At 37.4% G+C, this 144,179-nt stretch overlaps 1 protein-coding gene and 1 pseudogene across 1 annotated transcript; one reads left to right on the forward strand and one right to left on the reverse strand.

Annotated features, from left to right (window-relative positions):
• The first annotated feature begins 1,698 nt into the window (after positions 1 to 1,698).
• On the forward strand, positions 1,699 to 95,933 carry LOC134794178 (uncharacterized). The gene is made up of 9 exons (XM_063765904.1): positions 1,699 to 1,838; positions 28,107 to 28,396; positions 49,055 to 49,155; positions 73,601 to 73,809; positions 79,393 to 79,533; positions 85,517 to 85,719; positions 88,634 to 88,818; positions 93,330 to 93,453; positions 95,794 to 95,933. The coding sequence occupies exons 2-9, from the start codon at positions 28,208 to 28,210 to the stop codon at positions 95,896 to 95,898; spliced, it is 1,257 nt and encodes a 418-aa protein (XP_063621974.1). The 5' UTR covers positions 1,699 to 1,838; positions 28,107 to 28,207; the 3' UTR covers positions 95,899 to 95,933.
• A 26,561-nt stretch (positions 95,934 to 122,494) lies between these two features.
• On the reverse strand, positions 122,495 to 123,811 carry LOC134794482 (uncharacterized; annotated as a pseudogene).
• Between the last annotated feature and the right edge of the window lie 20,368 nt (positions 123,812 to 144,179).

Here is a 144,179-nt window from a genome sequence, read left to right on the forward strand (position 1 = left end):
CCAAGTGAATTCATCCGATACCAAAATTTGCACGTCCCATACATTGGGTGGCACTACCTACATCCCTCACTATAAGAAAAAACCATCAATTACTTAGTATTCGTGCCCCGAGTTAGCACAGTGCACAGGTATGCTTATAAAAGAGCCTGCCCTACTTAATGATTAACACCTTCTTTATCTTTCGGTACTATTAAATAGAGTAGGTAGGCAAGTAATATAACCTACTCAATTTGAGTGTACTAATAGAAGAGAAACTCTGAATTACCTATTTGATATTTTGGCTACAGTACAATAAACAAGAAAATGTTATGCGGGACATTAAAAATTAAAATGAAATAGTTATTTGTACAACAAGAGATCAAAGTTTGATATTTCTTCGAGTGCTTATTTTGAGTCCCGTGCAAGCGAAAGATCTCTCGCTACGCTCGTGAATCTATTATAGAATCTTGAGCGTAGTAAGGGATTCAAAAGCGCACGAGATGTAAATAACTTTGACCTCGTGTAGTACACAAAATTTTTCACCCTAAGCAGTGAGAACATACCTAGAGGGACAGAGATAATAGAACCCAAGTATATCGAACTTGTATTAGACCCCGCATGTTGAAATGACATTTGACTATAAAGGTCACTTGAATGTCATTTTGTCAACTCAGTGAGACAAAATGACTCAGTGAGCAAAATCGCATTTTGCTCACTGTTTTTAAGAAGCAAAGTACCCTTGTTCGAGCTGCTGAGGTGAAAAATATTATTCAGGCAAATGCAGTTGACAGTGGTCCTCAGTCTAGTCAGCGCTTACGCCTGTATCTGGCAAACAATATAGAGCCTTTTTATTAGGTAAGTATTTAAATTTATGTTACTGTGTATAATTATATAGTTTTATGTTTGCTAAATTACTTTAATAGAAATATAATTAATGCCAATAGGTGAGTAAACCTGAGTTACTTCTTTTACATTGATTGTTTCTAAAGCCTTAATATTTATTAATTAAAACCAGAATATTACTTTGCTAATCCGCGAAAAGAAAGATCTTTTCGCGGATTAGCAAAGTAATATTCTGGTTTTAATTAGTATGGATTTCCGCAAAGTAACGCCTGATTCTATTCACTATTTAATATTTATTGCTCTAATAAACTTCAGTCAACATGTGAGCGAATTGAAAAAAAAAATGTACGTAATTAAGCGCAGTTAAGAAGCTGTGATTAGTCTAAACTCAATTGATTCATCTGTGTTACGAAAATTAACTATGTAAATTGTATTGTATTGTACTTAATTCGTACACATATAAGTCTATAGCATACGCTAACACACTTTCATGCATCTAACTTAAATAGAAATGGCTTAACTGTGGTAACACAATGGAATCAATTAACTTTAGACTAATTACAGATGCTTAACTATGTACAATTTTTTGCAATTCACTCATGTCATCTAAAGTACAATGAAAACTTCACAAATTTAGTTGTAAATTCCAACGTCCCTTAGAAAGTTTAAATTTCAACATCAGGATGCCAATTCAGTTCAAAAGTCCGATATTGGGTATCATTAATTAACCGGAAATCCGATCCTAACTCTATTCAACGTCCGTCTAACAATCCTTGTTAATTTGAAATTTTATAGCACTAAATAACCTACTAATCCCTGCCGACCTATCGTTTCATTTACATGTTCACATTCGCCGTCGTCAGTGGCGCCCCTGCCTTGGAAGCGGACGGACGTGTGGTTCCGCCGCAGTCTTTGAGCAAAGACTCAGTGTCGTGAAGTGTGAACTTGGTGTTCGTAATAGATTTTTGTGTTTTGTGTGGCTTCGTGACACGGATTCTTTTGAGGCTAGAGTTTTTGTGAGTACCATTTTGTTTTTGTATTTTAATAATTTTCAAACCTATTTTATATAAAAAAATAATGTTAATATTCATCATAAAAAAGGGATACATTTTACTATAATTATGTACAAAACTTAAGAAACTAAAACCCGTTCTGAGCCATGCCGGGTCCAAAGGTCCCCATCACACTAGCAGCGTGAATCTTAGTTTTATGCTTAATAATCGGCAATCTGTTTAAATAAGCGCAAGCGTTATATAGAAAATTATTAGGATATGTTTTCTTGAAAAAATGTTTTAAATTATAATATTTAAAGCTTTCGCGTTTTGAACACATATTAACTCACATTTATAGACGGGTCTAACGCGAACCCCCCGCGCGTTAGACCCGTCTATAAATGTGAGTTAATATGTTTTAAATTAATCTTAATGGAATGAGAAAATTCGTCGAGTTCATTTAAATTATGTCCAACAAGAAATAAGTAAACAAAAACGTTTATGAAAATTATATTATAATTTGTTTCAGAAAGTTCCGCAGCAATGATTGATTTCTGATTAATTTTCCGTCTAAATAGCTCTGACTTTTTTGAAGATTCGAAAACTGGGCGGCGGAGTTTCATAAAGAATCGGGACGTTTAATTATTTATAAAATTTTGCTATTGATGTTTTTTTAAAGGAAAATGAAAGACGACCGTTCTGAGAAATGTTGCGTTCAAATGATAATAAGCGTCCGGTGGAGTTTTTCGGTAACATTAAATTTCTTTTTTGGTATAAATAAAACCCAAGTTTAAAAAAGTAAAAGTTATAATAAGAAGGGTAATAAAACGTTCGTATTTGACATGCTACTTCAGTCAAACTCAGTACTTTTTGTACCGGAACTGACTGAAATAGCACGACACGTTCGTACCTTTCCGTGAAAATAGGTACGAAAAGGAAACGGGGAAAATAATTATGAACTTAACTACATCTGTACTACTGATCACTTTATTGTACAAAAAGAGGTACACATAAAATTTTCATAAATTGAGGTACTAAAGGCGAATTTATCCCTATAAGGTATCTCTTCCAGCTAACCTTAGAGGAGAAGGGTAGATAATTATGTAGGTTTTAACTGTCTGTTTTTACTGTAGTAAAAACGATTGTGTAGTTTGGCAAGTGTAGTTCCCACCGTACAAAATTTGCTTACAATTAGTTTACTTGTAGGTCCATCTGTGTAAATTGTTCCAAAATATTTATAAATTATATTTCTTACTGCATTGCCAGACGATAAGAAATAATTATAGTAAATTGCAATGAAAATATTTACTAAAATGTGTTTTTCCGGCATTGGTTGTCCGCGCATCAGCAACCGAACCGTAAGTAGTTTTTAGGGTTCCGTACCCAAAGGGTAAAATGGGACCCTATTACTAAGACTTCGCTGTCCGTCCGTCCGTCCGACCGTCCGTCTGTCTGTCACCAGGCTGTATCTCACGAACCGTGATAGCTAGACAGTTGAAATTTTAAATTTTCACAGATGATGTATTTCTGTTGCCGCTATAAAAACAAATACTAAAAACAGAATAAAATAAAGATTTAAATGGGGCTCCCATACAACAAACGTAATTTTTTACCAAAGTAAAGCAACGTCGGGAGTGGTCGGTACTTGGATGGGTGACCGTTTTTTTTTGCTTTTTTTTCGTTTGTTTTTTTTTTGCATTATGGTACGGAACCCTTCGTGCGCGAGTCCGACTCGCACTTGCCCAGTTTTTTTAGTTATTTTTTAGTAGTTTATTGTTAAAAGTGTAAAATTGTATTTAGTTCTAAGACAACTTACCAATATTGTACGCCTCATGGTATAATAATATACTCCGCCTGGTACTCCATTCCCGTCTTTTCTAGGTCACCTAACTGACACAAGTCTACGTCATCATGCGACAGCGCTATATGATAATATGCGATAGCGCTATATATAGCGGCCATGTTGTTGTGACGTAGGCCTGTGTCACTCTGGGAATAGAAGACCATGTTTTATTAGACTATGGTACGCCTTTGTAAGGCAGGATATGGAGAACATGTCATCAATAATTTGTACCACCTTTGTAAACCCCACTAAATACAATAAATATTTTTAGTAGTTATTTATTTTTACATTTCTTTCCTTTTATTTTTAAATTTATTGTATTCTAATTCTAAAATTATGTAATGGGTCTATTGCCTGAATAAAGAAACATTTATTCATTCATTCATTCATTAAAATCAAACTCTTTCAACAGCATGTGTTTTCCCGAGTAAAAGATATAAGAGCCTCTACCATCAGTTTTAACATTGACATAACGCTCATGTCTACGTAATTTACTTTCTGTACATCTCGCTTGCACTATTGCTCGCATGTGCGAGTACGAGCGAGATGCATAGGAAGTAAGTTACGTAAACGTGAGCGTTATGTCAATGTCAAAACTGGTGGTAGCCGTAAAGGTGTATGATTTTGTCCCTTTTCCGTATTTACTAATAAAACAAACCTTTGCCCCTCTTAAGCAAATACACTTATATGCCATAGGGTGTAAAAGGGTTTGACGTTATTGGTAGAACGACGAGAGTTCTATTTATTTAGGATTAATTTCCAATGTGTACTATATTCATAAGTTTAATTACATTGTAAATTAATATAGTCTTCTTCTTCTTCCTCGCACTGTCCCGGCTTTTTAAGCTCATGGCAGCTTGGGGCCGCTTGACAACTAATCCCATGAATTGATGTAAGCACTAGTTTTTACGAAAGCCATCTGACCTTCCAACCCAGAGGGGAATCTAGGCCTTATTGGGAGTAGCCCGGTTTCCTCGCGATATTTTTATTCACCGAGGAACTGGTAAATATCAAATGATATTTCATACATACGTTGCGAAAACTCATTGGTACGAGCCGGCGTTTGAACCCTCGACCTCCGGATTGAAAGTGGCACTCTCTTGCCGCTGCTTACAGATAAAAAAGGTACTTTTTAATTTTATTTACCATTCTTCCTAGCACTGTTTATTGTTCTGTCATTTTGCCACGGCTCACTAGGAGAGCCTAGAGTCCGTTCGGCAATCTAATTCCAATAATTGGCCTGGGCACCAGTTTTAGGTATGAAAGCGAGTGAGAGAAAGGGTAGTGCTTGTCTCGGGTCTACGGGTTTATAAAGCTACAGAACGCAAAATATACCGCTACGGTTTACGGCGTAGCACGTGCTACACGCTTTATTTGGCCTTCGAACCCTAACTTTAACCTACGTAAACTTTAACACATTCAATACCACTAAGTGCTACGGGTTACGCTCGTAGCGCGTAGCCACGGTTTCGTCGTATGTAGCGAGTAGTCGCTACGAACAGTGTACCCGACAGTCGGGTTCTTGGTGTTGAATGTGTTAAAACTAAATGATTATTTTTGACTTGTTTAATTGATGCCAGTTCAGCACCTTATACAAGAACTTCTAGAATTCTAGAGTGATAAAAAAATAAGTAATCAAAAAGAAATTTTTTTTACGTGTTTTAGGTTAGGTAACGCCCATGTAACACCCCTGGAGTTGCATGCGTCCATAGGCTACGGTGATCGTTTACCATCATGCTGGCCGTATGCTTGTTTGCCACCGACGTGGATTAAAAAACTCATACATTTCTGATTAGAATTTATTAGTTGTTAATTATTACTAATATCAGTAAAGTAGCCCCACTAAAGCAAATTTAACAAATCTTGCTGCCTTCCTACATTTCAGGTTTTAAAAAATACACGATGTTTTGCATTTATATTAAAAATTAAATTACCTAGAAGAACAAAAAAAAACTCATCTCGCTGAAATTAAGAGAAGCCCAAATAAGTGATGTCGGATTTTATATCTTAAACAAAGTTCTCAGCCAAAAGTACCTACCTAAATTTTCTTTATGCATCTACCCACATTTTTTTATGTTATTTATTTTGTATTGTATGCTTTGCTGTGATTGTATTTTCATCACTTCTCCGTAAGACATGACTATTCCATACATCAGTCCCAAGAAATTTTCCACATCTTATCCACACTGATGTAGCAACAAAAATAAATTTCAAAATGAAGTCCGTATTTCAGCACAAAATATAATTAATATTTTATTCGAACCTGCCGTAATATAGAACAGGCTGAAAGATGAGGTTGGAAGTCGACGGTGCCGTGGTGAGCGCCGATAAATAACGTATATTAAGAGGATTGTGGTCGGCAGCCATACAAATGACTTGGTTGCTGATTGATTGAGTAAAAAAATATAATCACATCAATAGTTGAAACAGCTTTGTTGGCAACCGTACTGTTTACGTTGTTTGATCACGCAATCCTAGGAATAGGACTTGTTGGACTAAATAAAAACTAAAAAATATTTGCGGGCATTCTTAGTATTCTTACACAGATCGACCTAGCCTCAAACTAAGCAAAGCTTGTATTCTAGGCGAAGATAATAATATTTATGTTATCTAAGTTGTTTTATAGATAAATACATACTTTAATCCATAACTCAGAAACAAATATTTGTGATAAACACACAAATGAATGCCCTTACCGGGATTCGCACCCGGGACCTCGTGCTTCTTGGGCAGGGTCACCACTGACTAGGCTAGGGGGCCGGTAACTTTGTAGTTAATTCAGTTATTTATTGGACTAAAAAATATGCAAACTACAATATAATAACAAGAAAAAACTTATATTTCTGAAGTTACGATCCTTTTTTCGCTTTTTCCTCTCATTCTAATCTAATGAAACTGCAGTTCTAAGTAGTAAATATTACTTTTATATTAAGCAGGGGAAAATTAATTTGAGCACTGTACCTTCGACAAACGGCCTAATTCGAGCAATCCTTGTAAGCATTTCTTCAACCAAAAACGCCACTATTGACACTGAGAGATCGATATCGTATCGCTGTGACATCTTATAAGCATGGTTCGAATTGGTCCGAAAATATCAGGGCCTTACTGGCCTATTCGGATTTCGAGATAATCACAAGATCTTGAGACGATTTAGAGATCAACTAGATCTACATTAGATATCTACTAGATGTGACTTGGATATCTAAGTCATAACTTTTCGAAATCGTTCAAGAGGATCTCCAGAATCGCGGAAACGTCAAATTTGACATATCTATCTTACAAATATCTTTAAATTATCCGTATCGTAACTTTTTGAAGTCTAGTAGAAATCTAATTCATTTTCCGAATCGAGCCGTTAGACGCATCTCAAACTTGCTCATGTTACAGTGAAAAAGGAATCAGAGCGTAACAAACCACGAAATTTGATAAGCGATATCCAATCCAATAGATGGCTTCAATTTGGTATACGTTAGTATAAAAAGTAGTAAGAGTACGTCTTATTTCTATTGTATTAGTGACAGTATGAGAATATTTAGATTAATTTTAAACTGTCAATATTATGCTAATTTGATGTGTAATTTCCATCCAACCCAAAATTAAACCCGGTACCAAATGAAATTCGTTAGAATCGTTGCAGTAAAATATCAGGCTAAGCAGATATGTAAAAATAGTGGAAAAAGAAAAGTAAGGAATTATTTATTAGAACTATCGCAAAATTCGCAAACAATTGAAAAACCTGATAAACGAATTATGAAATATTCGTTCGTATTTATATTTGAATATCCCCAAAAATATTTTGCTGCAAATATGATTTTACATTTTTATTCAATCATCTTTTCTCAATATTTAAAAAAAGCTTTTCTGTGAACCAGCGGTCTCGAAAACAAAGTCCTCGCAGCTCCCATTGTTATCACAATAAAGTGGGACACAAATTTTGTTTTCATTTACATAAATTATACTAAATTGTGGGGACAAGTTTGGAACGCGGGCTTAGACAACCCGACCGGTACGCAAACCTGTGCTGGTTAAACTTATACTCTGTATCTTTAGGTATTTAAAAAAAAGTAAACAGGAGTGGATATGACGTCCGACTTTCAATCCGGAGGTCGCGGGTTCAAATCCTGGCTCATACCAATGAGTTTTTCGGAACTTATGTACGAAATATCATTTGATATTTACCACTAGCTTTTCGGTGAAGGAAAACATCGCGAGGAAACCTGCATTCATCTGCGAAGAAATTCAAAGGTGTATGTGAAGTCCCCAATCCGCATTGGGCTCTAGCGTGGGGACTATAGCCCAAGCCCTCTCGCGCATGAGAGGAGGCCTGTGCCCAGCAGTGGGACGTATATAGACTGAAATGATGATGATGATGATGAAACAAATAATTTGTACATTTTCGGGTAGTTCTAACATTTATTGGTTAATCAACCAAATACAAAACCGCCTAGATCAGTCACTGAACGACCTGACTTTAACCTACATTATTTGATCATGTAATGTTTTCATCTACCCGCAACACTGGCTTAAGCAGCCATTTGAGGGTAGATTTTGTTTACTTTTATTTAAATACCTAAAGATACAGACTATAGTTTGTACTTTGGGCGGTTTATTTTTTTTTTGTCACGATATTTACTTAGGAATATGTTGAGCGCTAAAGTGCCTTGTCAATTGGCATTAAATGTTAATTCGCTTAAACATTATAAATTTAAATTTTCCTACAAAAATGTAGAAAAATACCTAATATTGAGCTTACTGTGGACCTTAGTCAGTTTGTGTATTTATTTTTATTTAAACATTAGTATTTATTAAGTCTGTTTCACCACTCTTAACAGCCATTATAAAACTAGTTTAATTTAGGATTAATTAGAATAAGTTTTTATTGATGTCTGAACTTCGGATTTGTCCCAACTCACCCCATTTTACGGTAGTACGAATATAATTCGTAAAGGCGCAGGGTCACAATACGCCATATTTCCATACTCTCAAACAATCCCTTTGGCCGCTTAAGCCTCATTTAGCTGAGAGGGTAGAAGCACTCAGCTGTGCCCACTCTTTACTCGCATGCCTTTGATCTGAGGAAAGATGGAGAAAATCCGTACACGAGTCCAAAATAATAACCCGGAATCGGTTTCGTATAATATACATATAAATATTATTTGTTTAAGTAACAAATGTAATTATTTATTGAAAACAGAAAAAAAAACATAAAACGCACTCTAAATATCCAGTTTTATTTCTAACAAAATACTTGGTATCACTTCGATTGATATCTGAATAAATGATAGAAGTGTTAAGTAGTTAATTAAAATGTTAGCTGACAACCCGTCAGTCTACCTTGATGATGATGATGATGATGATATCCTGTTATCCCTCATCAGGAACATAGGGCTCTCAGAAGGGATTTCCATTTTTCGCGGTCCAGCGCGGCCTCCTACAGCTCCGCCCAGCCGAGGCCAACTGATCAGTTTACCTTACGTGCTGACATTGTTGGATAGAAACTTGTGAAACATAAATTAGAATTGTTAAGTGTTTTAGTCACAGAATGTCAAGCCGGTTCAGTTGATCAGTTTCTTTCACGACTCTTTTATGTTGGATTATTTATTTCATTTTAGTGATTAAAGTCTTAATACGTTAAGCAGTTAGAAGTGTGGGGTAGATAATTAAAATGTTAGCTGACAAGTTGACAACCCGTCAGTCTACTTTACGTGCAGAATTTGTTGGAGTGAAACTTGTGAAACAAAAAGAATTGTTAAGTGATTTAGTCACAGAATGTCAAGCCTGTTCATTTGATCAGTTTCTTTCACAACTCTTTTATGTTGGATTATTTATTTCGTTTTAGTGATTAAAGTCTAAATACGTTAAACAGTTAATTACTTAATTCTTTCTGTGATGTTATTTTTTATGAGCTTCTATTCTTCTTCTATGAGAAGTTCTCCGAGATTTTTGAACTAAATATGCACAGAAAATACTTCCGTAAAAACCTTTAACAATAATTCTACATAAATGTTAGCGCTTGCGGTTTCTTATTTCTTTCATTATCTTACATATTCTTTGATATCTTATTCGGATAACAATCGTCTGTTAGACGAAGGCAATTTTAATTACAATGTTGAATATAACATCTAAAGCATATTAAATAATGATGAAAGCCGAAACGCTCAGCTGATATTAATAAGGAAAATTCGTTCCTCAAGTTATCTAGAAGGAAGCCTGAGCTTTTGTCGTATTCTGAGATCGTGGTCGCGAATTTAATGTAACGTTACATGTAAGGAAATACGCTACGTCATTAGCGAACACGTTTACATTGAATAATGTTGTCAAATATTTGTACGTCCCTGTGGCAGTGTTAATTAGAATTTACTAAGCAAACTTTGATGTTTGTGCCAATCAATGTATCGTCATACGGATAGTTTTAAGAATTTTTAATGCAGGATTTTCAAGTGGCCCTTTTAATAACCATGAAATAAAAAGAAGTACCTAAGTCATTTTTTGAGAATATTTATTTATTTAAACTTTATTTTAATGTATAATATATAATGTAAATATGGCGGACTTCATGCCAAATAGCATTATCTACTAGTATTCTCAAATTGTATAATATTTAACGTAATAAACTTTTTGCATTTTTATTAAGAATAATAGGTAAATGAAACGGTGGTGGAAGCGGTGGTGGCCGAGTGGATATGACGTCCGACTTTCAATCCGGAGGTCGCGGGTTCAAATCCACCAATGAGTTTTTCGGAACTTATGTACGAAATATCATTTGATATTTACCACTTGCTTTTCGGTGAAGAAAAACATCGTGAGGAAAGGTTTCCTTCACCGGTTCCATACACCTTTGAATTTCTTCGCGGATGTATGCACCTGCATACATCCGCGAAGAAATTCAAAGGTGTATGTGAAGTCCCCAATCCGCATTGAGCCAGCATGGGGACTATAGCCCAAGCCCTCTTGCGAGTAAGAGGAGGCCTGTGCCCAGCAGTGGGACGTATATAGGCTGAATGATGATGACGATGAGGTAAATGAATGGACACAAATCTTTTATTATGACTCTATAACTTGGTTATGACCGGCTTCGGTCCCCAGCAATAAAAATTGTTAACATATTATAATTGTTTAAATCAAACTAGGTAGATACTGTATTAAACATTTTAAAAACAAAACTTCCGTGAGAAACAGACATATTATATACTTATATTAAAAACGGGTCACTCACATATTTTAAGTCGATAAACGCTCAGGAGCTCGCGTTGGCGGGCCGCATCCCTCCGCGCCCGATGACTCAGGCGATGATGTCGAGCGTTTTTCAACTTAAAATACGCGAGTGACCCGTTATTAATATACCCATTTATTAAACATTACTTTTATTAAATTGTATTAACTTCCTGTTTCCTTGTATCACTTTACAATTTACATAAAACTCCATTGTTTGCAATATCTGCTACGACAAAAGCATTTACAAAGCTCCCTTTTTCGAAGCAATTTTATACTTTTTAATAATGTCGGTATCATAAATTACCATACTGTTGAAGGCCCTCTCTAAAGCGACGCGGTAAATTCCTTTACAATTATTTTATTGAAGATATTTCACAATAGTATTTACTGCGGCATTTCTGAAATAAATTAGGGTTCCTCGGAATAATTCTCGCCGGTTCCATTGTGGTGTTAATGTTTCACTCATTAATCTTAATCTGCTGCTTGAACTTTAAATTTAGGGTGTTCTGAGTCAAATTCGACGTGATTGAGGTGTGTTTTTGTATGTTTCTAGAGGTTAGATTCTGTTTGTTAACAGGAACTTCTAAATATCAACATAGCATATCAATTTAGATATTTTTGAATCAACACACTCGCTCCTTGAGAACCATAGTGGCACTATACAAAATTAAATACCATTCAAATAGTTACATTGTTCGATTTTCTAATGATTGAATGAAGAAGCATAAAATAAATCATTTTGTACAACGGAATTATGAGTCTCAACTTTCTCAAGGCGCAAACTTTTGTTGTAATATTATTGAAGGCCAGACTACGTTTCTTTTTTTTTACAAAATTGTGTAATTTCATTTTGTATTAAGCAGAAATTATACAAATAAATAATAATATTCCAATGCACATTACCTACTTCAGAATTCTACGTCAGAAATTACATAATAATTGTCCGGGTGTCGCCGTCGACGGATACGTCTGGGAGGACATCATCATCATCATCATCACCTACTTCAGTAAATTCCCTATTAGATATAACATGTGTGGGAAAATCACTGGCTATTTCGAAACATATATGCTTGTCTAAATTTTCGTCGAAGCATTACCAACTCTGTACTCTAGTTTGCTGCCAATCCCTGGAATTGATATTCAATACTGTTACTGTGATGCTGTGTCTCGGCATCTTATACTAGAAATTTAGTAGAATTTTAACGATCTTGAAGTAAAAATGTTAACAAATTTTAGAAAGAACATAAATAACAGTTAAAAACAATTGAACTGATATTCAGTTTAGGAATCAGAGTGAAGTGACAGCATTTTTAGTTTTTTCGGCTAATTTAACATGTACATAATTATATGAATTAAACCTCGTAGAGTCAGACCAAGAAAAGTCTGCAGCGGATTTGATAGCCCACGCAGTGCCCGTGTTATTTTAAACGTCAAACTTCTATGAAATTATGACGTATAAATAACACTGACACTGCGTGGGCTATCAAATCCGCTGCAGACTTTTCTTGGTCCGACTTTAAGTAAAAGTAACCTTACACGAAAACGTACCATTTGCTGATCCATTTTCAAATAAAAAGAAGTTGAGTCGGATGTACAAAACATAATAAGTACTTAATCTACGTATTCCGAATCTAGGTATATAATATGTAATATACTAAGTTTTTTTAAAACTTGTGATGAATGAATATAGATAAATCGAAATTGAAAATAAATGCAAAGGCGTTATATCACGGGAAATCTAAAAACGGTATTTTTATTTTGGTAAACGTATACTTGGCTGTTTAATACTTGACAGCACAAATAAACCCCTCAGTTAATTGGGATAGCAAGAACATACAATTCCCACTGTAGATACTCCAATGTATTCTGATGTTTCACCTTTCAGTCCGAAAGTCAGATTAACCAGCGAAGCATAGTACTCGTGTCGTAACCAATTATCTGACGTTTTTGTTACCAATTAGTATGGTCGAGCCCTAATTGGTTGTGTACACGACAGTACTGGTATGGCTACTCTCATTTTTATTGACAATAGACAGACAGTTTTAGGGCTAGTTGCACCAACCACACTTAACAGACTGATCAACATCACTCAACAGAGTAGTTTGGTGCAACCGACCCTTAGTTAAAAGGTTTTATTCGAATGGCCACTGCAAAAACGTTAAGGTGACATTCGAATCGCTACTGCAGCTGCGATGTTACTGCTATAGCCTGGACGCGGGCGCTGTGAAAAAACAATCTGCCCGATTCGAACTTTAAGATACGTCAAATATTACGGCTAGATACGATATGGATTAGATATGTCTGTGTCAAAAGTGACGATTCTTCAAACAAAAACATCACTTTTGACACTGACATATCGGGCCGAATGTCCCAATAATTCCACAAATTTTTCAAAATGTCTTATGCGTTACCGCTGGTATATATGGAATTATGGTCATAATGGGAGAAAACCTTGGGATTTTTTATATTAGGATTGAAAGAGTTTCTGAGTAGAAATGACATAAAATCACAGAAAGATTAGATAAATAAATAAATGAGTTATTTGGAACCACACAAAATAATATTTAGATACATAGATAAACACTTTATTCATTTCCACAACATAAGGAACCATGTCCTTATGTTGTGGAAATGAATAAAGTGTTTATCTATAACAAAGAGAGGCTTATTAAACATTGACATGCACATTAAATTAAAAGAAAAACTATTATAATTACACGATATGAACCAAAAAAAAACGTAACAGAACATAACCATGTGTCGTGGCAGAGAATTGGCGTTAGCTCAGCATGATTTGACATAAACATATATCTTATACCTTTAAACAAGCAATTTTTGTATATTTATTTATATAATATATTTTGGGGATCTCGGAAACGGCTCGTTTAAACGATTTCGATGAAATTTGCTATATGGGGGTTTTTGGGGGCGAAAAATCGATCTAGGTCTTATCTCTGGGAAAACGCACATTTTTGAGTTTTTATATGTTTTCCGAACAAAGCTCGTTCTCCCAGATATTTATTTTTTATAGTCACTCTAAATAAGGTGAATAAATACATTACGAAGAGACTTGCATACATCTGCGAAGTTTTAATGCTGTGTTTGAAACCTCCATTCCGTTTTGAGATGATTTTCTTCAGGAAATCTAGGTAACTATAGATCATATTTTAAATATACTAGCTGCTTGTGCTAAGAAGCATCATTCCAATCTCCTATAAAGTCGCGAACCATTAGCCGTGAACAGGTGTAAGAGCGCTCTGGGTGACCCAAATTGGTGTTGTGATACAAATCGTCTTATAAGGGTCTAGGTATACTCATACTCATACTCATTTATTTGTAAAGTCATTTTACACGTCAAGGAAGAAAAATATAATAGTAACATTAAGAATAATCAATAAATACAGTGGAAACTGGATAAGTAGAACCTGGGTTAGTGGAAAACCTCTTTAAGTGGACCCAAGTTCACGGTTCCAGTCCCTTGGCAACGAATTACCTCTATAAGTGGAATTTTGGGACCTCTATAAGCGGAATCAATTTTTTCGAAAATTTCTTATTTTTACCTCTGTAACTGGAAGCAGCCGTCTCCGAAACCTCTATGAGTGGAATAGCTCGGCGTTATAAAATTTGTATTTTTAATAAACCGTCACAAGGAGGGTAGTTTGTTTCGTTCATTATGGTTCGTGTTTTAACTATAGGTACGTATTTTGTACGAGATCACACATCGTTCAGTTTTTTTGCATTAAAGTACAATCGGTACATTGATTTATTTAACCATACTGGTTTCTCGTGCATAAATAAATATTAGGAGTGATTTAGTTTTTGTAATTTTGAAAATTGTATACGAGTAGGTACTGTGGATTATTTATAGTATTGCTTTTTTTTAAGTCAGGATTACATACCTATTTTTGTTAATACATACATATCTACATACATACATACATATTTAATAAAAAATGATTATTTAAGTACCTCTATATGCGACATTACTAGCATCCACAACCTCTGTTAGCGAGAGCCTCTGTAAGTGAGAAAATGTTTTATTTGAACCTGGTTTAGTGGAAAACTGGATAAATGGAAAACCTGGATAAGCGGGACTAAACAGCCAGTCCCTTGCGATTCCACTTATCCAGTTTCCACTGTAATATAAGCATTGGTTAAAACAAATTAGGTAATTATTACGGTTAAATGTCAACATTACAGTGGGTATATAATTATGAATGCTCATAATTTATTCAATAATAATTCCTCGTGATTGGAGAACGGGCGCTCAGCTAGCCAGTTTTTTAGGCGGTATTTAAACCTGCACAAACTAGGCGCTTCAACTATATTTTGGGGTAATTTATTATAGATTAATATAAGATATAGCCTATACATATCTTATTAACTGTAATAGATATCATACACGAAAAATAGTGGCTAAGTCCTTCATCATCATCATCAGTGCCCAGAGCTGGGATCAAAATCTCTTGAAGGCTTACGTCGCCCTTTGGTTAAGTCCACGGTAGAACAGTATGGTTCGTACCTATCTGAATCAACTCGGGTGATTCCGGGTTAGCGAGAAAGATGGCGCTGCCCATCAATATCACTAGAAAATAAATCAAATTATTAAAAAAACATTTAGATTTATGTTACATATTTCAAGTAGGTATGTATTTTAAACACTACTATGTAATATGTATTGTATGGATTTCCATGTCATACTCCTGGGTTACATTACATTACCCTACATTAGTTTACGATTGTCGAATTGGGCTTTTATTATGCATAGTTTTTAAGTGGCAAGCGGAAACAGGGCGGCCAAAAATAGGCTACGTCAGCCACCTGAGATCTCACTATCGTCGCTCTTACTAGCCAGTACAAACTCAGTCGCCGAGGCCGAAACTGGCCAGGACAGGATGATGATGAGTTGTTAAGAATCTCGAGGTCACGATACACAGGTGACTAGAACTCGCTTCGCCGGCACTCGTGTTAGCAATGGGAATGTATGGTTGAGCAATTGCACAAAAAGACGGAGAAGATAAATTGAGCGTGGCTACTTTGCATTTCTCAGCCGTCGTATTAGCTTGAAACGTTCCGGTTCTGACGTAGTTTCTTTATATTTTATTTCCGTATTTGACTAGATTTTCCGGTGACTTCGTCCGCGTAGGATTTTTGCCTTACACTCTGTAATAAAGTAATCTGTTACATATTTTTTTTCTGAAATCGGCTAGTTGTTTTTACTGAATGACATTTAAACATCCATTTCTAATAATCGTGAGAGCCGCACACACACACACAGCATACATACATACATGTGTGTATGTAACGTATTAGTTAACTATTATATTTTTTTAGGTATGTATTGCACACGTTAATACATCAAAATAGTACAAAAAACAGCAACACAAGTAGAAATACGAGTACATTACGCGGTCCTATCGCTGAAAAGTGTACCTCAACGAGTGTTGCAAACCAACATATTAGGTAACTGTAATTACTACGAAATATAATCAAGTTACACCACATCTAGTTAACAGTCAGCAGTGAAAGTAGCTAAGTGGGTGAGGTAGTCAAAATTATCTACCCACGCTCTGAAATCATTAATACTTCAGTAGTCGCTAATGGGTTTGCTGGACCTATTACGAACTCTAACTTGTCCGTTAGGTATTGCACGAGGATGCGCTCATGACGCCTGAACTGACGCCGCGACGGACGCCTGAAGTGTGTATGGGCCTTTTAGTCCCGGTCTGGATCCACTGGACCCATGAGCTTACTAATCACGTCCATCAGTAGACCCCTTAAGGCCTCAGTAAGGCCATGGCCATGCCATGCCAAACCACTGTCATGGGCGACTGTGTGAACATCACGATTCGATTTGAAGTGTCAAGAAAACAGACAACTTGCCGATTGCGCACCACGATAGACAACTGATGGCCAGTCGTCCGCCATTGTATACCATTGCCCCCTGTCACAATGGCGATGGCTTGTCATGGACCATCCTTGACCACTGTGTAAGCAATAAAGTTGTGCTCAGGTTATTCTGCACACTTCGCCCGCTAAAAAATCTGAAAATCTTGACCTGGAAGCGTATTCAGCGATTTATAAAAAACTTCGCAAGCTTTCGGACTTTTGTTTTTAGTACAAGCGTCCGCTGAACGCGTTGAAATTTTAATTCCACGCTGAAAGTCGGTATTTAAAAGTTCCGAACTATTCCAGAAAGTGCTTTAACATATTTTTTGCAACACGTTTTAGAGTTTCGGTCTTGAAGAGATTACTTTGTGTGTTTGGAGTAAAAACTAGCCTAGAACTTATCGGATCATGCGTAGTTTGGAGTTCCGTAACCACTAATACAAGTAGGGGAGATGGGGACCATTGGGCAGTCAGGAGGCTCGGGCACCCCATTGTCTTGATTTTCAAGGGGGTGCCCAAGCCTACCTCCCCTACAATTGAGATTAAATTTGAGTTACAGCGGTCACGTCCACGCCGCCGCCGTTGCAGTAATGCCGCCACAGGGCCTACCGCGAACCACGTTAGACGTGTTGCCTCTCTGTCGCACTTGTAAATTCGTACGCACGTGTGACAGGGAGGCAACCCAGCTGCAGTTACCACCCAAATGTCCGCCTTAAGGTATAGGTATTTCTAAAACGTTGCGGATATCTTTTCTTAAAAATTCGTCAACCCTATAGTATTTTTAAACAGGAAGGGTACGCTGACAGATATACATATTATATGAGTCGCTTAACTTCAAACTCGGGTAAATCCATCTGTCAGATTATGCGATTTTTGTATTAAGAAAAGTAATTTATGGTAAATAATTTTGCTGAGGGGGTCGAATGGATTTACCCCAGTTTGAAGTTAAGCGACACATATTATCTCAATGCAATTTTGCGAGATTAAGCGTTTTTAGGTTATAAATTGTATGGAGAAGACACCATCACTATAGGTACCCATTGTGTTTGAAAAATACTAAACTACAATACCTATTAATAAATGATAAATACAAAGCTGACAGTAAAATTAGAATAACAAATACGCATAAATTATTTTAATATTAAAATCTAACAATGGTGCTAATGTCCCAATTAATAACAAACATTAATTCATGTTTTGATATATGTCTGTTCATTTACTAAAACAGTTAGCAAAATACTGAAATGTCCAAATGATTGGTTTCATGATTTTAGGCGCATAATTTGTGTAATGCGACATGAAATGCATTTGCGACGATGGAAATTATAATTATACTGCAATGCCCATTTGAGTTTATATACTAATATTAATTTAAAATACATCTGTTAATTTCTTTCGCTTGTTTAATACAAAATATCTAGGAGACCGAACTTTGCTTGGAAAAAGTATTAAAATCAAAAGTGCGCGTTTTCCCACAGATAAGACCTAGCTAGATCGATTTATCGCCCCGGATAACCCCCATATAGCAAATTTCATCGAAATCGTTAGAGCCGTTTCCGAGAAGCCCGAAAATAAATAAATAAATAAATAAATATTATAGGAAATTTTTACACAGATTGACTAAGCCCCACGGTAAGCTCAAGAAAGCTTGTGTTGTGGGTACTCAGACAACGATATATATAATATATAAATACTTAAATACATAGAAAACAACCATGACTCAGGAACAAATATCTGTATCATCATACAAATAAATGCCCTTACCAGGATTCGAACCCGGGACCATCGGCTTCATAGGCAGGGTCACTACCCACTAGGCCAGACCGGTCGTCAAATATATACATATCCAAGAATTGCACGTTTAAAGGTATAAGATACCTCTGTTAACTTCTTTCGCATGTTTAATACAAATAAATACTTAATTACGTAGGTTTATTCAGTCTATTGTCATACCGGGTGTGGCCTGTAACATGAGCAAAAAATTAAACTGTAGGCTGTACTCCTCATACTGACCAACATTTGTTCAGCAACTTTTAAAAATAACTTGTGGTTTGATTTTTAAAGTTTATTCTAAGACGCAATGTATTGCGAATTTTGTTATGTTTAAGGCGTGACAAGCAACGTCAATCACAATGATATGACGTGGCGATGTCTTCCATTGAAGATAATATTTATTTTGTATGAAAAATAGGGAGTCTAAATACTTCATAATTTTTTAAAGTTGTTGAACAAAAGTGCCACCGTTTGAGGAGTACAATCTATGTTTTAATTATTTGCTCATGTTACAGGCCACACCCCATATATTAAATCGTACCGAAACTGGGTATACCAGAACCCAGAAATGAAGTGAATGTAGTGCATGTGATGCACACCAATCACCAAGATTGTCAAGTACGGCTACCACCAGTTTTGACATTTACATATTAGCTCGCGTCTACGTAAATTACTTTCTATACATCTCGCTTGCACTAATATGCGAGTACGGGCGAGATGCATAGAAAGTAAGTTACTTAGAGTAAAGGTATCAAAACCAGATCAAAACGGTAACAAGTTGGTAAATCTGAGTTGGCCTCGTAGTAGCTTAAGATAATGAAGAGATATACAATTATGGATATTGTCGGAACCAATAACTCAATGTTAAGGTAGCTGTCAAGCTCGTTTACAACGTGACGGGATCCTTGAACTTGAATATTTTATCAACGTATACACATTATAACACGTGTACGTTTCTACTTGCTTATACAGTAAATCCAATACGGGCGAATATTTAAACAAATATATTAAGATAGATTTTGCTTAGAAATACAATGAAAGTTTTAACCAAACGAAATAATTCGGCCCGCAATGTAAACAACACACAAGTTACGGGATACGAGCTTTTTAATGTAACTGTCAACGCTTGTTGGCAGTTACTATTAAAAAGCTCGTATCTCGTATTGTCATGTCATCCTATGTCTCTAAAGCCGACCACTGACTAACAGTCCGCCGGACGATATCGGCCGGTCAGTTGTTCGGAACTGTCAAATTTTTGTTCTAACTGACAGGCCGATATCGTCCGGCGGCCTGTTAGTCAGTGGTCGGCTTAATGTGTGCAGTACATTGCTGCTCGGTAAATTAAAAAAATAATAATTACTAGGTCATAATTAAGTGACTTAAAATAACATCATATTTAATGATGAGACGGGTACATTTTATATCTGGTTTAATTTATTGCCCGTATTGAATTTAAACACTGTATTATTTCCAAGTTAAAGTAGGATGAATCATGGTCTAATAAAACATGGTCTTCCATTCCCAGAGTGACACGCGATTACGTCACAATAACATTGCCACTTTATTTCAACATAACATGTTACATGGGTACATTATACCTATGGTTAATAAGTTAAAATATTTCTTTATAATTTTATAATTTTCATTTATATGTATTTTAGCTTAAATTTTACAATAACACGTCATTTTTAATTACTCGTTAGCAATATCTTCCGATTCACGAAAGAAATTTCAGACTTTCGGGTAATTCTGTTTATACTACTGGCAACACAGGATAGCGCTGAGGACATTTGACAATTCGGATCTAGATAACTTCATGCCCTGACCGTCATCCTTGTCGAACGCGTGTTAATTGTTATTTCCTTCTCGCTCAGTGTCAGCAGTCGCAGAGTTTTCCAAACTTTTCACGTCGTAAGCTTGGTAATTAATGTTTTGTTACGAAAATGGTTGGCTGTTCTATTCGGAAATGTAAGAGTAGGAGTAAAAAGGGCAGTATAATCAGATTTTATACGTTTCCGAATAATGAATCCGTAGCCAATGAATGGCTTCGCTATTGTGGACTGAAAACAATATGTAAAAATGGTATGTATACGTAATTATCGACAATAATTACTATTAATGATAAAATTTTATGTTCTATGTTTGCTTGTTAACGCAAGCAGCCCCCCTAAGAAATTAAAACGAAAATTGCTTAAAGTGTCGAACACCGTTTATTGATTAACTGTGAATTAGTTTTTCAAACGTTTGTCTTGTATAGATAAACAAAGTTTAATTTAATACATTAGATTTGTTTTATTTTACTATGTTTCTACATGAATAACTTAAAATTAATGCCGTTAAAATAATTTTCACCGTTGGTTAAAATTCTCCCACATTTCAAAGTTTGAGAACCTGTAAACAGCATGATGACGTAGGCGCGTGTCAGTTAGGTCATACGCGAATCTCGGAATGGAGTACCAGGCGGAGTATATTATTATACCATGGGATGAATATAGTTAAGTAATATCTATTTTTTTTTCAATTTTATCTTCCATCGTCAATCCCTCGGCACGCTTATCAGCCATAAGCCGAAACTTTATACCACTTTATCCAGTTCGGAAAAGCAGCAAAAACGCGCAATGTTCCAACATAGTTACTTTTTTACTTGGAATGATAGCATAGTTTCATGTAACGTTGTTATCGTGGACGCATCTCAGTTTTTTCGCGGCTCGAACTCTCGCAATCTTCCCTTGGAGGTTTTAAGCCGGCGACTCGGCCGTTTTAGATAGTCATCGCGAGATTGTCGAGAAAAAATCACTGGCCGGTTGCCCCACAATGATCTTGGAAAAAACTAGTAACTTAAAAACAGTTTTGTAAAAAAACCGGGCAAGTGCGAGTCGGACTCGCGCACGAAGGGTTCCGTACCATAATGCAAAAAAAAAACAAAAAAAAAGCAAAAAAAAAACGGTCACCCATCCAAATGCTGACCACTCCCGACGTTGCTTAACTTTGGTCAAAAATCACGTTTGTTGTATGGGAGCCCCATTTAAATCTTTATTTTATTCTGTTTTTAGTATTTGTTGTTATAGCGGCAACAGAAATACATCATCTGTGAAAATTTCAACTGTCTAGCTATCACGGTTCGTGAGATACAGCCTAGTGACAGACGGACGGACGGACGGACGGACGGACGGACGGACGGACGGACGGACAGCGAAGTCTTAGTAATAGGGTCCCGTTTTACCCTTTGGGTACGGAACCCTAAAAAGGAGCGCATTCAGCCGTATGTATTCATACGTATTCAACTGATATTTACAAAATAATATCACAATTTCACCAACTATTATCGTAATAAAATATTCACTTTGTTAATAAAACATAAGCGGATTTAGTTATTCAAACTAATGTGTAACTTCTATCACGACTGTGGCTTACTGAACAAAGCCATAAAATAAACGAATAGGTAGTGTTAATACATACGTAGACTCACAAAACGAAACTCGTGTGTAAACTTTTGGAAGCAAATAGCATTAAAACTTAAGTAGGCACTTTAAACACAGGCGAGTATTGCTTAGAAATACGAACGTATTCCCTCTAAGTGCCCATATCTTTACTTTTTACTTTACGAACTCGCTCTGTTAGTATTTATTCAGCTCTGTAGTAAACCTGTGTTGCGTCCCAATGAAAATGCGATTTGTTCTTTATACAATCTTATTTATTCAAAACCGCTGACTTGATTAAGTATTTGAAATACGTATTGGTACGTACATGTCCCATTTCTGAACACTGTGTCAATCGTTGCCAACATCAATCTTGATTTCAAGCAATAAATTGACAATTGGGCTGTCATCTAATGGACATGATATTATAAAAACGTGATTACTCAAAATGTTACCAAAGTGACTAGACACGTTTTTTCTGTGTACCCTACACCTAATATTAGCTACACAGCTAAAAAATATACAAAATAGTGACATCTAAAGAAAAACAAGATTTCTACGCTTTCAACGGTTTTCAGCTCAAAACTAGAAAGGTACTACAGTATTGTGCGTCCCACCGCCCTTAGCGTCTCAAGATAGGATCAGAAAATCGCGTCAGCGTATAAGGGATTAGTCAGCCCCAAGGATTAACGCGAGATGGCTGATTTGGCACGATCTCCTGCTAATGGATATAACTTAATTATGTACTGGGGTGTTTTTGTAGGGCACGTGTCATCTCAGTTTGCCGAGCCGTGTGTGCTCGTTAAACGGAGTCGTTAACTTTGTTTACGCTGTGAAGGTCGTAGGTTATCCGGGTCGAAGGACCAATTATTTAGGATTTTGTTTTATATTTGTGCTTGCTATTTTATGTAATAATGATAATACTTTTTTGAATTCAAAATAATATACTCGTAATTGGGTAGAAGAGGAAAGAAATCAAATTAACGTTTTAGAAATGAAAAGTCGAGATATATGAACAGTGTCTATAAATGGCATTCAGTCGTTGCACCTTTAGAAAATGGGGCGATAAATTTTTTTTTTAATATTTTTTTAGTAATATAATAAAGATACACTTATAGAGAGATTAGATATACATAATACATATCCAAGCCAAAGTAATATACATGAGCCATGGAGCGCGCCATGATCGGCATCAAACTAAAAGACCGAGTGAGGAATGTCGAGATCCGACGTCGGACCAAGGTCATTACCAAACTAAAATGAAGCATGTTGGCAGGCAGAGTGATAGCAGGTGGGCCAAAATGTTAACGGATTGGTGGCCGCTTTCAGAGGAGAAGAGAGGCCTATGCTCAATAGTGGGCGGTAAAAGGGTATGATGATGATGATATATTGAATACATTTCAATCCTTATTCTAAGAAGCGGTAAGGAAACAAGAGAAACTGCGCGTGGGATAGTCTTAGTCTTTTGAAATTTATCTGTTAGAGCATTTAGTAACTGGAGACGTCATGGCTGTCATTTTCTGTACGAAATAGTCTGCCAGTTTTTGCGGGGGAGGGGACGTCAAATGTATTGCTATTTCTACGTAACGTACAAATAGCCATGTCGATCCATACAAAAGTTTGCACAATTGTGCAAGTTTTTCGGCAGAGGGGTAAGCTCTCAAAGGCGACTCCAGTTATTAAATGCTCTAAGGGTACAGTGGGTTGGGGAGACCGAGGTGAGTTGTGACAGAGGAGAGTTGTAACATCGTGGATTTTTTGGAATCTATTAACTAGAAACTAGGTCGCAATAGCGCGCGTTTGTTAGTTCAAGTTACGAGCTAAGCAGCGTTTAAAATGTAGTAGGTACAATAAATCAACTTGTACCTACATTTATGACAAATTGCCAAGTTAATTTGCTCTTAGTAGCTTTTGTGTAGTACAAAAACAGTGTGTGCCTAAAACAATTAGGCCCAACAAACCCGCACGATGACGAGGCAGTACTTTCATTTACGGTTAATTTTAGTAGAACCTTGAAGCGACGTAGGATCCGTGGGTAGGAATCTAGGGATATGACAAAGGAAGAATTAGTGGGAATGTTATCTTATAGAACAATAGAAATAGTCTGTTTCATGTGTTCCTTTCGAGATTTTAGATATTGATTTCGTCGCCGAAGTTGTAAAATTTCAAGATAAAAAGTTGGCGGTTGCGTTTTGACCTTCGAAAAATTATAACGAAACGTGTATAAGCATCTTTTGTTTAACTAAAAATATGTACACTGTGCAACAAAGGGGGTAAGTTAAATAATGGAAAAGAGGGAATTAAAAACCCGAGCTTCCAATATTCTTACCCCCGGAGCTACACACAATGTTTTCCATCACACTTGCGAAGAAAAAACTAAATTTTAAGCAAAAAAATTCTAAAATTTTCAAACATTCGTCCGCCATATCACAATCCATAATGGTCAGGTTCAGTTCTTTGGCAGTTGTTCTAATGACTTTCTCGGAGTCAAAAAGTCAAAAGCAATTAAGTTTGGTTAATAAATGTATTATTTATTTTGCACGCCTACATTTTATTCGGCAGTATTTTGAAATATCTGCAAAAGATGCTCCCACTTGCCTTTAAATTATTCCAATTGATATGTTTTTCCTGGAACCGCTTTTCCTTGAAAAAAAAGAGAATATAATAGCTGGCTTTGAAAGTAAAACCTTTTGAAGCTTTATAAATAAAATGAGTTTGTATACATTGAAAATATTGAAATTGATAAGGAAAATTAATATTGCCTTTCTACACGGGTGATCTTCAATTTATAGCCTCAATAATTTATTTTTAAACCAAGCCACGTGATTTAGTCTTTTATTTAATACAAAGTTTATTTAATGATTATCTAAATTGTAACTTAACGAAAATGAAGACAAGGTTAGGTTTCAGGTCGGGTTCATTCTTCTCTGTTCTTAAATATTGTTAGCGAGCCGAAAGTACTGTATTCTCAGCATGTCCGTTTAGTAATTGAGATATATTACTGGTATATGTCTCAGTATTTGTGCAGTTTGGTGCACTTTTAATTTAGAAGTCACTAACTACAATTAGGTACTCTTAAATGACTGTATAGATTTTGAGTAGTATCAAGATCTTGTGTCTTCCTAACGAGTTTTTCCCAATATGAACGGAGCTTACACCAACGGTGAAGCAATATTGAAATAGAAAAATAAGTGTTTTTTTTGGTACAGTGTGCAAAAGTTTGTTTAAAATTATTACAGTTAATATACTTACTTACCTAAATTTCGACATCGCTTTTTAAAATTCGCCGCGCCATATTTTACCCCAAAGAACGTTGCCATAAGTCAAAATGACTTACCCGTACTCCAAGTAACGCGGATTGTTTTGTTTCTTTCACAATAAATATACTCATTCAGATGAACTAGTCATTAAGCAAACGGGAGTGCTTAAGTGTCCAAACGATGATGAATGGGAGTTTAATTTCTGCTTCCATATTGCGTGTGTCAGATCATTTGTCCGGATACAAGCGGTGGGTAATGTGGCAGATAATGTGCTGAGTCGTGCCGCAAAAATCAAGCGCCACAGTATTATGCGAATCAATATCATAATGGTTTCTTTTTTCATAATTTGATGTAATATTAACCATAGCTACCTATGCCCCTACATTTGCATTATTATTTGATGTTTAAATTATTATAAAAATTAGGAGCGAATAACATATTTCATACAAATATTTTAATGCTCTTAACTCTTATAATAATTAATAATTCGAAATGATCAAACTTAGGGGATAGCTTGTTGATATATACCTACAACAAAGTGTGTCGAAATATTTGCAATAAGTAATGTTATATAATATCCAAAGAGGAAAATGAGGACTGCGTTTATATGAAAAGACGATAAAGCTGCAGTTTCCATCCGAACGTCATCTTATTGCTAATGAGCTAAGTTTACTGGGAAAGTAACGAGCACTTTGAAGTATACTTTAAATAGACCGAATATTTTTTTTTCCTAGCCTATTTTGGTGTCCCACTGCTGGGCAAAGGCCTCCCCTCATTTTCTCCACTCGACCCTGTCATCGGCATTTTCCCACCATTCGGGGTAGAATGCGTCCAAGTCGTCCCGCCATCTCCTTTTCGCAAAGGAGACCGAATAATATTGGATAAAAAACATTTCCGTCCTGCTGACGCTTAGTATGCACTGTGACTGCGTTGAAACAAGGGCAAGATGAATCGTCTTGTCAATCACACGTCGCGATAATGGACCAGACAGGTTATTTTGTGAGAAAAACGGATTTAGTTCGCACTTTCTGACTATTTCTTTTCATGATCACTATTTAAACTATATAATTTCGATCGCTACAATCTACAACGTTAGAAAAATATAGATATAGCCGGTCTAACAAGTTTGTTAGTAGCAAAAGGCGCGAAATTAAAATTCTCTATGGGGCGATTTTCCTTTTTTTTTAATATTTGCCGTTTTTTTCTACTGACGGAAATGGCTTGATAGTTAGACTTTATACCTACTGTTGTAGATATAAATTAATTAAAATAAGAGCTGCCAACTCAGCAGTCTCCTGCCATTATGGATTTCGTATCTGTCAATGTCGTATTCTGTTCGTGTGTTAAAAAAAATAAAGCTTTGCGTATCGAATATTATCAGGCCCCAATTTCACCACGGTGACAGGTGCGACAATTGTAAAATCACTGTTGCTGACGTCACAGGCATCCATGGGCTACGGTTACCGCTTACCATCGGGCGGGCCGTATTCCTGTTTGCCACCATCATTGTTTTATTAAAAAAAACTTTATTATATCGGAAAAAAACAGATATTTCTGTTGCTAAGTTTATGACAATTGTCAAGATTTAGAAGAATTGTAGGTAATTCTTGACAGGTAATGAGTTATAAGTCGGAATTTCGTGACAATTGTAGTGTTTCTTGTGACAATTGTCATAAACTTAGCAAGAGAAATATCTGTTTTTTTCCGATATAATAAAGTTTTTTTTAATAAAACAATGATGGTGGCAAACAGGAATACGGCCCGCCCGATGGTAAGCGGTAACCGTAGCCCATGGATGCCTGTGACGTCAGCAACAGTGATGTTTTACAATTGTCGCACCTGTCACCGTGGTGAAATTGGAGCCTGGTCGTATTAATTAATTACATCAAGTTTTATTAGAGTCGGACCAAGAAAAGTCTGCAGCGGATTTGGTAGCCCACGCAGTGTGTTATTTATACGTCATAATTTCATAGAAGCTTGACGTTTAAAATAACACGTTCACTGCGTGGGCTATCAAATCCGCTGCAGACTTTTCTTGGTCTGACTGAAGCGACGTAACATTGACGACGAGGATGGGATATACTTTAGCAATAAAAGAGCATCTGTAACATTTTTGGTGTCATGCTACTTTAATGTAGTGCTAGACTCCATGTCATAATGAATGAATGAAAAATGAATGAAAATCTTTATTTCAGGCAACTAATGGCCCATACATAAATACCTTAAAACTAGCATACATATTATATAAAAATATTTTATAACTAAAAATGAATGAATAATGAATTTAAATATGTACACGTATAAAAAACACACAAAATACTACACAATTTTCCACCACTATAAAAAAATATACCCTCACTATTTTGGTCGTAAACTTTGTTTTACGGTGGACCTGTCACAGGGAATCTTCTTTGCGAATCTTTTCTTGTAAATTCCTCGCTTGAAATACAAGAAATTCGGTGGTAAGTAGTTTCGTTACAGCTCCATTTACCCTACACGTGGAATAATAGACAAGGGAATTGTTTGACACGTGATAAAATACTCGTCAAGAATAAGTTTATATTTTGGACCTTATTCCAATGTTATAAGATATAAAATATTTTTACCTTTTATATTTATGCGTTAATGTCGGTGTGGGCGTTGTAACTTCTAAAGAACCCTGATTTAATGTCAGCAACATTTTTGTAAAATTTTATAGTATTATTTTTATATTTACCCTTCTCTGAATATTGTATATTTTCGGCGTGCAGTTACTAATGATTCACATTACGATAACTCTTGAGTTTTAAACTCAACAAACGTTTTTAAGACCAAGCTTGTCGAGATAAAATTCATATACATTTTATTATTATAGACCTTCGAAATTTTTAACTCAAAATGTATCTTGTTCCAGATAAATCATGCAAAGCAGAAAGCGCCACCGAAGACGAAGAACGAAACTCATTAACGTCGTCAGATAATCAATGAAAAATGTAACCTAACAAGCTGTTCATAATGTCCAAAATGCTTCGACCGGTGCTCGGCCGTTTGTCTATTGGGGACTTGTTGGTGACAGTGCTGTTTTTGTGTAGGACAATAGTTTGTGATGGGCAGTGTCCGAAGTACGCTGAGCGCCCTTTGGAGACGCGGGTGCAGGACGCTTCCATAGTTTTTAGGGCTGTGGTAGTGCAAACACATCATCAGGTGAGTTCTATTATTAAGTAGTTTCTTTTTAATTGCCAATATTGTGTTCCACTTTTGGGAAAATGCCTACTGTCTTTCGCCACTCGTGTAGTTGAAACTTGTAGTCTTGGATTCATGTTATAGATGAAAGTGGTTAAAATGTTCCACTTGTATCATGCTAAATTAATTCCGTTATTACGTTATTCGTTATCAACAATGTTTGATTACCTTGTTTCATTTTCATGACAGCGTAGTGTAGTGAGCGCGATAGTTGAATTAAAGTAATCGGTAAAGCCAATTTCACCGAATTTGATTATTGAGAGTACGGTGACAGTCTATTTCCAACGACAGCAGCACTACCATTGATTTTACTATGGAAATTGACAATAACACCGACGCGTTCAGTACTAGTAGTGCAGCTGTGGTCAGAAATGGAATGTTACCATTACCCTTAACGTTATTTAGAATAAGTTTATGGAGCGTTGCGATGTTTTGACAGGCACAATAGGCACATCTAGACCGGTGGTCACTCATTTTATCAAGAAAATTGACAGTGACATATAAACGCGACAATGTTGAGTCCACAAAATTCTGAAAGCTAGTAAAAAATAAGAACCCATTATTCAAAAACTGAAACCGCAACTTTTAACGTCCCGTTACTTCAAACTCCACTTCGCTCGGCATAAAAGAAAACCAACAAAGTAAACAAGAGCTATAAAATATTAAAGGGGAATTTATGGTCAGTTCCCAAAATAGCCGCTGGTCTCTAGAGGTTTTTAACGGGATGAGTTGGTAGAATAATGCGGTTTGCATTCAATGAATAAAGAATTTTAGTGAAAGTGATAAGAATATGTTACAATTGAATTATCATAAATTTTACTTTATTATATAAACCTACACACAAAACTACCTCTCGGCTTTGAGACCCTGGGTCCGTGGGCTCCTGGCGCTCTGAGTCTCTTTGGAGACCTTTCGAAGAGACAGAGACGCAACTGGGGACCCGAAAGCTGGCAGTTACCTCGCTCAACGCTTCAGTCTGGCAGTTCAGCGAGGTAACGCAGCCAGCACCTCGGGTACCTTGCCGCAGGGGCCTTTTTTAGATTGAGTATAGTTTAGTTTTATTTTAATTTTAGTATAGTTTATATTTCGTTTAATTGTAATTTTAAGTTGTTATTATTTATTGTGTTTTGGCATGTTTTTGTACCATATATATGAATAAAAACCTACACATACATAGCCTACGTCCTCGAGAGACAACGCGGCAGTACAATGCTTAGGCAACTACTAGGCTAGCCGCCCACTTTCCTTGGTTTTACTTACGATGCAAATATAAAGACTATCTCCATAGGGAAAGAAATCCAGAGTACAAAAATGCCCTGTGTCTTTTTTAGGGTTCCGTACCCAAAGGGTAAAACGGGACCCTATTACTAAGACTCCGCTGTCCGTCCGTCCGTCCGTCTGTCACCAGGCTGTATCTCACGAACCGTGATAGAACAACAATGTAACAACAAATACTAAAAACAGAATAAAATAAAGATTTAAGTGGGGCTCCCTCCCATACGACAAACGTGATTTTTGACCGAAGTTAAGCCACGTCGGGCGAGGTCAGTACTTGGATGGGTGACCGTTTTTTTTTTGCCGTTTTTTGCATTATGGTACGGAACCCTTCGTGCGTGAGTCCGACTCGCACTTGCCCAATTTTTAAATACTTATGAATTATAATCATGTTAGCCAAATTTGATTAAGATCAGTATTATACTTAACCGTTTCCGAGTTATAAAGATACAAACAACATTTTTCCATTTATTAGTACATTACTACAGAGGCCGGGACGAAAGGGGTTGCCGGCCGAAGACATATAGACGAAAGACGGATAGGTCTGAGCGCGGGCAACCCCATTTCCCGCCGAGGTATGTATAGTGCTTTTCTCAAACATGCAATGAAATAAATAAAATAAAAAATCCACGAAACCCAAGTTTATTTATAGAAAAAATTCACAGATTTCGTGCCTCACACGACTATCGAGCACATTGGAAATGAATCTACGGAATTCGAAAAAATATTGTCGCTGAGCGACGAGAAAGTCTGGATAAGGAAAAAGTTACAAAATAAAACTACAACGTTGAATGATAATTATTTTATTCTTAGACTAACACAAGTATCCTGGACATAACGCATGTGAACAAACAATTTGCAAAATTTCCACACGCGTATCCAAGTTTGAATAATTGTCGCCGTGGCGCATAAGTATAGGTACATATTTCATTTTTCGATTAATAAGCAGGATATATTAATGTTCAAAGTACAAGAAAATTATTACACGGCAAATCCGTAGTCAACTCGAGAAGTGGTGATCGGCAGCGGCGCCAGCGGCCCATTTGCTGCAAGATATGAAATTTTCTTGACAGCAGTTTGACGCGACGAGAGATGACCATAACAGCGTTTGTCTATGTTGCACCAAACCTGAGTTCCCCTCTCCCTCTCCCTCTCCCTCTCCCTCTCCCTCTCCCTCTCCCTCTCCCTCTCCCTCTCCCTCTCCCTCTCCCTCTCCCTCTCCCTCTCCCTCTCCCTCTCCCTCTCCCTCTCCCTCTCCCTCTCCCTCTCCCTCTCCCTCTCCATCTCCCTCTCCCTCTCCCTCTCCCTCTCCCTCTCCCTCTCCCTCTCCCTCTCCCTCTCCCTCTCCCTCTCCCTCTCCCTCTCCCTCTCCCTCTCCCTCTCCCTCTCCCTCTCCCTCTCCCTCTCCCTCTCCCTCTCCCTCTCCCTCTCCCTCTCCCTCTCCCTCTCCCTCTCCCTCTCCCTCTCCTCTCCCTCTCCCTCTCCCTCTCCCTCTCCCTCTCCCTCTCCCTCTCCCTCTCCCTCTCCCTCTCCCTCTCCCTCTCCCTCTCCCTCTCCCTCTCCCTCTCCCTCTCCCTCTCCCTCTCCCTCTCCCTCTCCCTCTCCCTCTCCCTCTCCCTCTCCCTCTCCCTCTCCCTCTCCCTCTCCCTCTCCCTCTCCCTCTCCCTCTCCCTCTCCCTCTCCCTCTCCCTCTCCCTCTCCCTCTCCCTCTCCCTCTCCCTCTCCCTCTCCCTCTCCCTCTCCCTCTCCCTCTCCCTCTCCCTCTCCCTCTCCCTCTCCCTCTCCCTCTCCCTCTCCCTCTCCCTCTCCCTCTCCCTCTCCCTCTCCCTCTCCCTCTCCCTCTCCCTCTCCCTCTCCCTCTCCCTCTCCCTCTCCCTCTCCCTCTCCCTCTCCCTCTCCCTCTCCCTCTCCCTCTCCCTCTCCCTCTCCCTCTCCCTCTCCCTCTCCCTCTCCCTCTCCCTCTCCCTCTCCCTCTCCCTCTCCCTCTCCCTCTCCCTCTCCCTCTCCCTCTCCCTCTCCCTCTCCCTCTCCCTCTCCCTCTCCCTCTCCCTCTCCCTCTCCCTCTCCCTCTCCCTCTCCCTCTCCCTCTCCCTCTCCCTCTCCCTCTCCCTCTCCCTCTCCCTCTCCCTCTCCCTCTCCCTCTCCCTCTCCCTCTCCCTCTCCCTCTCCCTCTCCCTCTCCCTCTCCCTCTCCCTCTCCCTCTCCCTCTCCCTCTCCCTCTATACTGGAGCGAACGAAAAGACATTTCCAATGTCAAAACTAAAAGTAAACTACACCCAAAATATAACCAACACGTACCTATATCATTATCACGCGTATGTTTTACACGAGTCGTGTATTTTTACTACCCGTATATTTTCATGTATCTTTGATTTTTTCGCCTTGTATTGACTGACTGTCGTTTTCGTCACATAAGTTTACATAGTCTTTCATGTTGATATCATGTTTCACATACATCGTTGCTTTATGCATGGAGTAAATAAGTATAATTTCCACAGTGTTGACGAGTTTGTAGTTACATTCATTTAAAATATGCCACAAAACTGTTTCTAAGAAACTGTAAGCCATTTTTCTTAGTTTCTCAAATAATAAAATTGCCATAAGTAACCATATACATACTTCGTCTTTGACTTGGCGGCAGAGGCAGCAAGTTATTAAAATAAATTCTGCTTACGCTGCCAATTCCAACACCTACGATTACAATTAATATTAATTTCATTATTTCATCGGAACTCATATTAAAGTCAAAAAATCAACAACGCACCATAAATCCAATAAAACAGAATGAATATTATTCAACTTTACCTCCATAACAATTTAAAAAATATAACTACGCGTGTTTGAGTAGATCTTTTTACCGCTAACGTTTAGATGAAATATTTTAAATGTTTTTATTTGTGTAGTTAAATTTATAATTTAAAATTATAAAATTATTGAATGTATTATTTATTAAGTTCATGTTGATTTTATACAAATAATACTGCAAATTATAGCAAACATTGTTTTTTGTTTTTTTTATATAGGCGTAGTGGCAGAGTGTCATTACGAACCATAAAGCAAATACTGCCTCTAGTTTTTTTAATGGATGAATGCCACGATGCTGTGTCACAAATATCTGTGAAATGAAAATTAAAAAAGAGGACTTTGCCGGCCTAGGCCTGCAAGATGTGTATGAAATTCCATTAACGACCTTTTGTCCTAGCCGCACCTGAAACGTCATACTTCGCAGCCTATTATAAGGAACATAATATCAATATTTCATTGCATGTTTGAGAAAAAATTATTACTAGAATAATTTTGGTGACGATAGGTAAGTATAAACTAAGTAGGTAGATAATAAAAATTATTATAAATAAAACTGAACTGATGTTATGATAATAATAATATATAATGCAATACCATAAGCACGGCGAAATGAGAAAGAATTTCCCGAACACTAATGAGGGTTAATTCTATGTTTTGCCCCATTATACCCAGGTGCTTTTCCGGGATTGTACAGATCTTCGCTACGCACATATTTCATGATGATCCCCTCACCGTTACCCCGTTAAATCCGCACTGGAAATTCATTTACGTTACATGCGTTGCATTTCTAGGCAATTTCGTATTCTGTATTTGCAAGATAATAATAGGGAATATTACGCAAAACTCTGCGTAGATGGCGTCACTAGCATAATCACAGGGCCTACCGCGAAACACGAAAGTCTAAAGTTCGGTTTCTGCCTCTCTATCACTCTTGCCTATTCGATCGATTGAGAGGCAGAGGCCACCTGTAAACAATCAGACTTGATGCATCAATGTCCTAGTGAAAACTTGTCAAAAAACTGTTGAAGGCCTAGTATGTATAAGTTACTCTATAGTTTACTATGTGCACTAGTGCTGCACTCTGGCGGCAAAACATTGCAGTAATACTCTCTAATATCTCGGCAATTACGAGTATTTTATAGGTCTACTTATCTCAGGCTGTCGGTAAATTAGTTGCGCGGTGATTTCCTAGTGACTTTTGGAACTAAAATTAGTTTTTAAATGTCATTTTTACTTACTACCTTCTTATCTTTTTTAAAATTTGGCTTATATTTTTTTAAATAGAGCTTGACGTGGTTCAGTAGTTGATTTTACTAAAGCGATAGCTGGACTTTACAAACAGCGACGTGGACTGCCGGGCGTTGACTTAATAATGGTTAAAAACATGATTGATTATTGTTCATTAACTGCACACTTTCAGAATAGTTTACTGCATAATAAGCTATCAGAGTGATTCTCAAAATAGTGGCATCTGCAGGTTAAAGTTAACGAAAATTTTTTTGTTGTGTTTTTTTTTCAGTTTTAAGAATGAAAAATATTTTTTAATACTTCAAGTAACCCAAATTTCAAAAAGGGAACGAAATTATGGCGAGTTGAAGTTTTGAGATACAGGTTAAAGTTACACTACACAGATTAGTTAGGAGGGAAATGTAGCAGGTTAAAGTGAGTTTTATTGATCACAGGTTAAAGTTAAGCAGTTTTTGATCAATATTACACTTTAAACAATATTCTTCTTCCTCGCATTATCCCGGCATTTTGCCACGGCTCATGGGACCCTGGGGTCCGCTTGATAACTAATTCCAAGAATTGACGAAGGCACTAGTTTTTACGAAAGCGACTGCCATCTGACCTTTCGATCCAGAGGGAAAATAGGCCGTATTGGCATCAGGGACACTTTAATCAATATTAATGATCAAAACACAAAAAACGAGACGCCATTATCCACTTACTACTTTACATGATACAAATCAACTATTACATGCAGCCAAGTTTTCAACCAGTCCGTAGCTGCCCGTAATAACTTCTTACCAACCGCCTCAGTTAAACAGTACATAGACCTGCAGCCAGTGGCGTAGCGTGAACTAATCTAGCCGTGGGCGAAGTCGCATATGCGAGGCCCTTTTCTTTCACTGTGCCCAAAGGGGCCTAGCGCGAGGCCCCCCTTGGGGCACGAGGCCGTGGGCGAAGACCCACTGCGCCCACGCCTAGCTACGCTACTGCCTGCAGCTTGTAAGATAAGAATATTGATTTATAGCGGCTTGATATTGGTGAAGACATAAATATAATTCGCGAGCTATTTTAGCAACCCCTATAAAAAAGGAAACCAATTTTGCTACGGATTATTCGTCGCCACGCTCTTGATATCCGGATTCCGGGTCTATTTTAATTAATATATTTCTTTTTTGGGCAATAAATGCTATAAATGGACAGTATGATTTTCTCCGCCTATGTTCCAGTGGCATTGACCGGATTGCAACTTTCATTTTAATTTTGCGACCTCTGCAGGCAAATCATTTAAATTCGCACATATTTAAGAAAATCTAGTTTTTGTTCTAATTGTATTTCCATGCCAGATTTTTTTCAATTCCCAAAAAACACACTAAATTTACAAAATTGTATGAATAGGATGCGCATAATTATGTTTTTACACGTTTTTTTTGTCATGTTCATGTTTTCATTCCTGAATTTCACAACATTCCCATTCCCTTTCACGGAATAGAGGGGGGGCACTACCACAATCACAATCTGGGGTCGAAATTTTGTTATCTAACCTCTCTATCACTCTTGCATATTCGAGCAATAAAGAGGCGGACAGCTGAATTTCGATTTTCGCGTTTCCCGGTAGACCCTATTTAACAAACCGCCTTGATGCATCAATGTCATATTTTATTGTCTGTGAAAACTTGTCAAAAATAGTGAATAGAATCAGGCGTTACTTTGCGGAAATCCATACTAATTTAAACCAAAATATTACTTTGCTAATCCGCGCTCTTTTCGCGGATTAGCAAAGTAATATTTTGGTTTAAATTGTCAAAAATAGTATAAGGCACAGTATGTATAAGTTACTCTATGCTTTACTAGAGGCGCTGCTCTGGCGGCAGAACATTGCAGTAATACCCCTTATTGTAGGAATCTCCGCCGTGCATCAAGTTTAACAATTAGCTTCTCAAGTTCTCACATAAATCAGAGTCTGATTAATGTGTCATATGTGATCGTTTGCATAATTTCATATGCAATCGTACAGTAACCTGCAATAATAATAAGTTACTCTTCGAAGGCCGCAATAGTACATTATTGTCGAGGCTCGGAAGTAGCTACTTGCAGGCTGAGGATTCGTATTAAACGGACGACCTTGGGAGTCCGTTTAATTGAATCCGAAGCCAGCAAGTAGCCTTCCAGCCGAGTCATATATAGTGCTTTTCTCAAAAATGGTGCAAGAAATATAAATATAATAGAAATATTTTACAGAATCAACGTTCTTATACGTATATATTTTCACAGAAAAAAGTAGAAAAAATTAGCTTTGCCGCCTTTTTATTTTTTTAATTAATAAATAGAAGTGTATTTTTCTGCCGAAAAAACCTACGCCAACCTATTTGAGACAGCTAAATAGTCGCGGTACCAACATTATAATTATAAGTACTAATCATCTCTTTGGCTGTTTAATGGGCCTGTGTCTTTATTTGATATGGCCATTTCAATAAGAATAAGAATAAGAATAAGAATTCATTTATTGTTTACCGTGTCAAACAAGATGTTAAAATAATACATAGTCTCAACGGCTACCCTGTTCGGGTATACAATATTACATAATTACAATATTATATACAGATCACTTAAATTTATAATAAGTACATCTAAAATTACATAGTCTTAAATAAAAAATACTCATTTAAATCGTAAAAAACATGATCTATTAGCCATTGCTTTAGCTGTCGCTTAAATAATTGTCCGCTTAACATTTTAATACTACTGGGTAAATGGTTAAAAACTTTGATGGCCGTGATAAATGTACTTTTACAATAAGTTGTGTTATTAACCCTTGGGAGCAATATATTGTACTGATATTGAGGGCGTAGATTATTACGCCGTGCTGACCAGAAGTTGAAGTAATGTTTATTTGACGAAATAAACGAACACAGTTCAAGGATGTAAAGGCCGGTTAAGGTGAGGAATTTATTATCTTTAAAAATATTTCGGATGGATTCTCTGTTATAGAGGCGATATATGATGCGTATACACTTCTTCTGTAACTTGAAAGTTTTTTTAACATCGACAGAGTTGCCCCAGTAAATAACACCATAATTTAAGAGAGGGTAAACATTCCCATAGTAGGCTTTTTTTACTATGTCTTCTGAGCAAGTACTAGATAAAACGGAAAGAGCATAACACTGACTGGAAATTCTTTTATTCAATTTTTCAATATGAGATTTCCAGTTTAGGTGTGAGTCTACAGATACACCTAAGAAATTGGCACTATCTATGTTTTGTATGATAGTACCTCCGTGTTCTACATTTAGAGCTATCGGGTTAGTTTTATAATTCCTGAATTGCATAGTTTTAGTTTTTTCAACATTTACTTTTAAGTTTAAGGAATGTAGCCAATCTACAACTGTTTTTAGTGTATTATTAATTTTTGTTTCAAAGCTCGAATTTAAATGATCATCTGAGAATAATATGGTCGCGTCATCAGCAAACATAACACATACTTCATTAATGATTTTTGGCAGCTCATTTACATAAACTAGAAATAACAGAGGTCCAAGAATACTCCCTTGGGGAACTCCAACCTTAATGGGTTGAAATTCAGACTGTGTTTGTTCTATTGTCTTATTCCTCTTATTATAGCTTTCAAGTACAGTAGCTTGTTGTCTGTCTTTTAAATAATTTTCAAATAGTTTGAGGGCATTTCCTCGAATACCTACGTTATTAAGTTGAGATAATAATATTTCTGGAACTACACAATCAAACGCCTGCGACATATCCAAAAATAGTGCAACGCATGGTTTTTTTTCATTAACTTTATCCCAAATGTGTTTAAATAGTTTGAATATAGCAAGAGATGTCGATTTGCCCTTTTGAAACCCGAATTGGTTAGGATCTATGATATTATTTGAGTCAAAAAAATTCACAACTCTGTTATATATACACCTCTCAACTATTTTGGAGAAACTGGGCAACAGTGCAATGGGTCGATAATTGGATATTTCATCTCTGTTCCCTTTTTTATATAGCGGTTTAATGATAGCTTTCTTTAAATCATTTGGGAAAGTCCCTGTTTGCAAAATAAGATTAATCACGTGAGAAAGTGGGTCTGCTATATATTCTAAGGATGCCTTAATTATTTTTATAGGTATACTGTCGTGACCCGAACTTTTTGTGTTTTTAAGTGCTCTTGTTACCTTCTTTATTTCCAATGCATCAACTGGATTTAAAAATATACTTTTGCAAATAGATGGCGAAATTGGTTTAAAGTTATGATTTGATGTATTTTTATTATAGTTACGTGATATATAAAATTCGTTAAATGTTTCTGCCATTTTTAAAGAATCTGTTATAACCTCATCATTTAGTTTAATATTTTCAACTGTAGTTGTTATAGAATTGGTTGAGGAGGTGTGTTGCTTAATCAGACTCCAAGTAGCTTTTGTTTTATTAGTGCTGCTAGCAATATACCTATTGTTGCTTATTATTTTTGATGAACGAATAATTTTTTTGAGTAGTTTGCAGTAATTCTTGAAGTCCGATATTTGCTTGGTATTATTTTTACTTTTTAACTGTAAATATTTCAATCTTTTAGTTTTACAACATTGTATAATACCTTTACTTTTCCATTGTGGCTTCTTTTTATGTGTTACTCTTATTCTTTGAATTGGAACACAGAGATGAAAAATTAACATAAAAAGGTCTTTAAAGATATTATAAGCTAAACATGGATCTGTTTGCGAGAACACCTCTGAAAAATTTATCTGAGATATGTACTTAACAAAAATTTCTATATTAGCATCGATGTTCCGTCTATATATATACCAATATTTTTCATTAAAGCTGAGGCTTGTTGGTAGTTGTAATAGTTGACCTGTGTGGTCAGAAATCCCTAAATCCAGTACCTCTACATCACATTTCTTGGCATTTGTTATTATGTTGTCAATGCATGTTTGGGACTGAGATGTTATTCTAGTAGGTACATTAATAGTTAACCTTAAATTATATTTACATAACACTTCTTTAAATGTTTTGGACGTGCAATCGTCTTTAAGCGTATTTATATTAAAATCGCCTGCAATAAACACTTTCTTATTTAATCTACGGTTACGCAGAACTAATTTATTGAACAGAATTTGTAACTTTTCCATAAAGACATCAAAATTACCATTTGGCGATCTATAAATACATACAAAAATACTATTGATCTCGGGAATAACAATACCACAAACTTCAAAATCTATTTCGACTGACAAAGCAGAGATCCAATCAAGAGCTACATAATGGAGAGAATTTTTTACATTAATGCCTACACCGCCTCTAGATTTGTGTTTTCTACAGAAATAAGCGGCCGTTTGGAACTTGTCTAAGTTAAGAGTAGTTACTTCATTAGGCTTTAGGAATGTTTCAGTTAAACAAAAGATTTGAATATTTTTGGAACCTGCTAAAATATCTATTTGATCTACTTTTGATCTTAAACCTTGGACATTTTGATGGTACACATTTAATGTGTTAGACTCGAAAAAATGTTTCAGGCGGTTTTGAGTTTTCCTTTGTTTCTATAAATGTATTAATATCTGTAAGAAATTGTAGAACATTTTCAAATATGTTTCGTATCCCTTGGTTATTTAATTTGCCAGACCATGCAGAAAACATGTCGAGTGTCACTTTTAAATTGGAGTCGAAGAAATAGGCGTATTGATGTGACATAATGCTTTGATTGAGCAGACTATTAAATAGTTCCACGCGGCAGTTGTACACTTTTGCTCCACATATGTAGGTTGGTGTGCAAATGACAATATTGGTGTGTGTGATCATTTCGGTGGCTGTTTTTATACAATGTACCAACTGAATGTAGTCCTTGGTGGTTTTGAAGTCAAGTTCGCCTATGAGAATCACACAAAAATCTTTTAATGTTAGGTGTCGCACTTTACTTTGTAGATTGTCAAATAGTTGTTCGATTCCTCCTTCTTTAATTTTGTAGTGTAAGTAATCAAAATCCTCAAAATAGTCTTGGATAATTTTTAGCATACTGTTGTTCTCACTGCTGCTTATTATATTTAGTTTATGTTTAACTATGTTGACCGAGGCTTTTTTATTTGTATAGGACTGGTTCGGTTTACTGTTATTGAAACTTGTTGGCGCATTACTGCTATTATTAGGTCTTATTGTAGAGTCTTGTTGCTTGTCAGGCGATGAGTTTATGGGTGACGGCGTTCTTGAGTTGTCTTTATTTGCAGGTGACACCTTTTGGGGCACAGGGGATCTACGGGGGCTACGCCTTTTTTTCCCTCCTCGTTTGGGAGTCGTTTTGTTCGGTGTTGAGATATTATTTTCCCCACAGAGGTTTCTTAACACAGTATTTTGACGCTCTAGTTCAGCTTGTCGTTTTTTAAGCTGAAGAATTTCAACATTTAGATTAGCTATCTCATTATGTGCACTGTCAAGTTGAGTAGTAATTACGTGGATCTCATCCTTTAGTTCTTCAATTTGTGCACTTTGAACAAAGTTTGGTAAGCTTTGTGCACTGTCACTGTCACTGTCACTTGAGTATAAGGGGTTTGATGAATCATTCGAAAGTGTGTTATCTGACATATTATGAATAGGTGACAGGCTGAGTTTCTTTAACCTAATATTAGGCTTACGAACAGTTACATAGTCTTGATTTTTTGGAGAACAAGTTACTACATCAGCTCTAGTATCTACTTCCAGGTTAGTTTGAACGTCTTGGGGCTTGCTTGTAGTTACATGTTTTGAATGCTTTGGGTGACCCATTAAGTTGTCAAACAAGCTTTCCGGTTCCGAGTTAGGCCCATTTTTCTCCTTCGGCACACCTGACTCACCTACGACCGATTGATTTATGCATAATGACTCCTCGGCGTTTTCGGCACCGTCGAGCAGTTTCACGCTACTCTGTTCTTGGTGGCACTGTATATCTATGCGCTGGAGAGGAGATTCATGTAATGCTTCGCTCGGGTTCTCATTTGCTGGTTGGTGTAAGACAGGGAGTTCGCTAGTGTGCTTGAACGGCATATGTCGTACAGAGTCATCATTTGGAGTGTTTGTTGATTCATTTGAGTTATATGAAGAAGTATCGCATTGAGTAGGAGTGCTTAAATGTGTTACACAGCTGCTGCATTTCCATTTTTGTTTATCTTCGTTTGTCATAAGTAAAAATCGCTTGTAGCCGACATTTGTAGTACAATGTTGATGATAAGTATGTTTGCACGTTGAACATTTTAAATACTCCCGAGTAATAATAGTAGAGCGACATTTTTTGCAGAGAATTTTTTGTACTGGCTTTCCTGCTCTCGAAACTTTAGTGGCCTTTGCTGACATGATTTTTTTATTCACACAAAAAAATAAAATAAAAAAATAAAATACAAAAATAAAAAAAATGGTATTTGCTGGGGTTTGAACCCGGGTCACTCTGGAGTATAATGAGTAATGATAAAGAAAAATACAAAAAGTTCACTGTTCTATGACGAGATTTGAACCCGAGTCAGTAGTACAACTGAAGCTAGATTAGTCCACCGCACTTTCCACTAGACCACCAACGCTTGTAAGTTGAGTGTTAAAATAGTGACCAGTATATATTAGGTAATAAATTGATTCGAGGGTGGATCGGATTTTGTAGCGGCCGAAATATTTATACACGAAGAATAAAATTAGTCACTTATTTGTAAATTTTAGATGTTCTTTTGTTGGCACTAAACGGTAGAGTTAATGTTTCCCAGTTTTATTTTGTTTTCACCACGAATATAGCACTAATTAATACTGAAAGTCATTTTGATTTAACTGTTTGTTTACAATGTTTGGAATTTTTAACTTCACAACGCATACACTGTCTCTTCTTGAAAAACATTGTCTGTTTCACATATTATTTCCAACAATCAATCGATATAGCACTTAACTAACGCTAGTGTATTACTTATTGTTTATTATTGTAATTTATAATAATAAAAAACTACGGAGCTAATGTGAACTGGCCAAATGACAGCTGTCAAGTTCAACTTTTAAAAAGTTTGGAACATGACAAATAATGGAATTTGTATGCAACATTGCAGTCCCAAAATCGAGACTGCAATGTTTTTAACTTTTTAATTTTTGACTGACCATAAACTACGCGCTTCGCGACCAATTTTTTAAACGTCAAAGTCAACTTTGCCGTCCATTTTTGAGAAAAAATATTTGACACGCTCTTATGGGTCTACAAATAAGATAGTGATAATAATAAAATAAGATCTAAAAAAGGTACCTATTCCGTATTCCTGTACCCTTATCACGAGTCAACCGGGCAATGTCAACCTGCCAACACTGACATATACACTAACGTCTACGTCACTTACTTTATACACATCTCGCTCGCACTAATATGTCAGTACGAGCGAGATGCATAAAAAGTAAGTTACGTAGACATTATCGTATATGTCAGTGTTGACACTGTCAGTGACTCATGGTAGGGGTACTGGTATTGCACACATTGCCCATTTATGTTGCTTTAACGGGATTGTAGAAATCTCCGTGCATCAACAATGATCCTCTAGGGCTGCGGTCGGCAATCTGCGGCCCGCGGGCCGCATGCGGCTCGCGAAACTGTCACTTGCGGCCCGAGAGGCGCCTTGGCTATTTTGTATGTAATAATGACAAACAACAATGTCTCATAAAGTCAAAAATATTAACAAAGTACGGCCCGCGTTACCTCCGTTAACTACTATGTGGCCCTTGGCTGCTAAAAGGTTGCCGACAGCTGCTCTAGGGTTAAATCAGCGGCATTCCAAATCTAAAAATCTGATTTTGCATTGATATTAAATGATATTATTATGTTATAAATGATACAGAGTGCATTAGCCCATGGTTGACTGGTAGAGAATGCCTTCTGGCATTAAGTCCGCCACTTTTACTCTTCATTTATTGTGCAATAAAGTTTAAATAAATAAATAAAATAAATTATATTTGCACAATGATTGATTGATTGAACAAATCAGGTTACAAAAGTTGAAACACCGCTCCTGGCATCTGATTAATGTTGCATGCGTTGCTCGTTAGCATAATTTCATATTCAATCGTACTTAACCGACTGGAAATGGTAGCGCGTGTACGGGTTGTTCAATTAAAATTGTACGAGTACGCTTGCTGAAAAACTAAAAATGGTGGGTAAAACCTGGATTTCAAATTATTTACAGGTTTTCAGAAATGTGTGATTTTCATGTATTTAATTATATCGGGTGGAACAGAACGAGGGACTTTTATCCAAACGGGGAATTGTTTAGGCTTTACTTTATTTTTCACTTATTAATCACGTTAATATTTCTAACCGTTTTTGAGATAAAGTTTGTTAAACATTAGCGCAAAATCTGTTTGTTTCAACCCTAGCAAGAAGATCATATTAATGACATGACATGTGTCAATTTAAAATGTAAATAACTTTAGGGTTATCACTGATATAAAAATATTTCATTTTAATGATTTTGTTTTACTTTTTAATCCAGCTTTACGATTATAATAACTCGATTGTAGATAGGTATATAGATAACACTATCCTTTCAGCTCAATCCCTATTAGAAATGTTCCACTCTGTATATATTAGGGCTTATGGAATCACAAAACCTGGGAACTGTCAACACATACCGGTGACGTTCTGATGGCAACGGCAGCTGCATTACTGTTGTGACATTACTGCGGCGTCGTTGTAGCCGCCACTGTATGTCAATTTCCAAACGGATTAAACGTCATGACCGCGGCAGATACAGCACCCGAGTGAAGACCACAGCAATACGTAAAACCGGATTTTCACGGCAACATAACACAGGAAAAAAATATTAGTGCTAAACACACAATTAAATGCCCTTGCCAGGATTGGAACCCCGAAAGGGAACTCCATAGACAGGGTCACTACCGACAGTACCGACTAAGCCGTGTTTGCCTGTAATTGGGTGAATACTCTAGCAATATTATTTTATAACTTGTTATTTACAAGTATTTTTTGTATTGCACCTGTTGGCGAACCTAATAAATAAATAAAATAAATAAAGCTAGGAAATCGATATAACCCCAATAATAACCAAAATTATTAGAAAGCTAACGAATAGAAAGACATTACGATAGTTGTGCCGTTTTCGAGAACGTTCTCCGTTTTGTATGGGGAATATTCTCGCACGAGAACATTCCCCATACAAAACGGAGAACGTCTCAAGAACGGCACAACTACAATTAGTACATTACCAAAGCCCGGTTTGACGGAAGCAAAAATGCGCTTTTCCTGGTGCTTAATTAAATGTTGACTATTCTATCGGCATCCATACGAAAAAAAATTTTAATCAGAATCAGAAATTTATTAATAAAAAAATGGTATATTACGATATATAAAATGTTAAAACAATACAAACAGTTCATTTTTATTTTGTGTACAACTATAATATTTCTGAATTTCATAACGGTGCTACTGAATTTCATATCGTGCTTTGTTATCGGTTTATATTTAAAATATGTACCCTCGCACTATTGAGACGTCAGCACATAATTTCTCCCTTCAAACGGGGCTTTGGACGTTACACTCCTAATCCCACACTTCCACACCAAAAACGGACTAGGTAATAACAATTATATTAACATCCGTTCCTTTCATGTCGCGGACGGGTTGAATAAAGATCCTGTTATTTAATAGATTTTTCTATTACTCCGAAGTACCTACAGTGAGCACGCTTCAAGTTAAGATGCTTCAAGCACTTGCGAATACAAAGGGAAATACTCTATCAAATTGTTTCTCGAGGCGGCTTTTGTTTTGATCGTATTTGTGTTCAACTTGTTAAATAGTTTCCTTTATTTCCACTATTTGACGCTTTGTAAAGGTGTGATGAAATTTTTAGGGTTCCGTACCTCAAAAGGAAAAAACGGAACCCTTAAAGGATCACTTGTGCGTCTGTCTGTCCGACCATCCCCCCCCCCCCTTATCTCCGAAACTACTATACTCTATATCTTTAGGTATTTAAATAAAAGTAAACAAAATCTACCCTAGGGTAGATGAAAACATTACATGATCAAATAATGTAGGTTAAAGTCAGGTCGTTCAGTGACTGATCCAGGCGATTTTGTATTTGGTCGGTTAACCAATAAATGTTTATAACTACCCGAAAATGTACAAATTGTTCGTTTACTTTTTTTTTAATACCTAATGAAATACACTAAATAGTTTTTTTTACCTGTAGATGACAGGAAAACCTATTAGAAATTTGCTGTCAAGCGTGAGTCGGACTTAATCTACGGAACCCTTGGAATGCGAGTCCGATTCGCACTTGCCGGTTTTTTGTTACAATATTTGTTTTTTATTAAATTACGTTATTGATTGTCTTTATAGAATAAGTGAGTTTGCAATGATTTATTTAACTAGTTAATGTGTTTATCTAATTGTCAATCTCACTCAACCTAACATATTAAGCATAATGCATAGTTAGGATTGTTAGGAATTTACCAATTTATTATAATAGGTACTTGTATTAGTTAGAACCGACATATTTATCATGTATAAAGACGAAATCCATTTAAGTATTTTACGTCACGAAAAAGAAGACATTATATGCAGACATAAAACAAATATAGGACACTAAAATAGGATCTAGAATCCGTGGCGCTGACTTTCAGACCTGACTTAAAACAATTATTTACAACACGTAGGTTCGCCAATGACACACGAAGAAGGTTTATTTATTTCTATATTTACTGTCCCTGTCACGCTAACAAATACTTGCAGTCATAATGACCGAAAAAGCAAATATAACATGAGTAAGTGCACCATGAATCAGCTTAGGTACTCTGTTAATAAAAATATTTTTAGCACAGGGAGAGGAAATACTGCTTGTCATAAGCAGAACGGCATTTTGTTGTTCAAAAATGTAGTCGCTTATGCTTGTTTCCAAATAGGAGGACGTATAAGCTCCTTTCATTTATTATATTGCATGCATATATGCGAGTACTGTAATGTGGTTTCTGTCTGCCTAGTATTTCGTGAATGAAAAACGTAAGAGAGAAATGGAGAATGTGAATTTCTATCCTATTTTTGGGACTTATGGGACAAGACTGTCAAAAGGAAAAGTATAAATAACTAAAAGTATTCTAGAATTTGTCAGGCTTTAGTTCGGCTGTTTAAGCTCGTAGGCACGATTATTTTTACTTTTTTTCTAGAAATAGGTAATAATACCTCTTCGTCAATTAGGGTATATAAATACTAAATAGTACTTTTATTACTTATCAGCAAGTAACTATGTATAAAGACGCGTTTTGGCACCCTCGTAGTATAAACAAGGAACGTACGATAATGTTGCTACAGGGTACAGTATCTAGCCAACGGCCATTAAACAGCTTCCAAATTCAAAATGCATTACCAGTGCGTGCGAGCTCATTCAATTGTTACATTCTTGTTTTGATGAGGTTTTAGCTCAAGTACTTTCTGTCTCGCAAATTAGACGAAACATAGGCTTGGCAAAGGCAGAGCTATCATTCCTCTCCCTGTTGCCTCATTGGACCAGAATACTTTGATCTCCAATAACGAATTGTTTGAACTGAAGTGGAGGTCTTATTTGTAGTGGATAATCTAAATAGGGTGTTGTTTTATAGCGATGAGAATATGACTAGGCCGATTACAGGCGATGCCGTAAAGTGCGGATCTCGGCCAAAAAACGATAATGAGCTCATTTCTCGGAGTACCCGTGTAAGTGGGGGTTCACCGCAGATTGTATTAACGCTTTTAGAACTTACAGAGGGCCTACATGGCTTACACATACAAACACGTACGAAACTATGTTATTTTCTATGCTGTAAGCCTTACAGTGTAAGGGTATACAAATGTTGAATTTTTTAGCTCATTTCGAACACCACGAATAAATTTTGGCACATCTCCCTTAAATACGAGTACCTACTTCTGTTTTTGAATTAACATTACCTTTCATGTCAAAATCCACTACATTTGATGCTGACTGTACATACATCCGAACATCCAATTTTTTACAAAAATAGCACTAGTGCCATACATTGTCGGCTGTCACATGGCCAGTTGATGTATCAATCTTAATCACATAGTGCTTTGAGCGCGGCTGTGTTTTACCCGCGTTTTCAAATGTTCAAAGCTTTTAGCAGCCACCAAATGTAGACATTTGTTATACGAATGTGCTTTGACTAGCCACCGTAGCTGCAGCGATTGCGTAACGGTTTGATTCACTGCGGTTTAGCTGTATTAGTAGGACACGATCAAAGTCTAATTATTTCTCATGATGGGGCTTGTCACTTCTTACTCGAGTCAGTCTTATACTATCTTTACCCAATCCCGCCTAACTTCCGTCCTAACTTTGTCCCCATTTCACCCCTTACGGTTCGGCCACGACATTGAGAGACTTGCGACATCCATAGGTGGGAACGAAAGGTCCGATCGCTGTCTCGCTCCAACCTATGATTATCGCTGCCGCCGTCGCAAGTCGCTCAATGTCGTGGCCGAACCGTTACAGTGATACTGTAAACTATTGGCAATTTGAGAAAATCTGCTAGTATTTTTTTCGCGAAAATATGCGTGCTTATAAAGATTATTTTCTCAAACATACAATGAAATATACTACTATATAAATTATAAACTGAAATACATGTCATATACTAAGAAAAAGTGACCAAGGGCTCCAGTGCCCCAGGCTGGAATCGAACCAGCGTCCTCTGCTATCAGGCACCTGCCGCGAAGGTCTATATGTCTTCGGCCGGTAACCCCTTTTGTCCCGGCCTCTGTAGTAATGTACTATTATTCGTGGTAATAACAAATAATTTACTTATAAAAAAAGTTTTAGATACTTGACCCTTTTGCGACATAATCTTTAAATAGACATTTTAAAACGGCAAACTACTTTTTTAAAAACAAAATTAAGTTTAAAGTATGTATCCCAAACCCCAGTCATGCAAAGAGCGAATACGAAGTACGCAGTTATGATGTTAAATTAAGGTAGATACTTGCCCTGAATTAAAATATATCGACAAGTTGAAAATGACCTTAAAGCGTTAAAGCATATTTAAGCATAATTATTAATTCTAACGTAATAATAAGTATTTCACTATCAAAAAAGTATCACTTTCAGCATCAAAAAAAAAAGTAAGTATTTCACTAATCATAAAAAATATTGCTGCGGACAATGTTATTTTATTTAAATGTTGGCGGATTGTTGGCCGCTTTCGGATGAAAGAAGCGCCTGTCATCTATTGGCTCGTTGGGTGGATGATATTTATTGGGAAAAGCGCCGGGCACTTTTGGATGAGACTAGCCCAGGACCGGGATAAGTGGCGTACACGAAGAGAGGCCTATGCTCAGCAGTGGGCGACTGAAGGCTAGAATGATGATGATGATGAATGTCATTTACTAAGGATATTGGCGTTTCCCGCGACAATGCAGCCGGCAGCAATCTGGCGCTATCAGTTGCAAGAAAAAAACAAGAAATAATGCGGCGCGGCAAGGTAGTCAGAATTGAAAGTCAGTCTTCATAAACAAAGATGCCAGTATCAAATTTCCAGTAGTTACTTATAGTTTATAATGTTCCAGGAAAATAAAACTGAAGATAAGAATGATAAGATACAAGACGCCTGCAAAATTGTTTCTTTGTATTTGCTTGTCGGAACGAGAGGAACGAGACGCTCGTACTTAGCTGCTTGTTTAATTTGTTACATTAAATTATACTTTGTTTCTTTATGTAAAACGCGAGTATTTCTTGTAACGGAGCACTTATTTATTTTATTTCTAGTAGGTAACTCGTAAAGTTTGATGGTTCATTAAAAAGTCAGTTCATTAAAATAAGCTCATAATAACTTCAAGAAATGAATACCCCAGTAACGCAGGGCACGGGCGATGGCGTCGTCACATCCCTACGCCTTTAGATTAGCCTAAGATGTGCCGACCCCATCGCCCGCTGGTTTTACCAGTGTACCTATAATCACTAATCATCAGTCAACGCAAGGCCGCTTATTGTAGCGAGTTTAAATGACGCACGACAGTTTAATTTTAAAAATTCTTTGTCATTCACGAAAACGGGACTTGATCGTGTTTGTTTGTGTGAAAGTTTTAAAATTACCTCCGACGTCTTGAGGACGGCATTGTCCCCGTGGTCCCCTGGAACACGCGATTAAAGGGGCCCACTGATTAACAGTCCGCCGGACGGTATCGGCCTGTCAGTTAGAACAAATGACAGTTCCGAACAACTGACAGGCCGATACCGTCCGGCGGACTGTTAATCAGTGGGCCCCTTAAGTCCCGTTTTCGTAAATATGTGTAGAAATCGTGAAAGATTTAAATCAGACTTTTCTTTGTTTCAGAGTAAAACACTAGATTTGGCGCTAGTGTCAATATACAGAGGAGGCGTGGAGCTGGCCTCCGTCAGTAGATATGCAGGCTCGCCTTACAATACCACAGATAGGTAAGTGCTTTCCATATGTACCTTCTTCTCCCTGCACTTATCCCACGTTATGTGTGGTCGGCACAACATGTTTTTCTCTTCCATTCTCCTCTGTTCTTTTATCTGGCTTTCTATATGTACCTACAGTTGTTTTAGTATTTACCCGACTACCGAAGGCGAGTTATATTTTTCAAGCATATATATATATGTATTTTAGACCAATTCTTTAGCACGGCTTAAAGCCATTGACGGATTACAATGTGTTTTTAAGCCTGTGGGACCGCTATTTTAGGATAAAGAAATAATTAATCACGTAAAATTAAAACGTATTAATATTTATTCAGACATTGCAAGAATATATTTCATAAGACAGTTAAAGTGACACCAAGGTATATAATCTACTTAGCGGCCTGCTTTCGCAGGCGGAAATAAGCCGACCAAAAAGGTTCGCCACAAGTGTCCCACTGCTCTGCAAAGGCCTCCCTCCAGACTTCCGATCCTCTCCTAGGTCGACCAAGCTGCGTTTACGTTGTGGTAACTACTCTAGTTTATCCCAACTTTGTGGGTGTCGTCGTACACGGCCTCCCCGGTGCCATTTTAACCTGGTAGTTTTGACCCCAACGTCGATAATGCCTGTTTTTAAGCTTAAAAATTCTGGCCTTAAAAATTTAATCTGTAATTTTTGCCTACCAATTTCATTGCATTTTTCACCATAATTTCCCCTACGTGTTTAGGTAAATTACAGACTACCAAAACGCTAACCCTCTAATACCGAAGCGCTACACCCACATTTCAATTCAAAGTCATTATAATCTAGTGATTTCCCGGTCAATAACTCAACTGCACTACGCAGATAATAGAATGGTAAACCGAGAATGGCCATAAGCCGGCATAATGGGGTCGGTTTTGCTTTTGCCACATATTCGCATTATCATAATGCCGTATTAAAGTTAAATTTAGTTTGCTACTGCAACAGCGCTACTATACGCGCCTGACAGAAGCGGAAAACAAGCGATGTGCGATTGATACATTTCGTTTCTGTCACGATTTGAACGACATTACAACTCCGTCACACATACGGAGATGAAATTTAAATAGTGAATACAGCCTTTCTGAGGCAGCATTGCGGCAGCAAAAACTGGGAGAAGTACCTATTTGTCTATTTTCTTTAAAAAAATTGCTGATGTTTTTGCTGCATTGCTATATTGATTAGGAGGTTTAATCCGTGACTCATTTTATTAGGGCCACAATGCCAAAAGTTTGGCTATTACTCCGCTGCAGTCACAATCGGGATTTAACCTTATCGAACGGCTATTTTAAAGGATTATATTTGACGACCGGTCTGGCCTAGTGGGTAGTGTAGTGAACCCCCTGCCTCGCTGACTAACTGGGTTCGAATCTCGGTAAGGGCATCTATTTGTGTGATGAACACAAATATTTATTCCTGAGTCATGGGTGTTTTCTACGTAGGTACATATGTATGTATTTATCTATATAAATATGTATATCGTCGCCTAGCACCCATAATTAGTACAAGCTTTGCTTAGTTTGCGGCTAGGTTGATCTGTGTAAGATGTCCCCCTAATATTTATTTATTTATATATTATCCGTTAGCTTCATTCTGGAACAATACGCTATTATCTCAAATTCATAAAGTAATCTTAGGAAACATAAGAACATTTATTATTGCGAATTTTATATTATTAGTAGCTTAATTTCTCGACTATTTACTGTGATATTTCTCTTGAGACTAATTTGAACATACATTATTACATGAAATTGATAGGTAGTTAAAATGATATAATTTTAGTTATTATTCGCGCAAGCATTTAGGTACTTGTCCATACATGTATTCACTCAAGCGAGGGAAAAATGTAAATTCAAATAGGCCTCCAGATCAAATTCGTAACCTGTTATTCCAATCAGAATACGCCTGTAGGTAGAAAAATGGATTAGGTATAATTTTATTTAGCTCCATAAATGTCGAGTCCAAAATATGAATTGGTGTCACGATTTTGCGCTCTTTCAGTGTTATTTCGTTCGGAGATAGAATTTAAATAATTTTCAATTCTCTCCCTTTGTTTTAAATAAGTAAACTACGCCAGATAAACAATTAAACCATAACAAAGCTTAGAATCTCGTATATTTTTAGAATTGTAATTCCGAGAGGTCCCCAGATTTTTTCCGTTAATTAACACATTCTTCTCTTAATCCGTTGAAAGCATGTCAATGAAAATGGCACTCAAATTGCCAAATAGCTAGGATACTCGTACTCCATTATGCCATTAATGTTTTTAGCTGACATTGCCTTTAAATGTTTTTATTATTTGACTTTATTGATTTAAATTAGACTTTATTGGATGTGCTTTCCAGAATTGTTATTGTTATCTTTATTGCTCCTAATTTTTAATGTTTTGTTTTTTTTTATCATTTATTTACATACAATATATATACAGTGGTACTACTAAACGAAATTAATAACTAGCTTAAATCTAAAATAGGCCCTTGAGGCATTGTACCAAGGATGCTGGCGGCATTTCCTCGCTGTATCGCAATGCTGATACGTTGTGCGAGGTAGCCGCCAGCTCTTCGCTCTTGTTTTGTTTTAATTTATAATGTTATGCGTGCTAGAAATTGTAATTAAGGCGATATGATTCGACTCATCAACGAATCTGAGGGGGTGAGGTGCGCGGCAAACCGTGAAGCCCCGCCCGCGCGTCCCGCGACCCGCTCGCCGAGATCGTGAGCGCGCGTCGCGCACGGTAAACATAGCAGATGGGTCACAGTATAATGATCTTATGATGGCAGTATTTTAACTAGACCGGGAAATGGTCACGTTTTAGAGTTTTTATTGTATATGTACGTATGTATTTTTTGCATTACGTATTTCTGATCATTTCATGTAGAATTATTATTTTTATATAGACATGTGTACTTATTATTGATCAGTAAAGAACGTTTTAATTTCATGGCAGCGTGTTCGAGTTAAAGTACCTAAAGGAAAGTAACAATTTTAAAGGAGACGGTCAATTAAGGGTTCTATTTATAAAGGTTATTAACCTTAATCAATAATTTTACTTTACAGATTCCTTTAACTCAATAACGCTGCCGTGAAATTAAAACGTTGTTACTGATCAGTAGTACTTATTTATAAGCTCTAAAAACAAAAAAAAACGGTTTCAAAGTAAATTTCTGATAACTTTTTGTCAGTGCAAGCCTTATGGTTTCTTCTTGGCAACATTTTACATGAAAATGTTTTTGGTGGGTCTCATTATCACAATTTCCAATACTTTTGTTGCCTAACTTAATAAATTATTGTTTACAATACCTATCGACTTTATACCTATTTTAATGATCACACAATTTTAACGAAACAATGTTTTTAAGAAAATAATTCAATTAAGTGCGAGTCAAACTCGCGCACCGATGGTACCTACATTTTATTAAGTACATTATATATATATTTTTTTAATTAAGTTGTAACTGACTCATCATCATCATCTCAGCCATAAGACGTCCACTGCTGAACATAGGCCTTCCCCTTGGACCTCCATTCCGGTCGGAAGCGACCCGCATCCAGCGTCTTCCGACGGCCTTAACAAGGTCGTCTGTCCATCTTGTGGGTGGACGTCCTACGCTGCGCTTGCTAGTCGTGGTCTCCACTCGAGCACTTTTCGACATCATCGGCCATCTTCTCTGCGGCAATGTGGCCTGCCCATATATATATATATATATATAACATTTTCAAGAAGTCTGGTCGCTTGTGGTGAAAAAAAAATGTATGGAGAACAGAGTGGCCAACTTTCTTCAAAATAGTTTATCTAATACTGATTCTAAAATGGTATCGCACATGCTATTTACATTTCTACAAATAAAGATATGGCCTAGATGGTGTTTAAAGTGAAGTATGGTGCTAACTAGTAAAAAAGACAAAAGTGCGATTATCTCGAAAACCACGAAACTTTTACTAGACCTATAAGTGCATTTTCTGGACCAGCCTAAGCTGCCCTGTCGATGGTTAGAAGGTTGTCCATTAATTACTGGCCATCCTGTATAGAGATGTAACTAACCCAAATCGATAGTCACAGCAAGCGATTACGATTGGATGGCACGTAGACTGAGGTATCGAATTGTGACGTATAATGAATTTTTATTTGCGATTTAAATAAAGCTAGAATTATATGGTTTTCGCGCAAGGCATTTAATACACCGACCGAGTAGGTCGCACCCATCGTCAAAATCTAAACTAACTGGGGATCTATTTAAAGTTTATTTATGTTATTTCTGTGTCAAATTTGTTGTCTGTTAGGTGACGATAAATATATCCATATTTACAGTTGATTATCCACCTTTTCCTTATTTTTATTAAAAGAAAAATGAAAAAATCATATCGATTTACTTAGACGACTACCGATTCATAAAGGTGGTGTCCGGCTAGCCCTAAAATTAAAAAAAAGACGTAGAACGTAAACGTTCGTAGTGCAATTGTTTTCCTTTGTGATTTCGATGTGCGAGACATTTTACGTTGTATTGCTGTTGTGAGTGACAGATGTCAAATAACGCAAATAAATATGCACACAGTATATGTCGGTGACTTTAGTTCGTCTACGGATCTCCTCATTTCTGATTTGATCACGCAGAGAAACTCCGAGCATAGCCCTCTCCATAGCTCGTTGAGCGACTTTGAATTCTCAGATGAGGCCGATAGTGAAAGACCACGTAACTGACTGAATAACACAAAATATGTATTAAAAAAAATTGTCTTATACCCGCCTTATTTTGAACTCCCTGTAATCACACCCCGTATTCCGCACCCTTCACAAATAATCTGATTTAGTAAAGTTTACTAAATGTTTTTTTTTATATTTTTTTTTATACACCTTTAAAATTATATTGAATGTTACGTAATCGCTTTTTCACGCCGAAAATGAGGCGTGGAGGACTGTGTTCAGCGTTGAATAAAAAGTATAAATAATGGAGATACAGTCCTGCAAGTATATAATGTTGTATTGGAAATATCCTCCTCTTTAATAATATTAACTAGATTTTGCCCTGTGCGCGGGGCCCGAGGGCCCCGCGGTACGCGTGTTGTTTGCTGTTGGTGCTGTTGTTGACGTGTTGTTGTTGCTGTTGTTTGTGCTGTTGTAACTATTAACCTAACCCACTTTTCTGGTAGCAGTCCGTTTCTGTCGGGTTCTCAGTTCTAACCTAACCTAACCCACTTTTCTGGTAGCAGTCCGTTCCTGTGAGGGTCGCAGTTCTAACCTAACCTAACCCACTTTTCTGGTAGCAGTCCGTTTCTGTGAGGGTCGCATTTCTAACCTAACCTAACCCACTTTTCTGGTAGCAGTCCGTTCCTGTGAGGGTCGCAGTTCTAACCTAACGTAACCCACTTTTCTGGTAGCAGTCCGTTTCTGTGAGGGTCGCATTTCTAACCTAACCTAACACACTTTTCTGGTAGCAGTCTGTTCCTGTGAGGGTCGCAGTTCTAACCTAACCTAACCCACATTGTTGGTAGCAGTCCATTCCTGCTGTTGTTATTGTTGTGTAGTAGTTTGTTTTCCAAAGGGAGAAATAAATAAAGTTGTACTTTTGATAGAAAGAAAAGATCCGCATGCGAGAACTTCATTCCCGCAGCTCGGCCTTCGGCCTCGCGTGCTTGGGAAATCGTAACTTTTCCTATTGGGTCGTGTTTCAGCTCCAACTTCCTCCTCACGTGTGACGCTTCGGGCCTTCGGCCCAACGCGGAGCTCGGCTTTCGGCCTTCGCGAGCCTTGACGCTTCGCCGTCGGGCCTTCGGCCCGCCGGCTCCGCTTATCAAGAAAGTTGACTTTGTAGGACGTTTGGAGGAACTGCATTCACGCAGCTCGGCCTTCGGCCTCGCGTTTTGGGAGTCGGGGTGGAGGCTCCGGGCCTTCGGCCATCCACTGGGGTCGGCCTTTGGCCTCCCTGCCTGAAGCTCGCCCTTCGGGCTCGCTTAACACACTTTTTGTATAGGATTTTGCTTTGTTCGTCATTCCCGCAGCTCGGCCTTCGGCCTCGCCCAAAATTACTGGGGGGGGGGAGGATGCTTGGACATTCGAGATAAAGCTCCGGGCCTGACGGCCCTCCGCGGGGTCGGCCTTCGGCCTCCCAGCCTGAAGCTCGCCCTTCGGGCTCGCCTAACCTACTTGGAAATTTGAATTTGGCCCGTGTCCGCCGCCATTTTGGATTTTTCCAAAAAATTTTTTTCACATGGTAATTTTGGGCCCCCAAGCTCGCCGCATGTCAAATCTCAGCGCGCTCGGACCAACTTGAAAAAAATTAAAAAAAAAGTCGGCCTGTTTGAAAATTTTTAAATGCAGTTTGTTTTGTCTTGGGGCTCTCTATGACATTTGGTCGAGCACCCCCCACCCATCTCGCACCGTTTAAAAGTTGCCATACAAAATTAAAATGACCATTATTTCCGCAATCTTAGATTTTTTCCAAAAAAAATTATTTTCATAGGAATCTAGAGGCCTCTATCTTTCGCCATGCCAAATCTCAGCGCGCTCGGACCAACTTGAAAAAAATAAAAAATAAAGTCGGCCATTTTGAAAATTTTTAAATGCAGTTTGTTTTGTCTTGGGGCCCTCTATGACATTTGGTCGAGCACCCCCCACCCATCTCGCACCGTAATATGAATACTTTTTGAGATATTGGGGAAATTAAAGATCTCTACTTTTTCCCCCTTTTTTTGCTTATAACTTTTGATATTTTGTGTGTGCTACTACACGCTTCGAATGCATTTTTCTAGGCATTATGACGAATCTAATGAGGTATCACACGTATTTTTAGGAGTATTATCTCTATTTTTCACCGTGTTCAGTTTCTCGAACAAGACTAATACAACCAAGCGCAAGATGAACTGCCTGTAGGCACCTTGAACTCTCAATTATATTTAATTCATGTCGATCGTGGTCAAATATTAAAATTAGTGATATGTATTTAGTTCTTAAATAATTGTATTGCGATATGCCTATTAGGGTAATTTTTTCAATTACTTCAATTTGACATTTTATATTTATTTAAATTTATGATTATGATGATGAATTTGCACGCTTGACGGGCGTGGCGCGTTGCATGCGATCCAAAGCCGGGCGCCTTCGGCACCCTCATCCTAAAAGCGTAACACTATACATATATTGTAACATCCCCATACTGTATCAATCCAAATAAATAATTTCTGATTTTCAAAGGAGTCAAAGAGCACGAAGGAATGTAATCATTTTGCAGATCGGACGTAGGTATATCAGTAAAGGTGAAATACTGTAAATATATCATACTTACATACTCACAATTATATTATCTAGGAATATAATATTATTTACCTACATTGAAATTGGTTGCTGACCTAGTGAAAATACTGAAATATTTTAACTGTTGATGTAGGAAAGCTAGGCGCTTTCAAGCACCTCGTAAAGTATTAGATGCTTCTGTTATCAGAAAGTGTGTTTTTATAGCACTTAGTGATTTTTTCTTACGTTTCATATGCTTTGTTTCCCATTGTTTGTAAATGGTAAAATCACGTGACCGCGCGGAACATACTGACGCAGGTCCGTCCTCTACAAGCGCTGCCGCGCGACTGAAGAGGGCGTAAGTGCGTTCGCGAGTGATGGCGGTTGCGGATTTAGTAGGTATTGAAACATAGAAATGATTTTAATGATGTTACCGAGACAAAGTAATCCAAATCATCTAGATTATCTTATTACCTATACATTTATGTAAAAAACAAGTCAAAAAAGTTTGTATTGTAGCTCTGAGATTGATTTATTGTTAAAAAAAGGCGTAACTTTGGAATTTTTTTCTATCGAGCAAAGTTTATCTAATCATGTTTTTGAGATCCAAAACATATCTGCCAGATCCTTAAGTATAAGATATATTTTTTTCACAATTTTAAAACATTGTTTCTTATATTTCCGATGGATTCAAAAAACTGGTTCGCTTAGCTCGTAAGGGAAAAGCACGCCTTAAAATGAGAGAGTAACTTCAATTATATGGGAGCGGCTTTTTGGTGCCGGATTCGTGTGACTCTTACAAACAATGCTACAATACTTACTGATTTCTTCAAGCAAAAACGTAACTTTTGACACTTACAGATCGGTATCGTAGCGGTGTGACATCTTATAAGCATTGTTCGAATTGGGGCGGTAATCAAAACACGCTAAGGTAAATGTTCCCTTAATCAAATCTAGAGTAATCCCTTCCAAGCCGCGACAATCTTAATGACGTTCTATTGAAGAAATGAAACGCCACTAATGATCTCACTATAACGTCAACACATTCTAAATTGAATTTAGTTCCCACATGAATAAGGTTGAATGTTGAATTGACATGAAATCTGAAGGTTAGGTAAACATTCCTAATTTACTCCGTTTCATAAAAGGCTCAAATATCTGGGCTACACTAACAGGTCGATTCGAACTTACACTGACATTAGAATGACATTTAATTTTAACTGATATCGTGCATTTCGTTAGTACTTTTCCGTAGGTACATGTATTAGCGCGGGCGATAAGCACGATAACTGATTAAACAACATGATTCAAATAACATTACTTTGCAAGTCTAAGGAGAGACTTTGCCTCCTTGTGTGTGTTCTACCGCTTGTACAATGGGCTGTGCTCTAAGGAATTGTTTGACATGATGCCAACGGCCGCTTTCTAAATATCACCGCACCGCTCGCCGTCGGCAGGGTGTTCATCCTCACGCCCTAGAACATAAATGGTCGCGTACTGTGCGATTTAAGAGGAATTTAGGCTACAGAGCTTACAATATTTTAAACTGCACTTTGAACACATATTACCTCACATTTATAGACGGGCCTAACGCGAATTTTATTCAATTACCTTTATTTACCGCCTTTATTTAAATTTATATAAATAAAGGTAATTGAATAAACTTCGCGTTAGACCCGTCTATAAATGTGAGTTAATATCAGGGCTTACATCAGGCAGGCTTGTTTGCTACCGATGTGGTATAAAAAAATACTTTTCAAATCAATGTAATGCTAATAATAGTAATAATCTAAATATATAAACGTGAAAGACCTGACTGACTGACTGACTTAAATCAACGCACAGCCCAAACCGCTGGGACTAGAGAGTCCAAATTTGGCAACTAGATTCCTTATAAGGTCTAGGGGTCCACTAAGAAAGGATTTTTCAAAATTCATCCCCTAAAGGAGTGAAATGGGGGTCCAAAGTTTGTATGGGGAAACAAGATTAGTTAGACTATTTTATTCCAAATTTCACAGGAGTATTCCTAAAGATAAATGAGTAAACACGTGTTTCAGGTTTTTTGAAAATTGAACCCCTAAGAGGGGGAAAAGTCCCCAATAGGGTTGATATCTCAAAATATCAATATGGGTATCGTTTTCATAGTATTTTGAGACGCTAATAACAAAAATGGCATCAAAATTAAAATTAACGTAGCCGTAGTGAACAATCATCCCCCTGGTGGGGGTGCAATGGGGTTGAAATTTCAAAATATCAATATGGGTATCATTTCCATGGTTTTGTGGGACGCTAATTACAAAAATGGGATCAAAATTTAAATATAACGTAGCCTACGTGAACTATGGCCCCTGGTGGGGAATGCTAATTACGAAGATAGCATAGACGGTTGTAACATACACGCTGATTTACAGCCACACGTGATCCAGACTTTTGAGAATGCAATGCCTTAAAGTAAAGTTTTTTAGCTATTAGCTCAGGGAAAATTTCACTAATATCTACAATGGCTGTTGAATTGTTGGATATTGATGGGACCATGTTGGCTCACACCGTAGTACCTATAATTGGAGATGGAGCCTGTCAGGCCGCGTAGCCAAGATGCCAATCGCTTACTCTCCGTAGCGATCGAAACGCAACTGTCACTGTCGCGCTAATATGGAAGAGTGATAGAGAGACATAATGCTTTTCGTTGTCGAAGCGATAGCGATTGTAACCTTGGCTAGGCCGGCTGTTTCGCGCCATCTCCTATCTTCTGTATGATACGCAGGTGATGGCCAGGGAGGTGCGCGAGCAAATCGTTAGTCACGTGGTGGCCAACTGGGAGGAGTTTGTTATTATGTCTCATTAACAGTAACGGTGATAATTACTCCAGCTCCGTTGAATACTGCCTTGAAATGTCGCGCCCGTTTACTTACGGTAGTCTGCGAGTTGGTAGCGGCAGGACAACTGTTTCCGTGGGTTTTCGAAGTTTACCGCAACAATGCCGCTATATATGAGAGTTGGTACTGTGGGTAATCCGGTGGGCCGACTAAGATTTTCAAGTGATTTGTCTAGCGGTCATTTTGACGTATATATTCGCAGTGAATTACCACCCCATTTAGAATCAGACTCATCATTATCTCTTACCGCTACCAAAACAGTTACTAAAAAACGCCGTGCCAGGTTCACGAATACTACACGGAACAAACAACTAAAAGCTGCCGCAAATAAATATATGCAAAACAAATCATCAGATCACCAAGCTGCCGTAAGCAATTACCAAAAAATGAACCCTGATGTACACAGAGAAGCAGTAGCTAGGTATCAGCATCAGCAAGCCCACCCCGAGGTAAACCGTGACACCTCCGCTAGGTATCAGCAAACCCACCCCGAGGTAAACCGTGACACCTCCGCTAGGTATCAGCAAATCACACACACTGATACACTTCATCCATGTAAAACTCCGCACCATTTTGCAATTCTCTCTCAAGTTGCCGTTTAATGTCGTCCGAAAAACTGTCCTTATATTTTTCCCAGAGACTTAACGGGTCAGTAAGTTGACAAAAAACTAACATTATTATGAAAAGTTCACGCAGCTTGAAGGGAGAATCGCACAACGCAGCTTCCTCTAAAGTTGAGTCCCAATGTTTATCGTCCTCTAGCAATCCAAGGGAGAACCACTAATGTAGTGTATAAGGAGGTGCTATAGGTACAAAAGGCTACAACTACATAAATAAAAAAATATAAATTAAAAGGTGTTAGGTACAAAACGTACATTAGATTATATTAAATAAGTCGAGCTCGATTAATCGATATAATTACAATTGGTGTCTTCAAGTCAAGAGTGAATACTGTGAATACGCTTTTACTGAAATAGTGAGCTACACCTTCGTAGGGTTGCAAATAGAAAAAAAAAAAAACAAATGTTTTCTTTTTCAAATTTATGAAAAGAAACATGAAAAAAAAACCTGGCACCATGGTTTTTTTTTCAGATGAACAAAAATATGCCACAATAACGGTTTTTCGTGATTTATTTGTATATGTAACTTAAAACTAAGTAATTTTTGGGGAATCCCTGAATTCCCCGATGCGGCGACGAGAGGCGTTGGTGTTGCCAACAGTAAATTGCAATAACTACCACTACAGATTTCATTTAAGTATGTTGTTATTAATCAAAGTTGTTAAATTAAATTGGTTTAATGGTTAACATAAACTGACATAAAGTCTAAAACAAGTAAAAGAACCGTATAAAAGTATTAACTGCCTTGCAAATTTTGAGTTTTCATACTTTTGAAAAAAAACGTACTCCAGAAAAAAAACGTTTTTTTTTTCACGGTTTTTTTTTTCATGTATTTTCTCAAGTCAGAAAAAAAACCGTTTTTTTACAACCCTACACCTTCGGCCTTGTCATCACTTTCCAGCAGGTGAGACTAAGGTCAGTCACTGTTCAGTCCGTAAAAAAAAAAATTAAAAAAACTCTCCTGCGCGTGCGAAGCCGCGGGCAAAAGCTAGTCTAAATATATAAACGTGAAAGACCTGACTGACTGACTGACTTAAATCAACGCACAGCCCAAACCGCTGGGACTAGAAAGTTCAAATTTGGCAACTAGATTCCTTATAAGGTCTAGGGGTCCACTAAGAAAGGATTTTTCAAAATTCATCCCCTAAAGGAGTGAAATGGGGGTCCAAAGTTTGTATGGGGAAACAAGATTAGTTAGACTATTTTATTCCAAATTTCACAGGAGTATTCCTAAAGATAAATGAGTAAACACGTGTTTCAGGTTTTTTGAAAATTGAACCCCTAAGAGGGGGAAAAGTCCCCAATAGGGTTGATATCTCAAAATATCAATATGGGTATCGTTTTCATAGTATTTTGAGACGCTAATAACAAAAATGGCATCAAAATTAAAATTAACGTAGCCGAAGTGAATAATCATCCCCCTGGTGGGGGTGCAATGGGATTGAAATTTCAAAATATCAATATGGGTATCATTTCCATGGTTTTGTGGGACGCTAATTACAAAAATCGGATCAAAATTAAAATATAACGTAGCCGACGTGAACTATGGCCCCTGGTGGGGAATGCTAATTACGAAGATAGCATAGACGGTTGTAACATACACGCTGATTTACAGCCACACGTGATCCAGACTTTTGAGAATGCAATGCCTTAAAGTAAATTTTTTTAGCTATTAGCTCAGGAAAAATTTCACTAATACCTACAATGGCTGTTGAATCGTTGGATATTGATGGGACCATGTTGGCTCACACCGTAGTACCTATAATTGGAGATGGAGCCTGTCAGGGCGCGTAGCCAAGATGCCAATCGCTTACTCTCCGTAGCAATCGAAACGCAACTGTCACTGTCGCGCTAATATGGAAGAGTGATAGAGAGACATAATGCTTTTCGTTGTCGAAGCGATAGCGATTGTAACCTTGGCTAGGCCGGCTGTTTCGCGCCATCGCCTATCTTCTGTATGATACGCAGGTGATGGCCAGGGAGGTGAGCGAGCAAATCGTTAGTCACGTGGTGGCCAACTGGGAGGAGTTTATTATTATGTCTCATAACAGTAACGGTGATAATTACTCCAGCTCTGTTGAATACTGCCTTGAAATGTCGCGGCCGTTTACTTACGGTATTAGTCTCTGCGAGTTGGTAGCGGCAGGACAACTGTTTCCGTGGGTTTTCGAAGTTTACCGCAACAATGAGCTATATATGAGAGTTGGTACTGTGGGTAATCCGGTGGGCCAACTAAGATTTTCAAGTGATTTGTCTAGCGGTCATTTTGACGTATATATTCGCAGTGAATTAAGGATGACTCACGCTAGACCGGGCCGGGGCCGGGCCGGAGCTTCCGGCGCTTCGTTTTCTATGGAAAGCACCACGTGATCACCGAACATCCGTCATAGAAAATGACATCGGACGCCTCGGCCCGGGCACGGCCCGGTCTAACGTGAGTCATCCTTTACTCGTAAGACCCACAATATCAGAGCCCCCTTCTTCACTCCTCTCTGTGGTTGCCAAGAAGATTACCACGAGAAGGAATGAAGAGATTACCACCCCACCACCCCATTTAGAATCAGACTCATCATTATCTCTTACCGCTACCAAAACAGTTACTAAAAAACGCCGTGCCAGGTTCACAAATACTACACGGAACAAACAACTAAAAGCTGCCGCAAATAAATATATGCAAAACAAATCATCAGATCACCAAGCTGCCGTAAGCAATTACCAAAAAATGAACCCTGATGTACACAGAGCAGCAGTAGCTAGGTATCAGCAAGCCCACCCCGAGGTAAACCGTGACACCTCCGCTAGGTATCAGCAAACCCACCCCGAGGTAAACCGTGACACCTCCGCCACAGAATAATTAATAGTACTACCGTACAGAAAGGAAACTTCCTACAAAAACGAAGTTTGACAGCGGTTCAGGGTCGAATCATGCTGTTCGTTTCTAATATATCGCACTATCCCTTTCGGCTATTTAGGGTTGTCAAAAATCAAGTGATTATCTTATCTGTGGTCGTGCACGCAAAAGGGAGCCAAGTGGTGCCAACCCTAATAATTGCTCGGAGCAATGCTGAGCCGAGCGGAGCCGAGTTTGATCGAAGTCAGGAGTTTCGCAACCCTGCCTCCGCTAGGTATCAGCAAATCACACACACTGATACACTTCATCCATGTAAAACTCCGCACCATTTTGCAATTCTCTCTCAAGTTGCCGTTTAATGTCGTCCGAAAAACTGTCCTTATATTTTTCCCAGAGACTTAACGGGTCAGTAAGTTGACAAAAAACTAACATTATTATGAAAAGTTCACGCAGCTTGAAGGGAGAATCGCACAACGCAGCTTCCTCTAAAGTTGAGTCCCAATGTTTATCGTCTTCTAGCAATCCAAGGGAGAACCACTAATGTAGTGTATAAGGAGGTGCTATAGGTACAAAAGGCTACAACTACATAAATAAAAAATATAAATTAAAAGGTGTTAGGTACAAAACGTACATTAGATTATATTAAATAAGTCGAGCTCGATTAATCGATATAATTACAATTCAGTACGGTTACCATCAGTTTGTTACTGACATAAACGCCGTCGAGAACGTAATTTACTTTCTATATATCCCGTTTGCACTAATATGCGAGTGCGACCGAGATGTATAGAAAGTAAATTACGTTCTCGACGGCGTTTATGTCAGTGACAAACTGATGGTAACCGTACTGGTGTCTTCAAGTCAAGAGTGAATACTGTGAATAAGCTTTTACTGAAATAGTGAGCTACACCTTCGGCCTTGTCATCACTTTCCAGCAGGTGAGACTAAGGTCAGTCACTGTTCAGTCCGTAAAAAAAAAACAAAATTAAAAAAACTCTCCTGCGCGTGCGAAGCCGCGGGCAAAAGCTAGTCTAAATATATAAACGTGAAAGACCTGACTGACTGACTGACTTAAATCAACGCACAGCCCAAACCGCTGGGACTAGAGAGTCCAAATTTGGCAACTAGATTCCTTATAAGGTCTAGGGGTCCACTAAGAAAGGATTTTTCAAAATTCATCCCCTAAAGGAGTGAAATGGGGGTCCAAAGTTTGTATGGGGAAACAAGATTAGTTAGACTATTTTATTCCAAATTTCACAGGAGTATTCCTAAAGATAAATGAGTAAACACGTGTTTCAGGTTTTTTGAAAATTGAACCCCTAAGAGGGGGAAAAGTCCCCAATAGGGTTGATATCTCAAAATATCAATATGGATATCGTTTTCATAGTATTTTGAGACGTTAATAACAAAAATGGCATCAAAATTAAAATTAACGTAGCCGAAGTGAACAATCATCCCCCTGGTGGGGGTGCAATGGGGTTGAAATTTCAAAATATCAATATGGGTATCATTTCCATGGTTTTGTGGGACGCTAATTACAAAAATGGGATCAAAATTAAAATATAACGTAGCCGACGTGAACTATGGCCCCTGGTGGGGAATGCTAATTACGAAGATAGCATAGACGGTTGTAACATACACGCTGATTTACAGCCACACGTGATCCAGACTTTTGAGAATGCAATGCCTTAAAGTAAATTTTTTTAGCTATTAGCTCAGGGAAAATTTCACTAATACCTACAATGGCTGTTGAATTGTTGGATATTGATGGGACCATGTTGGCTCACACCGTAGTACCTATAATTGGAGATGGAGCCTGTCAGGCCGCGTAGCCAAGATGCCAATCGCATACTCTCCGTAGCGATCGAAACGCAACTGTCACTGTCGCGCTAATATGGAAGAGTGATAGAGAGACATAATGCTTTTCGTTGTCGAAGCGATAGCGATTGTAACCTTGGCTAGGCCGGCTGTTTCGCGCCATCTCCTATCTTCTGTATGATACGCAGGTGATGGCCAGGGAGGTGCGTGAGCAAATCGTTAGTCACGTGGTGGCCAACTGGGAGGAGTTTGTTATTATGTCTCATTAACAGTAACGGTGATAATTACTCCAGCTCCGTTGAATACTGCCTTGAAATGTCGCGCCCGTTTACTTACGGTAGTCTCTGCGAGTTGGTAGCGGCAGGACAACTGTTTCCGTGGGTTTTCGAAGTTTACCGCAACAATGAGCTATACGTGAGAGTTGGTACTGTGGGTAATCCGGTGGGCCGACTAAGATTTTCAAGTGATTTGTCTAGCGGTCATTTTGACGTATATATTCGCAGTGAATTACTCGTAAGACCCACAATATCGGAGCCCCCTTCTTCACTCCTCTCTGTGGTTGCCAAGAAGATTACCACGAGAAGGAATGAGGAGATTACCACCCCATTTAGAATCAGACTCATCATTATCTCTTACCGCTACCAAAACAGTTACTAAAAAACGCCGTGCCAGGTTCACGAATACTACACGGAACAAACAACTAAAAGCTGCCGCAAATAAATATATGCAAAACAAATCATCAGATCACCAAGCTGCCGTAAGCAATTACCAAAAAATGAACCCTGATGTACACAGAGAAGCAGTAGCTAGGTATCAGCATCAGCAAGCCCACCCCGAGGTAAACCGTGACACCTCCGCTAGGTATCAGCAAACCCACCCCGAGGTAAACCGTGACACCTCCGCTAGGTATCAGCAAATCACACACACTGATACACTTCATCCATGTAAAACTCCGCACCATTTTGCAATTCTCTCTCAAGTTGCCGTTTAATGTCGTCCGAAAAACTGTCCTTATATTTTTCCCAGAGACTTAACGGGTCAGTAAGTTGACAAAAAACTAACATTATTATGAAAAGTTCACGCAGCTTGAAGGGAGAATCGCACAACGCAGCTTCCTCTAAAGTTGAGTCCCAATGTTTATCGTCCTCTAGCAATCCAAGGGAGAACCACTAATGTAGTGTATAAGGAGGTGCTATAGGTACAAAAGGCTACAACTACATAAATAAAAAATATAAATTAAAAGGTGTTAGGTACAAAACGTACATTAGATTATATTAAATAAGTCGAGCTCGATTAATCGATATAATTACAATTGGTGTCTTCAAGTCAAGAGTGAATACTGTGAATAAGCTTTTACTGAAATAGTGAGCTACACCTTCGTAGGGTTGCAAATAGAAAAAAAACCAAATGTTTTTTTTTTTCAAATTTATGAAAAAAAAACATAAAAAAGACCTGGCACCATGGTTTTTTTTCTAAATTAGGTTTTTTTTTCAGATGAACAAAAATATGCCACAATAGCGGTTTTTCGTGATTTATTTGTATATGTAACTTAAAACTAAGTTGTTATTAATCAAAGTTGTTAAATTAAATTGGTTTAATGGTTAACATAAACTGACATAAAGTCTAAAACAAGTAAAACAACCATATAAAAGTATTAACTGCCTTGCAAATTTTGAGTTTTCATACTTTTGAAAAAAAACGTACTCCAGAAAAAAAAATTTTTTTTTCACGGTTTTTTTTCATGTTTTTTCTCAAGTCAGAAAAAAAAACCGTTTTTTTACAACCCTACACCTTCGGCCTTGTCATCACTTTCCAGCAGGTGAGACTAAGGTCAGTCACTGTTCAGTCCGTAAAAAAAAAAACAAAATTAAAAAAACTCTCCTGCGCGTGCGAAGCCGCGGGCAAAAGCTAGTAGCATATATATATTTACGATGACTTATGAGACTCAAAATAAATTTACGAAGTTGATTGTTGCATCGCATGCCTTTACACACTTAACACGCGAATGCTGATTTGGCTCTGAGTTTTCACAAATCAAAAGTATTCGTGACTTTTAATGAAGTATTTACCGATTCTTATTATAACTTGATTATTAGGGTAGTAAACGAAGCAAGTTGTTGTATGGAGACCCATGCATTAATTCCTCAGTCGATGAAATTTTGCTTGGTTATTGTATAGTATGAGCCGAAACTAACATTATAAATATCCAAAAAAAAACCGGCCAAGTGCGAGTCTGACTCGCGTTTCTAGGGTTCCGTACATAATTCCGACTCACGCTTGACTGCACATTTCTAATAGGTTTTCCTGTCATCTATAGGTAAAGAACTATTTTGTGTATTTTTTTGAAAATTTTAGACCCAGTAGTTTCGGAGATACAGGGGGAATGGTCATTTTTTGGCTATTTGTATTTTCTTAAATAACTTCGAACCTATGTATTTTTAAATTATACAAAAAATATGTCCATCTTTGGGTTACTAATTTACATATGTGTACCAAATTTCAACTTAATTGGTCCAGTAGTTTCCGAGAAAATAGGCTGTGACAAACAGACAGACAGACCCACGAGTGATCCTATAAGGGTTCTTTTTTTTCGTTTTGAGGTACGGAACCCTAAAAACACTCCTAAGTTAGGTATTTATACGTAAACATACAAAGCTGTTTATTTATTTAACCGAGTAATTCCTCCGTCCGAAATTTTTTTACCAAATAAGTTATTGGTATTTCTGCTGGGATTTTTTTTATTGTTATGTCATATATTGTTGCAATACGTTACATGAATATTTCCGGTGGAGACGAAAGTTTGAACGGAGCATTTTTCCGTAAAAAGATATTAACGATTTAAGACTTTAGGTATTTACTTAAATACTATTACTATTATTCTTTGGATATTTATACAATACTTTTTATTTATTGATACTTTATCATACTGTAAAGTTTTTTCTGGCAGAGGAATTACTGCGGGGTCCACTACCTTTATTTACTACACTATAATTATAGTGAAGTTTACGATTTCTTTTAGTGCAAGGAGCTTATTCAGAACTTATGTATTTTAAACAGTTTACTATTAGTATCACCGCATCGAGCCCCTTTCAGAATGTTTTATGTTTGTTTGTGTTTTTATGTGTTTGTAGTATGTCGAATATAATCTTAAAATCATTTATTTACATACAATATATATACAGTGGTACTACTAAACTAAATTAATAACTAGCTTAAATCTAAAATAGGCCCTTGAGGAATTGTACCAAGGATGCTGGCGGCATTTCCTCGCTGTATCGCAATGCTGATACGTTGTGCGAGGTAGCCGCCAGCTCCTCGGTCACCAGTTACGTCAACCAGACGCTTCGCGATTTCTGCGAACAACTGATGCGCGCTGGGACCCCATGGACCTAGAGTTTCAACTCCAAATGGTACAAAATGGTACTCTCTACCGAGGCTCTTATATTTGTTACGTTTTATCGAATATAATTATGTTGATATCGAAATGATCTCTTTACTTTTTTTTTATACCACAAACAAGCTTACGGCCCGCCTGATGGTAAGCAGTCACCGTAGCCTATGGACGCCTGCAACTCCAGAGGTGTTACAAGCGCGTTGCCGACCTTTTAAAAACCTGTACACTCCTTTTTTGAAGAACCCCATACTGTAGACCCTCGGGAAAACCTCGGAAGGGAGCTCATTCCACAGCCGGAGCGTCCGCGGGAGGAAGTTCCTCTTAAATCGCACAGTACGCGACCATTTAGGTTCTAGGGTGTGAGGATGAACACCCTGCCGACGGCGAGCGGTGCGGTGATAGAAAGCGGCCGTTGGCATCATGTCAAATAATTCCTCAGAGCACAGCCCATTGTACAAGCGGTAGAACACACACAAGAAGGCGAAGTCTCTCCTTAGACTTAAAGGTTCAATACCGCTTGTGAGTTTGGGATCATCGACGATTCGTACAGCGCGCCTTTGGACCGAGTCGAAGGGTCCAAGCTGGCATCCAGGTGCTCCTGCCCAAAGGTGACAGCAGTACTCCATATGGGGTCCGACTTGCGATTTATAAAGCAGCAGTCTTTGCCCCGGGATAAAGTATCGCCTCGCTTTATTGAGCACACCGAGTTTTTTGGATGCCAGCGCAGCCTTACCTTCCAGGTGGCTACGGAATTGGACGTCACTGGAGATGTCGACACCTAGGATCCCAATACTCCCTGACATGGTAAGGGCTGTGCCCTGGAACTGTGGGACCACAGTAAATGGGGTTTTCTTAGCGGTGAACGCGCAAACTTGTGTCTTGATGGGGTTGAATCGCACTAAATTGTCCCGACCCCACACCGAAACTCTGGATAGAGTGCTCTCAATGTCCGACACAAGCTTTTCACGACTCTCCAGCACCACAGAACGAGGGATATTGGCACGGCCTGTGTAATAGGCATCCCCAGTACTGTCGTCTGCATAGCAATGAATGTCATCGATAGACAACATGTCATTGATGTGCAGCAAAACAGAGTTGGGGATAGCACAGAACCTTGTGGAACGCCAGCGTTAATGTCCATGCTATCGGAGCAGCTTCCGTCTACTACGGCTCGTATGCGTCTGCCGGACAAAAAGCTAGCGATCCATTTGCATAGTCCCTCCGGCAATCCATAAGATGGTAACTTCGACAGAAGACCCCGATGCCAGACCCGATCGAACCCTTTCGCTATATCTAGGCTGACTGCCAATGCCTCACCTTGACTCTCAATGGCCGAAGCCCAGCGGTGTGTGAGATACACTAGAAGATCACCAGTCGAGCGACCGTGGCGAAACTTACTAAGCAAAATATGCTCAAAATATTATCTATAGGGTGCTAATGCTAAATTGGTCAAACGAAAGCCTTGAATTTATGTCATCAATCCACTTTTATACCTGTTATTTTAAGTAGGTGTATGTAACAGTAAAGGGTGGCATTCGCAATGAAAACCAGTTACTTTATTTTATTAAACACTATAAGTCTATCTAATACTGACCAACAGCAAAATAAAAGGAGAAGAAAATAATCATGTTAGATTACATAGTTGAACTAGGTCAATTTAATACAGAGTAAGTTCGGGAATGTTCTTCAGAGACAAATAAGACGTGTGTACGTAAGCTAATATGGAGATGAGACATTTCGGCTTAGTACAGTCACCGGGAATAATATGTTACACAGCAAAGGCTGCAAAAATATGTGACGCGCTCTTATTGCGCTACTAATAAGATCGTGTCAGATATTTTTGCGGCCTTCGTTGCGAACATGTTATTGCTGGTGACTGTACGACAGTAAAGCGATTAGCAAGGCGAAGTGAAAACTGCTAGGAAAGTGCCCAAGTTTGGCCAAGGATAGTGTTGCTCACACGCACACTAATTTGTTTGGTGCAAAGCAGAAGATGCAGCGAGTCAGTAAAATGGCAGAATTAGAATTACAATAATTGTAATTCTAAGAATCAGAATTGTTCTGGATACCTACGAATTTAAATATGTATGTACCTATGTATTATGTATGTATGTATGTATGTCACTTTATTGCACATAAATAAACAGGTTTACATAAAACGGACAAAACAAAATAAAAATAAAAATGTTATGTACAAAGGCGAACTTATCCCTAAAAGGGAGATCCCTTCCAGCTAACCTAAATATTATGTTAGTAAATAGTAAACAGACCGACCTAGACAACGATATACAATCTTAAAGTGTCATTCTATAGAACTTGCTAACTATATAAACAAACCGCCATATCGATACTGTCACTAAATGATGATTTCAGTATGGCGGTTTGTTTACATAGTTAGCAAGTTCCATAGAATGACACTTTATATAGATAATAATATGCTTAGGTAGTTTAGGTACCTACATTATAGATAATACCCATGACTCAGAAACAAATATTCGTGATTAACACACAAATAAATGCCCTTACCAGGTTTTGAACCCGGGAGCTCTTGCTTAGGTAGGCAGGGTCACTACCGGCTTAGCTAGGAGGCCGTTAAAATGACAGCTATTTTTAAGATATTCGTTGGTATAATTTTAGTGTAGACTCTACCCATAAGCCCAGTAAGTTTTGAGAATTCTAAGGCCTCTGACGGGAATCAGACAAGAGATTCCCAGTTTTTCACTTATTTTAAATTTATGGGTTGGCGCGATGACCTAAAATGAGTCTTGGCCTCCAACACAAGAGTACGCCACTTTGATCGGTCCAGAGCGGTATCCCGCCAGCATTCGCCGACGCCGAGCTCACGGAGATCTGCCTCCACTCTATCCGCCCAACGGTATTTAGGATGACCAACAGGACGGCGTCCAGTTGGTCGACCCAAATAGGCCCTTTTGGCTGCCCGATCTTCACCCATCCTTTCGAGGTGGCTAATTTATGTCAATGTACTTACTTAATTTATTTACATACCTACTGTGTATATCTGAACGCGAGAGAAAGTACCTACTTACACAAATACAGAATATTTGTGCGTAACCTAATTTTATAACACGCACACTCTCCTCCCACACACCCCCAGCACCAAGTTAAAGATTAGCACGGAACTCAATTAAATGGACCCCAAACTTCTCTGAAGATCCCGATCCGTATAATTAAATTTTCCGAGCAAAAGTACTGCGTGATTGGAATGTGGTTCTTCGCTGCACGCTTTGTGATAACTAGAACGCAAGTTACTGGAACTTTTGTATTAACGTAGTTTTCATAGCTGTGTAGAATGTTGTAGAATGCTTGGGATAGAATGAAGTTTACAAAACGGCGGGGGACTCAAGTGTCGGAAGTTAGGAGTCTTTGTTCGGTTTAGATGTGTTGAATTGTTCTATTGACGTTATAGTTTGGCCGTTCTCGAGAATGCGATCGGTCTCAATTTACTATGGGAAATATTCTCAAGCGGGAACCCTTTCAAAAGTGAGAAAGTTCTCGAGAACGGCACAGATTGATCTGTTGGCTTAACTGAACTGTTTTCAATGGTTGTTTTGTAAATACGAAATTAGATAATAAGCACCGTAGTACCACCCAATTACGGTTCAAAATTAACTCAAAGATTTTTGTTTGAATGCGTTCTATGGCTATGTATTTTTATATACGGAGAAGAAGACTCAGATAGAACCAAATATAACATTGGTAATTACATACTTAATTACGTTTTGAAGTTGCGGACCATGGTTTTAGTACTTGACTATAGCTGGATGGTTTTATGGCACTAAAAAGGATTGAATAATATTTTTTACATTAAATTCCATAATAATACAAAGTCGAATGAAATACTGAAGAATGATCAAAATTTCAGTAGGTATTTTTGAAAAAATGCGGAAGAATATCAACTTAATACAAATGTACTTAGTGCATATTGTTTTCCATCGTATTTTCTCGGAAATCGTTCGTAATTGCCATGCTACTTCAGTCAACCTCACTACTTTTTGCACCGAGACTGACTGAAATAGCAAGACACGTTCGTACGTTTCTGTGAAAATACGATGGAAAATAATTAATGCACTACTCTGTACCTATACGCTATTGTGTAGCCCAGTTGGTAGCAACGGGGCTACACAATAGGGTTAGCATTTTGGTCTAGGAATAAGGCAAGTGATATAACCTACTTGTATAGAAACACTATGCGAGTATAACCTCAAAATCGACGCTTTTGAGCTGCTGTGATTGCATGAATATACATGAGCGTCAAAGCGCTTATACCATAGACAGTTTGTAAACCTTATTACAAAAGGCGTAAGGTCTTTATTGCAAGAGGTAGCCGGTGCAAGTTTCACTAATAATTGGATGGTTGTGGTCTTAAGCCAACATAAAGGTGTAAAGAACATGCAATCTGTTTGTAACATAGACTATATAGACACCGCATTATGAAGCATTTTACAAAGTGCCACCACACATAAGGCAATGTTACCTGTAAAATGCTATGATTTGAGCAGCAGCAAGAACACCCCCAAAGCTTCACCATTCAGTTTTGTAAAAAAAATATTTACACGCATAGGTACAAAAGCGGTATCATGGTCGTATTTTTATCACCTGTCATGCCATGCGCCACTTTCGCACTTACATATTTGTTAAAACGTGACAGGCATGGTGACAAATGATAAAAAGCCGACCATCGTAGCCCTACTGGACGCAAATGTGGGCGCCAGTAAAATAAGCGGTTTCGTCCCCATACTAAATTTGTACAGGAGCGCTTAAGTGCGACTTCGATTGTCTTATGTGCACTGTCTAGTAGTTGAGGTGGTATTATGTGGTGGTTCAGAAACACTCCATTATACCGTTAAAATGTTGATAAATACTGAACGAAACAGCTTCAGAAGAAACAGTCGTACGTTGCTTTCATCCAGTGAATATATAAAACTATATAAACTCTGCAAACTGTTAACTGCATGTTAAAACTGATCCAACATGCAACTTTAGTAGCTAAAGTTCAAACGCCGTGTTTCAGAAATTCTTAAAACAAAAGTGCTGGAATACAAAAATGTAAAATATTTTCACCATTTCAAAGTTCAATGTTCCCATTTGGACTAGCATATTTGCATAGAAAAAGCCAGTTATCTTTTGCTGTCAGAATTATGAGCTTTTTTATTTCAAACTTTGTTATTAGTTAACGCTAGACTAGCCTGGATGACAGATTCGTCGGACTGTTTAATTATAAATATCGATTTGTGGTCCAATTCTAGGTTCGTTGCCTTTCCTTGACAATATTGAAAATACGTAGCGAAGTTACTGAAGAAAAAGAAGTACTTAGGTATCAGCTAATGACAAAAAATAATATTCATTATACTTATGACGTTATTCAGAAACGCTCCAAGCTTCAATTTGCTATTAACCCCTCCTCTCCCACGACTCATATATGAGTCGCAACGCTTTGCGACTTGCTCTATATCATCAGTAGGCCAAGTACATGATTGGCACGACAGGATCTCGCGGCGAGATAGAATTTCTAACTATGTTAATGAAAGAGGTACGGGCATTTATATCGCCGCCAGATACTGTCGCGCCAATCATGTGCTAGCCCGGCTGATTAAATGCAAACATTGAAGCTATTTTTTCATCTTCCGCAGACAGGTGAACCTCAAAATAGCCCAGGCGTTGGACCATTGTTTCAATTGGAGCATGGCGCCCTCCCAAAGCGAGCTGGTGGTGTTCGCTCGAATCAGCGACCCCGCGGTGGACTTGGAAACCACGCCACCTGACGGGCCCTGGCTTGAAGCGACGGCTTCGGCGGTCCCTTGGAGCTTGGGTGTTGACATCGCCATATGGAACGCCGTTGGTAAGTCAAATAAATATACGCTCTATTACTTATATAATTAAGTAAGAAAGATTACAAAAGCAGCAGCTACCTTAATAACCAGCAGAAAGTATTATATATCGTTAAATTTAAAGCTCAAACGACACAATGCCAAATATCAACTTCTTAGTTGAACGGTCTGTCTAGGTCGTTTAGCTGTCTGTCGTGAATTGGTCTGATATTTGTGCTGTGATTGTAATGTCGAATTATGAATTTCAATGTCGGTCGTTCCAAATATGTATGTCAGTCAGCCAGCCAGTCAGCCGATCTATGTCAGGTCACCACGGAGGTTAGAAGCCACGACATTAGTTTTACCAGAAGTATTAAAAATAGCGCCCTATACCCGACATTTTTCAAAAAGGTCCCCAATACTATACCGGTATATGATAACAGTGACACTTTTTATGGTTCCTTCCAATTGAATATAATAATATTCAAAATAAACCATTTTACGGAATCAGTTCCGAAACCCATCTTGATCACAATTATTTCTCGATTTATAAATGACATCAAGCGTTTAGGTAGCTGTTATATTTCTAATATGATATCCTTTTTATAGTTAACTTAAAGTGTTTCTACGTTTTGCCCAATCGTTGATGATACCTATCATTACTGGGTATGGCTGTATTCCGTTATTAGATTCCACTGGCCGTTCCTAGATAAGCCTGTAACTGCTTCGTTCAGGCGAGTTTTTAGGTCAATTGCTAAACGATGTAAAAAACACCGCAATGATCGCCGGCAATATACACGTTTTGACCGAGGACACTTAACTATTTAGTGGATTGGCATTTTTATCAAGCATTGATTTGAATTAAAATGCAATACTTAGAGATACACACATGAAGTTTGAATGGATGAGCATATAATATCAATTTTAATGCAGAAGCAGTTGCCATCCAAATGTCACCTTTACAGTTAGCCTAAGGGTAACATTCCATTTCTGCACTACTAGTACGAACGCGTCGGTGTTATTGTCAATTTCCATAGCAAAATTAATGGTAGTGCTGCTGTCGTTGGAAATGGACTGTCACCTTAAAGGTGGATATTACAGAACCACTGTAATTTGTCTATAATATTTTCGTCAATAATCACTAGACCTTATGAAACAAAGTTGCCCGCCGCGTTTGTCTGTTTATGTGTATGTATATTCGCGATAAACTCAAAAACTACTAACCGGATTTTCATGCGGTTTTCACCTATCAATAGCGTGAATCTTGAGGAAGGTTTAGGTATATAATTTGTTAAGGTTTTGTGTAACCCTTGCGAAGCCGGGGCGGGTCGCTAGTCGTTTCATAATTTCTTCAGATAGTATAATAGACATTTCAGAGGTCGTTCATAAGAAAAGTAACGACCTCTTTTAGACGTAGGAACAGAAACAAGAAAAAGAAGAATAATTTGTCAAATAAAAATATATTGTACTGTATTTTTATGTGGACTGCACGTAAATCCGTGATGACATATATTATATATATTTTCCTCTCGAGAATTACTGGAGTCATATTCCAACCGCTTACTAGAAGCACAGTCAAATCAGCGACCAGAGAAACCAGTAAAATTGTCGTCAGGTTATGTCACCTCAAATCGAACGGGCCCCGGTGCGCCTTGTTGGATGGATATGCCAAACAGTTTGGCATCCTATGTAGCTGTTTTCAGCTGACGTCTCGTGTCACTGGCTCCTTTTGGCCACAGACGGATGCCAACTACCATCAAATGTCGTCACGCAGAAGGCTACATTTGGCGATAGTCACTTGCCAACGCGTATAAAATTTCTCAATATTTTAGCAGTTGGACGGACGTCATTGCCTGTGAATTTAGATCCTGAGCTAATTAAGTAGGTACATAAGCATCCTCTGGGATGCGGACCGACCCGGTCGGTAACACGCGGTCGTCTACCGCCTGATTCCAGCGCAGCCGGCAGCTGATCAATCTCGGTAGGTACAGCCGAAGAGATATAATGCATACCTACTTAATGGCAACGGATGGTGAGACCACATATTATGCTCAGATGCAAGGACTGGGAATATATAGCTTGCAATGCCGGTGAACTTTACGAGGGAGGAAAGAGTTCACGTACTAGAATTATTTAAATACAAAATTTTATCCTCCATTTCTCGGGTCTGGCTAGTAAAAGTTTATATTTTACCGACTATGAATATAAAATTTGTAGGATCGCAAAACATTCATATAACGAATAGGTACGAGTAAAGAATATAAAGGAGGAAGATGGACGAAAGGAATTTGTATTTCTACTGATTGATTCATAAATATCAAAGCGCTAAACAATGGAATACCTGTTTCCTTCTTATACTCCTTGCTTGCCAAGATAACGAATATCGCACCTTGAATTGGTTTTCAATCCGTTAGTAATTTTTTTTTGTTCAAGAAATATTATCACTATAACCTACATACTTGCCGTGGCCACAGCTCCCTACGTACCCCATTTTTTCTAAGTTATAAATATCCATCCGTAGGTAATTACAGCGCTTTAGAACTTAAACCGTTTTCAAGACAGAACTCGCATTTATGTGTGGACAATAACGTTCAAGGAGCTTAATTAATTAATGTTAACGAAATTTCTTTAAATTACCAAAAATTTAGCCCTCTGGAGTTCGCGGGTTAATCCTATCATACCGACATTAAATATGGAATGAGACTTAATGCAATTTCATCCCGTCCCACGTTTTCTTCAGGGAATAAGTTTAATTTTCATGATGAATTTTTTTTATTACAATCACTCGGTGACTCATTGGTATACTTTTTATGGGTCTAAGGGTTATTTTACGAAAATAGTAAACAATAAATCTGAAATAAAACTCGTTTATAGAGATCATTATATTTTTTGCGAATGGCATTGGCAGTGATTGTTTTAGTTAAAGAACTAAAATTATTTATCAATTTTCTTTACAAAATACTTGATGAGTATTAATAAATCATAAATTCATCGAGGTTATCGAATATATAGAGTAGTGTGAAGGTGTGTGTCACGTACGTAGCGCACACTACAATAAAATTTACAGCTACTAGAAATGTACACTACTTTGTTTATTCAAAGTGTTAATTTAAAGCGGAAATTCGTAATTTTGTATAGTCGTATGGTTTTAAAATATCGGGATCCACTTGAGAGATTACCTGACGATGAATGGCATTGTTAACTTTTGTTAAACCAAACCGCTAATTACCTGTGCAAAATGAAATAATAACAAAAGACTCAATACAGATAGCAATTTTATCGCTTCAAGAATAGAATTAAACTTTTACAATAGCAGCTACTCGATATAGCATTTTGGAATTTAGAGCCGTGGTTGCCCAGGTGTTTGTTTAAGTTTAAATGTTTAATTTCCAAAAGGTTATCGATCCGAAATCCTGCTATTGTACTTAATTTCTCTATATTCTTCAAGCAGTAAAGATGTTATCGGTTTAGTAACTTTTGTTGTTATTGCATTTATAATAGATATACTTGATCTTATTTTATATTTAAATCAGCAACGAGAATCCTATCTTAGACCAATATACAATAACTCATTCTTCAATCCCCTTTGCTTTCTGGCTGCAAGCATAGTTAAGGCTTTTACAGACCTTGCACCAAATGGCATGCGATTTTAGACAATTGCTGGCTAAGTAGGAACAACAAATTCAATCGATCGATCAAATGCGCGATGTTTTGCAAATCGCATGCGATTGTCGGTGACGTTTGGATAGGACATTGTGGGAATTTGTTTACTGACACCTGATATATATTTAAACTTAAAATATTTCATTAAATATTTTATTAGCATGTCGGACTATGTTGAATAAGATATTTCCTTCGAACCTTTTCACTACACTCACCTTGCCGCTTTTCTTCTATCCCTATGTTTAACTTGTCTGATTGTTGTATATTTTTATTGGATTTATAAAATAAATAAATTATCAGAATTTTGAATTTGTGTTACCGTTAGCTTAAACCTATCGAAATCGCAATACACCAGCTAAGCTCCCCGTTTCTAAGGACGATCCAGCACGTAATTCGGTGTATTGTACAACAGTAGAACAGTACTCTGTTCACATCGGTATCGGTATGTCACCAACACAAGCCGAATCTGAGCTAAGCCAAACATTGAATAGCGTTCACTTCAATTCTGCATTGGCATTTAACGTGCACAGAAATGTAATTTCATTCCGTTTAGTTGTGTTTCGACTAAGGTATTTTGGATGCAAATTGTCGATCTACTGAATTACAAACGTCTGATTGCTTGTGATATACCGGAGGAGGTTTGATGCAACGGTTCGTTATTACACAACCAAACTACGTATTTATGGTTTGGGATATGAGAAACAATTTACTGTATGAAACATCTCACATTTACCCCCAAAATATGTACCTACCTAGTAAGAAACATGTTAGGCAAGTACTTCTTTTGTGATAACAAAATATTTGGCAAAATATTTCCATTGAACTAAATCCTGGGTATTTTTTTAGCCAAAAGGTTATTATAAAATTTATTTCGCTTTTTTGCTATTAACTGTAATGTTCCGGTAGGGATATTTAGATCTATCTAAATTCCTGCTTTCGAAACTGCCAAGAGTTCTACAGGAGCAGATGCGCTTAACTCCATTGAGTCGCGACTTACGAGACCCATGGGAACATGCTGGATTATTCTAGAGCAGAATTCACAAGACTTCATTCGCCCGTTTTTACTTCCTGGCAAACGTAGCAAAGACCTCTAAAGGCATACTAACTACCCGTAACGGGTGTCTGATAATTATACTGGTGTTGTAAAGCAGAGAGAAAAATCCTTTTGTGAATTGGTTTTCAGCAAACCGTTGCAACACGGGATTAGCTTCCGATAACATTTAATATTGGAATTCTATTCAGATTTGCTTTTGTTTCATCGGCTTTTTTTTATTTAAGCCATTCTGTATCTGTAGACAGTTGACACAAAGGTCTGTTATTAACTTTTATTATGAATAATTACGAAAAAAAGTTTATTTTCGTAATTGTTGCCAGTACCTATAATTATACTGATATCGATAGGCCATGTGGGTGGTGCGGCAAAGTGTTGCGACCTCTGACCTTATAATAATAGTTTGTTTAAAGCTCGACGTTCGAGGAAATCGCGGTTTCTTGTTAAATAAATATAAATAATAATACCAACAAATATGTATCATTAATATTACTCAATTTAGTCAGAAAAAACTAATTATTACCTAAGTATGCTACATTATATACATTCCTCTAAGTAACTAATCAATTTTCTTCCTTCAAAGTAATTATATTATTTCGAACTGAGTTCAAATAGGTTAGACAATAGAAGTACTAAAAATTAAATTTCTACCAAACTGCCCAATTCGAACTTTAAGCAACTTCATTTAATAGATCTAGAAACGATATGGATTAGAAGTGTCACTGTCAAAAGTGACGTTTTTGATTGAAGAAACGTCACATTTGACACTGACATATTATCTAATCCATATCGTTTCTAGATCTATTAACTGACGTATCTTAAAGTTCTAATCGGGCCGTATATTTTATCTATGATAATAGTCGTGTGCAGTGTAAGATTTAATGAGTAATGTTGGTTTCAGGCTGGGCGGGTTGGGGGGAGTGGGGGGCCTGCAGCAAAACCTGCGGCGGCGGTATGCAGGTCCGGAGGAGGTACTGCTCACGGGCCACCTGCGAAGGCTACGGGGAGCAGGGCCGGGCCTGCAACACCTTCGATTGTGAGGGTGAGTAGACATCAAGTTGTTGCCACATGTTACATTAAGAATAAGAATAACGTTTATTTGAAAGAAAAAAACCTTGTTAACAAATTTAATATCAATATCCTGTGGCCCCACACTAGGCTATGCCTGTGACGTAGTAGCCGGATTCGAAATTTGTATGCTAAAGGTTAAGAAAAAACTAATCTAATTCTAATAGGTGATGTAATAATTGGGCCATTTTATTTAAGAGCGCTCTTACAAGAAAAGTCGAAATAATGCAAAATAGATGATACTAGTCGACGAAATTCAGGACTTTGCGCTCATTATTAGAAACAATGAGTACTTGTTCCAGTAAAAGCGTCTTCTTATCTTTATAAATATCGTTGTAAATATTAGAAAAAGGACTTATTAAATTAGTAATGATTTTTTTTCTGATGGTCGTTTCCGAAAAACCCCGTGAAGCACTGAATGGCGAGCTCTTATTTGGAAATGTTGAGAATTTTACTCTGCTAAACCTGGCTATTTTGTATTACTAATACCCTGTACTTTAGGCATATCAAACTATATTTTTCCTACATACCTTTGAGAAAGAGAAAATCAAAGTAAAACGAACTCGATTTTCTCTCCGAAACAAGTGTCAATTCCTACGAAAATCTACTTAATATCGAAGTCATTTTCATACTCAAGCAATCTGCAACGTTTGCTTATACTGTTGGTATACATTAGTGATTATGAAATTCTACTATAATTTTTTGGCAATTTTTTGAAAACTACTCTATATTACCGATGACGCGCGCTGCGCCAGCTCAGTGCCGCGGCAGAGCTTGTAGAGGTAGGACGTGTGTCGGTCGGCTCCGCACATTTTCAACGGCGACGACGAGGTTTTTTATCATTGTGTGCGGCGGGCGCCGTGTAAAACGCTATACTGTGTGCGTGTAAACCGCAACGAGAGACTTTGATCCTAGCACTGTTTTTATAGTATTATAATTTATAATGGTACAGTTTAATAAACTACCGGACAGGATTAAAAATATTTGAAACGACCTGACATTCTATATGTATTTATTTGACTCAAGATAGTACTCAGGGTCTGATGATGGAGCCGGAAGGTGGTCACCGGTACCAATTAACCATGCAACTAAACCACTTCGTGTTTAGGCTCGTTTTATTCATCTCAACAAGATCTTTGACACAAGATAGTACTCAGGGTCTGATGATGGAGCCGGAAGGTCGTCACCGGTACCAATCAACCATGCAACTAAACCACTTCGTGTTTGGGCTCGTTTGATTCGGCTCAACAAGATCTTTGACTTAAGATAGTACTCAGGGTCTGATGATGGAGCCGGAAGGTGGTCACCAGTACCAATCAACAATGCAACTAAACCACTTCGTGTTTAGGCTCGTTTTATTCGTCTCAACAAGATCTTTGACTTAAGATAGTACTCAGGGTCTGATGATGGAGCCGGAAGGTGGTCACCGGTACCAATCAACCATGCAACTAAACCACTTCGTGTTTGGGCTCGTTTGATTCGTCTCAACAAGATCTTTGGCACAAGATAATACTCAGGGTCTGATGATGGAGCCGGAAGGTGGTCACCGGTACCAATCAACCATGCAACTAAACCACTTCGTGTTTAGGCTCGTTTGATTCGTCTCAACAAGATCTTTGACACAAGATAGTACTCAGGGTCTGATGATGGAGCCGGCAGGTGGTCACCGGTACCAATCAACCATGCAACTAAACCACTTCGTGTTTGGGCTCGTTTGATTCGTCTCAACAAGATCTTTGGCACAAGATAATACTCAGGGTCTGATGATGGAGCCGGAAGGTGGTCACCGGTACCAATCAACCATGCAACTAAACCACTTCGTGTTTAGGCTCGTTTGATTCGTCTCAACAAGATCTTTGACACAAGATAGTACTCAGGGTCTGATGATGGAGCCGGCAGGTGGTCACCGGTACCAATCAACCATGCCACTAAACCACTTCGTGTTTAGGCTCGTTTTATTCGTTTCTATAAGATCTTTGACACAAGATAGTACTCAGGGTCTGATGTTGGAGCCGGAAGGTGGTCACCGGTACCAATCAACCATGCAACTAAACCACTTCGTGTTTAGGCTCGTTTGATTCGTCTCAACAAGACCTTGGACACAAGATAGTACTCAGGATCTGATGATGGAGCTGGAAGGTGGCCACGGGTACCAGTCTACCATGTAACTGAACCACTTCGTGTTTGGGCTCGTTTGATTTGTCGCAACAAGATCTTTGACACAAGGTAGTACTCAGGGTCTGATGATGGAGCTGGACTGTGGCCACGGGTACCAGTCTACCATGTAACTGAACCACTTCGTGTTTGGGCTCGTTTGATTTGTCGCAACAAGATGTTTGACACAAGGTAGTACTGAGGGTCTGATGATGGATCCGGAAGGTGGTCACCGGTACCAATCAACCATGCAACTAAACCACTTCGTGTTTGGCTTCGTTCGATTCGTCGCAACAAGATCTTTGACACAAGTTAGTACTCAGGGTCTGATGATGGAGCTGGACTGTGGCCACGGGTACCAGTCTACCATGTAACTGAACCACTTCGTGTTTGGGCTCGTTTGATTTGTCGCAACAAGATGTTTGACACAAGGTAGTACTGAGGGTCTGATGATGGATCCGGAAGGTGGTCACCGGTACCAATCAACCATGCAACTAAACCACTTCGTGTTTGGCTTCGTTCGATTCGTCGCAACAAGATCTTTGACACAAGTTAGTACTCAGGGTCTGATGATGGAGCTGGACTGTGGCCACGGGTACCAGTCTACCATGTAACTGAACTACTTCGTGTTTGGGCTCGTTTGATTCGTCGCAATAAGATGTTTGACACAAGATACTACTCAGGGTCTGATGATGGAGCTGATGATGATAGACAGGTACCCGTCGCCACCTTCGCGCTCCATCATCAGACCCTGAGTACTACCTTGTGTCAAAGATCTTGTTGAGATGAATAAAACGTGCCTAAACACGAAGTGGTTTAGTTGCATGGTTGATTGGTACCGGTGACCACCTTCCGGCTCCAACATCAGACCCTGAGTACTATCTTGTGTCAAAGATCTTGTTGAAACGAATAAAACGAGCCTAAACACGAAGTGGTTTAGTTGCATGGTTGATTGGTACCGGTGACCACCTTCCAGCTCCATCATCAGACTCTGAGTATCACCTAGTGTCAAAGATCTTGTTGAGACGAATCAAACGAGCCCAAACACGAAGTTGTTTAGTTACATGATAGACTGGTACCCGTGGCCACCTTCCAGCTCCATCATCAGACCCTGTATATCTTCAGTGTCAAAGATCTTGTTGAGACGAATCAAACGAGCCTAATCATGTTACTACATGGTTGATTGGTATCCGTGACCACCTTAATCATCATCAGATCCTCAGTACCAGTTCGTTTTTAAACCCTCGTTGATACAAACTTTACAACCTATAGGTACCAAATGCAATGACGAAACATGTAAATAAGCGAGTAGGTACCTATAATTTCTTTCGAGTAATATACCTTCATAAGTACGAGTATGGGGCTATTCATAAATTACGTCGTTTCAAATGGGAGGAGTGGGGGGGGGGGTCTGGACATCGGATGATGGTAACATGACGTAGGAGGAAACAGATTCATCCGAAGCTTGATTTTTGGATGATTTGAGGGGTGGGGAAGGTCAAAAATCGTCAAAAATAGATGACGTAATTTATGAACAGCCCCTATGTACATTTGCACTGCATTTAGTATTTTCGTACTTACCAAATAACAGTTTTAGAACTTTAAAAGTTAAGTACAGTTAGTGTTGTTATGGTTGATTTCAATATGCTTCGCGAAGGATCAAGAATGTTTAATCCATCATTGTAGTGCGAGTGTGGTAGAAGGGATCGGCATACTGAGCTCGCACGGCCTGCCGCAGCGCGTAAAATACCTAAACTCGCTCAACGCCGAAATGTAATAGCGCTCTTAAAGTTGTCCCCTACACTTTTTTTTCAAATTTGGGGTTTTTTATGTTATTTCTACTCAGAATCATGAGCTCTTTTGATCCTAATAAGAGAAAAAAAGTGTCCCAAAATTTCCATACAATTTTCGATCTTTCCATTCCGTGACCGCCATACAAAGTCTATGAAAAATAGTAACGGAATGGGAATAAAAACCTTGGGACAGTTTTTTCTCCTATTAAGATAGAAAAAGCTCGTGATTCTGAGTAGAAATAACATAAAATTTCCCAAATAAAAAAAAGTGTAGGGGACAACTTGAAATAAAATGGCCCAGTTAAGGAAATTATGAAATTCAAAGAAAGAAAAAAGTAATGAAAAAGTGTGTGTGTGTGTGTGTATTTTATCCTCGTAAGTCCCCGCTTACTTGCACAAGTACAAATTAAATTCGAGTTATGAACTCTTAGGGCCACTTGTACCATTCCACTAACCTGGGGTTAACCGGTTAAACCTGGCGTTACCATAGTTACCAGTACAATTTGACATTAGGTTAACGGTTTAACCGCTTAATCCCGGGTTAGTGGAATGGTGCAAGTGGGCCTTATAGAAATAAAAGAAAGTTCGAAATTCAAAAGCGCAGAAATTGGCTTGGGTATTACGAGGCTATAATTGACCTTCGCCCGCGATTTCGTAAAAGTAGAAACTTTAGGGCAAAATTTTCAAAATATACAGCTAACTAAGACATATCTTAGTAAAAGCTGTACAATACTTATTAAAATAAAGAATTGAAAAAAAAGACATTGAAAATGGTTTTTAGTTGTTATTATTGTGATTAAATTCAAACTGACTGACAAATGTTATAAAATAGGCATAATTATGTAGGAGCTAGCAGCATAATAGATATTTAGGGTACCTAGCTATTATTCACTTTGGATAATTCTACGAACTTTACTAATACCGCTCTCAATTATTTAAATATTAACGAACCAAAAATAATTATAGAAGTGAAATAGATAACATAATAAACTACTAAAACCGAAAGCTGTTTCGTTATTAAAATATTTAATCTGGTTAGTAATCTACCAAATGGGCAAAGTTTACTAGAAAATAATTCAGTATCGTTATAACTTATAATCACTTAGATTGCCTGAATAAAAATTAATTAGTATATGCGTGTTACTGAATGCTTATTCATTAATCATATATTATTCTATTCGACGGTAATTATTTCGGTGAAATTGAAACATTATATTATTTATTTATTATAATATTATATTATATTGGTATTTAGGGTTCTCAAGGGTCGGCAACGCTTAAGTGGCTCCTATGATGTTGCTTATGTCCATGGGCGACGATGACCGCTTCCCATCAGGCGGCTCGTCCGCTCGTTTGCTGACTATTACATAAAAAAAAACATCATTTGATATTCGTTTGGTTCAAGGTACATACGTATTGTACATTTGTTAAGTTGAAATATCGATTTGAATCCAAGTTTTGAAGAGTCCTACAAAAGCAAACATGTTATTTATTTATTTTGAATCTTGTAATATTTTTGTAGGTTATTATCATCTTCCTTTACCATTGTGCCAGGTTTTGCCACGACTTTCAAAGGGTCCGTAGGCTACCTTGGCATCCTAATGCCAAATATTGAAATTTACTATCACTCATGTTTTATAATATCTATTCTACACTTAATAAGCTGCGTTCAGATCTGGCGATGCACCACGAGAGCGCACATATGGTTACTGTAGATTGCGCGCTTTATGCGAGCTTTGCATGAGCTGTACTAATTAAGTGCGCAATCTGAAGCAAACATATTGTTTGCATACTCGGGGCGCATTTGCAAGATTTAAACGCACCTTTAAGCCGCGGACTGGACGCAAGTGGTGCGCGGCGCGGCGAGCGGCGAATAAAGGCCGTTCATACATTGCGCTCGTCCAAATTCGAGAGTGACCTTGATTTGCCGCTGCCGCGTGCACCGCTTGCGTCCAGTCCGCGGTTATTGCTTGTCCAAACTTGTAACACAAGTAACAAAATTACCACCAGGTACAATAAACCCGCTAGCGCCGAGCGCCCGCCGTAACTTCCACCCAGCCCAGGCCCGGTGGGGCTCCGTCGCGGATCGCCCTCACGCCTTCAGCCTTCGGCCAAACTCCTACATCTGGATAGCTTCGTCAGAACTCTTCCCTAATGGGAGGATGTTCCCGAGGGAGTTTACGCTGTTCGTGTCATTGAGACTGCGTCCCGAGGTAAGGAAATAAAGGTGTCAGCACAGTTTAGGAGTAATATAACATCTATGTACCTCTACACAAATACCCACTGTATGTGTTCTATATGTACATGTTGTTCCAGAGGGAGTTTAGGCTGTTGTGTTGCTAAGGAATCCAGTCCAGAAGTACGAAAATTAGTAATGTTTATACTAGTATGTTGAACTTTGGGCCAAATATTACAACCCTTACCTTACAGTTTTCGAAAGAATTTACGCTACTCGTGTTGTCATAAATATCAAAACAGTAAGGCGGGAGTTAAATATATATACAGGTTACTATATTGTTTATTTGCATGAAATTTAAGCAGGTAAGACCGCTTACAAATTAATTGACTTAAGGTGAAGGGATTCAAAATCGATTTGCTTACACTATGTTTGCCAGAAAAAATGATTAGCTATAGTACATTTTATTAGAAATAACAGTCTTGAAATCTAATTTAATTAATTCTCCTAAAATAGACATTTTGTACAAAATTTAGGGTAAACATAAACATTTTCAATTGTTTACAATAACTGAGTCTGGAGCAAAAATTACGAAACAACCAATTTCTATTACTAGATGTTTTCCTTGTTTATTCCTACCCGAAGTAAAATTATCTTAGTTCTTCTTGTTTAAACTCTATTTATAGGCGGAATGTAAAATGATATTTAGCAATTACTTGATCTACTTTTCCACTTTGTTTGTTTGAAAATGTAGGTACCTATTATATTTCCTTGGAAATGTTGAAGAAATTTTACCCTAATCAATATTTGTGTTTATAATTATTCCGACTAGGTCTTTCAGTTTATTCAGTTTCAGTTTCAGTTCAGTTCTCAAAGTGATACTTTTTCTGTTACTTTTTTCCCTACTAATTGAAAAATACGTCTAGGGCATGTGAACTTTTTGTACATTTGTGTTAAATACTTATGAAGTGTGGGGCGTTGTGGGGATAATGACAACTCGGTAGTCGGTTGAATACTCCCTTTATTAATTAAAATCATTATCATCATCCTCATCTCAGCCATAAGACGTCCACTGCTGAACATAGGCCTCCCCCTTGGACCTCCATACGTACCGGTTGGAAGCGACCCGCATCCAGCGTCTTCCGGCGACCTTAACAAGGTCGCCTGTCCATCTTGTGAGTGGGTAGGGTACTAGTGTATCATAATGTTGCGTCTTTGTTCTGAATCACTGATGCGTAATAATTGCTAAAAGATTTATCTATTATATTCTCGTAATGTATCGAGTTACATTATTATTGTTCATTGGAGCGTGAATGCATCAAAGGAATGCGGCAAATGATTACTATAAATTAAATGTCTATTTTATGGGCAACAGGTGATCAGCTGTGATCAACTGTGTGGCCGTATACTACAGATCAGTTGTGTGGCCCCACTACACTTATTCTGTGCTGGTACTTGCAAAAAATATTATGAATTTAATTCGTTGTGCGAATTCGTCTGTGTGAAATGGTGACGATAATTGATAAAAACCATCCTATCGGGCCTCAAACTATCTGCATGCCAAATTTCATCTTCATCGGTTCAGCGGTTTAAGCGTGAAGAGGTAACAGACAAACAGAGTTACTTTCGTATTTATAATGTTAGTAAATATTTCACCGTACTAGGTACACAAATTAAATTGGTAATGACACATATGTATGTGTGTTTTTTCGTATTTTATGTAATTTTTCCCTATTTTGGTAGTATTTATTTAGATACACGCACAGAATTATGAATAATATAAGGTTACACGTGTGTGACGTGGGCGAGCAAGACAAGCCAACCCTTTTTTTTTTTTGTTTTTTTAACATGGAAATCTGAGTCGGCCGGAAAAGTCCGGCCCTAGCTGAAATCGAATTGGGATTAAATATGTATATTTCACGCTAAACACAGTTCTGAAATTGAAATCCGTTCATATTAGTTATACCTACAAGTTACGTCTCCAGTTGAAAGTAAAATTAGTTATAGGTACAGTGGAACCTCGATAGCACGAATCTCAAGGGAAACGCCAAAAACTTCGTGTTAACGAGGTTTCGTCTTATAGAGGGCATCGACTTAGAGAGGTTCTTGTAGGTTTTTATTAATTTTAAAGAGGTTTCTAGCTACCGAGGTAAAATGCATGAAAAATTCGCGATATAGAGGTGGTAAAACAATAGTATTTTTTCGATTTCTAGAGGTCAAATTTCATTTTTCGAGTTATAGAGGTATAAATAGTCGTCAAGAGAGTCGTTGGTTACTTCGTCTTACGTGAGGTTTAATATTTCGAGTTTGGGCTTTGAAGGGAAGGGAATGAAGGGAACATTTTATTTCGTGTTAACGAGGATTTCGCCTTATCGAGGTTCGAGTTATTGAGGTTCCACTGTACGTACTAGTAAACAGGCGTAGTGAACTGAATAGTGGCATCAAAGGTGTGATGCGCGGCTCAGCGGGTGCTCACTCAGCGAACCCACAAACGAATAGGACCTATCTACATTATCGTTCTATTACCTATAGAGCTATGTGAATATACTGTCTAGTGATATTATGTGAAATAAAGATTTTCATTTTCATTGTAAATAATTGTACAATCGCCTGCGCTCGCGGTGTTCCCCCCTTAGGGCGATACTCGTTTGAACACTTTGAACGCCTTGCAGGTAGCTGGTAGTAAGGATTAAGGGAGTTTTTCTTAACTGAGACACCACGTGCGCCGGGGATTGTACAATCATACCTATTTTGTACATATTTCGGAAAGTTAAGTTAACTTCTTGTTTATTGGAACTACAATCTGACTGTCACTATCGACACAAAACAATCCCTGAGTGATGTATCAAAATGATTGACATCTGTTTCACCGATATTCTTATTTTTTGAACCTATGTAAATTATTGTAAATCCGTGACCCTTCCACACTAAAAATATTTATTTGTCCACAGAGCGGCGGCTACGGTCAAGGCACGCTATTTTCCCTCCGCTCCCGTCGCCGCACGGGCTCATTCCTTTCCTTGGAGTTAGCCGGGCGGGGCGCGGCGCGACTGGTCCATGCTGGCGCTGGCGCCTCTAGAGCTATATACCTGGCGGTACCGCTGTATGACTTCCGCTGGCACCATATTGCTATCAGGTGAGACAGAAATAGCTGCTCGAGGTCATTCCTCTCGGGGGAACACCACACAGAACAGAGACAGGTGAAACAGAGACAGTAATATGAAGTGTACACGGAAACCGACGACCGGTCTGGCCTAGTGGGTAGTGACCCTGCCTATGAAGCCGATGGTCCCGGGTTCGAATCCTGGTAAGGGCATTTATTTGTATGATGATACAGATATTTGTTCCTGAGTTATGGTTGTTTTCTATGTATTTAAGTATTTATATATTATATTTATTTATTTATTAAAAAAAAAAAGAAGAGAGAGAGAGAGAGAGAGATAGAGAGAGAGAGAGAGAGAGGGAGAGAGACAGAGAGAGAGAGAGAGAGAGAGAGAGAGAGAGAGAGAACTGCACAGAACAGAGAAATGAGACAGAGTATGGTACCAAATATTCCTGGCCGTGCCTGTATATGACTTCTGTGGTGACTCCACTTCTATTAAAGGCAAGGGGTAAAAATTGTCATTAACATACTTTTACCTACGAGCCTATCTAATTACGTAATCAGGAATTGACTTAAATCTGTAAAAATATGATTAAAAAGAAGCATCGTTTCTTTCACTAATGCGTAGTACTTACCATCATAAAGTATCGGGATAGAATCAGTACTAGATATTGTACATTTATATGATAGTCCAGCATTTTAAAGTGATAATGCTATTTACTGGCTGGGACTCTAAGGGAAAGCGAGAAAAAGAAGATCGACGCTCTAGAAATGTGGTGCTGGAGAAAAATGCTTGGCGTAACCTGGACACAGTTCCGAACCAACGTCTCAATTCTCCAGGAACTTGGTATTAAACAACGTCTTTCTTCCATCGTCCAGTGTCGTATTCTCACTTTCTTTGGACATATTACGCGTCGAGATGATACATCTGTGGAACGACTTGTAGTGCAGGGAAAAGTCGAAGGCACAAGGCGCGGTAGGTCACCAATGCGTTGGTCAGACCTAGTCAAAAGTGCATTCAATGAACCACTCCATGAATGTACAAGAAGGGCTACAGTACGGGAGGAATGGCGACGGATTGTGAAGCTTGCCACCGGCCCTGACATGACGACCACGACCACTCTGACAAGAGTGTGACGACAAAGAAGAAAATGCTATTTAAAATGGCTATTCTGTAAAAAAGCCTTTAAGACAACAATACTGCTGAGTAAATAAAATACAGACCAAATTAAACATTAACAAGGTAGAAAAATTACCGCTCGGCAATTGAAAAAAAAGGGTTACAAGTCTGACTAATGTGCGCGAGAGGAATGATAAATGTTAAGGGTACGAAAGTGTTGAGCCAGTATTGCCGGTCATAGATCACTTGTGGTAGATTCCACATTAGTCAAAATACAAACGCGATCGCTACACTCAAAAGTTAGAATGTAAGGTACATTGCTGCGAGCCAGCTATGTCACACAGTTTTTATCGCTAACTATTCGTTTTAGTAATTGGCCGCCCTAAACTAAAAATGAATTCTATTCACCTATAAACAGAAGTCATTTTAGTATAAGGTTTCAATAACTGGCCACGTTATACTAAAATGAATTATATTTATAGGTGAATAGAATTCATTTTTGGTTTGGGGTGGCCAGTTCCTAAAAGTGGCCAGTTACTGGCGAATTACCCTACTTATAAATGTAATATTTGGTATTAAATGTATTAACTACAATTACGAAACGCAAGTAAATCGACATAGTTTCGTTTGTATTTCATATGGTTTACCGGCTAATTCGAACGAACACTGATATCAGAATGACATCTAACTGATATCATTCAGTTATCGTGCATTTCCCTCGTACTCGTCCGTACATGTACTAGCGCGGGCGAGACGCAGTATAACTAAACTTTTGTAACTGTATCTTTATTACTATCCAATATAATTTCAATAAATAAGACCTTATTTAAAAAAAAACGGCCAAGTGCGAGTCTGACTCGCGCACGAAGGGTTCCGTACCATTACGCAAAAAGCGGCAAAAAAATCACGTTTGTTGTGGGTGAGCCCCACTTAAATATTTATTTTATTCTGTTTTTAGTATTTGTTAATATAGCGGCAACAGAAACCGAAAATCTGCGAAAAATTCAACTGTCTAGCTATCACGGTTCTACAGCCTGGTGACAGACAGACGGAGAGACGGACAGACGGACAGAGGGACAAACGGACCGACGGACAGCGGAGTCTTATTATAAAAACAGTAATATATCCTTTAAAGCCTTTTTTGCCCATATGGCCGTATTGCAAGCATTTACGTTACATTCTCCATCTAGTTGACAATATCTGTGGCTACGTTAGAGTACCTCCTTAATTTTCCAGGGTAGCTGCGGTAGCGTTTTCTCGAACGACTGGGAATAAATTGTATAGACTTGAGATTGAGGGCTTATGCGTCGGATGAAAGTTGTGATTGATCGAGTTGAGTGTTTCTTGTGTGTTATTCTACCTTACACGTAAAGTGTATAATGAAAGCTAAACCAGTACACAATAAAATTTTGGTTCGGTTCGATTGAATTTTAATACAAAATTTACGCTTTAAACCGAATATTAATTGATTCAAATTAAACACATTATTAAGACTAGTAACGGCACAGTAACATCACGTCAACATTCAATTTGCGCCATGTTTGAATTTACCGTCACGTCGATAATTGCTTTTGTGACATTAATAGCACTATTACAAACAACCTACATTAACCTTGTTAATATAGGACAAATAATAATATTCTCCAACAAAGCCCGGCCTGTTATTGAGATAATAAACAAAATTATGGAGGACGCAAACGTACTAACCTACTAAAGTGCCGAAAGCACGTAATATTATGTTTTATGTACGAGATAAGGTGTGCAAATACCAAAAATAAAAATAAAACATCTGAATAGATGAAAGAAAATCAAGATAGTTTAGCATGAGAGAATTGGGAGTGCAACTTGAAATAACGCAATGTCGCGGGCAAAATATAATTGTAAGTTATATAATTCTGTCAGGCAGAGGGATGGCAGGTGAACCAAAATGTTGACGGATTGGTGGCCGCTTTCGGATAAAAGAAGCGCCTGGCAACCGTAGGCTCGTAGGGTAGATGACATTCGAAAAATCACGGGCACTTGAAGGATGAGGCTAGCCCAGGACCGGGATAAGTGGCGTACACGAAGACAGGCCTATGCTCAGTGGGCGACTGGAGGCTAGAATGATGATGATATAATTCTAAACCTAACATTTAACACTCTATAACATTACCCCTTAATGGCCATTTCCCGTACAAAATCCGCCATTAAAAACTAACGACCACAGTAATGGCGGCCACTATTTAACATCAAAATGGCCGCCATTCATCTCCGCAACGCTTTTTCCCGCTACCGTCTTAATTATATCATTTTAATGAATCGCTAAACAGATTAAACGTCTATCTTACTTAGTATTTAATCCAAGTAGGTTGATATGAGTCTAATTAAATTTCACCTAGGCCACGCGGGAAATTGACATCGAAATTAACTGTTTCAAGCGTTTTGTTAACGTATATTCATTAACGTTTTTAATTAACGAACAAGAGGCTTTTTGGGTATAATTTACGTTCGGAAAGAATTTTAAATTAACTTTCAACGTGGAATTAAGAATGTCAATTATTTTACTTCGAACATACAGTGTATTTGATTAAATCCAAATTCAATGAATTCGCATTTTTGGATTGAACGCTCAGTATCATAAATGTATTATTCCCAAAAGTCAGGGCGAAATGAGTTCAGTCTGTCACGTCATACTTGGCAAATAAAAATAAAAAAGAATCTGGGCGTTAGTCATATTTTTTGCATTGATCACGCGTCTAGTATTTGATTCTATTTTATAATTTCAGACCGAAGTGGTATTGACTTCGGTACTTTATGTGAATTAGAATTTAATTATTAGAATATGTGAAATTAGAATCGTGACTTTTAAATTATTCCACATCTTTAACCAGGCATGAATGTAGATACTATTAGGAATAGTATAAGACAAAATATAGAGCCTAAATTCGTGTAAGATTTTCGAGCAAAGGGCAGAGGTCGAAAGATACGTCCTTTTGACAAAGGTACAAGATTTATGCTGACAACCGTTGGACGTTCCTCGATATCTAAAATCGATACAATTTGTTTGATCCCTACAATTTGTCAGTGCTGAAATAGGTATAGACGCTTTACACTACGAGGATTTTTTGTTAGTAAGGAGAAGTAGGTACATAACAATTTTTAACATGTTATCTAATATACTATCGTAACATAGGTAGGTAGTAGGTATTATCGATTCAACGACAATTTTTTTTTTTTCATAAAGGCTCCTTTGAAAATATATCCAATTATCCATACTTTTATTAGTAGATCTTAGAGCTAAAAATTTTTGTGGTCTTAATACTCGACTCAATTAATAGTAGAGTGACCACCTATACAGGCTATACATATGTATAGTACATTGTAGAGACGAGTCTTCTGAAGAAACCTAGTCTTCTTACTGATTCTAATGAGTCATTGTTTCCAGTGTCCATGATGACAACACGGTGCGCGCCTACGTGGATTGCCGCTGGCTTCGCACCGACGTTCTTGAGAAAGACGCGCTGGACACTCCGAGGGACGCCGATCTCATTATTGGCTATCTGTTTTCTGTGAGTAAACCTTGCATGTTGTTGTTGTGTTGTTGTTCTTGGCTCCAGACCGACGTTCTTGAGAAAGACGCGCTGGACACTCCGAGGGACGCCGATCTCATTATTGGCTATCTGTTTTCTGTGAGTAAACCTTGCATGTTGTTGTTGTTCTTGGCTCCAGACCGACGTTCTTGAGAAAGACGCGCTGGACACTCCGAAGGACGCCGATTTTATTATTGGCTATCTGTTTTCTGTGAGTAAACCTTGCCTGTTGTTGTTATGTCGTTGTTGTTGGCTCCGCACCGACGTTCTTGAGAAAGACGCGCTGGACACTCCGAAGGACGCCGAACTTATTATTGGCTATCTGTTTTCTGTAAGAAAACCTTGCTTGCTAGTTTTTCATATCACCTTTAAAATGAACGCAATACAGATTTATACAGGTTATTAAGGTAGCTTCCAAACATGTCACGTCCCCGACAAAGTAGATATTTTTGTGGAATGCCCCTGTTGTTGTTGTTTTATACTTGTTAGTTCGTAGTGTACCTACATTTTTGTGATGGAGCGACCAAAATATTCACTAATATATGCACAAAGCATCTATTATCAAGACATATATCTTTAAGTCGTTCCCACATATCCATACCTTTGGGTTTTGGGTGCGTGAATGTTTTACACTGGCCAAAAACACATTTACAGCTTCCTACCTATTTTTAATTGATAGGCAGTTCGGTAACTTTTTTACTTCAAATAAAGTTACACACAAAATCATTCTCCCACCCAACACCCAGGAGGATATAATGTCTAAAGGCAACTGTATACTATGTTTTTCTTTAAGTTCATTAGCGTACCATGCTTGGTTTTCCTAAACTGTAGCGACATTAGCGATAAGGATAATCCGATCATGATACCGACCATTTTAACGAGGTCGCTCTGCCCTAGGGTTGCCAACCGTACTATATTATATAGTATTGTACTATATTTGGGCTCTCTGTACTATATACTTTTGGAAAAATATATAGTACGCTAAAATACTATATTTCCGATTAAACGTATATTACACTCATGTTTAGTATTTTATCTAAAAGTACTATATTTTTTTGAAATGTACTATATTTTTGATGCCTTCTTCTGGAAAATACTATATTCCACCAAAAAAAGGTTGGCAACCCTACTCTGCCCTCTTACGGCAAAAGAGCGTATCTATATTGGAAACATGTAATAAGATACGCTGTTTTACCGTAACAGGGCAACGCTTGGCTGTGACATCGCATAAATCTGTTAGCTAAAAATATGCTTCATTCATGGGTATTTCAATAGATGCGACGCCACATCAGAAGCTTTTCATTGGCCTTTTTTGCCGCGCCTTGCTTACATTTTCTTTTCTGGATGGTCAAGTGCGGGGCTCGAATCATATTCAACGTAAATTTTTTACGGTTTTGATAAGACCTTGAAGATGGCTTTGTGTAGTGTTTGCGGAGTGAACCGAAAGTCATGTATATTTCGAAAAAAAAACAAGTAAGTAGGTAATATTTTTCAAAACTGTTTACATAATCTAAGCAAACGTTAAGTAATTTTTTTAATAATGCTACAGGTTAGAAACATCTGCCGAATAATGTTAACGTCAAAATTATTCCCTAAGCGGTATCGTCTTGGGTCGTCCCATTCGTTTTTCGTCAAGTTCTTAAATTATTCTGCTTTCGTCACTCATTCTACATTCGTCACAATCGTCGACGGCTTTCAATGTAGAATGAGTGACGAAAGCAGAATAGGACTTGACGAAAAACGAATGGGACGACCCAAGACGATACCCCCCCTAAGCCTATTGAAAACGTTCCAACTTAAGGGGTCAATATTTGGTTTTCAAATTTTTGTCACTATTAACATAAAAAACTACCTGACCGTCATTTATTGCAAAACGGAATGAAGCAATTAAATGGCCCAATTCATAATCCCTCAATTCTAACATCTAGGCTGCCTTCCCTCCATTTGTAGCTAATATTGTGCAAAAAATAGTCCTTTAATAATGCTCGCAAAAGTCGCTCGGCAAATATTTGGCCGCTCGTAAATTTTTCGGCACGCGCGAGACTCGTTTGTTTTTCGAGTTTCATTTTCCCGTTTTGTGTTCTATCATTTGTGGATTTTAAATTGCAGTTTGGTTAAGAGCTTGGCGTTTAATTTAGAAAATATGGTGAATTACACGAATGCCTATAACGAAACTTTACTCTTTTGACTTAAAAACTAACAGTGTAACTTGTATCTCCTAAACAATATCACACTCCATATTAAGATAAATTAGGCTCGCTACGACGAAATGGATGTTTTTAATTTTGTAATATCAACATATGTTTTTTCTTAACGCAGGGTGACCTGGAACAGCTAGTATTGGTGCCTAAAGCGGGTCAGGCGCAGAAGCAGTGCTCCAGCCAAGTAACCGGGACATCTACGCCCTATGTGAACATGCATTAATAGAAGACTTGGCCTTTGCCTCTACACGCTATATTATGGAACTTCACTAGGGAATTATTTGCCCTGGTAAAGACTCCGAAAATGCAAAATTTCCACATGGAATAATTACAGCAACTTCTCATATGTTTATAAGGATCGAAAATCTTTATTTCCAAAATGGAAACTTGCTTTATTTCATTAGAATTTTCTTGAAATCTTTTTTTTTATTAAGACTAAATTTTGAAATACATGAATGGCTCAGATACTTTTTCATCATTTAATTGCATATTTATCAATAAAAGCAAATATTTATAGGTACTATACCGCTTTATATATTTATGGCATTTCAGGCTATTAGGAATAAATATATAATGCTTTTACTTTTGTACTCCCAAATAATGACCAACCAGCAATGAGCATTAAAAACCCATAAAAGCCTTGGGAACTAAACGAGGCAGGTACCGGAACCCTCAGGGAGGCTATTACGTGAATTGTTAGACATCTCAAACCCGATCCTTGCAGGGGACTATGGTTCTCTAAGGGAACCCAGTTTTGAGAGTTTGTATATACTGATTATTGAGCGCCTATTAAGACTTACTTCATCATCATCATCATCTCAGCCATAAGACGTCCACTGCTGAACATACTACTAGTAGGCCTCCCCCTTGAACCTCCATACGTACCGGTTGGAAGCAACACGCTGGATGCGGGTCGCGACCTTATTAATAAGGTCGTCTGTCCATCTTGTGGGTGGTCTCCACTCGAGCTTACTTGCGCCAAGATAAATAATAGAAATACGAAGTTTCGTTCGTCATCCAAAGTTGAAACTTTGAAATGATTTTTATTTCTTAAATCATCATCGTCGCATTATATGTATGTATAGGTCTCAACTCACACATAAGGGTCATGACCCCCTATTGTTCATAGCTGTTCAACTTGGGAATACCGTGAGCGTTATTAGCATCTTTGCACAGAAAGTTACCAGGACTGTTTTTTTTTCCTTAAATGTTATAGGATATTTTTTACCAAAATATGTATTTCCCGTATTTTAATAGTTATAAAAATAGGTACTTACATATATACAAAGTCCAATAAAATTATTTTTGTTCGTGATACCTATGTATATGGCTCAAGTTTTAAATTATTTTTGTTCGTGATACCTATGTATATGGCTCAAGTTTTAAATTATTTTTGCCACAAAAACTGAACGTATTTATGTTATAGTGGTGTTTGATAAGGGCCTTAATAATATTTTGATGTTTAGCATGTAAACCTATATTATGATAGATTTTACGTCAATGATCTCTGGCAACCTCACATTGCGTTTTGGAATTTTTTATTACATGACGATTTAGGACACAATTGGTTCTTAATTTGTATGTACATACCTACTTGAAAAAAAAATACCTGTATAGTTTAGGAGTACAAGCCAAAAGTAGTTGGGGTTGCCGTAGAGCATCTCTCCAGCAACCCTTATTGCATTCCAACACAGGTAAAGTTGACGAAATTTAAAGTGAACCAATCTTGTTCAAACTTGTTCGAGAGATAGGCTCACTTTACATTTCGTCAACCTTAGTTCCTTTTTCAGCAATCCCAACCGCAACGTGAGATTTCCAGAGAGTTTGACGTTAGATTTTGACAAGTTAACTAAAAACAGAAAGCATTGTTTAGATTGTTTCAAAATTTTATGAGAAGCATACAATTATATAACTATCTATATATTCTTCACAATTGTACCCCATGTGATTGTATGTTTATATTTTCAAAGTATTTGGCATATATATTTAACTGAAATAACTATGTACTATTATAATAGATATAAATAGCATTTCTTACAATGATAGGTTGGCCTAAATGTAAATATAATGAAAATAATAGTTTAGTCAGTTGTATTTAAAGTAATGTAATAAAAATATTTTATTTGTCTTTACGTCTGTAAAGCAAACTAGTCACTAGAAATAATGATTAGAAATAATTATGATATTTCTTTGAATCTGTGATTTCTTTGAAGCATGATCTCTATGTAAAATGTATTATTTCTCCTGAAATATTGTTTTCTACTATATTAATATAAGGAGTTATAAAAATTAATCGTGTTTTCTTTTAATCACCTTTCTTTCGTTCTTTTTAGTTCGTGCAGGGGAGCTATATTAGGCACTTTTCTACTTAAGTGTCACGCAGCATACCTAGCAATGTACAAATTGCAGAACATTCCCAAAAAGCGGAAACGTTCTCGAGAATGTTCTCAGAACATTCTGCAACATGGAAATTTATTGTTCCGCCATCTTGGATTTTTTCCAAAAAAATTGTTTTGTCATAGGAATCTAGAGGCCTCTATCTCCCGCCATGCCAAATCTCAGCGCGCTCGGACCAACTTGAAAAAACTAAAAAAAAAAGTCGGCCTTTTTGTTTTTTTTTAATGCAGTTTGTTTTGTCTCGGGGCCCTCTATGACATTTGGTCGAGCACCCCCCACCTATCACGCATCGTTTAAAAGTGGCCATACAAAATAGAAGTGGCCAGTTTTCCCGCAATTGTAGCATTTTTCCAAAAAGAAATTTTTCATAGGTATCTAGGGGACCCCGAGATTCTGTGACCAAAATTTTAGCGCGCTAGGACAAAAATTAAAAAAAAAGTCGGCCATATTGAAAAAAACATAGCTGCGTCAAAAATTGCCAGGGTCCCTCTATGACATTTGGTCGAGCACCCCCCACCTAGGTCTGACCGTTTGGCCGGGCCGTCATACATTTTTCTGACTGGAAGCGGTAGACCAAAAGTCGGAATTTTCTAGGGGTAAGGATACTACACCTAAACTATCGTGAATATTCATGGTATAAACTACGATAAATAAATAAATTCTCGTTCTCGAGAACATTCTCAGAAGTTACCGAGAATTTCTCATGTGGAAAGTTTCGCAACTTTGGAAAGTTCTCGTGCGTGCATGGCTAAGCATACCTTTCGCCTTAAGTAGAATTTGTTTGCAAATCCGCTCCGGTTTCGCACTGGTTAACCTTAACAAGTTATACTTTTAAACCTTCCTCAAGAATTACTCTATTGACAGATGAAAACCGCATGAAAATCCGTTCAGAAGTTTTCAAAATCGAGAACATACAGACAGACGCGGCGTTTTTTTATAAGGTGTAGTGATTGTAACAAGAATTCAAACATAATTTTGCTTTGTCATGAAAAATCATATCCATTTTTTTACGTCGGTGGCAAACAACCATACGGCTTGCGTGATGGTAAGCAGTCTCCGTAGTCTATGGACGCGTGTTACTCCAGAGGTATCACATGCGCGTTGCCAATCCTAACACTCCTCACCCTCGTTGAGCACTGGCAACCTTACCGACAGGAACACAACACTGTGAGAAGGGTCTATACCTAAAAGTGTATTCATCCTTACGTGTCTTATCATGTTAAATACATTGCTTTCTGTACCAATTCGCACCGATGTATTTGTAACTCGGATGTAAGCTGGTTTCCTACAGGACAGGCCTAGTGTAGGAGTCAGGGCAACTACAGGAAAGGCACTCCCTATTCTTTCAAATTCTATACCTGTACAGTGCATTAACATAAGTTTTGTGTATAAGTAACCTGAATTTGTAAAGATGAAAGAATATGTTTTATGTTATGACTTATGTTTTATATTATGTGACGTCAAAGTGTCATTACAACAATACGATTTATGTTGTTGATTTCAATACTTTTTAAGTTTCCTTAAGTGTACAACAACATTTTAAGTGATGATTATGGTGTAATTCCAGAGAAAAGTCTGACAATTTCTTCGAGAAGTGTTTGTTTACATGATAGGTAGTAAGGATGAATACACTTTTACCTACTATGGGTAGGGTGAGGATAGAGGGTCATCATCATCTTCCTCGCGTCATCCCGGCATTTTTGCCACGGCTCATGTTAGCCTGGGGTCCGCTTGGCAACGAATCCCAAGAATAGGAGTAAGCACTAGTTTTTACTAAAGCGACTGCCATCTGACCTTTCAACTCAGAGGGTAAACTAGACCTTATTGGGTGAGGGTAGAGGGTAAATTCCAGTATTTACGTTTTCCATTGAATACTTTTTACTTGCTTTTCATTTGAAAACCAACGCCAACGGCGGGTGTATGACTTCTTCAGAAATCGGAAACTGCTATTTAATCCGCCGGGAGTTTTTCAGGAGCAAAATAAAATCAAGCGGTACGCCAACAACTGTAAATTGAATGGAACTTTTAAAAACTTCAGAAGTTTTTGCTCTGAAATAATAAAAACCGGTTTTACGGAGTTATTAATAGGTTCTGAAACCCTAGTGTTTTCATTCCATAGCGTGACGTGCGTTTGCGTTTGCGTTATATCTATTTTTGTATGGAATTTTGAACGGCACGCCAAGCGCAAAATCCCATACAAAATGAGACTTAACGCAAACGCTTACGTCACGTCATGCTATTGAATGTAATTTACAAGTATACTGTTTACCCTGAGGTATTTCCAATCAAAAACTGTATGAAAATTTTAACTAATTTTACTAATTTTACTGTTACCTACTAGACTACTCGTACCTTCTCTGACGCAACTGTTTCTAAATCTAATTTGAAAATTATTGGATTCTAAACAGAGTCTAGAAAATAAAGAAGACTGACAGCGCTCATACAACGCTGCGAGAGTCGTCAATGATGTCTTGACTTACTTGACTTGAATGAAAATGACATTTATACCTAATTTTAAAAAGTTAAATTGGATCTGACTGACCGCAGTTGTAGTCACAAAAGTAGATTTTAAAAATAAATAATGCGTTTTGAGCCTTCACATATCTTAAAAGTAGATGACGCCAATAAATAAGTTTTATTTACTTTAATTGTGATTTAAATATACGTTTGTATAATGACAGCGACCAGGAAAGTTAAATTCGACTTCCATATTCAACACGTTTAGAAGTCACATAAGAAGAACGTCACAAATTGTATACGTACATAAAACTGAAATGGAAAAATAGTAAAAAGCACGTCAGGAACGCGGTGTTGTCATGGAGGTTGTTCGTCTTGTATATTTACTAGTCTCTGATTCCAAATAACAAACGCGTATGTAATTAATGTGTTCATTGAACTATATTATCTGCTTAATGGTTGAGTTCCTACTTAATGTAAATTTGAATTGTAGAACAACAGATTTTAATTAATAATATTATGCCTAATATCAATAATTTATAGTTACATCTAAATACATAGACGGGCAATTTCATTTTAACTTGTAAAGCGCGACTTAAGTCGTGTTTCAGTAATTACTATATTAATCTAATTTAGCCGTCACATTCCTGACAAAAGATATGGAATTTGAGATTGACCGTCAGTTTTGTGACGATTGCTAACCGGCCGTTAATGGTACAATGTCAATGGTACAGTCACCTGCAATAATATCGATACCTTTGGGTTCAATTGGCGTAAAGGACATTTTGGCGAAAATTAATTATATACCTTATATATACATTATATACATTATATACATTATATGGATATATGGTTGTTACTTTTCGAAGGCCGCATAAATATGTGACACGCTCTTATGGCTCTATCTACAAATAAGATCTTGTCAGATATTTTTGCGGCCTTCGTTGTGTAACATATCATTGCAGGTGACTGTACACATTTAAGTGAAAATGCCCAGACGCATAAATTATGATTTTAGGGTTCCGTAGGCAACTAGGAACCCCTAGTTTCGCCATGTCCTTCTGTCCGTCCGCAGCTTTGCTCCGTGATCGTTAGTGCTAGAAAGCTGCAATTTGGCATGGATATATAAATCTATCATGCCGACAAAGTCGTATTTTATAAAAATAGGTACCTAGGTAATTTTTGACCGAGTTTTAGGGAAGATCTACGTTTCAGTTTGGCCAATAATGCTTTCGTATGTCTGGATGTTCTCCTTTACTCTCCAAAGCCCCCCTTGTCATTACTGCAGTTTTGAATTTGGAACCTTCGTATATTCCATTTTAATTCAAAATTATATTTGGATTAAATCCTTTATAAAGGCCTCAGGGGCTCAGGAGGCTACAGGTCGCAATTCTCAATCGATTCTCATGAAAATGTTTGAACAGTTTCGATGATCAAACAGTTTTTTTGTCGATTCAGTTTTTTTTTTTCAAAATGGCGGAGGTCTACAGCTCAAGTAAATAAAACCACGTAACTGCATTTTTTGTCTTACACCGCAGCTCCTATTTTCACTCTGCTGTATGTTATACAACTTATTAAACACCAAAATAGGAATCGCGTCCATTTACTGCAAAACCGGTCCAAGTGCTGATAATTAAAAATCGACTTTGAACTGTATCGCATTTGAATTAGGTTTCAAAATCGCAAGCCGAGGTGAAGCTTTACAATACGGATGGTGAACGATCGAACGAGCAATGCACGTGATAACGAGCCCGTATAGCCCTTTGCAGGCTCCACGCGGACAGGACGGGTTATACCTACCTAACGAAACTCAAAGCACTGAAGCAGACTATCCGCCCAATTTCAACAATACTTACTTATATTATAAGTACACATCGGTAACTCGTGGCATTTAGGTAGCACTTAAAAGATTAGTGATGAGCACACATCGGTAACTCGTGGCACTTGACAGTTTCTAACAGACTAGTGATGTGACAATGATCTTCCTATACGAGTCGAGAAAAAGAAACCACAAAAAAAGGAATAAATTAAACTAATATTTTAAGTGCTACCTAAATGCCACATCAAAAGGGACATATCTTTTTGGTTGAACTTATCGATTTTTTTTGTTACCTAAAAGTAACTAAAAATAACAATTAACAATGATATCCGCGATCCGGGGCACGCACGATCATATTCCACGATTTATTCTGAACTTTCATAGAATAAGTAAGGATTCCAATTCAAAAACAAAATAAATGTTAAACCTAGCTCAAGCACGTCTTGCGCAACCTATTGTTGGCCGTGAACTAACTACCTAATAATATTAAAATATCTTCAAATCGAGATTTAACCTAACTGAGATTATTTCAATCAGTTCGAAACTCTGATTCCCTCACACATTAACCTCAATTTCTCACAAAGCCCCAAAAACAAAAGACATTCATACTCTACTACTCAACCTCTCGTCAAGAATCAATCATGAAAGGCACATATCAATGGAATTTCGTCGGAATCACTCCCATTCATTGAGAATCACAAAGGAAACGTCAGTAGCGCATCAGTATTATATTTAACGGGATTTTAACGCTTCGACGTCAATCTGCCTTTTATAAGATCACAATCTACATGAGAATTCCAATTACGATGGAAGCACGCGTGATAGGAATATAGAGGCTGGTTATGTTGGAGGCGTTCGGGAGTTAAAGAAATCTGGAAAGGAACTTTTTTTTTCTTGAAAAGTAAAAACGCTGAAGACCGGTGGGTATAAGTAGTCGATTATTAATTAATTCATCTTTATACCTATTGGCCCTTACAACTCACGAAACGAAAAGCTGACCATTTGACTTGTAATAGGTTTGAGGTATATGTATAGTGACGTCATATAATGGAGCCTTTTGTTTCGAATCTTACTACAAATACAAAATGTAATGCTGCAAGTGAAATATACCTACTAACAAAATATTTTAGTACCAATTTTGATGCGTTAAATACTAAATCTATTCTTATTATGAGACAGAATTCGGAGTACTAATAGATTATCAAGTTAAATGTAATAAAAATGGATGAGTAAGTAATCGAGATTCATTATTTCCAGAATTGTGTCTATTTTATGACAGTTTATCTTACCATCAGGAAACTTTAAGTACGACATAAAAGCTAAGTACTTACATAAAAATACCTTTGATATTTTTTATGAGATTGGAAATGAGATTTTGTATTCACGGCAGTTCAATTTCCGTCATTCTGTAGAATGTGATTTAGATCATCAAGCTTTTTGTACTGTGATTTATCGAGTCTGAAGAGTTTCCTTTTATTTATTATTATTACAAGCTTGTTATTAACTTGCAATGTATACATCTATGTATATAACCATGTTTGTACGGGTCAAATATTGCAAGTTTTTCACCCACTTCCCGACTTCCAGTGAAGCTGAAAATTTGCATAGGTACCTACATGTGTAAGTCGAGTGACAATGCAATATTATGGTACTATCGAGCTCATCTGATGATGGAGACAGGAGGTGGCCATAGGAACTCTGTGATAAAACAACGAAACTTAATTGTGTTTGGAGTTTTTAAAATTGTCTCGATGAGTATTAGTTGCTTGTTGAAAGAAAAGTACTCGTACAGTCAGCGATAAAAGCAAAAAATAATTTATTGCCAAAAACTTATTTATTTTTCCTGGTAGGCACGAGACAAGTCAAGTTTTGCAAGTTACCTAGTTCATTCATAATTATTTTATTGCTTTTGATAACTGGCAATATTCAATTTAATTAAATGAAATTAATTAGTCATTGCAATGCTAATTGATTAATAATATACGAAGCTAAGTACCTCAATGTTATTAATTAGTTCAAATTGAAATTGCTTGGTTGGTATCAACAAGTGTTCTATTTGTATTTTGATCAACATCAATAGTAGATTGTTAACCAAGGGATGCAAGGCACTCAATTCTGCCGAGGTAGTTTGGCGCTCGAACGCAGTGAGAGCGCCAATAGTCCGAGGCTGAAATGACGCCTTTCACCCGAGTGAAACACTCTACTTTTCATTTCGAATACGAGGAAAGTAAAATCCATGTGTTTTTTTTTAAAATGACTAAGCACCTATAATTTTTTTATAGTATTTCTTGAGGGTACTTTTAATTAACAATTTTGGCAAAAGTATCGAAATGGGGAGTCAAATATCAGAATGGAAATTGTATAACAAATCCATTTATACCCAAATTTCAATTTCTTATCGTAAAAAAATTAATAAAATCGGCCTTGGAACCTAAAATTCTCTAGTGCAGAAACGTGTCATTTTCTGCACATCTTTTAGTACCACAATGACCCTCTTTCAGAGCATGACAAATGAAAAATCTTTTAAACTAGTTAAATATGGGTATAACTGGGTATGAAATAGCGTTGTAACACTGAGAACAGTTTTCAATATATATACTATATTTTACAATTGTGGTTAGTTTATTTTACAAAAAGTTTGTTTAAAAGCTTTATATTTTGTTGCAAGAAGCACAAGTAGGTATATTTTGTTAAATATTTTTGTTTAAAATATAGTAAGTGGAATTAACAGATTATAATATAAAATGTCACTATAATATGTTAATTTAACTTTTCTTAAAGTACTAGAACAGTTAAGTTGCTTTTTCTTACGAAATCAAGAATGTAGCCAATTTAATAAACAAGGTTTTTACATTATTTACACACACACCTTATTGTATAACACCCTCCTTTAACCATGAAATATTCGGCTAAATCATACCACTTCTTGTATTCAAATTCCACTCACCACCATTAATATTTATTATTAGATCCCGACCATTCCAGTAAGAAAGCCTACTTAATCTGGCGGGCTATTTATGATGGTTTAAACAGAATCTTATGAAATCAAGAATGGAACCAATTATTTAAAAAATACATGGATTCTTTAAACTGATTAGACACACACCTTATTGTATATTATAACACCCTCCTTTTTCCATCAGTAATATTCGGTTAAATAATACCACTTCTTGTATTCAAGTTCCACCCACCACTAATATTTATTATTGGATACCGAGCATTCCAGCAAGAAAGCCTACTAAATCTGGCGGGCTATTTATGATGATTTAAACAGAATCTTATGAAATCAAGAATGGGACCAATTACTTAATTACTAATTAGAAACATTTTGAAATCTTTAAACTGATTAGATGGGAAAAAAGGAGGGTCCTTTTTTCCCATCAGAAATGAAATATTCGGCTAAATCATACCACTTCTTGTATTCAAGTTCCACTCACCACTAATATTTATTATTGGATCCCGAGCATTCCAGCAAGAAAGCCTACTAAATCTGGCGGGCTATTTATGACGTGCGCGTGCTAACTTCTCGGATAGCACTTCGTGAAATACTTTTGTTCAAATGGGTTGCGGTTGAGAAAGTAACAGATTATACGTTTATTGGACTTTTTAAATGTACTAGATTAGTAGGGCATTAATGGAAGTTTTTTATTCTGAAAATCATTTTAATATAGGTACCTACAGAGAAAAAAATCTTTCTATTTTGTTATCCTTTCCCAGTGGGTAATATTATGCTCCAATTCTGTAAAACGATTTAACCTTTAATGTATTCATATATTATATTTCTGTATAATATGTATAGGTGGAAGTCCCGTAACGGAATATAGTGCCGGACACACGTACTAGCTCGACAACTAAGGCAGTACTTACTAGGGAATGCAAATCGGTTATTTTCGGTTATTTTTTGTATGGAAATTATCGGTTATTAACCGAAACCGCGGTTATTTCCATACAAAAAATAACCGATTTGCATTCCCTAGTACTTACTCAGGTTAACTTATAAACTATACTTAGGAAGGTAAACGAAATATTGGTGCAAAGTATGACCATTTTACGGTAATTGTACATAAAAAAGATAATTATGTAAGGTACATTTATACAATTATTTCTAAGTAGTATAATTATAATAACATAACCTGTTATTATCAAAATACTATCGTATTTTATTCATGTATCGAGTAAAAATTCTTAAATCCGAGGTGAAGGTCTGCCTGGTAAGTTAATAATGAATAAATTTACTCATCTTATATATTATTAAGACGGCATTGGGTTGACACAGGTCATTTTATTATTAAACGCCTTGAAACGCCTCATGGTCACCAAATAAGTAAGTATGAAAGATTTAATACTATTTAATATTTACAGCTCATTTAATTTTATACATTTTTATCACCTATTCTTAGGTAGGTAAGTTACAAATGTCTTCGAAAATAGTTAAGTAGTTACCTGTAGTTTAACCCTTCTCCAGGCATAGTACCTACGATTTATCGACCACATACGCGCCAATAGAATTTCTACTTTAGCATTCCGATTTAAGGTTCAAACTAGATTGCATTTTCGGGAAATGTGACTTGTATTCAAATGGGTCATCAAAACTGGATTAATTGAAATATGTACATTTACTTATTTGTTTTTTTTGGGAAACCTTGCACCTAGATTGGTGCGGCCTGGAAAAGGGTTAAAATGAAGAGCCTCTAAGCCTCATACCAACCTCAACTTTGTATAGGTAATATAGGTGCCTATAGCCATCCTATCAAAAAGTTAAGCCAAGGCGAAACTAAATATTTTCATGGTTTATTAAAATATAGAAATAGTAATAACGCGAAATCGTGCATATTCCTATGTGGTTTAAACCTGTTACTAAGTATGTATCTCAATACGACTTAAAGATTCTCGAAGTTTTCTTGCGAAATGTACTTTGAATATTTACGAGTAGATTGGAGCTGTCACCTGCAAAAGCAAAATAACTTAACTGGCTGTCAAACTGCGGATAAACCGTATTGCATCACAGACTATTTGAACACCTGAATATGCTTTCATCATCCATAAACATTATGACGTTCCGTTTATTTTATCTCCCCAAATCGACAACTCCAGTCAGCAATACGTGAGATATCCAAGCGTGGATCCATGCATGACTGTTACATTATTTGGCTGGTGAAATATTGGCATCGCGCCAACCCGGCAGCCATTTTATATAGGAATTGGCACTAGCTTATTGAGACCATAGCTCAACGAGACACACACATATTTAAATCAGTACGCGTGGGCTTTAGGTAAAGCCTGTGAGACAATATCGAGACAAAGTACGGCCTATAAAATTCCATGTAGGTATACCTATAAGATTCAATATACGGTCATCGTGTTTCTTCGTTTTTTAGGCAAAGGAAAATAGTTCCTAATTAAAGAATGTGCTGGATATGGGAATCTAAGATCTTAGTACTGATAGTAGGTATTTATGCATGTTCTCGCAATATTTGTTTTTAATATTTAAAACAAATCCGATTGCTAGGTATATTAAGGTGGGTAGGTAGGTGGGTACTTATTAAAAAAAAACTTAGCGGGGGATTTTCTTAAATTCAGAATCATAATTATAGTTAATTAAGCAATAACATGGTATATAGAGCGTAATAACAATACATCCTCAAAGGTCGGTTTATTGTGCATTTGAGTGTACCTACAACGTACCATCGGCCGCAAAAGTGCATGGCGACTTTAATAAATTCATTAATAAATCCATGCAATTTCGCAGCTCTCTGTAGGTACGTCTTTCGTACTGTTCTTACTAGATCCACTGCATCAGTGTTCCAGCAGTTAAGTTTGTGCATAAAACTAATTTACCCGGTTTCTTTCCTTGCGAAAGACATTTCCTTGTATGAATCTGGGATGTGGGAATAGCACGGTGCGATAACTTCGGCTGAATTTTACTGTTTTTATTACTGCTATTAAACTGGAACTTTAAGAATAACGTCATAGTTAACCAACTTATCTACAATCCAATTCTGTATGAATTCAAGCGTCTTAAGTTTGTTGTAGTTTGACCGCGAAAACTATTTATTTTGAGATATTTAAACCTTAAAATATAGGTAAGGTTAGGTTACTGCATTGCACACTGTCGAGTGTCGGCCTGATTCGCACTTTAAGATACGTCAGTTAATAGATCTAAAAATGATATGGATTAGATGTCAGTGTCAAATGTGACGTTTCTTCAAACGAAAACGAAAATCGAAAAACGATAATTATTTGAATTTGAAATCGGGAATCCGTCATCGTCGTAGGTCTCAATAAAACAATACAGTCATTTACGCAAACATCAAAGGCGTCGGTCCACTGTTACTTTTTACACTGTGCTGTCGCTTGTCACTCTGTATAATATATATAGCATTTGTACGTTTATTTGTATACCCACATTTGTAGTTTCAGCTTCATACAGTTTCTCATTAACGCCATTATTTGCACATCTCCGTATCAAAGTCAGTATGCAGAAAATTAAAAGGAAATTCGTGTAACCGAGAATCAGAGAGCACATACCAACTACATGAAGCATATAAAGTGAGTAGAAGTCTCCTAAAATTTGTGCTTACATACTATTGTTTTATGTGAGTGCATCTACTCATTAAATTTCGTCCAACGAGATAACATTTTTTAAAGTTTTTGCTTTCGCATTAACGAATTATCAAAATAATATTTACACTTATCGTATGGTATTGTCCGTATTAGTCTTTAGTGAAATATATATTTAGAAAATGGTGTCGGCACTTGCAATGATCTTCATATTCCGGTTTGTTTCGGTTTTCTCTCCTGTTCTTCGGTTCCGTATTAGTTAATAGACATAGAAAACAGGGAACTCTTGGGGAATATTAGGTATGAGTATACTTATAGTTATATCAAAATAAATAATATATATCAAGCTAACTAGAAGTAAAAAGCATTCCACGGGCTGTCCCATATAAATACATTTTATTTCGTTTGTTAGAACCTAGGAATTTTTCGGCGTTTAATGCCGATTAGGTTAAAGAGCATATATTTCACCAATTCTCGCACAAAGAAACTCCTATACTTACCTAAATTTATTCAAAAAATGCGTTTGTACGGGACAACGGCCAACAATTTCATGGAATGCTTCGGTTCATTAGGCGGAGTCTATGGCAGGTAATCTGTGCCGGAAAGCGAACCCAAGCAACAACCAGCCTTCAGTAAGTTCTTTCATTAAAAGTTAAAGCCAGTTTTCAGCAGTTTACTCGATGTAAGGTGAAATGAAACTGGTTATCCCGTTTGTGCAAAAACTACTTCTGTAATATAAGCTGTCAACGAAGTAACTTGTATAGCAGTGGTTCTTAAACTTTTTAGTCACGTTCGTTTTTGGGATAATTATTTGACTTGTTTGTAGACAATATAGTCGCGGTCTTATCGGCTTCCTAGCCTAAATGATGACTCACGTTAGACCGGGCCGTGTCCGCGCCGGTAGCTTCCGGCGCTTACTTTTCTATGACATGATAGGCGATCACGTGATGCTTTTCATAGAAAACGATGCGCCGGAAGCTCCGGCCCGGACACGGCCCGGTCTAACGTGAGTCATCCTTAATTTACCGGCCTCCTAGCTCGTTATTAGTGACCGTGCCTCCGAAGCAGAACGTCCCGGGTTCGAATCCTGTACGGCTACCACCAGTTTTGACATTGACAGATTAACTCGCGTCTACGTAAATTACTTTCTATACATCTCGCTTGCACTAATATGCGAGTACGAGCGAGATGCATAGAAAGTAAGTTACTTAAACGTGAGTGAATATGTCAATGTTAAAACTGGTGGTAGTGCTTCTGGTAAGGGCATTTATTTTTGTATTTGTCATGGATATTTGTTCCTTTCGTCCTTTCCGTCCCATTGCCGGGATATACTCCAGTAAAGATACGGTTACGTTAAACATTAATTAGTAATAGGCAATTCTTTTTTTATTCCTGTTCTTTAGATCATTTTAAGATACTTTATTTTCGAATCCAACCAACTTTCTCTCCGGAAGTAGGTAAAAAAAAATAGTTAAAAAAAGAGCCGTTCTTGTTTGTTAAAAATAGTAATAGTATTTTTAGTTCGTAAACGTGACGAAAATAATATTTATAATGAGTCGACAATGGAATCAGTCAAAATATTTACACGGAAAATAACTAATTCAATAAATGGCGAGGCCTCACGGATATACGTCGTAACTTGATATAAAAAAAAAGTTATAATTAGGTCTTTGATTGAATTACCATAAAACTACTTCATTAAGCAATTTATCTGAGAATCCGACATCAATATTATTTGTATCACTTGTATATATATTTACGCCTTAAACATGCTAGAAAAAATGGTTATAGATATAATTTCTTGCAGACTTTGTTCTGATAACGTTCAAAGTGATATTCAATACATAATCACACAAAAATATGGTCAATGTAATAAATATGTGCATTTTAACAAATTCGCTAAATGAAACTACCAAATTTGAACTCTTTGTGCTAATGCTAAGGATTACATTTCCTTGCCGCGCGCGGGGACAGTTTCAATGCGGGCGGTGGCGGGAGTTCGTGCCAAGGACGCGTGGATAGTATGTAGGTAAGTATGTACTTACCTACAAGTTGCTACAAGTGACAGGCCAATTCGAACGTGCGCGGGCGTCTCGCTCGCACCAAATATTTGTGCAGCCAAGTCTGAGCAAAATGAACGCGCGCGTGAATGATATTAAAAATAACTGATATCATTTCCAATATTATTTTAATATTGGTTCATGTTCAAATTATATTCGTAATTATATACGTCAATTATGACCCACTACAAAAATAAAAATTGCGCATGACTATCTATCGTTCTTATTTAATTTCAGAATGGCATAGTGTGGAGTGGCATTATAAAAGGAATACTTATTATCGTAGTCATTTGACAGTTTTGGTGACAGTTTCACATTCTGTCACAGCGAAGTGTGTAGGCCCACTCTTTAATTTGATATTGAAGTCTATCCAACAACTTTGTCAGTAGAAAAAGGCGCGAAATTCAAATTTTCTATGAGACAATAACCCTTCGCGCCTATTTAAGAGTCTGTAGACTTTTTTTTCAACAAACGTATTATTTTGACTATTTCGTGCTCTTTCTATTCATAGTTTACGTTCCTAAGTTCCATAATAAGTATAACATAGTATAATAAGAGTCGACGTCAAATATATGTTTACACTTTTGCACCTTACTCCTTTGTAATAAGGCGAAAAATACGGCTTTAAAATGACAGCGTTTTACACAGCGAAAGCGATATCTCTATCTCGCTCTTACTTATCGGTGCGTCACACAATGACCTTGGTGCGGTGCGATAGTGTGTTACCACTATTAAGTTACGAATATGGTAAGTTATTTACTTAGCGTTTTATTTTTGTGTAAAACGCTGTCATTTTAAAGCCGTATTTTTTGCCTTATTACAAAGGAGTAAGGTGCAAAAGTGTAAACATATATTTGACGTCGACTCTTATTATACTAATACGAGAAAGCGATATCTCTTTCTCGCTCTTACTTATCGGTGCGTCGCACAATGACCTTGGTGCGGTGCGATAGTGTGTTACCACTATAAGAATAATATTGAGAGTGGCAACACTGTCGTAGGGGGCTATCCATAAATTACGTCATTTCAAATTTGGGGGGGGGGGGGGTCTGTACATCGGATGATGGTAGCATGACGCAGGAGGAAACGGTGTCATTCGAAGCATTACTTTGGATGATTTTAGGGGGGGGGGGGGGGGGGGGGCGACAAAAATCGTCAAAAATAGATGACGTCATGTATGGACAGCCCCTAGGTCGTATTGTCTTTTTCTAGCATATACGTCCCTCTCTCCCCACACTCCTACCACACAGGCAGGTTGCTTTGTCAGTTATACAAGACAAATTTTCAAGTCATTGTCTCAAAATTATACATATTTGCACCATGCAGGATTAAAACTTTAGGTTCCGAGAGATGCACCGGATATTCGGTTACTATCCGGTATCCTATCTCGCCCTTATTTTAATATCCGGTCGGCTACCGGATAGTAACTATACTTGATATCGGAATATAATCGTACTCGATTATTATTTTAAAACAATTTAAACGTTCCATTCACTAGCTCGCGCACTAATTTCGTACCTAGTGATAGACCTACATATATGAGTCCGCGTGAAAGTTCATTACGAAACAGGTCAAAACTTCTACAATGCGCACCTGAAAAACCGGAATGTAGGTATATTTTCCGCCGGCCGAATACCGAATATTCGGCCTATGGTCAGGCCGTACATCCGGTATCCTGTATGCGGCCAAACAACTATCCGTTGCATCTGTAGTTCCGAATATGATAAGTTATTTAATTAGCGTTTAATTTTTGTGTAAATGCTGTCATTAAACAGCTGTACCGATATTCGGAACCTAAGAATAATATTGAAACATGTTTGTCATCGCCTGGTGGTGGGAAGACGCCAAACCAATGTGATTATACATATCCTATGATATACTTATTATGTGTATGTAATATAATTATATTATGAGTGTTTAATTAATTATGTAGTACGTACATCCTTTATTGTAACACCTGTGAGGAGAGAGATATTTAGTAAAGTATACAATTTGATAGGTACATTTTGTATAATTAACATTTATTTTATTTATTTCAAATAACAAATTGCACCTTACAGCTAATGCCAAAGCGGCACAAATTGGAACACATTAACAACATAAAGCATTTTTAACATTATTCATAACAATACAATATACAGCTAAGATACATGTATTCATTATGGTATGGTACTCTTAGGCATCTCTCTTTCTAATATCCTCTTGGACTTTCACATCACTATTCCGGATCGTTTTTATTTGCTAGATAAGTAATTTAACGGACAACTATAGTACATTGTAGGAGAGGACGGAAAACCGCTAAAAGACGGACGAGTGAGTTTGAGGGCCGACACGTTAGTGGAGGCCCTCGAATAATACGAGTCCATCTTTAGCGTTTCCGGCCGAGGCATTACATAGTGCTTTTCACGACTACTGCGAGGAAATAAGAAAACATTTGCATAACTATAAGTACTAGCCCGCGATTTCTCTGGTAGCAAATTACTAGCCACTGCCTGTGCTGTCTCTTGAATTTTTGGCGTCAGCGTAAGAATATCATTTTCTTCACTCGAAGAACTCATTTTTATAGCGAGCGTAGATACGTGTTTCTTATATTTTACAGTACTTACTATCCAATTCAGTGAGAATTTTCCGATCCCGCCTTTTTTTACTTTTTTATCACATTTAAGAGGCGTTTTCTGTTGTTTGCTTCAAACCGACTCTAAAATTAGAAGCGTTTTTGCTAAAAAACCACAAACAGCTACAAAAGTAAAAAACGCCTTAAGCGTGAATCGAATGAACTGACTGAAAAAAGAAATGTCAAACTATTCATTCATTAATAGTTTGACATTTCTTTTTTTTTTTAAAACAAGAAATTGGTCCTATAAATAACCTAAATTTATTTTTGAAGGAAAAAGTTGCGCCAAAAAAGACCTTTTATTGATTTTTATGTTTTAAATAACAATGAAACATTGTAGTAGTGGTGGTTCAGGTGCTACAGCTATTGCCTACTTTCCAGCTTGGTTTTAGACCATCTATTGCCACATTTCCGAACAGTGACGTAAAAAAATAGAAACTGTTTTTCACCACACCAGTGAGGCAAAGTAATCAAATGCAAATTGTTTTCTTATGTTTGCTGGTAGAATTGACTTTTAAATCATGATTTTGGATGATAAATATTTAATAACATTCACTTGTATTTGATTTTGTTTGATATTTTTACATTTAATATTTGCTTCGGGTTGGTGTGGTGAAACATTTTGTGTTTGACTTGGGGCAAAATTTGTTTAACCCTCGTGCTGTGAAGCCCTCGCAACGCTCAAGATTCCATGTTTCGAATCTTTTGCTTGCTCAAGTATCAATATTAGCACGAGCGGTTAAACAACAACTTTGCCCCCTTGTAAAATAAATAACTATTTCAATATAGTCAGCTAAACTGAGGTACAAATTCAAAAACTCTCCAGCAGTTTAGCTTCACGACCTTCCAGATGGAAAAACAGCAAGCCAATGACTTGAATATTTGCCTTGTATAACTGACAAAGAAACCTGCCTGTGTGGTGGGAGTGTAGGAGCGAGGGACGTATATGCTAGAAAAGGGCAATACGACCTACGACAGTGTTGCCACTCTCAATTAGAGATGCAATGGATAGTTATTTGGTCGGATACCGGATATTCGGCCTGACCGTCGGCCGAATATTCGGTATCCGACCGCCGAATATTCGGCCGGCGGAAAAATAAAAAAAATAATAAATCATTTTGTTTCAGACCTTGGTCCATACACTTACACCAAAAAACTAATTAACTACAAACTAATTAACTAATAAACTAAATTTAACAATACCTACATTTCGGTTTTTAGGTGCGCATTGTGCAGGTTTTAACCTGTTTCGTGGTGAACGTTGGCGCGGACTCATTTCTATGTTCGAAATGAGTAGGTACCTACGCGTGCAAGTGAGTGGATGTTTAATAGTTATTTGTACAACAAGAGATCAAAGTTTGATATTTCTTCGAGTGCTTATTTTGAGTCCCGTGCAATAGAACGAGCGTAGCGAGTGAATCTAATTTAGAATCTTGAGCGTAGTAAGGGATTCAAAAGCGCACGAGATGTAAATAACTTTGATCTCGTGTAGTACACAAAATTTTTCACCCTAAGCAGTGAGAACATACCTAGAGCGATAGAGATAATAGAACCCAAGTATATCGAACTTGTATTAGACCCCGCATGTTGAAATGACTATAAAGGTCACTTGAATGTCATTTTGTCTCACTCAGTGAGCAAAATCGCATTTTGCTCACTGAGTGAGATACAATCAGTGAGCAAAATGCGATTTTGCTCACTGAGTGAGACAAAATGACTCAGTGAGCAAAATCGCATTTTGCTCACTGTTTTTAAGAAGCAAAGTACCCTTGTTCGAGTTGCTGAGGTGAAAATTGTTTTTAAATAATAAACGAGTAATGTACAATATGACCGTGACTGTTTCTTAAATCCAATTTGTTTACTCTGAAATCAAGCAAAGTTACTATCCGGTATCCGGCCGGGTATATTATTCTGAGGTTCCAAATATCGGTACAGTTGTTTAATTGTTGCTTAATTTGGAGATTGACTCCAATTTCATTTCTGATGAAATCCGTCGATTTGATCATCCCGTCTGGGCTTCACTTAACAGCCGTAACACATTACCGCGCCGTTCAGGGTCACGGTGCGCCAAACCATAGCCTGATGTCATGTAGGTATGTATAATGTACTTAGTCCAAAATTATGTTATTTACTAATTATGTTATTTATATGCATTAAACGTTAAATCTGAACCAACTCGATTACTATTCTATAGTGAAACACATTCAGCTTGACTACAAAAAGCGCGGCAAATTTAATACATGTATAAGTAAAAAGCATTTAAGGTTTCAATAGCGCTCAGAGACCTGACTTTTATCTCGATATCGTAATTTTCTAGCGACAAATCCATTATCTATACAAAACTGTCGCAAAAATGTTATCGCTTGTATATCGTGGTGTACCACGGATAGGATGGAGCCATATACTTTACTACTTGCTTGCAAGTATCGTAATTAAACAGTGCTAAGTAGTTAAATACGCGCAATGTATTTTTATGTCATAAATAATGTATTTATTTAATGTTAATTTAGTATTAATTATAGTATGTATATTGTTTTATCCACAAATATGAATAATTATAGTTAATTTACCAATAAAACATAATTTATACGGCCACAAATAAAATATTAAATGCTTCTAAAGTCTGTTTGGTTATTTCTACATGGAAACGAAGTCATTTCAAATTAGAAAAACATTAACTGAACACCTTATTGCCGCCTGCAGTCACCGCTCGCCGCTCAGCTATCCGCTGACGTTAATACCACGGCCTTACGTTTTATGACAGGACTCGCGTCAGGGGAGCGACACGGTTCGGGTGTGCTTGCGCTCAGTCGAGTTTTGGAATATTACTGCAAATTTTTGTTGTTTGTTAATTTGTTGGTTATTGTTGTTTGTTAATTTGTTGGTTATGGTGTCGACTTTTATTGCCCTAGTCGCCAAATGATGTTACTAGTGAAATTTTAACCGACGCCACACGGTAAAAATAAGTTTAACAATAATTACTTAATTAAAAATCGAATAAAAACGGTATTTCTAATACTTAACTTATATTTTTTGCTATTCAATTAAAGAGTACTAACAAAATCCTAACTCAATTAATTAGTGCAAATATTTTAAGGTTTGCGATTCCTGCTCGGCCTTGCGTCGCAAGGTGCCCGGTACCACTGTATTGCAGCAATAACTAGAAATGCTTACTTTGGGGAACATTAGCAACTGTCGTTTTTGATAATTACATTTTAGTGGTGAGGGGTGGTACTTAAATGACCGCTATTGAAACCTTAAATGGTTTAAACTTATAGGCGCGAAGATTTGATTTCACTAAGCAAATTTTAATTTCGCGTCTTTTTCTGCTATCAAATTGGGTGTGTGTCAGTATAATAGCCCTATATAATTGGCCTATTATTGTATTAAATTTAACGCCTGCAATTACGTAAAATTTACTTTCTTATTTACAGCACTCTTGCCCAGATTAAAGCTGATAATTAGTTCGAATCTAGTCTCCCATACGTTTTACGTTCACTGGTACATATGTTTTGAACGAGTAAATAGTAAATATACTAAATACTTTTTTAAATATTCGCGCTCGGGGCGATGGAAGTTTCATCGTTCCGTCGCCCCGCTCCATGCAACGACCAATCGCGTTAGCTCGCTGGCTCGTGCGCGGCAACTTTAAAGCAACGATAACGTTTTTGATGGTTTTTTGTGTTACGAATCATATTTCAAGCCGATTTTTACAGTATTCGACGAAAGAGAACTCATAATGAAAATCCCATATGATATTGATCTATTACCATTTTTAACCAGGCAATTAATGCACAACCCCATAAAACCCACCATACGGTATTATTTAGTGTACGATTAAATTGCAACGCTTGTACTTATTGTAATTTGGAAATAATGAGAGAAAAAATAGCCTATTACCATTTTTGAGGACGGAAATATACTGAATTTAATAATAACCGTAGGTTACTTACTTTAAATGTAGAATACAGAATTATTTTTTGTGAGATTCATGCTTAATGTCATAAAGCAAATATTTCTCTATGAGTATAAATTAAAAAAATGTTATTAATATTTTTTACAAATTTTCTGTGAATTTTTATATTTTTAAATACCTAAATGTAATATATTTATTTGGATTATGTGTCGACGTAATCACTAGATTTATTATCTGTCCCATACACCGAAAAAGTCAGCTATTACTAATTATTTCCATTCCGCCATACTAGCCGAGCGTACCTTTCCTGGCCTAATAGGCCTCATCTCACGCGCGAGGGTTTTGTGTTTTATTATATAGACACATACATCTTTGAATTTATTCGCTGTGTATGGAAGTTTCCTCACGTACAGTCGACGTCAAAGATATGTTTACACTTTTTGCCTTATTACAAAGGAGTAAGGTGCAAAAGTGTAAACATATTTTGGCGTCGACTGTACATAAGTTTCATGGATTGAAAGTCGGACATCAGGTCTACCGCTTCCCTATCTAAATACATATATACTTATACAGCCTATCTAATTATATTTGTATTCATATTTGTATACATACATACATATATAGAGTTGGGTACATTTCGTGAATTTCGTAATGCGCACTTAATATTCTTATCTTCTATTTTTGTTGTCTGTACATGTTTGTGACTGTCACGAATAAATGTCTATTATCTTATTTTTGACATAAAAGTGATATTATATTCAAATTAACTACCTACAATACAATTAAAGCAGTATAGTTGACGAAATATAACGTGAGTCGATCTTGTTCAAACTTGTTCGATAGATCGGCTCACTTTATATTTCGTCAACTTTACCTATATTCATTATAAAGTCACAGCCGCAGCCGTATTCGAACAATGAGATACGTCAAATACTAGATATTAAAACGATATGGATCGGATATGTCAGTGTCAAACAAGTGCCAAAATTGACGTTTCTTTTAACAAGAACGTCAGTTTTGACACTTATTGACACTGACATATCCAATCCATATCGTTTCAATTCTAGTATTTGACGTATCTCATTGTTCGAATATCGCGGTCAGTCTATCGCTTCCAAAAAGCCTGTCAGTCTTAATAAACTGTTGCATTAGCTCTGCACTAGTCCTGGACATAGTGAAAATAGTCATAAATCGTGGCACGAGCATGTCAACTGGATAAACCCGGAACATATTTTAGGTTTTACCTTGATTGACAAAATAAACTGAGCTGTAGTTTATTCCGGTAGCAGTAAAATTTCTGCAGCATTGCAGCAGTAGCACAGTGTAAAAAGTAACAGTGGACCGACGTTTTGATGTTTGCGTAAATGCTAACACCACACAAGAACACAGTATGGTCGTCACAGACTTTTACACAAGTGCCCAAAAATTACAAAAATTTCAAATAAGACACGCTAGACACAAATTGTAAGTAGTGCCAAGTTCTAACAATGGCGATGTATACAGCTCGGGTGCGCGCGACCCACCCCTCCCATCTTGCACCCCGCACGATTGCGCTGTCTAGAACTCTAGACTGACTATATGGTTTTATAGACTGTGGCAGTAATAAGCAGGCTACGGCCAATCTTTGCCAGTAATATCACCCGCTGGTTTACAAATTATATCATTCGGATAGTAGAAAATTACCACCTTATTCATAAAACTTTACGGGTCTGATTTAGTTAAATTATGTTTTATCCCTTTCTTGCAAATACATAAGTCAAAATGACAGATAAAGGCAAACGATTATTAGATAATTGAGGATTGTAGCGCGTTTATGAATAAGCGGGTTAGTATTTTTGACTATGATATCATTGAAAGTTTGACTGCCCGCTATTCTGATTTTAATCTAATTATTAAATAAGATTTAGTAGTTAGTTAGTTAGTCGTGGTGTAAGAGGCTGGTAGAGTGGAGACCTTGGGGAGAGTCACGCCTAGGGTGGTTCACGTTTGTATGGGAAAAAATCAAACTCTATAGCTAGAAGAAGCGGCACCCTCTCATTTTGTTACACTTGTTCTGTTGACTAAATATGCCAAGTTTTGTAATCTTATCTCAACTACAAGGGGGTGCTCAAACACTTTGAATTTTTTCAAAGTTGTATGAAATCAAAAAAAAAACAAGTTATTATTTTTTTGACTTTTATGTAAGTAGTAGTTTTCACATTATTTGAAAGTGTGATTTAAAAGTTATTTGGTGAAAAACCATTTTTATTTCAATTTTTTATGATTTTTTTAAGTGAAATTCTAAAAATTTTACTTTTGAAAAATTATAAAAAATATAAATAAAAATGTTTTTCTATTTAAAAACTTATAAATCACATGTGCAAATAATGGGAAAACAGATACTTAAATAAAATTCTGAATAATAAATACCTACTTGTTTTTTTTTGGTTTTCATACAACATACAACATTTTCAAAGTGGTTGAGCACCCTCTTGTAGTTGAGATAAAATTACGAAACTTGGTGTATTTTATCAGTATAATAAGTGTAACAAAATAAGGGGGTGCACCGTCGGAAAATAAAAATAAAATGTTTTTTGGGCCACCCTAGTCACGCCCAGTAGGAAAACCAAAGATGCGTTAGTATGACGACATCAAAAGAACAGCTGGATCAAAATGGGTACAAAGGGCACAAAATAGATCAGAATGGCAAAAATTGAAGGAGGCCTACATCTCAAAGATTGAAAAGGGCTAAAAAGAGAGAGAGAGAGAAGATAGAGTAGTTACGGTAGCTATTAAGTAGGTAGTTGGCAAATCTAACTTCTAATATAGAAAACCCCCGAAAATATCTTACAAGCCCCTCTGAGTTAAGTAGGGCTCTAAATTTAACACCACAGGGGTTTCCACGTAGAATAAAAGCAGAAAGCTGAAATATTGGCTCAGCGTAGTTTCTACTATTCAGGCTTTGCCAGCAACGCTTACAAAGAGTACGTGTGAATATTATGGCCAGATATATATAAAGTTGGGGTAAAATATGGCAACAAAACACAGGCATATTCAATATATTAAAACGGATAATTCATGTACTTTAAGTCTCCCTATTATGTTCGTGATTTTTTCTATCGAGCGAAAGTCAAAAACTCAGGATTCAAATCGATACAATCCCTCGAGAGATTGCTAATAAAATTTATGGCAGTCGTATTATGATCCAAAAAACGCATTGAACCTACTGTATGTACCTTAAATCGTTGAACCTATTTTGTTGTATTTTAGTAGGTATGGAGATAGTATGAGGATGTAGTAGATTTAAGGATGACTCACGTTAAACCGGGCCGGAGCTTCCGGAGCTTAGTTTTCTATGGAAAGTACCAAGTGATCACCGATCAACCGTCATAGAAAATGACATGTCAGACGTCTCGGCCCGGGCGCGGCCCGGTCTAGAGTGAGTCAACCTTTAAGTAGTGAAAATAGGGTTAAACTTTTTCAAAGACTAATCGCGTCGCCCTGTTAACCCGACCTACTTAAACTGTTTATGTCCATGTTTGTTGGGTTTACGCATTTGCAGCAAATTAAACCACAACATTTACATGTCTAAATAAGCCTGGGTGCCACCTAAACCCGAAACACAGCTATTCGTCCTCCTCATTATGCGTTCACACACACGTGCATACATTATGCCGGACCGATGCGAACTTAAACCTTCAAGAAAAGAGCGTACTCTTCAGTCAGAAGATCTTCAATTCCGGCAACGCACTTGCAACGCCTCCGGTGTTGCAGCGGGCGCAGTACGGTTCCATTTTTATCGCCTATCATTATGCGCATCCCTTTCGCACTTTCATAGTTATTAGAACGTGACAGGTATGGTGACAAGCGATAAAAATGCGACCGTGCTACGGGGGCAGGTGTCCATGGGCGCCAGCAATTGCTTTTTCATATTGGATTATGATACGATCGCTAGCGCTGATTGGTGCGTGCGAAATACACTGGAAGTATATATAATATATATCTTTAGGCTCGCTCTCACTTCTTACTAACAAAATGTACATACAACATCACTACACCTTATAAAACAAAGTCCCCCGCCGCGTCTGTCTGTTTGTACGTATATATGTTCGCGATAAACTCGAAAACTACCAAACGGATTTTCATGAGGTTTTCACCTATTAATAAAGTGATTCTTGAGGAAGGTTAAGGTGTATAATTTGTTAAGATTTTGTGTAACCTGTGCGAAGCCGGGGCGAGTCGCTAGTATACAAAGAAAAGAAAAACACTGGACCCTATCCCCAGCAAGCCACTGCAAGCCATAGCGCTGGTTTTCAGTAGAGAATATCAAATATCAAAATGGTGAAACCAGAATACTATTCTAGATACATTCTGGTTATTGAATGCGGTCGGTATGCCAACTAAATCGGTATTAATTGATATAATCGCTCGTCTGCGCCATCAAATCACGACTATTGTCTGCGGTGTGTGCATTTAGCAGTAGATCGCTTCGAGTACCTATATGCTTGTAATTAAGAATAAGAATAAGAATAAGAATAATTTATTAAGAAAACCTTATTGCTAATGTTACATTATGCGTGAATTTTACATTTTACGTACATTGTTACGTGCGCCTGAACTAGGAATATAATCCTGTATCTCAGGCAAAGAGATAATATACTAATTTAAAGATCAATAAACAATAAAACAAATTAAAATCATGAACATAGAGACATGAATAGGTATTGAATTATCTTACACTTAGTAACCAAGTATTGCTGTGTCAGTGTCTATAATATCTATAATGTAGGTCGATCGTGTTTATTTCATTATTACATTGTTATTAGTTTACCTTAAAAATAGTTACGAGGCAAGAAATGCATTTTGATAGGATTACGGTCAGTAGGGCAAATTAAACATAAGGTAAATAAAGCACTTATTAATGACAATTTTATACAAACATTAAATACTTAAGTATGAAAAACATTATCGATCTATACGTTGATAACAAATGGTAGGTAATAACTACAAACCAACTAGTTAGGTATACTTAGACAAACAATTAACAGATAATCTTTTAATAGCATGTATTTATTAGCCCTCCCCATAATCAATCGAGTTTATGTACCGTCGTTCGGCCATTTTCCTGACGGGACAGTCAGGGTCCCCAGTTATATGACCATTGGGTTTTTTGAAGAGACTGCATGATGCGCATTTGGGATATTCTGCTTTAAATAGGCAATCCTTGTCCGAGTGCCCTAGATTACTGCAATGTCCACAGGTGGGCTCTGATTGCTTGCATGTTTTGGCAGCATGGCCGTAAAAATGGCACTTGAAACACTTTGTAACAGTTGTGAAGTCTCTGACAGGACACGATGACCAGTTGATGAAAGCTCGGTTTTGAGATATGAGAGCGCGTCGTATATAGGCTGGAACTTCTATCACGTAGTTACAGGACTCTGCATCTTTCTTACCCGACTTATGGCTTAATTTGATAGACGCTAAGAAATTTTCCCGAGTTAGTTCTGGAAACTTGTCGGCTATATTCTGTTCATATAAACAATTGTAGACCTCTTGATCCCGTAGAGCCGATGGTACACCTACTATTACAACTCTGGGCCTGCGCCTGAAGGGTTCATCGATGGTGAGATTCAGGGATGTGTTTTTAAATGTCAATTTCAATTTTTCTATGTCGTCCTTAGTATCAGTGCTGATGATAACACCGCCATTTTTAACTTTACGCAGCGCTCTTACGTGCAGTTTCATTTCTTTAGGATTAATAATTTTTTGTACTAGGTTTTTCGTTTCCTCGCTTGACTTCGACTGATCTTTAGGATAAATTGCGACTGAGCTCAAATTATTAGGACGAATTTCATTTTTGTTACTGGTTTTCACCATATCGGCAAAAGAAAGTGCGTGTGTAGCCGGTCTGTTAGTGTTATCGATACTGTCCTTGAGGGCTCGGAAACTGTCTGATAGGTCTTGTTTTTCTTGAAGCGTCTGAAGAGTGCAGTGGTTAACGAGTGCCTTTGCTTTAAGGCCTTGATAAAGAACTGCCAAGTTTGCGGAACCGTGGGAAACCTTTCGGCAAAGATTGTGGATCCTGAGTTTTTGGTCGGAGTTCAATTTGCCTTCCGTCGATATGCTGCAGTGCTCTTAGTGAAAACTAAGAGATTTATCTATGGTGCTCATCCAATTCTGAATCTCTGATGTTGGTACCGGGTCAAGACTGGTCTGGTCTCTTGCGCTCGTTGGTTGTGCATTTTCATTTCCGGTATTCGGTAGCACTGGTGTTGATGGCGGGGAACGCTGAATTTTGGAACTTCTGCCAAACGGGCTGTTATTAGCACTCATAATGAATAAAGTTGTTTAAACACTTTGACGTCATAACTACTTACACTACACAAGCAAAGAACGTCGCATGACACAGTTTGTCAATATCGAGGTCAATGCATATTGCACACGATTTTAATTTGTATATTATTTAATTATAATTTCAACACGTCTGATCGCATCGATTGCCGAATGGATCTCGAATTTCCGTGTATCTATTGATATCAATTTGCGTTAAACATTATATAATATTAGAACTTAAGGGATGTGATCAAAACAATTTAATAAACAGCATTATTTCAGTACTTGAGACTCAAATAAGAAAAATGGGATATAAAACGTACCTGAGCCGTTAAATTTTGTTTTCTCCACAGAAGTGACCTTTTCTAAAACGTTTTTGACCCATTAGTGCTGTAATGTCTTCCCCAGCCTAAGCTATACTATAGAAGCTTTATAACCTGAAATACTGAAACTTTCCTCAACCTTTTCTATTATTGAAACTTTTGGAGAATAATACTAAGTAAATAAGGGTCTAAGCTAGAGGGAATGAAATATAAAATAAACAAGGTATTGAATGCTAATGAATTTGATTTATTGCATTCGAATCGATTAAGTATGTAAGCTAAATTAATTCAATAATTTATAAGCTCTATATCCAATGAAGTCTGATTAGGGCACATTGGGATATACCGCCTTGATTGCTAGGGCCAAATACCTAAGTCAGGAAAACAAGACGGGACAAAAACCTGACTGCCCAAGTTTAACCTGTACACAAACATAATAAAATATGTCACAGTGGGAAATAAAACCTTATGTAAATATATAAGCAAGGTACGGCAAGATCATCTAATTGGGAATTACAGACCAACGTTATGACAAGTAATAACCAAAGCTCTCTGAGGTGTGAGGCATGTTACAACAGGACAAAGTCAGTAATATGTTCCAACAAGCACAATACATATTCTAAATATTTCCTAATATGTAACTAACAACCTAAAATAAGAGATTTAACAGAAAACGCTCCTAAAATAAGACGAAATTAAAATATATCCTAAGGATCCTGAATATTGCCTAATAAATAAAACCTCAAGTATTACCTAATAAATTAAACCTCAAGAAACTAGAAATAACTGGTAACGCTCCTAGAGGATGGTAGAATTCATAAAATCCTATCGAAATAATTGAATAAGTATTATTTATTAACACACAAATATTATAAAACCTACCTTCTTCCTATAAAATGCTATTGTCGGTTTTATTAAATTCAAAATAATCATAAATTAGAATATAAGGGGGGTGTCTGAAACTATGAAAGCAGATTAAAGGTTCAAAGGGATTCCAGTCAAGATATTTTAAATATTAGAATATATATACCTATAGGTAATATTTAATAATAAATTAGCTTATGTTGTGAATAAGTTTAGAAATGGACAAAGGAGGGGTCTGGCGTCTTACGATTTTATCTGCAATAAAATAGCATTGTAAAATAAAATAACTGATTGCAATCAACCATAAGGCCACTTTGTGTGCCTTACAAAATTACTGTGCATACGTCGCTACTATAGGCAACTATGTCAAACAGAGTCCCAATGTGATTCACTCCACGCAATACCAGAGAAGTAAAAGTCACGTAGACGTACATTCAAATACTCAACCCTTTTGGTGGTCCCTAACCATCCCGCGGGAAGTCAACTAGTGACCGGTATAAAATACTGTCCCTTGGGCCCCTAACAACTAACCCAATTAGGAAGTCACCTAGTGACCGGCATAAAATGCTGTCCTTGGGTAAATAAAATCGAACATGCTAACCAAATTGGTTTCGTCATATTATGCAACTCATGCGTTAGACGTGTATTTGACTGTACTACCTTCTGGTAAAACCCTATCAACCAACCACTCATGCAATGCAACCAATATATTTGCGTATTGGAGTATTTCACACTGATGGATCAGGTTAACAAGCAGATACGGAGACATAGGCCCTAGTAATTAATTAGTAGACAAATAGTGCCCAAGAGAGACCATAAACACAGCAATGATATAAGAGTCGCCCTTAATATCATGAGATCAGTCATTTTATTATTTTATTTTAATCTTATTCGAACGTAAAATAGATCTACTAAAAGTAGAGTAGAAGCCAGTGGAAATAGGATTTGATACCTTTACCCAATATACAATAAAAGGCTAAGCATTCACAATACAGGTTCAAAACCAGGTTGAATCATACTAAATAAATACACTTACATCTAAGTTGTCCTCATTACTGAGCATTACCTAAGTAAGACCCAATAATGATTCAGATTTCTATGAAAGGCAAAGGGGTTAGCGCCCCGCCAATAATCTGTATCAACGTTGACTCTGTTACAAAACCACCTCGTCCTATATATGGTATAGAGAGTCTTTAATGGCTTGCACCAGCAAACGACCAATACAGACTTCTCGCCACGGGAGGTTAATACACGTCTTATAAAAATCTAAAAGGATATATATACGTCATTTACACGCATCCAAACAGATTTCGATAAGCAGCCATTTGGCACTCCGGGATACACGGCCCTCAAGTGAGGGGAGGTTAGTAAACGTATTGCATGAATCATAAGATTAATACAATCAATAGACTTAGCAAGCTCCACTGACCGTGCTACACCACTGAAGCAAGCCCTTTTCAAAGATTACTTTCAGTGGGTGTGACCAAAGACGGGACACCCTTCATAGAAACAAGGACAGGCCCTATAATAAAACACATGGACGTATTTCATCAACCTGGTATAAAACCATTGCTTAGCGATATCTTAAATAAATGAACTTGGGTAATACTGAAACCTTTTGTCATAACTGGAAAAATCAAATGTGACGTCAATTCCAGATATAACTAAATACCTCATTGTTAAAACAGCCACTTATATGTGACAAGTTTCAACAACTACAATTAGTTAGTAAATAAATATAATATACTTTCACTTGGACGTAATCCAAAATGGTAGTAGGTATTAACCACACTAGTCAAATGACGATTCAATATGACAAATGAATTTGGGGCAAGTATAAAATATTGGCTAGATATAGGTCAAACTATATACCAAATAATCAAAATATACACCCGCAATAGCATTTCATGACTCTTGAACCTTGCATATAGCTGTTTGCGAATCACACTGACTCGTAGCTCAAGTATAATATGTAAGACCATAAGAAATATACCAATCTGTTTAGCAAATATTATCAGTAGTAAAAGATAAATGATACGCATTAGCAATGTAATTATAATGCTGTACAAATGATATAATGATTCGCAACCAGCTAAAGCTGAACCAGATCGTAGGAGACAGATACATATATGTATATGATTAACTCAAAGTCATACATTTGTATGAACTAGTGAATACTTGCATTAAAATATGAATATTTAATCACGATAATTAAATAGATATCAATTATTACACAGATGGCATTACCGGAAGTCCTAGAAATCTCACATTGTCAAAGAGTCATTTACTTTCAGATAAATCTTCTCAAATAGTCATAAGAATCATAGACTAGATTTCTAAATCGTAAATAAATATAATCCGTACCTACATTTTAAACCAGAATCCGTAATAATATAAACGTACCTACGAAGGTTCATGTATGTAAACCGCAATAATATAAACGTACCTATATGGCTAATGTCCTACATAATCCTACCTACAGATAAACACCGTAATAAATCAATAATCCTATTTAACCGTTTTAGTACACCTAACATAATTGGTAATGATCTACTTCACCGTTTAGGTATTAGGATCTGCTTGGCGGGGCTTCGATGCTCTCACGTCGTGATGAGAAGCCTCGTCCCTCGCAGGCGAATACTGCACCGAATCCAATGAGTAAAGTGAAGGTTCAGGCGTGGCGTAGCGCTGCCGGTCGCTTCTTCATGTAGAAGGTAGGACTTGCATCTGGCGCCCGTAGTAGTGGCTTTGTTCAGGCTCCGACGAGGATGCTCTGAGACAGACACTCCGAAGCCGCTGATGGAACAACGCTCGCTGCCACACCCACTCGTGAACCGGAAATTGACAAATAAAATAGTGTTTAATAAAGTATTAAGTAATTGGTTTAAACCAGTACCTCATTTTAATCTAACTAAACATTTACGCCCACAGAGCTAATGACCTATATGGACAAAAACGTCTAAGCATGTATAGGGACAATCATTTCAATTATGAATTTACAAATTGTAAAATTTAATTAGAATTGCTGATATATTCTATATCATTAAAATAATGAAGGTTAATGGATCTCTAATAACGAAAATAAACTATAAATTTATTGCTACAAAATATTAGTGTTTTACTATCGTAACAAGAATATGATTTAACCTACAATGTTCGTTAAAATTATGCCCAATACTATTTATGGAAGTTTATGACTGATATTGATATCTAAAGTAATTAACTACTTACAGTAAACGATAAACACTAATACATCTACCTATTTTATTTATATTTAAATCAAGACGCGTTCTACATTACCATTTAAATAAAACGGGGAAAATACATACATACACACTCCTAATTCTCTGTCGATAGTAATAGATAATTCGATTAAGGATAACTACTGAACAATCTAATTATAATGTGGTATTTGTAAATTGAATACAATTTAAGTATGCTAATGATATAGAAGGCAAATGTGCAGACGAATTAACCTCAACACCTGAAGGATTGCAAGCACGAAGCAATAATTATTGATCAGATTGGTTGTCAGTATTTTCAACTTTCTCTTTATTTTTCTTGTTTAGCTAATTTAAAATTTTAGAACCTCAATAATAAATATTATATACAATTCACATAAGAATGGTCTACAACACTTGGTTAACCGATACTGTATGTAAAGATACGTTTTAGTTAAGTCCGTTTATTTTAAGTATGTTTTAGTGAGAGCGTTTAAGGAAGTAAGTGTTCATCTCAATAATATATGTACCTATCAATGTAACCTATTATCCTGTCGCATACTTCTGTTGTTTCTCCAATAAATAAATAAATAATAAAATACACTTACATACACTCATAGATGATGACTAACGCATTATCGTTTCTATTCCCTTCATAGTCGGTTAATCCATAACCTTAAGAACGCTCGTTCACTACACGAATTTCAAGTTGAATTAATAGAATCACACCAGCACATATATGATTAAGGTATTCACTGCACAAATATAATTGAATAGACTACACTGCAATCCAGTCTGTTATATGTATTAAAATACACTAACGTACGAGGATCGAACTTACATTGACCATGAATAAAATTGTACTTTTGTTTCACAATGAAGGGTATAATCTAACGCGGTCTATGCAAACTACCCGCTATTCATACGACGAACATATAAAAATAATGATTCTATTTTTAACTCGCCAATATCAAACAAGCCTACAATCCTACGGATAGTAGGCAATGACTGCAGCCTAGGGACGAATGCAACATGTATGTAGGTTTTCTCAAGATAAAGTGACATGCAAATAATTAGGTATTAATGAATGAACGTACCGTGAAAAGTATTTGATTGGCAGCTGTCACGTGATGGATTTGTGTAATTCTACACGCCCACGGTCCCGGTGAAGCTTCGCTCGATGATTGCGAGATGTATTGCTTCTGGTAGCTGCCCCGTGGTGATCACACGCCCAGGCTTCATGCCCATGGCTCAACCATGGTACCAGGTGCTGTCAGCGGCGTCTCGCCCATTGGAGGTTGCTGGCTCTTGTCCAAATCTTGAACTCGTGAAGACAGGAGCTAATCCTCATATCTGCAAACAAGCTTAACACATGGTTTTCCTTACAAACTAACACTCACAGGACTCCTTATTGACTCGACGCTCTGCTGACGGAAAAAGCCTCGATTCCTCTTTTCGATTCCTTAAATAACCTCCCTCGCGGGTTCTATGAGAACCCCTAAACCGCCATGTTAATGCAAGTTCCTCATAGGTCGAACCAAAATCCCAAGTTTTGATTGGTTAACATTTACTATCCTTGCATATGATTAGTCTACTTCATTCCCGCGTATTTTGATTCATCTACCTTACAACAGATGGCGTCTCTAAGGATAACATGGATAAATTAAAAAGCACAATGTAGTAGTAGTAATATTCAATTAATTAAACAATAAATATTGCTTTAAAGTAAATGAATATTATTATTTTTTTTTATTTAAACATTAAAAATTATAATAATATTATAATCTCGCAGGGTAGTAAACCGTGATTCAAAACAAAGCTACCTACAAGTTTACAGATTTAAAGCCAGATGGCGCTCCGAGTTCACTGTCGCATTAACAGTGCCAATATAACGCGGGAAATTCAATCCTAACAGATTCAGTAATTTCCGAGAGAGTAAATAAATGAACGTACGATGTCAGTCTGTTACAGTGCCTAGTACTTAGTTGAAATCACCACTTTGGTTACTTCGTAATTAAATTAATGCCACCGAAAAGTCGAATAGGCACCGACTTGCTTCAGAAAAAAACAATAGATAAAGAAATCAACAACTGACAAAAAGTTCTAAGTGATTCCTAGACTGACGCGTTTCACGCTTCTTCTCAATCGAATTTCTCTTTCAAATGGAAAATAACTTTTGGACTTTGAAATATCCAAATGTATCTTCCTCTTGAGCAGTTCTAGCAAAGTGACATAATGATGGACACATATTGTATTGTACCCTCGAACACCCCTGTCATGAGTATAAGAAACTTATGGGGCTACAAAGTTATATTTTCCGGTAGGAAACTTAGGTCTCGGTAAATTCTTGATGAAGGCATTTGAGGATTACATCTTTACTGCCGGAATATATAACTTTGTGTGTCGCGTTCTAAGTTTTAACGTGCGGCGTGCCTTCAATATTTCAAGGCCCTGAGTTTTTTGGGTATTTATTATGTATATAGGTTGGGTTTATTATGATGCAATTGCCTTCTTTTTCTGTGTATAGGAAAATATATCTGTAGGAGGTACCTACTTACACACCTACTCCGTTTTATACATAACTGGCGACCCGCCCCGGCTTCGCACGGGTTACACAAAACCTTAACAAATTATACACCTTAAAACCTTTGTCAAGAATCATTTTATTGATAGGTGAAAACCGCATTGAAAAATAAAGCCAGTTTAGTTTAGTTCAACTTTAGTTAGCTAGATTAGCAAGACAATTTAAGTGATATGTGGTGGCCTGGAATATTGGCTGGCTATGTGGCTAACCGTGATCGGCAACGTTGCAGCAAAATAGGGAATATCCAAGGATTGTTAGATTAGATTTAAGCGCCACAAAATTAGCTTACCAGTGAATCTATGTCAGAGGTCGGCAAACTTTGAAGAAAAAGATCGACGTAGGTAAGTACAATACATATTTTAGTAGCATTCTAAATTCAGAAGCAGAAAACCTTTTCTAACACCTCTGAATGGATGTAAACCACGTGAGATTTGCATGCGCTGAAGAATAAATAGAAAATGGTTAAAAGTTTTTTATCGGTGAGATTTAGTAACAACGACACAAAACAACACCTTACTTGACATGCAAAATTTCAAGTAAGTTATTTCAAATATATCGCGGGGATCCAACTAGTCTGGACTGGATCCTGTTAATATGATCCAATTTTTTTTGCAGCCGATTGTTTTATCGTTAGATTTGGATAAAAATTGACTGATGTTCTTGAAGAGTTCCTCAATTCTGAGTGGAATAAATACAAAATTCCAATTTGGAACAGAAAATTCATTAGATTTCCGTCGAGTTACGAAAATCCATACCTTTTGTTTAACTCAGTGGAAGATTTTTTAGGACCTATGTCCTATGAAATTGCGCTTATTATGTAAAAATAGGAAATTCTATCTATCCACCAAATTTTATCGAAATCTAACGAAAAAAAAAACATCGACAACAAAATAAAAATCTGCCCATAAATAAGTGTTTGAAGTTGTCTGCTTCAGAACTATGCAAAAAAAAAATCTGGATTTTTTAAACATTCCAACTATAGTCATTGTTTCATATTTAATTTTTACTTTAAGAAGTTTGCCTTATTTGCTGCTACCACTTTAAAGTACCTAGGTACATGTCTACAAAGTAAGTCAACGTCAAACAAATTTTATAAAAGGAACGCATAACAAAGTTGTATTCACAATTCGCAACACGCTTTGCTCGAAAATGTAGTTAACTCAAAACGAGAACTTCCATACATCGGGAATGTATCCAATTTCAACTCGCTAAAGAGGGCTAATGAGATAAAATCAAAAACAGTGAACTTTTCAACACAAACCGTGTTTGCGAAACGCGGCAACTTAGAACAGGGACGAAGTTGGCGAGTTCTGTTTGTAATTATAATATTTAATACAAGACTTAGAAATTTCGGGGCCTCGGAATATATTAAGGGTAGCTTGTTAGGCTGAAATGAAGATTACATACTATTAAGGCGTGCCACTTTGTGAATGGTAATTTCTATTTCATATTGTTACGTAATAAGTTAGTCGGATCAAACACAAAACTGTGTTCACGTATTTTCTGTACACATACCCAAAAGTTAAGGGCTATAAAGGCAGAGAAAACTGTAGAGTTTTGATGAACACATAAGTTTTTTCTCCTGTGGACAGTGTGGACAATAGTTAACAGCTTGTGGGCATGTAGGTAATGATTTTATCTTACTTATCCAAATAAAAGGAGTAATACTTTTTCATGTGGATATAGGTTCAATAAGAAAATTAACCTTTATTTACCAGGAAAGAACGTGAAATCCAGACCCAGGGCCCGATTCGGATTTTGAAATAGACATCTATTAGACATCTTTTAGACATCACCAAGATACGATAACGATATGTTTAAGATCTAAGCTGTCAAATTTGACATTTGCGCGATTCTGGAGATACTGTTGAACGATTTCCACAGGATATGACTTAGAGATCCAATTCACATCTAATAGATATCTTACTCTATCTAACGTAAAAGTGACATTGGTTGCCCGAATTGCGCTGCAAAAGAGAACTAGTTGATATCTAAATTATAACGTATCTAGTACGTGTCGTCTCTTGTGAATATCAATGAAGTTCGAATACGGCAGCCAGTCATGTGCAAAAAAAAAACGTTGCGTAATTTTTCGAGAATGAAATCAGCTATCGTAGCATAAATGACCGCATGAAAAGCTATCGGGTATCATAATGTTATTCGTAACTGAATTAAGGATGACTCACGTTAGACCGAGCCCTGTCCGCGCTGGAGCTTCCTGAGCTTACTTTTCTGTGACATGACAGGCGATCACGTGATGCTTTCCATAGAAAACGATGCGCCGGAAGCTCCGGCCCGGACACGGCCCGGCCCGGCCCGGCCCGGTCTAACGTGAGTCATCCTTTATGCTTCATGATTGACAAAGCTAATCGTTTATTAGGATTGGTGATAGATTTTATTATAATGAATTATGTGGTGGTCAATTTCTTTGAAATGAAGCACCTAATTAAGAAGAAGAAATAAATTTACAATTAAACCTTTATATATTATGTAGTTCTCCTAACAATGGCAATCATTCTTAACAATTACGTATATGGTGTCTCAAACAACAATGAGCAATTTGGCTAAAGGCAAACCTCAACAGGGGTAGCTATATAGCTCTTGTGGTGATTCTTATGTATGTTTCTATTGAGTAGCATATCCGGTATATTTTAAGAGGGGGCCTACGCAAAATTTTATCTTGTTTTTATATTGAAATGTTATGAAAATCACATGAAAACTAGACTATATTTCCAATGGCAGACTCTAACCAAAACCTTAAAAGGCTCGTTAGAAAAAAAAATTAAACCATGTCTAATTTTCATTTATTTTCAATTGTATATCGGTACCCTGCATACCACAGCAATATATATAATTTTATATATACAGCTAGTAATATAGCTGAGGTACTTAACTGACTAGCAAAATTTTAAACAGAAGTATACTTTCGGAGTTATTGAGGTAAATAAAACGTTATAGTTATAACCCGCGCGGTCGTCAAATCTTCCGTCGCATATTTGGCACAGCGCGCCATTACCTTTTACCTTTTGTTCCTTTCTAATTACCGGGTTTAATGCCCCCTCTTAAATTGTATATAGATACAACTATGTATTGATATAGATCAAAGCCGTAATATCAAAATTATCTACACTCGCTACAGTATAAGACAACGTAATGTAATTAATCTGCTTCGTCTCGGCTCGGCGAGATAGTGGTCGTTCCTTGCGGTCCGTAACTCATATTACAACGTCTATATTTCGTACTTTGTCAGTGCCGAGGCTGTGATTATGAAATTACAATTTCGTATATTGTGTGTAATCCTGTATAGTAGATGAGACCAGGATCTCAGAACTGTGTCGTATGCATTATTATTATACAACCGCAGTTTGAATTTGGACATTGTAGGTAGGCTTCAAGAAATCCAATGTTGCCAGCATGAAAAGTGGTGTCGTTACCTCCTTGAAATGAGCGGTATTCTTGAGTAAAATGAGTGACTTGACCACAAGTGTTCTAATCGCTACAGGGGGTAACGAACGTCACTCATTTTATAAAGGAAATTGACAATGACAGCTCCCGTGTCAACGCTACAGCTATAATGCCATAACAGTAGCAATGTGCAAGTTGCAAAACATTCTCAAAATTTCCAAAATTTCTATAAACTTTCATGAGAAAATTCGCATTCAAGTTTCCACTTAGAAAATTCCCGTTTAGATTAGGGATTATTACTCAATGTTCTTACTATTAACAACTGTTTCCTTTAATATTTTACGTCACTCATTAGTCATTACATTTGATAAGAACTTTTCAATTTTTGTAAATTCCCTTTGGCACATTTCTACACAACAGTAAAACTGATGCAGTCTTCATCCAAACGGCAGCTTTTAAATGCAATTTTTATTTGTCAAACTAAAGAATATAAAAAATAGAATGGAAAGGGAGACCCTGTATGTATATTGTATAGGCCTCTAAGCGGCTAGAGGCCATATTTTGTCGGCGGTGGCACAACCAAACTATCAATTCGAGTCGGAGACTTACATTTTTTAACTGAAACTGTAATAAAATCTTCTATTACTCCACAGTCATCACCATCACTCTTCGAGTAACACCGGGAAGGGAGTCGGCATTTGCACTATTTCCCCTCTGCCGAAGCACATGCCCAACCGGGCATGCACACAACTAGCGCGGTGCGTATTGTGAGTCTGACTCATCCGTACACAAATTTTCTATGTCCTTGTGTCGTCATTACAGATTGGATTTTGTATGTAGTGAGTGAGAAGTGCGACTATGTGCATGTTTCCCCCCGCAAATAATGGCAGAATGATTTGAACGGTAACATATCGCTTGGGCTCCTCCCTTCCGACGTGTCGGAAGCCGGTGTTGCTCGAAGTCATCACTCCACCCAAAAGTGTTGACGGAACGTTCTTTACTTTTAAAGGTGCTTTCGCAAGCAGACTTTAATCAAGGACCAAGTTGTTTTATGGATCGTAATTTTAAGCCATTATTCCGTTTAACTCCGCAGTCCGAATATGGCGTAAATCTTGTTAATAGGCCATACCATTATGCTGATAGATAATTTTATTCTTCTACGTTTTGTTTGCTTAAAGAAACATTAAGTTATATGTCGTATCACAAGTGATTAGTTTGGACCGTATTTCTGTAACGGTATACTTAAGTAAAAAAATCTATTTTGACAGTTAATTTTTACTAGAATTATATCGACCGGAACATGAACAATATCGGGATATGGGAATATCGGGAGCTCGAAAACAATACAAAAGGTAATCACGGTTCATATTAGGTTGATATGAGTGAGTCTAGTGAAACTAACCGTGAATTATTCAAAACAGTTAATTTTTATACTAAGAACTTTACTTTTTAGCTAGTCCATAGTAGCTGTCGCGTGAAATGTCGTGTAAAAGACATTTTTTTAGAAATGAAACATTTAAGGATGACTCACGTTAGACCGGGCCATGTCCAGGCCGGAGCTTCCGGCGCTTACTTTTCTATGACATGACAGGTTATCACGTGATGCTTTCCATAGAACACGGTGCGCCGGAAGCTCCGGCCCGGTCTGACGTGAGTCATCCTTTAAGCATATTTTTTTTTTTTGAATAAGCCTAACCAAAAGAAACTGAAGGAACTCTGTCATAGGGACCATCATTCGACGCGAGAGGTAGGCACATTCTGTAAAATAAAATGACGAAGCCTGCGCTGCGGATCTGAAGGTAGGTTTGCAATTTCTCTTTTATTCAATAAAGTGCTGATTTTTACCTATTGTTTTTTTTAAAGCTCAAGAAGTCAATTTTTTTTTCTTATTCACAAAATCAAGTCTCCCACCATGGCAAGTCTCCCGGGCACCCCCTACGCCCGTTTTTACGCAATTTATTCTCAGCGCACCCAACAGTCACAGATAAAATGAACGTAAACAAATCGCAAGATTCGCCGTAGGCGCCGGCAAGAAATATTGAGTCATTTCCGGCCGCCAGCCGCCGATCCATTTCCGGAACTACCGTCGGCTGACAACTCTCTAAACTGTATCTAATTTAAATGTCGACGGTGCGGTTAAAGTTTCTGGGGTTACTATTGGTTAGTATTGCTTACATTTGTATGTAAATGCTAGGTTAGTGTTAACAACTACGATTAATATAAACAATATAAGAGTAGAAAATTAAAGTTTAGTTTCAGAACATGTTAATATATTTTTCCTTTTTATTGTGGGACGTACCACATTATTATTACAATCTATAAATTGTAAATACCTACAGATGTTAATCACAATGAAAATATCAACGATGATCAACTCTGGCCAACGTTGGACTCATTTCAAGCCCACATCCTTGGATTGTGAACCTTAGAATGTAGATGTCACTAGTAACGTTGTCACAGTGGCAATGACCTAAATTCGCGTTGATTGACGGAAGGTCAGCTGGCGGAACTGGTAACGCATCGGACCGGCAATATAGATTTAGTCTCAGATTCAAAAATTACCTAGGCGTTGATTTTTAATTTTAATTCTACCAAATTAGTTTTCGCAATAATTGATTGAAAGCCTTACTTGGTATTATCAAAGAATAGAAAAATTCTTAAAGCGCTACTAATAATTAGTATATGTTCATCAACCTTTCGGCCATCACTAGCTATAACACTCAAGTAATAATCGCCATTATTTATGTACTCAGTTATTGTTGTTTTCCTACCGCTAATAACATTAATATCGGTCGTTGTTTACACGGAGTAACGCTCACCGAGCAAAATAATGTAATAAAAACAGTAATAAGCCATGGACACGTGTTATAACTTCAGGGTCTCATTTCTCTAACGGTATTACGCCTCGGTGGCAAAAGAAAACTGGTAGCGTTGAGCGTTTTATTTACGTTTCATTATGAGACACATGTTAGTGCGTTGCCGTAGCGTAGTGCATCATAAAATTAGGTAGGTACTATTTAGGTAAGTTAGTTTAGGTTTAGTTTTATTTATAGATAGTTAAGTTTATTGATAGATTATTTTTAGTCCTTAAGAGCGCTATTACATTTCGGCGTTGAGCGAGTTTAGGTATTTTACGCGCTGCGGCAGGCCGTGCGAGCTCAGTATGCCGATCCCTTCTACCACACTCGCACTACAATGATGGATTAAACATTCTTGATCCTTCGCGAAGCATATTGAAATCAACCATAACAACACTAACTGTGCTTAACTTTTAAAGTCCTAAAACTGTTATTTGGTAAGTACGAAAATACTAAATGCAGTGCAAATGTAAGTGTGTGCAGTGTTCATAAATTAATTTTTCATCTATTTTTGACGATTTTTGACCCCCCCACCCCTCAAATCATCCAAAAATCATGCTTCGGATGACTCTGTTTCCTCCTACGTCATACTACCATCATCCGATGTCCAGACCCCCCCCCCCTCCCCCCTCCTTCCATTTGAAACGACGTAATTTATGAATAGCCCCATACTCGTACTTATGAAGGTATAAGTATTACTCGAAATAAATTATAGGTACTCGCTTATTTACATGTTTCGTCATAGCATTTGGTACCTATAGGTTGTAAAGTTTGTATCAACGAGGGTTTAAAAATGAACTAGTATTGAGGATCTGATGATAATGATGATGATTAAGGTGGTCACGGATACCAATCAACCATGTAGTAACATGATTAGGCTCGTTTGATTCGTCTCAACAAGATCTTTGACACTGAAGATACACAGGGTCTGATGATGGAGCTGGAAGGTGGCCACGGGTACCAGTCTATCATGTAACTAAACCACTTCGTGTTTGGGCTCGTTTGATTCGTCTCAACAAGATCTTTGACACTGAAGATACACAGGGTCTGATGATGGAGCTGGAAGGTGGCCACGGGTACCAGTCTATCGTGTAACTAAACAACTTCGTGTTTGGGCTCGTTTGATTCGTCTCAACAAGATCTTTGACACAAGACAGTACTCAGGGTCTGATGATGGAGCTGGAAGGTGGTCACCATTACCAATCAACCATGCAACTAAACCACATCGTGTTTAGGCTCGTTTGATTCGTCTCAACAAGATCTTTGATACTAGGTGATACACCAAACACGAAGCCCAAACACGATGCCCAAACACGAAGCCCAAACACGAAGTGGTTCAGTTACGTGATAGACTGGTACCCGTCGCCACCTTCGAGCTCCATCATCAGACCCTGAGTAGTATCTTGTGTCAAAGATCTTGTTGCGACGAATCAAACGAGCCCAAACACCAAGTGGTTCAGTTACATGGTAGACTGGTACCCGTGGCCACAGTCCAGCTCCATCATCAGACTCTGAGTACTAACTTTTGTCAAAGATCTTGTTGCGACGAATCGAACGAGCCCAAGCACGAAGTGGTTTAGTTGCATGGTTGATTGGTACCGGTGACCACTTTCCGGCTCCATCATCAGACCCTGAGTACTATCTTGTGTCAAAGATCTTGTTGAGACGAATCAAACGAGCCCAAACACGAAGTGGTTTAGTTGCATGGTTGATTGGTACCGGTGACCACATTCCGGCTCCATCATTAGACCTTGAGTACTATCTTGTGTCAAAGATCTTGTTGAGACGAATCAAACGAGCCCAAACACGAAGTGCTTTAGTTGCATGGTTGATTGGTACCGGTGACCACCTTCCGGCTCCATCATCAGACCCTGAGTACTATCTTGTGTCAAAGATCTTGTTGAGACGAATCAAACGAGCCCAAACACGAAGTGGTTTAGTTGCATGGTTGATTGGTACCGGCGGTGACCACCTTCCGGCTCCATCATCAGACCCTGAGTACTATCTTGAGTCAAAATTAATACATATAGAATGTCAGGTCGTTTCAAATATTTTTAATCCTGTCCGGTAGTTTATTAAACTGTACCATTATAAATTATAATACTATAAAAACAGTGCTAGGATCAAAGTCTCTCGTTGCGGTTTACACGCACACGGTATAGCGTTTTACACGGCGCCCGCCGCACACAATGATAAAAAATCTCGTTGTCGCCGTTGAAAATGTGCGGAGCCGACCGACACACGTCCTGCCTCTACAAGCTCTGCCGCGGCACTGAGCTGGCGCAGCGCATGGTCTAATAAAACATGGTCTTCCATTCCCAGAGTGACACGCGATTACGTCACAATAACATTGCCACTTTATTTCAACATAACATGTTACATGGGTACATTATACCTATGGTTAATAAGTTAAAATATTTCTTTATAATTTTATAATTTTCGTTTATATGTATTTTAGCTTAAATTTTACAATAACACGTCATTTTTAATTACTCGTTAGCAATATCTTCCGATTCACGAAAGAAATTTCAGACTTTCGGGTAATTCTGTTTATACTACGTGCAACACAGGATAGCGCTGTGGACATTTGACAATTCGGATCTAGATAACTTCATGCCCTGACCGTCATCCTTGTCGAACGCGTGTTAATTGTTATTTCCTTCTCGCTCAGTGTCAGCAGTCGCAGTGTTTTCGGCAAACTTTTCACGTCGTAAGCTTGGTAATTAATGTGTAACTGTGAATTAGTTTTTTAAACGTTTGTCTTGTATAGATAAATAAAGTTTAATTTAATACATTAGATTTGTTTTATTTTACTATGTTTCTACATGAATAACTTAAAATTAATGCCGTTAAAATAATTTTCACCGTTGGTTAAAATTCTCCCACATTTCAAAGTTTGAGAACCTGTAAACAGCATGATGACGTAGGCGCGTGTCAGTTAGGTCATACGCGAATCTCGGAATGGAGTACCAGGCGGAGTATATTATTATACCATGGGCGCAGCGCGCGTCATCGGTAATATAGAGTAGTTTTCAAAAAATTGCCAAAAAATTATAGTAGAATTTCATAAACACTAATGTATACCAACAGTATAAGCAAACGTTGCAGATTGCTTGAGTATGAAAATGACTTCGATATTAAGTAGATTTTCGTAGGAATTGACACTTGTTTCGGAGAGAAAATTGAGTTCGTTTTACTTTGATTTTCTCTTTCTCAAAGGTGTGTAGGAAAAATATCGTTTGATATGCCTAAAGTACAGGGTATTAGTAATACAAAATAGCCAGGTTTAGCAGAGTAAACTTCTCAACATTTCCAAATAAGAGCTTGCCATTCAGTGCTTCACGGGGTTTTTCGGAAACGACCATCAGAAAAAAAATCATTACTAATTTAATAAGTCCTTTTTCTAATATTTACAACGATATTTAAAAAGATAAGAAGACGCTTTTACTGGAACAAGTACTCATTGTTTCTAATAATGAGCACTAAGTCCTGAATTTCGTCGACTAGTATCATCAATTTTGCGTTATTTCGACTTTTTTTGTAAGAGCGCTCTTAAGTATTTTTAATGATTGTATTTTTTATTGTGTTATAGCGGCTACAGAAATAAATAATCTGTGAAAATTTCAACTGTATAGCTATCACGGTTCATGAGATACAGGCTGGTGACAGATATACAGATGGACAGTGGATTCTTAGTAATAGGGTCCCGTTCTACCCTTTGGGTACGGAACCCTAAAAACGTGCCGTTGTTTCTTAAAGCTCGAGGTATTTGAGAGGCCTTTCGATATCGCTGATAGGTAGGTAGGTACATACAGTAGCGTAAATCATGTTTACAAGTTAGGAACAATAATAGTACTAGGTACAGAAAACTCACTCTCTAACAAAACGCGTCTGTTACGATCAGGACAGATATGGCCGCTAGGCGGCGACAGCGCCACGTGCGGCTTATGGCTAGCCACCAAAATTGGTGTGGAATGGATGTACTTTTAGCTACCTGTAGCCAAGCGACGAAATCGCGGAGTGAGCCACGCTTAAAAAAAGTGACAATGTCAAAAGTGACGTTTTTGGTTGAAGAAATGTCACGGATCGGTATCGTACCACTGTGACTTCTTATAAACATTGTTCCAATAGGAAATATTAGGCAAAGCTCTGCGTAGGTGGCATCACTAGCACATACAGTAAACAAACCTCATTGACGTCATCAATGACACATTATGCGTCACTGGTTCAATCACATGGCCTACCGTGAAACACGACAATCGAAAGTTCGGTTTCTGCCTCTCTATCAGTCTTGCTTATTCGATCGATAGAGGCAGACAAAGAAATTCCGATTTTCGCGTTTCGCGGCAGGCCACTTGTAAACAAACCGCCTTGATGCATCAATGGCATAGTGAAAACTTGTCAAAAAACTGTCTAAGGCCTAGTATGTAATATGTATAAGTTACTCTATGGTTTACTAAACAAATTAGTACTGCACTCTGGCGGCAGAACATTGCAGTAATACTGCCTATTGGACCGACAATCACAACAATCTAAAGTAGATCTCATAGTCACCAAATTATCCACAACCCAACAATGAAATTCGCAAATTTCTTTCCAAAAAAAACCAAAGGCCCGGAACGTCGGCAAATAGACACATAGTTTCACGTCATAATATCCCTTCATATCCCTGTGATTTGACCCCACGTCCCTTCAGAAGGGTATTAATATCTCCAGATTTATTTCTCTGCCCACAATCTTCTGACCGAACATAAATCATGTGAAGCCAGGGATATCCTATTTTTTGAGGGGGATCGAAATACTTGGTACAGCAATGCGAGTAAGTATTAAAATTCATGAGAGATATAAATATAAATTGAAGTTTTACTTCACATCCTCTTCATTCAATATTAGTATGCGACTTTCTTAGATATATCACCATTAAGGATGACTCACGCTAGACCGGGCCGTGTCCGGGCCGAGGCGTCCGACATGTCATTTTCTATGACGGCTGATCGGTGATCACGTGGTGCTTTCCATAGAAAACGACGCGCCAACCTTTAAGCTAATGCCAGTACCGGGTGTCGCCTGTAATACGAGCAAATTTTTAAACTCTAGGCTGTACTCCTCATACTGACCAACATCTGTTCAGCACCTTTTAAAAATAACTTGTTTTTATTTTTAATACACTTTAAAGTTTTTTTTTAAGACGTAATGTATTTCGAATTTGGCTATGTTTAAGGCGTCACACGCAGCAACTACGTCAGTCACAATGATAATGGCGTATATGGGAAGAAAGACTTCATAAAACTCGTCACTCTTCATTCATCATACTTCATTCTTATTTTATTTAAAGATATTGAACAAAATTGTCACCGCTTGAGGAATACAATCTATGTTTTAATTATTCGCTAGTGTTACAGGCCACACCCGGTATACTTTATAATATAAATTATGTTTAAGCTTATATCAAATGTGCACTCGTAGACGCATATCGACCGTGTGCACTGAAGAGTCTGCTACGCCAATAAGCAGACGCTGCCCCTAAGTCGGAAATTTAAATCTGGAATGAACACTTAGGTGGACTCGGTTACTCTATGGTTAAGACGACTTATGTGTCGCTTAATTCAAACTCGGGTAAATCCATTCGACTCTCTCAGCAAATATCTATCCTATTACCTTTTCTGAATACCAAAATCGCATAATCTGACAGATGGATTTACCCGAGTTTGAAGTTAAGCGTCTCTTATAATACGTTTTCTCAAATACTACCTATACATTATGAATACCTAGTGCGTAGAACTAACAGTTTAGTCACAACACTATAATCCACGATTTTCCCCACCCGTGAGGACATCACGTGTAAATGTGAATTATGGTCATTGTTATCTGATACGGTTCAGATTGCTTCGGGTCGATGACTTGAAGAGACTGATCATTTTCTGGAATCAAGATGGCGGCAAAAACAAATGAATGTTTGCTTCTAACTTTAATTACCGGCCGCACGCCACTTCGTTCACGTAAAAGTGGTTAGAAAATTTAAATTCTATGTCCATCACTTAAGGATTTTTTTTATCCGTATGGGTTCCTTATTCAGTCGTTTATAAAGGTATTCTATTGTTCTGTATCCAAAGGATCAAGGATTGAATTCCAAAACATGATGATGTTCTACAAAATTTGAAGAATAAATAATTATGCTATCGTAAAAACCCATTTTAAGTGAAAACGAATTCTTCCTGATACCTTACCAGTTTTCTGTAACGCCTTGGTAAAAACGCTTTTTCACTAACTTTGCCCTTTAACATAACTTTGCCCACAGCGTCACAGTTCAGTAAAAGCGAAATAATTTAAAAGTAGTTACAGATACACTTTCTGAAGAAAGTGAAGAAAAGTAGTAGTTACAAATACACTTTCTGCAGAAAGTGTATTGTAACTACTATATTACATAAAAATTACATTATTTCGCTTTTACTGAACTATGACGCGGTGGGCAAAGTTATGATAAAGGACAAAGTTTTATACTTTTAAGGTACTTATTTAAAACTAATTTTAGTAGTTCAAAGTTTAAACACATAACATAATCATCGCCATACTGAACATAGTTTAAGACTCTTGACCGTTTTGACTCAGTTTTGCTCAACTTTAAAAGCAAGCCTAGCAAACCCATTCATTTGCTGAGATGTCTCAAGTCCTCTAGGCGGCGGTTGCTTGACCCGCTTTGAGGCGTTGAGTGATCACGCCTCAAAACTACACGTGTATGCTGAGGGCCTACCGTGAACACCGAAGTTCGCAAATTGCAGGCATCTTTCTCTTTTACTCCAATGTAGACGCAATTAGAGTGACTGACTGCCGTATTCGAACTTTAAGATTTTCACAAGAGACGACACGTACTAGATCCATTCTAGATGCGTTATAGTTTAGATATCAACTAGTTCTCTTTTGCAGCGCAATTCGGGCAACCAATGTCACTTTTACGTTAGATAGAGTAAGACATCTATTAGATGTGAATTGGATCTCTAAGTCATATCCTGTGGAAATCGTTCAACAGTATCTCCAGAATCGCGCAAATGTCAAATTTGACAGATTAGATCTTAAACATATCGTTATCGTATCTTGGTGATGTCTAATAGATGT

The sequence above is a fragment of the Cydia splendana genome, chromosome 10, assembly GCF_910591565.1.
Source record: "Cydia splendana chromosome 10, ilCydSple1.2, whole genome shotgun sequence".
NCBI lineage: Eukaryota > Metazoa > Arthropoda > Insecta > Lepidoptera > Tortricidae > Cydia > Cydia splendana.

What these genes read in the sequence shown, in the direction of transcription:
- LOC134794178 (XM_063765904.1), top strand. Translation starts at nt 28,208, where the DNA reads ATGTCCAAAATGCTTCGACCGGTGCTCGGCCGTTTGTCTATTGGGGAC. An exon ending in CGCCATATGGAACGCCGTTG is followed by an intron (nt 73,810 to 79,392) that starts GTAAGTCAAATA and finishes TGTTGGTTTCAG; the next exon opens with GCTGGGCGGGTTGGGGGGAG. An exon ending in TGGCACCATATTGCTATCAG is followed by an intron (nt 88,819 to 93,329) that starts GTGAGACAGAAA and finishes CATTGTTTCCAG; the next exon opens with TGTCCATGATGACAACACGG.